The 110,101-nt window shown below is 41.4% G+C and overlaps 1 protein-coding gene across 1 annotated transcript; it reads right to left on the minus strand.

Annotated features, from left to right (window-relative positions):
• Window positions 1-953: 953 nt before the first annotated feature.
• Window positions 954-93,797, minus strand: megf11 (multiple EGF-like-domains 11). The gene is made up of 26 exons (XM_050073151.1): window positions 93,592-93,797; window positions 72,390-72,523; window positions 69,047-69,161; window positions 66,245-66,346; window positions 65,697-65,797; window positions 61,241-61,333; window positions 34,811-35,057; window positions 34,518-34,638; window positions 31,752-31,888; window positions 29,389-29,601; window positions 28,732-28,906; window positions 22,387-22,507; window positions 19,843-20,006; window positions 19,651-19,753; window positions 16,681-16,827; window positions 14,733-14,867; window positions 12,363-12,491; window positions 11,657-11,785; window positions 10,895-11,023; window positions 10,598-10,726; window positions 10,258-10,494; window positions 9,201-9,367; window positions 9,044-9,107; window positions 6,156-6,200; window positions 5,270-5,476; window positions 954-4,355 (listed from the first exon to the last, which is right to left on the minus strand). The coding sequence occupies exons 3-26, from the start codon at window positions 69,151-69,153 to the stop codon at window positions 4,180-4,182; spliced, it is 3,378 nt and encodes a 1,125-aa protein (XP_049929108.1). The 5' UTR covers window positions 69,154-69,161; window positions 72,390-72,523; window positions 93,592-93,797; the 3' UTR covers window positions 954-4,179.
• Between the last annotated feature and the right edge of the window lie 16,304 nt (window positions 93,798-110,101).

Raw genomic sequence — 110,101 nt, forward strand, 5'->3', positions numbered from 1 at the left:
TGTGGGTGCCTAGGCACACTGCTTCGTTGTGCATGAGGCGGTTTGTAATGACGTGCTTTAGCTTAAATGAATGTCTGGGAAGTACGGCTCATATGACTGGATAAATGAGACTTGCATAATACTGTATGGGTTGTGTGAGAGTTTGTAAAACCATGTTTTAATATTGTTTTACTGTTGCTAAACATGGCCCCCATTAATTTCAATTCATAAAGAATGTTCACCTTTTTGTGACTTTCTGTTCACCGTAGAGGCATGCCAGACAAAAACTTAACACGTGGTGAGTAATTGATAAACAAATGATCATTTATGGGTGCAGAATTCCTTTAATACCCCCTAAAAAACCTCCAGTGGTTTAACTTCTCACCTTGCTGTAACAGGTGTATGCCAGGACCCCATGACACACTGTGGGTGTGGTTAAAGGAGCAAAAAAGCACATTTCTGGGCTGTGGTCAAAGGTCAAACGAGCTTAAAACTTTCAACCAGTAAGGATAGCAAAATACTGCCCCTCAGCCTGGTGTTAAGTTACTCTTTGGAGGCAGATGGCTGCCCACCTAGAGCCTGGGTCTTTTTCCTCTCTGCTGTCCCTGAGTGCTTGCCCATGGGGAAATTGTTGGGTCTCAGTAAAAACAAAGGTGTGGTCAATGAAAAGTGTCTTGAGAGAACATTTGTAATGTTTTAGAGCTATATAAAATTCACTTGACACAACTGACTTAAATTATGCAAAAGACAGTAAAGTAAAAACAGCAATACCACAGTGTAGAAATACTGCATCACAAGTAACAACCCTTCAGTCAAAGTAGACATGTATTATCAGCAAAATAAATACTAAAGGTACTCATCATGGAGGATAAATGGTCCCTGATATATTTTTATGTATCATATAATTGCATTGATGGAATAATATTTGAGCAGGTTTTTAATAACTGGTCAAGGTAGAGATTTTAATGACTTTATACACTGTTGGGCAGTTGTATATAAAGCTATACATCATATTTATCATATAATTCATACATAAAAATGTTTAGAGAGAAATAAAATTACATCTTAAAAACATCTTCACAGACCTTTAAAACAATAAAATGCTGTTCAAATCACAAGTCGTACACAACTGTGAAGCCTACCATGTGTAAATCTTGTAGTTGTCACTCCTCTGAAAAGCTTATTTAAAATGAGAGCACTTTGACAAAATGTCCCTATTCATGAATCTGGAACATGTCTAATAAAAATAATGTGTGACCATGATTTTCTTCACTTTATATAGACTCTAGACAACATTCTGGCACCCACTAACACACTTAAATAACATTTCTTATTTGTTAGAGTGGAATCTTTCATTAATCTTGTCAGCATCCACTGTCGTGATGTTTCAGAATTCACAGATATATCCTGTCTAACCCCTGAAATGACAAGTAAATTCCTCGCCTATCTATCCGGGGTATTAACCTGACCCAAACAGGTTTCTGATGGCAGAATAGGCTTTTAATTTGAAACTTAAGTACCAAAACAACAAGCAGCATTGATATGACAGCAACTGGAAAAACCTTCCTCGGAGGAAAAATAGTCACATAAAATATGATCCACTGTCACCACACTGGTCAAAGATGGCATAATGTCCAGCACTAATGAAACGCTGTCTGGGCATCGATTGTCAACATGTTATTGCTTCTACAGAGGGTGAAATGGAATTCACATAGTGAATGAATAAAGTTAAATTAATAAATTAGTTAATTTGCCTGATATAAACATAAAATATTTCAGAAATGGACTTTTTTTTTTTTTTTTTACATACAGTGTGGTTCCGTTTGTAAATACTGCACAGGGTATTTGTGGGTCTTTGTGAGTCATATGAACCCTTATTTTCAATTTACAATCTGACAGAGAGAGAGAGAGAAAGAACATTTTAAGTAACTTCAAAAAACACACACAAAATGACACTGATCATCTCACAAGAAGATAAATTGTGTGTTATCTACATCGGTGGGTATCCATAATCTGATCATGCTCATCTTTTTTTTTTTGTTGTTGTTTAATTCTAGTGTCACATTGATAAAAAGTCACCATCACTAATATAAATTAATAAATAAAGCAATTAGCTTTATAAATACAAAACGGAAAAAGTCAAAGCAATCCCTTCTTAACACCCAATATTTTAAAAATGTAAACTAAGACATTTGCAAGAAAAATGCTCTCACATAGAAAACAACACAATATCTGATCACTTCATCAGTGTGGGGGGAAAAATCTGAACTTGAGACCTACTCTATGTGTTTATCTCTTAATAATGCCTTTAAAGGTCCAGTGTGCAGGATTTAAGGGGATTTTGTGGCATCTAGTGGTGAGGATTACAGATTGCAACCAGCTGAAACTTCTCCCGGTTAAGATTCTTTCATTGTTTATTGTTTATGAGGTTTTTACTGGGAGTTGAATTATCCGCAGAGGTCTCTTCCCCTCCAAGACAAACGGATCTCGTAATTAAAACCATTGCACTAGCGTAGCACCTGCTAATCTGTGCTCACCGTTTTTCTCTGATAACTTAAGATCCAGATCTTTAGGGGGGTTTTATTGGGAGCTGAATGATTCGCAAAGGTCTCTTCCTCTCCAAGACAAATAGACCTGGTGATTAAAACTGGTAAAAACACTGAATAAAGCAGTTTGACTTTACAAATCAGTGTTTCTCCTACACAGTTTGGCACATCGCAGCTGGCCGCTTGCCCAGCACCTGCAAATGCGTGCTCACTTATTTTCTCTGATAACTTAATGTGTGCACAGCTTTTTTGTGATCGAGGCGTTTAGTCCGTTTAGCTCCGATGCTATTTGGCATGTCAGAGACAGGCAGCTAACGAAGCACCTGCTAATCTGTGCTCACGGTTTTTCTCTGATAATATCAGATCCAGATTTTATCAGGGGGAAAATTATTCACAAAGGTCTCCTCCTCTCCAAAACAAGCAGACCTGCTGATTTAAACCAGTACAAACACTGAATAAACCAGTTTCATGTTAAAAAAATTGTGTTTTTCCGATGCGCCCATTGCAAAAGCACGAAAACACCAATGGTCCTATCTAGAGCTGGTGTTTGATTTTTCCATTCTGGGCTACAGTAGAAACCTGGCGGGGCAACATGGCAATCTCTGTAGAAGAGGACCCGCTCCCTATGTAGATATAAACGTCTCATTCTAAGGTAACGAAAATGCAGTGATTCTTGTTTTCAGGTGATTATACACTGAGGAAAACATACTTATTATTTATTTCTGCCAATATATCCCTGTAAGTCCTACACATTGGACCTTTGACGCTTAAACACTGGTGGCCTGATTGTATCTCCAGACAGGCCTCATTAACACTGCAACTTAAAAGAAGCTACTGAGCTACAGACAGTGATCATCTTAGTATTTAGTGTCTGATCATTACTGGATAACAGTGAATAAAGGACCATTACAATAGTTTACTATTTATCCATGCTTCAGCGGACTTGGCTCACTGCTGACCGTGTGTCTGTGTTTAACATTTAGAGCAGAGAATAATCCACTATTTGACTGAACTCTTCTTAACCTCAGAGCAAATGATTGTAATCTCTTCATGTCAGCTGTACTGTGATCTGCAGCTGCTGCACACAGTGACAATTCATAAACTCTGATGTCTGTATGTTATAAATCTTCACCTGCTTTGAAACGGTCAAGGTTGCTATATCTTCCTTCCTGTGGAGAAAATCACTTCTGTTTAGGGGGCATTATAAACACTCGGCTGCCCTTGAATAGTAAACCTATATCATGGGCTAAAAATGAGCGTGAGGATAGCTCTCTCCCTGTAAATAATCTGTCCACTCAATCCACGTATGCTGCCCTTAGCACTGTTTGGAACCATTATGTTCCACTTCAGGAGGTCCATAAAGAGGCCGGGCAGCACCTTGAGTGATCAGTTCTATAAGAAAATAAAATGGGTGAATGGTCGCTGGTGTGTGGGACACTCTTTCCTCCCCTCCCTCCTCCAGGGCCACAGAAAGAGTGTAAGTGAGGGAGCCAAAGAGAGCAGGGTCCAGAGGAGCTGTGGCTGTCCCTCCATCTCAACATCTCAGTATCTAATTGAACACACTCAGAGACAGAGGGAGGGCCGTTGGTTGAAAGTTGGCTGAATGTTGCCTGGATGCCGGCACCCTGTCAGAGCCAGGCGGAGGGTGTGCCCTCTAGAGCAGAGAGCTGGGGCTTTCTGGGGGTGGCGGGGGTGTGTGCGTGGGGCTGTGACGCATGGGCAGTATGTCGTAGTGACTGGGGATGTGGCTGCTGCGGGGGAGGTCATAGGGGCTCTGGGAGAAGCCGGTGGCCATTCCATTGGGTCCCTGCAGGACGCTCACCGTTGGCTCTGTGATAGGTTAGGAAAGGAGGAAGGAAAAAGTAGGAGAGATACATAGGAGAGGAGAGTAGGAAAAACGTAGGAGAGTTATGTAGGAGAGGATAGTAGGAGATAAAAAAGTAGGAGAGGTACATAGGAGAGGAGAGTAGGAGAGAAAAAAGTAGGTGAAGTACACAGGAGAGGAAATTAAGAGAGAAAAGGGTAGGAGGTACATAGGAGAGGAGAGTAGGAGAGGTACATAGGAGAGGAAAGTAGGAGAGAAAAAAGTAGGAGAGGTACATAAGAAAGGAAAGTAGGGAAGTAGGAAAAAAAGTAGGAGAGGTACACAGGAGAGGAGAGTAGGGAAGAAAAAAGTAGAAGTACATAGGAGAGGAGAGTAGGAGAGAAAAAAGTAGGAGAGGTACATAGGAGAGTAGAGTAGGAGAAAAAGAGAGGAAAGGTAGGAGAGGTACATAGGAGACATAGGAGATGAAAGTAGGAGAGAATAAAGTAGGAGAGTTACATAGGAGAGGAGAGTAGGAGAGAAAAAAGTAGGAGAGGTACATAGGAAGGTAGAGTAGGAGAGAAAAAGGTAGGAGGGGTACACAGGAGAGGAGAGTAGGAGATTAAAAGTAAGAAAAGTACATAGGAGAAGAGAGTAAGAGAGAAAAAAGTAGGAGAGGAGAGTAGGAGATTAAAAGTGAGAGACAAAAAAAAGTAGGAGAGATACATGAGAAACGCTGAGGCTAAATAGCGGCAGACACAGGCTGATGAGACAGTGGACAATGAGAAAGGAGAGGTGCATGCAATAGAGAAGCAGCTCACATTTCCTCTTATCAAGGCTCACAGAGTCTGTACAGGCTCACAACAGGGGACACGACCAGAGAGGCTAGAAGCTGCAGGACCCTGCTGAGCTCCACACACCAGAGCAACAACGCACTCACCAACATCATAGACATTCCTGCTCGCACTGCCCAGGAGGGTGGCAGTGCCTCCAAAGGGCACTTCACGGTGGGAGGGGGACTTCATCTCCACATAGCTGCTCTCTGTGTGCTTGCAAGCCAGCCCTGGTGGGTCTCTAATGGTGGCGTATGGATTCTCACTATTCAGGGAGCAGGAGCTGTTGCTGCACATGGAGCCCTTGATGTAATCTGCAGTAGCCGCGAGACAAGGACACATTCAGCATCAACAAAGATGTAGAGATTGTCACTGAGTGGTATTAATGCAAGACTCTGATATTGCCACTAAAATTTAAATAGACATCAGAGTGTGGCCTGGAGAATGGCAATGAAAATCGTTACCATTCTGAAGGAGTTGTACTTCTTTTGTCTCCGACAGGTGACTAATGGTGGTATATAGTAATCAGAGTACAAAGGGGAGAGAGTGGAAGGCTCATCTCATCCATAACAGTCTCATCAGTCTGATAAGAGGCCTCATTAGAGACCGCAGCAAAGCTCCTTCAGACCACTCTCCACACCCCTGGGTCCCTCGCATTCACCACTGACTGCACAGTGTGGGAGACAAAATGACGTATCGGGCACTGAGCCATAGAGAGCAATTACCGTTGGAACAAAACCTCAGCCCACCATGATCTTGTCCAAAGTGCACCGAGTTTTCACATAAATCACGGAGAATATAAGGATATGGGATTTGGGGTCAGATAGTCTCTGAGGGGAATAGAAACCAAATGGGGAAATTGATACATGGGATGTTGAGCGTAAAAGGATTTTGTAATATTGCTGCTGGTGAAGCTGAACAGGATTCCACATGAAATATGTCTGCCCACACACACAGCGCACACACACACTGCTACTACAATTAATGATTTACCTTTTTTGGAGCCTCTCTGCGTCTGCGTCTCCCCTTGTTGAACATCTGCAACAAATGTCAAAACATGAAAGTCAAACATCCCATGAATTCCCCCGATGTGTGAAGGCTGACAGCAAATATCTCATTAAGGTACAATGTAGTATGTCTTTATTTAGAGCGATACGAGGAATGTGAATGTGAGGAGTTTCTGAATGTTTCTCCCGCATGCTATCACATTCCCCTCAAGGCTTCCGAGCTTATATAATCAACTGCGATGGGATATTTGCCATTACAACCAACACCACATCATGAGGAGAGGACAACATGTTTAAGGCTATGTCAGTCTATGACTTGAGTGCAGCAGGATGAGCAGCCAAGACATTGTTTTCTTGAGAGGGACTTGTCATTATGATTGATCTGCTTTGTGCTCTGAAGAAATACATCACCCTTAAAATGACCATTGCTATATCAATCACTCAGCCCGTGTTACCTTGACTCTGTGAAGAAAAATGTGTTTTATTGTGGCATGCCTTAATGGTGAACAAAGACTCCACAAACACCCAACATTCTTGATGAATGGAAGCAAAGGGGACCTTGCTCAACAGCAGCAAAGCTATATCAAAACATCCACTTAGAAACTCTCACACAACTCATGCAGTATAATCCAACTCTCATTCATCCAGTCGTATGCTCAGTACTTCTCAAACACAAGCATTTTACTACCTTACTTTATAAACACTTCAGCATGAAGAGTGTCACACACAGAAGAGTAACGTGCCAGGGCAACTCGGTGGAGTTTAACGCATGCACTTGCCCATGGTGTGTGAGGGTAATTCTCCTCTCTGACAGACTCGGTGTGAGGAATCAAGTCTCTTTAATACATGCTGCATGGAGAGAACACCCAAGTCTTCTCTGCCAACCCTCAGAATGTACAGACTTATATATCATACTGAAGCTCCGATCCCAAATTACACCAGACAGCTGCACTCGTAAAAGAGATTGCCCCCCATAAAACAGATTCACCAAAACAGGAAACCCAATAGGTAGAGGGACATTCCTCCAAGATATTGGAAATTAGCCCAGTGCAGATTCCTGAATAATTCCCACAGGTGTTGAGCATATTGGGAAGTATTTTAAACAGTATGGTTTTAATGAAAATGTTTGGGAAGTACTGAGCATTCGACTGGATAAATGAGAGTTGGATTATACTGCATGGTATGCATGAGAGTTTGTAAATGGATGTTTTGATATAGTTTTGCTGTTGTTAGACACGCCCCCCCTTCACTTCAGTTCATCAAGAAAGTTCACCACTTTTGGATTCTTCGCTCACTGAGAGAAAAGCAGTTTTCTTCACTAATTCAACAGGGGTTAGTAATTGATATACAAATGGTCATTTTGTGGCTAGAGTGTTCCTTCAACACAAAATGAAAATGTGCAGATGATAAAGTCTGACTTGAAAGTCTAGCTTGACTTAGCAGTAATGAGCCTGTAATCAGCACACAGGCATATTTTTCATATCAGCAATACAATATGGTATTATCAGTCTCTGTCAGTGTGCACCACCATAAACCAAAAGAGCTGTGATTTATATATCTAATATATAATCTCAACAACCCTATACTTTACACCCCCTATTTAGCATTTATAAACACTGTATTAACTGTAGCTGTAAGCAGATACGGACATTTTTAAAATTGTAAAAATGCACAGTATGTGTCAACAATTTTAATTTCTCCTTTGAAGATATATTTCTTTTTTTTTTTTTTTTTACTACAACCGTGTTTTACTCAAGCGGCAACCTTCAAGCGGGCTTCATTATTCAGCCCCAAAGGTTGCCACTTGAGTAAAGTATGGAAATGCCAAAAACTTCTAATGGCAACTTGAGGCTGGCTCCGAAAAGCAATCCAATCCACATTGACACCCATGTTAAAATGCGCAATGATACAGCAGAAATAAACATGTTTACAGCCTGGTATTGGTCTCTATAGCTAATTTCCAGGTTCATGACTTCATACTGGGGGTGAATTTTTATATAGCTTACCCGTTTTCATTTTATTAAGGCTTGAAGTTATGCATGATTGAGGGTGTGGCAGCTTTGAGTGACAGACTGACTGTGTGGCGTCGCTACAGTATGAGTCAGATCCACCCCTCGCTCCTTGTCGAAATATGGTCACCTCTGGTTCCAGAAATCCAAGATGGAGATGTTCGAAATGCCAAACTTAAGGCTTCAAAAATCCACCAGTCCACAAACCAGTGGGTGACAACATGGTGGTTGCATCCATTATTTTTATACAGTTAATGGTTTTACGATATTATCATTCATTATCTGTTTATCCACCAGTCCCAACTTACGGATGCCCACAGGATGAGGAGTTTTAGTTGTCAACAAATACATTAATAACCTATATCTGCTCACAACTACACTATAGATGTGGTGTGTTCTAAAGCCTTTAATAAATGTTCATGTACTGTTTATAAAGGCTAAAAGATGAGCATTGGAACCAAAGAGTCAAGCTATTATGAAGCAATTTTGCCGTCGGACTTAATTCCCTATAATTCACAGCCCAGGAGTGCAGTATCTGACCCAGTGTAAGCCATCACAGAGAAATGTGCCACTGGGGGGAGTGAAAGAGGACTAATGAGCTCACAGTGACCCCTATTCACCTCCTCACCACAGCTTTCTCTGTCCCATCCGCATATCTTATCAAAATCAGAGCAAAGGTTATGTCTAACAAGAAACCCCTGGTTCATCTTCATTCACAGCAGGGTAGCTTCGCCCAGGCTGGGGCCTATATGAGGACTGTACTAACGACACATGTGCCTTTGCCCTTGAAGTAACCATTCTATAAAGTACAAAATAATTCAGGCTGCGTGTGGTGTTTCATAGTAAATATGAGAGGTTAACTGACCTATGTCGTTGAGGTTGCAGTAGGCTCTCCATTCTGAGCCATTTCGGCTTTTCAGAGTGCTCGACTGTGAAAGGAAGAGCACGGTTTAGTGTTGCTTTGTAGTATGTTGTTATTGAATGTTAAACTGTATGTGAATATACATGGTGAGTGGCCATACTTTGAGGGTCAGAGTGCCATCCAGGTTGTTGGAGATGGTTGAGACAACATTACACTGGGCCACAGTGTGGTAACTGGGGTTGGAGAAGCATTGGCCACTGCTGCTGCCGCCCTGGCTCTGACTGACCTCAGCAGCGCTGGTCCTCATCGCTACAGTACTGCCACACTCTGAGAGTTCAAACATCAGGTTATGAGTATTTGTTACTATTTTGTATGCCAATATGCAATAAGATTTTAACACATATGCCTGTTTTTGCCCACAATTAATCATATTTAATCAGAATAAGTGTATAATTGATGGATATAACACTGTAATCTGCTGATTAGTTTATTGATTAATCGTTAAGTCTTTAAAATGTTGAAAAATAGTGTAAAAAAGACTCTCATAATCTCCCCAAACCCCAAAGTGATGTCTTCAAAATGCTTGTTTTAACCAAACAACACCCCAAATCCAAAGATGATAACAATATATTCCTCAGGATTGTCCTGAAACAACAAGGTACAAAATCATACAAGAGTAATCCCTCTCAATCATCACTTATGACTGGCTAGAAGTGTGTGGCGGTGTATTTATCTGCAGGGACTCTGCCCTCTGCCTGTATTTTCAGCTTATTTTGCTAAGTTGGGACGTTCCTGGGCACAGAGCACAGGTGAGGTCAGGACTTTAAACAAAGGTAGCGACCAAGTGCCAAACTATAAACAGCACACATCCAAGAGGAAGCAATGAAAATTGTAGACACAGCACCAAAAAAACACAAACACAGCGAGGCGAAACGCCAAGTGGTTGGCTTTTCCTTTCACTTTCACTGGTGATACTGTTAACAAACCGTAGCCGATGATTCCTGCATAGTATACCTTTAAGTTTACGATCAGATAAGACAAAGAAAAGCAGCAAATCCTTTCATTTAAGAAGCAAAAACTAGGAAATGTTTGATAATTCTGCTTGAGAAATGCCTACTTGACTTAATAATTAATCGACTAATCGTTGTAGCTCTACATATGTCCATTGCAGTGTGTTGCACTCGACCATAGTCTGAGTAGTTTGTAAAACAACTTACCAGACAGGGAGTAGTCTGTGTTGGTGATATGCATTGCCTGTGTGTAGGACACACTTGGCTGGATCTCATGGCCTTTATCTCTCTGCCTCTGTCTGTACCACACAAACAGACTGAGCATGGCCATGATGATGAGGAGCAGAAAGATGATGCCCATGACAGCCCCTGCAGACTGGCGCTCCGAGCCTCGCGCTGGGCTAATCTTAGTGTACGGGTTCAGCTCCTCCATCATCAGAGCTGCTACAGAAAAAACACAGGATGTGGGTTGTTTAAACGCTGTGTACACATCTGTGTTTGAGCTGTAATATAGTGGAGTGCGTCGATCCTCCCGATCACCTCTCACCTTGATCACAACGGATGCCTTTATATCCGGGGCTGCAGTAGCACGTTCCAGTCACATAGTCACAGGTAGCGTTGTTCAGGCACTCACACAGCTGCTGGCAGCCATATCCAAATGTACCAGCAGGACACTCTGCATGGGAGAGAGGTGCATTACTACATCCATCAAAATTAAAGCACTTAGAGAGTGGGAGCCAAAGTGTTTATAGAACACACACACACACACACACACACACACACAATCTCACTCATCCACAGGGTAATTTTGCTCAGTGCTAAAATGTTTTGGGGCCTACTCAACTCTGCTCACAGCTCGTCCCGATGAAGCCCGTTCGACAGGCGCACTGGCCAGTGATGTGGTCACAGTCGGCGCCGTTTTGGCAGCGACAGACTTCAGCGCAATCCCTGCCGTAGAACCCTGAAGGACAGCCTGGGACAGAGATGTATAAAATGTTGAGGTGGGAGGGGTGTAGAAAACAAAGAGAGGTAGACAATGTAAAGAGTCAAGGTCATATTGCAGGGGAACACGGAAATCAATACCATTCAATGTCTCTGCAGCATACTCAATAGGGGACAGTGTGAATGAATGGAAATGAAACGTTTCCTGCTTCAGCAGAAAATCTGGTTATGCCGTTATCATGACACAAGGGTGGAAATAAAGAACAAGACAACTGGAAATAGTAAGAATCTATGTGAGGGAAAAAAACAGTTCAAACAAAAGCCATTTCCGTGCAGAAGAGCAGGAGCATGACACCACAAAAAAAGACTGCATAAAACCCTTGGGGTGATAGATAATGGGATTCAAATTAGTGGACTGATGTTGATGATGTGCACTATCGCTGGGTGAATGACTGGAATGTATAATTAGCAAATTAATGAAGTGACCATTAGTGTTATTTTGATGCTACCCCTCCATAAAAAACTGTAAATGAAAAGCTAATATCATCCAGTTGCTCAGTTGTCTCTGAAAAAAAAAAAGTCTCACACTTGTCATCTGCTGCAGTTTTGTGTGACTGCCAGTAGATGACACTGTGTGTCTACTAACTGGATGGGAGAGACTCACGCTGCGTGCAGTAGAGTCCGGTCCAGCCGGGGCTGCACCTGCACTCCCCATCGTAGGCACTGCACTGGGCTCCGTTGTGACAGTTACACGAGTTGAGACAATCAGGGCCCCAGTGCCCAGAGGGACAGGCTGCAGACGCCAGAGACACAGTTAAGCTCATGGTCACACACCCTCCCACACATACTCTGTGTCCTACGCATGCATACATGAAGCACATATGTTTGAGGACATGACTAACTGCTCTCCACAGACAAAAATATTTCAGTATCTCAACACAGATCCTGTCATAACATCCCTCAACAAGCCCATTTGTAATATATGAGCATGTCAGGTTGAATAACCCTAAGTAAAGCACTGGTAATGTAACATCCATCTGATCATAAGTTTTTTTTATTTCAAGTAGTCAATGCAATAAAAAACCACACATCAATTTCCCATGGCATGGCAGCTCAAAGCTCTGCTAATGATCTTTGGCCTACAGTGCTGTAAATCAAAGAGCATAATGTATTACAACAATCATTTAAGCAAGCTATCAGTTTTACATCAGCTGGGGCTGACGGTACTTCTTGGAATGTGTAGGGTCATGAAAATGATTAATGTGTATGGAGGTAAATGTGGGGGAGAAATTAGGAGTGGAGACGGACAATGAGAGGGGAGAATCAAAGAAAATAAGCCAATAAAACAGGATGAAGGAGAGAAGCCATACCCTGAGAGCAATCATCTCCTATCCAACCAGGGAAGCACTGGCAGGAGCCATCGATGGGGTTGCAGGTGCCGTTGTTGGTACAGAGACAGATCTCGGCGCAGGCCCTACCATACCTGCCACTTGGACACACTGCAACACACACAACAAAAAAAACCAACATCACTCTTAAAACAATTATGATCTGCATATTGTCACTTGCGTGCAAAGACTAGTAAAATCCATTAACATTATGACATCAAACTTGGACACATTACTGCAAGCACATTTATGCAAACAAACTAATTCTGTGAAAGGTTGTGTAAACATATTCCTCTAATGGATGATATTGTTCCATTGGAGTGGACATGAAGTGAAGTGATCTGTTTTAACAAAAGGAGGAGTCAATCACTGCCTCCAGTGGCACAACTGCCCCATTTCCACTCACTAGAGTGGAAAGAGTGATGTGCCACAGAATTAAAATAGACCATGTACACAGACCACTGTATACATTTTTTATGAAATTAATATTTCAATGCTCTCCGGCACTCTTCAATAAAAGATCTCATTTCCAATGAAACCTCCATTGTGTTTTCTTGTTGGCCCATGAGACAAATTGAACCAAGGTGTATCTAACCATCAGGATCAGGGAGCTGCAGCGGCAGCAGATACATCAAAGGTCTCATATAAAGAGAATAGCCCAGCGTTAGAAATATCAGATAAGGTGGCTGGCTGTGAAAGAAATGGGTCTGACTCATTTTCATGTGGGGTGATTTTAATGATTACATTTCAACTGGCTTTCCCCTCTTCTTGAGAGCTCTTTCAAGCTCCTTCAAGCAGGTTGTCATTAGGCCATGAGGTTGGCTCCCCCATACTGCTGCTTCTGGGGATTCAAGCCTCAACACACCGGGAGAGCTTCATTAGGCTGGGACTTTGTGTGCTGGACAGAGGACAAGTGAGGACGCCAACGGGGCTCAACAAGAGGAGAATGTGCATGTTGTTGGCCACCTTCGTCCCTCGCGGCCTAACGCCTGCTCACCAGTAATTACAGTCTGGACAAATTAGGGCTCTCATTTTTTTTTTTTTTTCAGTCTCCCTCTTCCTTCAGCTAACCTATTAAACTTTTATTTGTAAGACATTGCTCAAAGCCATGACAGAGAATTCACAAGTTCTCCGTTGCCTTTCTGTGATTTATAAAATAAAAAGGTGAATCATTAGGAGTAAATTCCACAGTACATTTAGTCAGTGAGGAAACACTAATAAGACAAATACCAGTGGTCACATAAACCATCACACATGAGTTAAAATTAGCTCATGAATAGACGGAGAGCGAGGGGACCAAAAAAATACATGATACTCAATGTGTCAACACACATATAGTTGACATTTTACATGCAATCTCTTCATAAGTTTCCTTTTATCTTTTGAGGCTTTAGTATGTCTGGCAAGTCTGCTGGCTACATCACTAAACACGTCTTTTTACAATTAACACATTTGTGATATTGTCAACACATTATATGGTAATTACAAATATTCTAACACTGCATTGCCAACATGTCCTATATTTGAAATGTACATTAGATGTGCTAAAAAAAATGACTCACAAGTTCTACAAGTGCAACATCCTAATCAAACACATGTGAGGATAAAATAAGGAACTGTATGGAAGCCAGGATGTTTTCTGTCAACAAGGCGGCAACACACAGAGAAAAAGTTTGCCTTGTTTGCCTTGAAATTAAATTTAACAAGACGTTCGTTCTGCTCATGTGTTGTTTCTTTGACTCTGTGTGTACGTGTAAAGCAATTTGCATGCAGCTCTCAGTGCAGAATTATGCAGAGGGACAGCAACATTTTCTTGACGTGTTCTTTGTCTAAAAAAAAAAAATGGGTCTCAGCGATATTCAGGATCCTGTTGAAGGTTGTTTTTTTTTCTTTTTGGTCTGGGGTGCACTGATAAAAGCCATTATTCAGAGTTTCAAGGCTAAGATGCCAGTGGGAGAGGCAGCAGGTCATCCGTTTGATCTTATTAGAGCCACTGAGCACAGCAAGGACTGTAGGAAAACGTACAGGTGTCCTCACAAAATGCTGTGGCACAAGGACTTTATCTGACATATAAATGAACCCTGGAATATAAAGGTATTATTAAAGGCATCAGCAGATAATAACTTTCAACACTGTATCATTTCTACTCTGATGTATTATGCATTATTTCTATAATCAATGTTATTTCCAAGCCATTTTGTATTTCCTGTCAAGACTAAATGCCAGGGCATTTTCAGACATAAACTGTACTTACCGTTTTCCAGTAGGGATGACTAAAAACTTTACAGTGAATGAATTCGACAGTAAGTGAAACAGCAGGAAAAGGTCGAAGGGACACAGAGGGCTACTTGCCTTGGTTGCATAGAGAGCCAGAAAAGCCAGACAGGCACTCACAGTGGCCTGTGACATGATGGCACGGCCCGGTGCTGTGCACACACTGCGGACACGACTGGCTGCAGCGATGCCCGTAGAACCCTGGAGAGCAGACTGCAGTCGGCAGAGCGTGGCGGGAGAGGAGAGGGAATCAGTCGACAACATTGGATGGAACAAGGGGTATATAATAATGAAACAGGGCATGACAAGAGTGATCAAGGGAGTACAGAAAAATCAAGGCCGGATGAATTAAAGCAGAGGAGACGAGGAGAGACAGCAGAGGGAGGGAGAAAGCAGAAAAGTCCGTCTTTATTGTAATCACTCCCATTTCATCAGCTGCCAGAGATGGAGCAGTAAAATAGTTAAGAGAATCGTGAAAGTCTCTTTTATGTCAAGTCCTGATGATCTATAAATGTCAGGAAACACACAACTGTGCGTTAATAATGCGGATTTTATTAAGAGAATGTGGACCATTAGGATATATTCAAAAGGCGATACAAAGGTAATTATACTATCATTTTATACAAAGAGCATTAAAAGTGCGACCATGATAAGAGACTGCGATTTATATTAAAATAAATATTTTCTAAGTAGGACAGAATACACACTAGCAGATGTGTATCTCGCAAGCCAAATGGCTTAGTGCTCTTTACTGGAAGAAAACAAATAGATTAAGTATTAAATAATGGATTAACTATTAATTATTGTATTAAAGAAGATAACTTACATTTTGAAAAATAGACAAAATGTGTTTGAGAAAATCTGGAAACCTTTTATTATATTGCTTCAAAGCGAGATGCCCTAACATCGGCCGACAGTTTTGCAGTTTCTTAAAGAATGGCACATAAATATTATAATATAATATTATATTTTTTTCTATATTTATTTTGGTACTGCTGTGTTGTCACTGTTTCTTTATGTCACACATTTGTCTTCTGCTAGTTATATGTAATTGTTACCATAATGTTTTGTTTTTGTGTTAGTAGGAAGGATCATTTGTACTGATGAAGTACAAATAATGATGTTTTTTATGGTTCCAGCTGTACTGAAATGAATATACAGTATACAGTGTGTTATGCTCCTATTTTCCTAACTGGTGATTTGGTTATATTCCTACTCAAATCATCATTGTCAGGAGACAATCATGTATTTCTAAAATAAGAAACCGACTAGGAATAGACAAAAACAGCCTTGGTTGTTATTTGACAACCATGCAATGTTAAATTTACCCCCGTGGGTTTTGATTTCATTTAAAGCAGCAGGTGTGATACACCTTTATAAGCCCCCGGAGAAGCATGTAATCCTCCAATTAAAGTTTCAACAGGAAAAACAGCAAAACTGCAGCTATGAGGGTTTCACCTGATGAGAACATTATCTGTGTAAACATTGAATTTGGAGAAGTAATAACATCCTCCCTCTCGCACACAGTGCTTGTTTAAGTCTCTGTCTTACATTCCACTCAAATTGATGTTTACAGGTTTGTGACTGTGAATTTCGCTCCCAATCAGTGAGCTCATCACTTGAGAGCGGCCCCAGACAGACCCCATTCAGAAACCAGAGCTAGCACTCCCAGCGAGCACGCCCTTTGATGAGCCTTGGGCGAGAACTGTGAGTCTCCCGCTGTGAGTTGGCTGTTGAGGACAGGGCAGGAGGGTGAGGAGTGTGTGTGTGTGTGTGTGTGTGTGTGTGTGTGTGTGTGTGTGTTGCTGTAGGGGTAAAGACACTGTGATTAAGTGATAGCAGTGATGAAGGGTTTACACTCAAGCAGTTATGACGACAACTAAGTGCTTCTCCTCAGCAGGCTCACCCTTCAACAGTTCTGCAAAGATCAAAGCAAGGTCAATACTGTGATGGAGTTTGCTACTGTGGCGCTCTGAGGCACGTGCTGTTATTACTTAAAGGTTTGGATAAAGAGAAGGAGGCTCACTTCTTTTGCAGGATGTCCCTCTGTATCCAGGTGCACACACACATGTACCGTCCTCTGGAGAGCAGGATCCTCCGTTCTGACAGGAACAGCTGACTGAACAGTTGGGTCCCCAGAAGCCTTGTGGGCACACATTATCACAGTGGATTCCTGCAGCAACATACACGAATATTCATCGAATGCACACTAAGAAGGCAAAGACTGGTATGCTGAAATATTCTAAACAGCCTGCCATCTGTAAACACGCATCATCAAAGGACGGCATTCACAATGCCTGATCACAGTAGATCTGCAAAGGGTTATTCACCCAGCATGGATCCTCGATTGATTTCAGTCCTGAATAAAGAAGCTGCCGTTTGGAGTGCGTTTTTATTTTTTAGTTCAGCCCATCCTTTAAGACTCTGTTTCTCCATTCCAAATGTATTTTATTTTTGATCTGACTGGGGCTCCCTGCCAGTGCACTGTGTTGATTAACAGGGTTGGGTCTCCAGAGGGGCCCAGCTTGTCTCCCATTCTCTTTCAGCAGAGCCGGGGTAGTGAACAGCGCCGAAGGGAAGAACTCAGGCTACACGAGCGCAGTCTGGAAGTGTCACTGTGTGTTTGGCGCCGCTCCAGCCGCAAAACGCAAAACACTGCATCTATACAGTTCTTTCACTGTGCACATGAATGCATTAACACATCCGTCCAGCCATACCCATGCCTTCAAAAACACAAAGGGGCAAAATCACATGTACTGTACACACGATGGCTCAAAATAAAATATATCGCTGCAAACACTCGTGCACACTTAGAGTCACATACACACACACCCGCACAAACTCTGCAACCTTTCATGCACCAGCCCTTAGTTCGAAGCCTCATTTGAAATTTTCTTTGAGCGAGAATATCTGAGAATGGTGTGGCCATTAAAGCAGCATTAGTGCAGTACCTTTGAATTAAACCTGGGCTAAACTCTGGGGACTAATGTTATACAGTAACCAGGGCGCCTTAGGGCTGCAATAGAGGAGTAAAGGAGAGGAAATGTTAGTGCTGATGAGGAGGGGGCATGGTAGCAGTGATTTAGTCGGAGGCCCAGCCATGGACATCAAAAGGAGGGCAAGGCTTGTGCAAGTGTGTTTGAGGTTCTGCTAGGCCAGGCAGAATATAAAAAAAAAAAAAAAAGAAAAAAGAAAAAAAACTGTGACTGCCTTTACTGTCAGAAAATGAATGCGGACAGAGCATCACACTTTTCAGTCTAATGGTGACAAACAGAGGGGCTTTGGATGCCTAGTGAGGGAGAAGAAGAAAGAGTGAGAGAAGCCAGAACTGAAGCGTCTTCAAAGGAGGCTTTTCGCTGAGAAGTGCCAGAGGTCCCACTATCCAATTTGTACAGAGTGAGCAGAGAAAAGCAAACCTCTCTCTACCGCTTTAAGTCTCTCTCTCAGTGCATGTAAACACACACTCACATTACCTGCTCTGTGACATGGAATCTCTTCAGAAATAAAAGGTGAAGTCCTATTTAACATGGACCAGCATGGAGCGCCTGCATCAAGTGTCCAGTCACAGCGCTCCCTTTACATCTTTGTAGGCTGATGTCAGGCTTACGACAGTTCAGAAACAACTGTGTGGGTCACAGACGACTTAGCCACTTACACGCACATACTCCTAGAGTCAAGCTTCTTGACAGTTTATGCAAAACCCACAATAAAACAAACAGCAGGCTGACAGCGAAGTAGGGTGCCGTACCAACCTTTGGAGCTAGCAGTGATATGACAGTGTTTGCGAGAAAAAAAATAGCTCCAGTATTTCTGTAAATAGCCATTTTATTTCATCCCTGACTCAGTCCTGTGACGAAGCCCACATATTCCTCTCTCTAGGTGCTCCTTCCTTTAGAGAGCCCATTGTCAAGCCTCCGCGATTCAAGTACGTATGTATGTGTGTTTGTCCGGCCCGATGGGCTGCACGCTGCCCCCAGCCCTGCACCCCGGTGACTCAATTAAGGCTGACAGATGGTCCCGACCTGTGCAGGATTCAGAGCATGAGAGGCCCGTTTTGCCGGCTCCGTTCTTGCAGATAATAAAACCCACATTGTTTCCCAGAATAAATGCCCTAAGCTCAGGAGGCTGAATGGAGTGGGCTGCTGAGAGCTCACAGGCTTGACCTTTCCTGCTAAATCTATTCCCTCCCTGACTGCACCTCTCCACCCGGGCTCAGAGACCAGGTCCTCAGCTAGCCCCCTGTATTTGACATTCAGATGCGATGCTTCATTTTTGAGCATAATGATCCTCACCCTTGCTGTGACATTCACACTCTCCTACCTTCACCTCTTTCCCTGTAAGCAAATGTTTGAAATGACAAGAAACAAAGAGCAGACACATGTTTACATAAACCTAAGAATTTGGGTATAGAGGGGATCGGAGTTCAAACGGATGATGACTGAGAAAGAGCGAATCCCCCAGATGAGAAAAGATGGCATTTGGTTCAGTCAGATTTCACAACAACCTGGAACTTTAAATAATTAACAGAGCCAAAAATAAAAATATCAGAGGCCGTGTTTAAAACTCATGGGAGCATTCTGGGCCAATGATTTGATTCTGTCTCCAAATATTTATCTGGTGAGTCACTTCAGACGTTGTGTATAACCAATAATGGATGCAATATAAGCATGATTGCATACCAGCATCAAGTGTGTTAGCCAAGAGAATTAATTTAGAGCTCAATTCTCAGCATTTCTCATTCACATACCCCGCCGGCTCAGCGGCAAAACAAATTGAACATTTAATTAAGAAAACACTGCTCAGACATTCTGTAAACATACTGTAAAACACAAACCATGAGTGCCCCAGCATATTTTCCTGTTTCGGTAAATAAGTGCGCATGACTAACATCTCATGTCTTTGATCTGATGACGACAAAAAATGAATACAGAGTTTTTTCTGTCCCTGATGTAAGCCAGCTCTGATTATCATTTTTTTTTTAGAAAGCAACACTCACCTGTCCAGCCGGGGTAGCAGCGGCAGTAGCCACTCACTGGATCACAGCCATCAGCATGGCTACAGTCACAGCGCTCACGACACTCCAACCCATAGGTGCCATCCTGACAAGGATAAAAATTCCAGTTATAACTCCACACATGGGCACATTGTGACACTCCAAGTTTGTGCTTCAGTTAAAAGACAGACTTACAGGGCAGGATTCGTCACAGTGCTCTCCCCTCCACCCAGGTGAGCATGTACAGGTGCCATCTATAGGGTCACATGCAGCTCCATTGCCACATAAGCATGTTTGATTACAGCCCAGACCCCATGAACCACTGGAACAGAGGATGGAGCAGTCCACACCCTGCCAGCCTGGGGTTAGAGAGAGCAGAGGAACATTGAACTGGTCACATTTATGTAAACCAAGTATGTGGATACAGCTTGTGTTACAGTTATAATTTTACACAAATCATTGTATAGAACAGAGGCTCCCAACCAGGGCTTTGAACCCTAAAGATAAATCTGAGGGATCGATTTAAAGCTGCAGTCAGCGATTCTAGTCCAATATACTTTTTGTCAAATTCAGCGAATATCTCCTCACGGTGTGAGCCAGCTTTCTGCTCTGTGTGTGTGCTGAAAAAAAAAAAACTGGTGTTCACGCACTGCCCTTGCTCTGTAAATAGGGAACAAACAAAGTGGACTGGACCGAGCCACACAATACTGTTCCAGCCAATCAGCAAAAGGGAGTGTTCATGCTCATCCACAGGACAGGGGAAAGGCCATGGATGTATAAAGCCGAATTCATACTTTCCACGCCTGTGTGCCTGCAAGGGTCTGCGTAACATAAATGTCATCATCTGCCCACGCAGCCCCATACGTGACATAAATGTCATCATCTGCCCACGCAGCCCCATACGTGGGTGTCCATGTGCAACGCAAATTCTGTGACAGTGTGGCATGCTCCAGATCACTGATGCACATCTATACTTCTCATCTCCATCAACAATGGACTGTATTCTGCGTCCCTGGTCCTTTTCTTATTAAATGGTTACACATAATTTTTTTTTTCATTGTTCAGCCACAAAAAACAAACACAGGAGCTGCTCTTGCCGTTGTGAGGTCACCGTTTTCTTGCCTAATGCACATGCTACTCCCTCGTGATTTTCATGGTGTTTGCCAAAGAACGCTCTTATGCATTACTGCCACTAACTGGAAAGTATGAATCGGGAAATATGCATGTGTGGAACACCAGACTGACAGGGACCCTCGAGTATTAATGGAACTGCATGTGTGTGCGCACAGCTGGTACAAGTACGCAGCTGTCCACAGCAAGTATATACGAGTAACAAAAAGGCAGTGGGAGCAAGAGAGAGGGGAGAGGGATGATAAAACAGAGCCTCTGAAGGAGCACTGACGCGAGGGTTATATTTGTTTGGTTGTTCAGTTGAAATATTAACGATCCTTATCCAGAATCGCTGACTCCACCTTTAAGGGATATCATTCAAGGGATATGAAAGAAAAAATTTATTCTGTAGAGCAGAACTGTATTTGTTGCTATGGATGGCTCTAGGGATGGCAATGTCTGTCTCTTGGTCAGTTGGTCAGGAAGTGGTAATGGTATAGCCCCTTTCTAGTCTTCTGACCACTTAAAGCGCTTTTTGCACTACGAGTCACATTCACCCATTCACACACACATTCACACGCTGGTGACCTTGCTACTCAGTTTAACACATTCACACACAGATGGAACAGCCATCATGTGCAATTTAGGGTTCAGTATCTTGCTAAAGGATACTTCGACATGCGGACTGGAGGAACCACTGGTCTTCCAATTAATGGACAACCCGCTCTACCTCCTGAGCCACAGCCACCACAGCCAGAATCAGTCCACCACTTTGGTCAAGACTAAATTATCTCAACAACTACTGTGCCCCCCAGTTTTCCTGTGTAATGACTTAATGTGTCCCAAATGAACTGGCAGCAAATTTCATTCATTCATTTTAGGGCTGCATGATATGAGGAAAACATGCGATATGCAATAATGTTGTTGAATATCGCGACAACTAAAATACTTGCAATAAATAAACAGATATTTAAGTGTAGTCATTTCTTGACCGTGCTTGTGCCACGACATCTTTTCTGTATCCAAAATATTACCAGACAGCTGATGAGTTATTTTTCATTTAGGCAGTTCTTCAAGTTCCTCTCTGGCATTTCATCTGCACTCATTTTATCACACTTTTCTCCTCCAACCATGCAGAGTAGTACAGCAGCACTAGTCGACTAAATCTACAGACTCACGTACAGATTCTGACCAATCAAACAAAGCCTAACTGCATGGGCTCAGTCTGATTGGCCGGAGAGTTAACAGCATGGCACATATCAGCAAAAATAGCACCTACAGACTGAATGTAATTTAGTACATTGTTACTACAATCAATGTGCAATATTAAAAAAGCATATATTGTGCAGCCATAACTCATATCATCATTAAAAACAAAGCTGAACATAGCAAGTGGAGATTAAATTAAAGAAAGGGTTCATCTGGCAGTTGTGTGTAATACAGTGTGCATACAAAACAACCTACTTTATGTTTTAAGTCTTACATTCTTAAGCACATAATGTAAAAGGACTAAGAGCAGAAGTACATTTTGTATGTGTGCAGTATACACTATAGAGTGCAGCCAGCGTACTATATCTCAAAGCTCAGGAGTTGCTCTAAACATTTTACCATGAGTCAATTATACTGTACCTTCCCTGCAGATGCAAGAGCCGTCGACTGGAGAGCAGGAAGCGTGATTATGGCAGGAGCAGGTGGACATGCAGCTTGGTCCATATAGACCAGGAGGACACACTGTAGCACAGTCCTCACCCTGAGGAAGAAGCAATGCAATAAGTCATGAGGCAAAGAATCAGCCTGGCAATAAATGCTGACTCTGGCAGACCAAAAATAGGAATAATATAGTCTGAATAGATGCAGACAGAAAGACAGGGAGGGTTCACTGCACTCTCTTCACAGCTTACTGAACTGTTTATTTAGACCAGTCATACTGTGTCTGTTGTACAGAGTGCGGAGCAAAGCAGCTGTGAAACTGAATGGATTTATGATCTTAACTGAAGTTCAAGAGGAAGGACCCCCCAAAGCTATCCCCTCCTAGCTTCCAATTATGCACTCTATATATTCTGACAGCACCTACTCCCAGCCACGCTTGGCTTTCTGCAGCCACGCTCCACCCCATCTCTCTCTCTCCATCTCTCTCTCTCCCTTTAGGTTGCTCTTATGTGGGGTCTCCACTTTTATCAGTGGAAATATTGGCAGGACTCCAAAGCCAGAGAATCCAAACTCCTCCCATCTTAAACCAAGCTACAACCAAATCTGCCCTCCTGTCCAACTAGCTTTAGTTCATGATAGGCTTGGGCGGAATCTAATTTTTCATACTTTCATACTTTCCTGACATTTCACGGTGTATGATGGTACTTGTGTTAAAAAAATAAAAAACTTGAAAGCTGAGATACTGAAAATAGAAGTCATTGTAGCACGTATGCCATTGTCTAGCCTACAATGCTGTGCTTCTAATATGCAATTAGCCTTCTCAGACAAGTCTTGCTGAGTTTAAATACTAATGGCACATAGAATAAAGAACAGATAGGGAATAAGTGCCTTTCTCGCTGAAGGACCCAAAGGACACTTGTTGCCGCGGCGGACAATCAACACATCAATACATCAGTGGGCTGAATAGATGATGTCTTACATAAAATCATGCAGATAATACCCTGCTTTTGTAGTTGAAGTATTCATCTCAATATGACATTGTATGTGGCAATACTCCTAAATAGGGGCAGAGCCATATTTCTTTTTTTCACTAGGCCTGTAACGTTGTCCCCACCTCTCGCAGTCGCGATCTTTCTAAGCTCAGTTGCCTTTTCCACGAGTAGAGGCTGACCTCTGGTGGCGTGTGCTGTGCATAGCCTCAATACGGCATCTCCATATTAGTTTAAGAGTACAGTCATACATGACCGAATGAAGGCAACCGACCATCACCTGTCGAGGTTATAATGTGGGCAGCGCTGGGTGTGGCGTGAATGGAAAGTTAGCTTTCTAGCTAATGTTAGCTAGCTTGCTAAATACCGCAAAATGATGTAATAGGTGCATTGCCCATTTACTTATTATTTTATGCCGTTCATATTTCCTGTCTCTCACTGCCAGCCAGGCAGCATTACTTATGTGGGACAATTTGTATTTTTTATGGCCAATATCATAGAATATCAGCTGGTTAAACATGGCAGCAATCAGTGTCTCCTTCACACAAACTCCTTTGCTATTGGTTGAGGATGTCTTCGCCAGTCAAGGTTCACCAAAGTTAAACTCCATGTGATGCAAAGATGCAAATTTGATTTGCCACCAGAGGCGAATGATTTATTCACCCCTTTGCTCGTACTGACGGAAGTGAACAAGGGGTGAATATATGTTAATTTCATTCATGTGTGGCCGTATCCTTTTAGAAAAAGGAGCATATGTATTTTTGACGGAACAGAAAATCATACCATCAGGATTTCTAAATTCTCTAGTATACCATAATACCTTGATACCGCCCAAGCCTAGCTTATTTAAACAACCATGTCTGTCCTAAATAAAGTCAAGTTGTGGTTCTTCCTTCATGAAATGCCTGTTGGAAGACATATAGATCTGTGAAACAGTACACTGTGGCAAAAGCCACATTTCCACCAAGCACTTTCGGTATGGTACCTTTGGAACCAAAGGTTACCCTTCAGACATGGTACCTAGGCCCTAGGTCTGCTTAGTGTTTCCACCTTTAGTAACAGTAGTTACTCAAGCCTTGAAACCAGCCACAACTTGGCCTTGAACGAGATTAACCGTCAACTGTTGCCCAATCAACAGATGGCAGTGTTCACCCAACAGAAGGGTGACGTTACGGTACCATCCACAACTTTTCACAGTGGAAATAGAAAAAAAAGCGTACTGAACTGAGCCGTACCGTACCGTACCGCTCAGTGGAAACAAGGCTAAAGATATTGCAGACACAAGTAAATCCAACAATCAAGAGTGATTAAATTCCAGGGTGAAGCGACACAGTGATCACGACCAGGGTTCAAATCTCCATTTTGTCCCTACATCCTGAAGGACACAACAGACAGTGTTTGAGGATTATGGCGTTGTCCCCTAATTAGTGACTTCTACTGGTTTGTTGGAGGCGCCTGCACAAAAGGGGTTAGGATCTGAGGAGAACACTGTAAACCACCCCGTGCCAGAGCAGCTGGTAACACCATGTGTATCTGAGGAAGCACATGGCTGTCTACACCTGCTTCAGGCCAGCAGTGGGAGTTCGCGGTACGAAGAACGACAATATGATGAAACCAAACTGAAAGGAAGCAAAAACCCAACAAATAAGCTCCACGGTGAATTTGGTGGATGGGGGAACGGCAGGATCCCAAAGACTGCAGCCAACTCTCAATCTACTTTTAATAAGCACACCAACGGGAGATCGGCAGCCATGCTGGCACAGCCTTTAAGTCCCTTACCACTGCATTAGAGTGAACTATCTGGTAAAGGACATGCAGTACTCCTTCCCTGTCCTCTGCAGCCCGCTGTCATTAGAATTTCTCTGCTTTGAAGGCCGAGCACAGCCCACCTCCACTAGTCTCGTCCCTCCCTAAGATGGAGATCACAGCCAGTCTATGGATTCCCACACCCTCCTTTGCACACCCTGCCTTGAGTGACAGGTGACACAATGATTTAGAGTTCCAATTAGTGGCCCAGAGGAGTCCTGAGTGGCTCTTGCTTCGCTCACCAGAGCACTGAGGGACTGCTGGCTGCTCACTGCTCTCATTATCATTTTGAACTCAGTTTAAACAGGAGGCAGGAGGAGATGTGCCAGTGGACGCCAGGGGCAGAACACACATCTTAAAACTCTCCTCCCCGTACACCACATAAAAGCGTCTGTCTGTGAATGAAATTTTTATCAATCGGTTGCAATAACCTTTGTTCTGCCGAAAACGACAGCTTCAAGACTGCTAACAATAGCAGTTCGGTTACAGTTGTTAAGTGAGGGGAGAAGTTCGACCAGCCAGTGGGGGCTGGAGGAGTGGGAGGGGTTCAGCCTGTCTTCAGAGCATAGGCAATTTACTGGTGACTGGACTCATGGATAAAACGTCATGCAGCCACAAATGACCACATGGATTTTGCTGCATCCTTGGCTGCGTCGGATTCCACTTGGTTTCACCCACATGGTGCCGAGACCAGTAGTTGGTCTGCTCTCAAGAGGGGAAAGGCAGCTCTCTCATTAGTTGACTGATTCATATTCCTTCTGAGCCGCGAAGGATAGAAGTCTGTATGTGGAGAATCATTATTAATACACGGGCTGTCAGTCCATCGCACGAGAGCAGCAGGACCTTACATAACTACACAGCCAACGGAGGCTGCTGAGAGGCGGCCAGGTCGTCCTTGGCCAAGGCACTAAATTCATACCTATTAGTATCTTAATGTAATTGGAGAGCACTTTTTCCAGAAAGCCTCTCGCTGACACAACATTGATCAGCCTGGTTCCCATTGAGACTAGATGCAAATGGCACCACTAATTACCAATCAGTCTCACTCCTTAACAGTCCATCTAACTACTGGATGAGTGACTGCAGTTTAAAATTCATGCAGCAAGACAGAAAATGAACCTCTGAACCTTTTGATGAGGCTAGAAAGCCCTGAGAGATAGGAAAATGATTTGTTTTCACCACCTACAAAGGCAGACTGGAATCCGTTCCTAATGCATTCATATTTCAGATTCAACCATATCAACAGAATCTGCGCAAACTGTAGTCACACTGGAAGTATTTAAGGAAGAAATGTTACTGTGAATACATGCTGCAGATTGTAAGGGACAATGCCTGAATAGGTAACATGTAATCACTTTGTCCCAGTCAAAAAGAGCATGTCCAATTACTAGAGCTAAATCAAGCGTGCAGGAGCTCAGTCTGCTCCAACACTTTGCTTGGTTTGCCCCCCATTGGGACTCCAGAACAAAGATGCAGCGGGGAGGCTTAGTCCTATCAGCTGTCCCCTGGGGAAGTGACTTCACCAGCAATCACAGCCTCCACGCCGTCATCAATCACATTTTTAAAAAGCCCCACTGCGTGATAATGATCATGTGGCATGCATGTGACAAAAAGTTACACGCTTTACAGGTAAGAGTTGCGATCACAGTTCGAACTTTCTAACAAAACGTCTGTGTTGTTTGCACAGCAGCAGCTTTTTCCTTTTTTTCTGGTCAGAAAACTACCACGTGTACTAACCCTCTCTCCCTCTCCTCCCCCTGAAACACACACACATACACACACACACACAAACACACCAATCCTCCATATGAGGTGTGTCTGTTCCCATCTGACTGCCTCCTTTTCTATCCAGCTCCTGCCCTCTAGGTCTGTTTAATGGATCTGGCAGCCCTTCCCAGCAGCCGCCAAAGAGAACAGGTGGAGCAAATTAAGACACAGTCTGCGGCCCCGCTCGGTAGCTCAATTCACCACAGTGGCCCGCTGTAAGACACAGGCAATTTCCACTGAAATGTAATGTTGGCAGAAATGTACCCTCTCGGTCTCTGTTGCTCTGTAACTTCAGATTGCAGGACAAGAAATACAATGGGAAAACTGATTGAAGTTAGCCAACTAATTTGACAGTTGTAAAAAGGGGACAATATGGCTGCACAAAAACTACTAAAACGGAAACGTATATAGGTCAAAGATTCAGTTTTCTCCCATTTGGTCTCGGTATAGAGATCCAAGGTTGCTGTCTACTTGTCTCTGTGATGCCACAACTTAAAGCGTCTTGACCGTATTTGTAAAATACACACGACTGATTATTAATGTCTGCAAAGAGCTGCACCGGAGAATGAATCATTTAGCAAGGAATTTCTGGTGCTGCAGTAGAGCACATCCATAATAAGGCAATAATAAAATGTCTCACCTTGCTACTGCCTGCCTGTGTACAGAAAGCTTCTAAAGTAACACCGGGACCACTTCCAGAACATTACGACCGCAATGACGCAAAACATTTTACTACGGTCACAAATAACATGAAATATAAATCACGGCAACAACCTTCACAAATAAAGGAGCTATATTAGAGATACAATACGGACACCCTTACACAGACCTCCTTTTATCATTATTATTTAATGAAACTACAGATTTTCACAAGTGTAACAAAAATTACAAGGAGCAAGGTTACAATGACAATTAACCTATGGCAGGTTTATGAAAAATGAATGTAACCAACAACATAATTACAAGTTGTCGCTCCGTAATTACTGCAGTGATTAAATTAAAATAGAGAGCAAAGTGGCAACATGTTAAATGAGTTTAAACACAGTGTCATATTAAAGGGGAACTATTGCTATTTTCAGAATTTATATATGTACTTCCTATAGTCTCAAAGAAGTCCAAAAATGGAAATGAACAAGAACAACTCTCTCAAATCCAAACGCTCAAGTGCTTAACGCAAAGTGTGAAGTCTGGAGCTGCTCCATAGACAATACATTTGGAAAGATGTTACAGATGATGCTGAGAGCACCCAGGGAAATGATCTGAGTATATGGGAACGTTTTCTGTTTCAGAACTGAGAACACAACGAAAGAATGAAGCTCGTGTGGGTATAAAAAAGAAAACAGACATTCTGTGTGTCCACAAAATCAGTCTCCAGACTGTCTATAGAGCAGCTCCAGGCTTTATACCGTATGACATCACAAATTTGACACTTTCTTCTCTGGTTTCTGGCTCAAATATTGATTAACTTCCTGGGCCATGGAAATAATACATTGGAATTTTTTGGGGGGGGTTTAATGTGTCTCCTTTTTTGTTTTTTCCAATTTTCCTTTTCTTCTTCTTTTCCTAACTCCTTCCATCAGTGAATATTGGCTCTTTGTTAGTTTGTGTCCAGATGAGGATTTAGATCTTCCAAGTGAATGTCAATCCAAATAAAATAAATAACAACAAACATACAATATTGAAAATAACACTAAAACATCCCCATGACAGCAGCCACTGACCTAAGTATAAATAAATAGCAGCGAGGGTATGTGATACTCACCATGAACCCAGGGGCACATATACAGGTGCCTGTGACAGGATGGCAGTCGGCTCCGTTGGTGCAGCTACAAGGCAGCATGCATCCCTCTCCGTAGAATCCAGGAGGGCAGGTCTCATTACAGTAAAGCCCTGTCCATCCCGCAGAGCAGGTGCATTCACCAGAAAGCGGGTGGCAGCTACAACATAATGAGAAAGAAAGATGGGACAACAGCAGGAAGAGTGAGGCAAAGTTTCAGCTCGGAGAGCATCAACACTTCATTCGTGAGCAGGGTCAAAGTGTGAAGTCTGCGCCAACAGCAATTCATCCATCCATGTGTCTACGTGCTTGTTTCAGATAGATGAGGTGTCCCTTTTCTCCTTCAGTCTGTAATGACTTCTACGGTCGGTGCCCAACTCCAGCCGGAATCAGAGCATTAACATTGCATTAACTATGAATGCTGCTGAGAAATTATGAATGAAGCAAAGGTCGCGATTAAAAGCTAACTGGATGACATGGCTAAGAGGTGTCCAGACTTCAGAATGAGTGCTGGCTTAGAGCTTAGATGAAGCAAAATTGGAGTTGGAGGAGTCTTAATTCATAAGGAGCTACGAGGGGGCTCCGCTTCAGGGCTCGGTCAAAGTGAAACTGTGTGCGGCCTCGCACTTATGTCTCACTTACCTCACAGTGTTGGTGGTATTACAGGGGCAGTACTTGTCACAGATGAGGCCGTAGAGGCCTGGGGGACAGAATCTCTCTTGGCAATTAGGGCCTTTAAACCCTGTTTCACACAGACAGGCTCCATTGATATGGTGACACTTGGCTCCATTCTGACACTCACACTTCTGGTTACACTGCGGACCAAAAGTGCCCACAGGACAGTCATCCTGACACCTGGAGGAAAATGACACTGTCTTTTAAATTGGGGCAGTAAAAAGTACATAAAAAATTGAGTAAGGAGTGGTTACATGAAGTGCCTTTGTACATGTGATACATTAAAACACCAGAGCTGAAACAACTGTTGCTACAGCTAATTGTGCTAATGATGTAATAGAACATGTGAAGTTTTGCTCATTTCTCTGTTCTATATAATGATAACTTAAATAATTGGGTTTTAAAGTGTTGGTTGGGCAAAACAAACAATTTGTTTCAACAAAAATAACTCCAAGCCACTCTCTTTTTTATCAGACAATTAAAATGCCTTTATTATCATGACATGGTCATGTTAGACTTAAAAAAAACAAACTCAAAAACAAACAAAAAAAATATAGGCATTTAAATTTTTTAAAAATAGAGTGCCTTGGAGTTTTCTTGTGATTTCCATGTCTACTACCTAAACATTTTTTTAAATAATTTGTTTTGTCTGACATCACCTTCAACTCTGTCAAACCATGACAGTGCATTTTTCTTTTTTTCTTTTTTGTAATTTCATACAGTTAATCAATAAAATGATCAGACTAGTCAAGAGTGGCTGTTGACCAATTGTTGGCATAAAAAAGTACACATTTTCTATCATTCATGTACATGAAGAAAGACTGAGGGTGATTATATTTAATTTTATTCATGGCATTATTGCCCCTTTTATTACACCACCACTGCTGTTACTGCTGCACATCTACTACTTACATATTACTACAACTGAAACAATAATTATCCAATTTGGAGCTGAAATTCTTTGTGTTTAAAAAAACTGTTGTTGTTCTAACTTCTATAAAATATGCCTCTCTGAGAGGAGGGAGTAAAGTAATACCTGTAACTTTCATGACAATGATTTTGTACAATGCAATGTCTCTGCAAGTATTTGAAAACAGAGGCTTTTTCATTTTGGAATAAAACTTTTCAGCTGTGATTGTAAAAAAAAAAAAACTTAGATTATTAATAGTCTTTTTATATTTCATAATTAAAATAATGAATATTTAATTCAAAAACATTTTCATAAATCCGAGGCTGGCGCGGACAAATTTAAACGAGTACATGATGGGGAAGCCCTAAAAGCAGCCCCATGCTGTCAGCAGGCAGGACTTCTCCGCGGGAGCTGGACAAGACTTAGTAATCGTCATCAACCACAGAAATAACAACTTCTGAAGAGTTTCTCCTTGTGGAGAACTGAAGTAGATCAGAAAATGGATTTTATCTTCACTTAAACATACTGACTTAACTATAAATCCTGGTGGAGTATCAATCTCAAGAGTCTAACAAAGCTATTACAAATAGCTCAATTACATTACAAAATGGGCGAGTTATGTTTCATGTTTAAATTACCCTGGCTTTAGTTTTATCAGGGGACAATGGTATTATTAAACTAGACAGGAGAGGGTGGGGGCTAACACAATCTCAGATTATTCCTGGCAGGTTAATTCACCTGCCACTGACAAAATGAATGAGGGCAATTTTACAAAATAATAAAGTAAAGGAAAGGTCTTGTCGAGGAAGTGTTTCCATCCAAGAGACAATTGCTTTAGCTGAACTAATAAACCCAGGCTGCTCTGGGCTGCTCTGGCAGGCATGGGGAACTAAAAAGATCTGTGGATTTCAATGAGACCTTAATATAAGCCCATTACTTATAATTAATGAGCAGAATCCAAACAGCATGTAGCCCATGGTGAGATCAATGGGCAGGCTGGGAGTGGAGGAGGATGAAGGCTGAAGACATGAAACCTTGCTGGCCAGCATGAAGTATAAGATTAATTAAACATAAACACCCCTATTAAAAGCTTCCATTCCACCTTCAAATGGACTAATGGGCATTTATAAATGCTTATTTCTCCTGAGCATGAGATTATAGCATTTCCTTTCTCTTTTTAAAGAACAGCCAGGTTTGCACCTCATTTGGACGTCAACAAAGAGAATAGGTCAATGAGTGACTGTTGAATGTTGAACGGCATGAAATCATCCCTTTGCATTAAATACCAATATCAATAAATCATGCCATTGTCTGACCTATTTTCAAAGTAGGAGCACAAAAGTTTGCGCAGAGCACTTCACAAAAGGCTTTTGTGCATAACAATTCGGCCGCCTCTCTGCCAGAGGTGTCATCTGTGTACCTGCGTCCACTGAAGCCAGCTGCGCACTGGCACTGCCCCGTGACATGGTCGCACAGTCCGCCATTACGACAGGAACAGTCCTTGCTGCAGTTGATGCCGTACTTGCCAAGAGGGCACGGCTGGGCGCAAACTGAACCCTTTGAAAAACAGCCAGCAAAGAGCCACATGAGATACATCGCTCACGACCTCGTCAGGACAGAAAAGACCAAACTTTCACACCTCTGTTTTACTGATATTTGGAAATGCTGTTTGTAATTTCCTGTCTGTTTCTGGCATGTGCCTGATATCCTCCTGCTTAAAGCATAAAATACAGTTTTACATTACAGAAATAAGCTCAACAAAACAACTCAGTTCTTCTTTTGACACTGTTTTCATTATCTTCAGACAGCTCACATTAATGCAGAATTATTTTTACATGAGATACCATGGTAACAATAACATGCAAACGAGCCCAAGAATATCTTTATTGAAGTGGTCAATCAATCATCGTTGCTGTGATGGCAAGTAATTGATTTAAAGTAGGGTTGGGCACTATGACGATATAAAGCACGCAACAACAGAAATGTGTTGACCCTCAGAGATTTTATCACACTGTTTATATCACAGTGTCTGTCCTTTTAAAATCACCAATTGCTTTAAGTAATTATGGGCTGTGTTACACGTCAATAAGCAGGAATGCTCGACAGCAAAATTGTATTTATCTACTTTCTTTTAATGAATTTGATGAAGTCCCTCAATTTGTCAGGTATTTAATTCACTAAATTAGCTGAAAACAGGCAGTTGTTACTGGTTCTTTCACAAACAATCAGTTTCTCTGTTGAATTTCCATGACACATAAATACTGCAATATAAAATCATGTACACCTTAAGAGAAGATTTTATCCATATTTTCTACCCCTGATTTAAAGAAATGCCAAAAAGTGGACAGTGCTTTAAAAAGCTTATCTTTTTGTTGGCATAAACGTTTCTGCAAACCACAGATATGTAACTTTTGTACAATATAGTGTAGCGAATATGTTGAAACTTCATGTTTTTTTACGTCACAACAACACTGTGGTTAATGTGTGATTATGTTGAGGCACAAAAACACTTTTATGGTTAGGAAAAGGTCATGTTCTGGCTTAAAATACCAGTTTTTGGTGGTAAAAGCTGCTGTTGTCTCGCTAAAAAATAACATAGTGATGGCATCAGAGTTGGGAAGGTTACTTTTGAGTGTTGAAATGTTACCCTTTTTTAAAAAAAAAATACTTTAGTAAATGAATATAGCTCTCACATTTGATTAGTTTACTAACAAATGTTTTAAACTGGACAATAAAGCTGAAAAATGTCCGAAGATGGGGTGTGCCAAAAGAAGACGTTCCTGCGTGATGAAAATAAGTACAGTCACAAAATGAATGTAATGCTCTACATATAAACTTTTTACTAAAAAAGAACATATTCGGATGTAACCTCTTTGTAATCACCAGCAACTGTAACTGTAATTTAATTACATATTTTTTCTTATATTATACATCCTACTATTAAATGGAGAAACCTCTGTCCCTCCGTCCGTCTGTCATCATCCGTTTTCCTCCTCACTGCTTTGACCTATTTCTCTGAACTTGCACATAGGCTTTCATCTTGGTCATGTGCAGACAGCCACGATGCTGCTTTTGCATTTTTCCCACATTTCTACTGTTTATATCTGCATTTTTGTCCACTACCCATTCATACTGTGAGCACCATTAGCAGCGCGAGCTGCGCATGCGCGGAGACCACTTGGAAAACACCTGCGCTGGGACCACAGTTTGGCTGGGAAGCCTTTATCTCCAACACTTGCGGATCAAAACCACTTGTAAAACACCTGCGCTCGGACCACAGTTTATGGCTGGGACATGCAATTTCAAGCACCAGCACTTGCTGAAGACTAAGGTAATTATTTTACTGAATGAACATGCGTCTGTGTCTGTGTGTGTGCTATGCTCCATGTAGTTTACCATAAAGCATATTTCTAAATACAGTGTGCATTGTTTGTCTTACATTAATATTTATTACAGATGATTTTGCATCTCCTCTAATATACTGTTTTTGATTTCTATGGACTAGTATATTTTAATTATATGTCATTAGTTACTCCCCAACACTCACACATTCACCATCCCCTCCACCTCCCAATGACATAGTCAGGTCATTAACCTGTAATCAGAACTATGACACCTGAAGACACGGATATGATACGTATGAAAAGTCAGATGTAACATATTAGTGGTTTGCAGAAATGTACAATGCCAACATTTTCCTCTGTGAACTGGGCAGGTTTTGTTTTTGCTTTGTTGCCTTTATTTAATAGTTTGACAGTAGAGACAGACATGATGGTAGAGCATATACCAAATGTCTTGCAACAAAGGTCCCCAGCTTGAGTCCAATCAGGGCAGTTGCTTTAAAACTATAGGCAACTGGGACGTCCCTAAACTAACACTTTATACTGTTAACTGCGGGTGGCCATGTTCACTTGACATTACGTTGTGAACTGAGGTTTAAGAAAGCATGCTCAACCTCCCCACCAGGAACTCCAATTCTCTTTTTTCCCTCGCGGGGAGTAGAGAATCCCACGTTCTCATTTATAATTGAACACAGCATATTGATTCTAAGGTCCATGTTCTCAACATGTCAGTCTCTGCTGTAAAGACTTCATTAGAGATATAAACGTTTTTTTTTTCCAGAACACCCAACGATATCTAAGTCTTTTCATCTCTCAGGCCTTACACCTTTACTTGTGTGACCTACCGTCCACCCGGTGGGGCAGGAGCAGTCTCCAGTGATGTGGTGGCACGTCCCTCCGTTCTGACAGGGGCAGCGCTGCTCACACTGAGGCCCGTGACTACCGGAGGGGCAGCGCTCTCCGCAGCTGTCACCACATAAGTCAAGTCAAGAGTCAAACGTCTCAGACACATAACTTATGTTTGCCTGCAGCTCTTTGCATCAACAAAGAACGCTCAGACAAACAACAGTATATCAGTATATTTCCATAGACACCAAAGGAAAAGTTGCAAAGGAATAAATATGTTGCCGGTACTCACAAAGCCCCTGAGTACCCCGGTGCACAGATGCACTCTCCTGTCTCGTGGTTGCAGGTGGCACCATTGAGACACTGGCAGGGTAGTTGGCATGCCTTGCCATAGTAACCGTGCTCACAGAGCTCCTCACATCGCCATCCCTGGTACCCATCAGTGCAGACACAGGCACCTGTGATGGGGTTACACTTAGCCCCATTTTGGCACTGGCATCGATTACTGCAATGAGGTCCCCAGTAGTCACTCTCACAGCCTGCAGGCACAGAGAGAAGTGGCATCAGACAGAGCAGAGTGACAAAACAGAACAGGAATATGCACCAGCATTTATCCTTGAAAACATCTGATATCATATCAAATAAATGCCAGCAACTGATAAAATTGCTCATAAATGGATTCCTTTAATACATATAATGGTTCAAGATGAATAGTGGATGTTTCTGTAAATGACACCACTCAACAGTGCTCCACAAGCTTGATATTCTTCATGTTGATATTCAATTTATACCTATATCATTAATTATTAAGGGTTTAATGTAAATGTGTTTTTTAGCTTAAAGGATAGGTATCTTAGAAATCATTTTACTGTCAACAAATCCCACAAAAAGATGGAAATCCACAATGAATTGATCCTACAAATATTGTCAGTGCAGCCAAAGCCTAATGTAGCTTATTCCTCTGTGCCACAGCGCTCAATTGTCATCAAAAAACTATTAAAAACACATCAATTAACCACATTGTTGCACAGGGTAACATGTCTCTTCATTATCAAGAACATGGGCTCTGTAGCTGATTATGAGTCAGTCTCACAAACACCATCACCAGCTCATACTCACTAGTGGACCCAGCGCTGGACCCAGCACATTCAACACCAAAGCAAGCTTCCCCCGGTGCCATTATTATATCATTATTAGTATTATTATTATTGTGTTAATTACGAACAAGAACAGGAGCTAATGAGAAATCAACACAAGTAAACAACTTGGCTGACACACAATCAGAGAAGAGGGTATTTAATATTCTTGTTTTCGCCTTTTCATTTACTGTCTTCCACACACACTGCACCATTTCTCTTATGTTTATTTTTTTTGAATGTCAATGTCATGGGTGGCTGCCTATGTCACTCTCACTCAGTGGCTGGAAATTCACTTTTTTGAGTATTTGCTAAAAGCTACAGTGTCCAGCTGTTTAAACCACGTAACATTACTTCTAATATGAAAAGAATAAAAGCATATATTCATGACCCTCTGACCCTATCCACATCTGTAGTAAGAATAAATGAGTCTGGGGCTGAGAGCCACAGACAAGGTGCAGAAGTATAAAGTGTCGAGAGTTGGACATGTTGTTATATAATCGTAAAAAAACCCCACACATATATAATACAATAACACCAGCTATATCTTTAAAATTCATTCACTGTCTTCATTCCTGCTCAGGGTCACAGGCTGCAGGAGTCTATCCAAGCACGCCCTGAGCGAAAACCAGATGTTGCTATCCATCACTGAGCCAACATTGTCAGACAATCGATCGCTCACATTCAGAGTAATAGACACACAAACCCAGGAAGAACATGCAACAACTCCGAACAGAAAGGACCCGAGCCAGAAATCAAAACGACACCGTGTGTGTGTGACCCGAGCTTCTGTTTCACACCTACAAACACTCCTCCGGTATATGTGCAAAGCTTCTGCGAGACAAATATAAAGCCCGAGACATGGCAGAACAAAATTCATAACGCCTGTCAATATGAACCTTCCAAAACATTAATCAAACTGTAACCAAACCTGTTGGTACCCCAGAGAAGTGACGAGAGAAAGCTTCTGGCTGAAAAATACACTGTGTAGGACAAACATTACAGCTGCTTCACAGACAGGTCGCTCAATCAAGTTGATCATTTGTCTTTCTTTGAGTCACTAAACATATGTATGAATTGGACATGTGTATATGGGCAATATAAACAGTTATAACAGCAAGGTTAATCACATACTTGTTGATTTTATTTTCTTTCTGACTTATTTGAACTAAATATCATGGTCCTCTATAGGTGTTGTTTATTCCCTGAACAGAAATATCACAGTTATTTAATTACAATACATACATTCCTATATTTACCAGCTAACCTTTAGTCATTAGGTGCTTGGTAATTAGCACATAACTGGTTTAGCTGAGTTTGTTTGCTTTAAGAAGCTGTCTAAAGGTTGATGAGAGCAGGGCTGCGACTATATTTTCATCCTCAGTTAAGCTGCAGATTATTTTCTTGATGGTTTAATCGTTCGTTCCTCGAGACAAAGGTAATGCCTTTAAAGTGCTTGTGCTGTCCTCAATGGTCCAGAACTCCAAAGATATTAGGTTTGAGATTAAATGAGGCTCAGGAACACACACGTTTTAACATCTAAAGGCTGGAAGCAGTGCATTTTGGGCATTTTTCCTTAAACATTGACCTAAACAGTGAAGTAGTTATCAAAATAATCGCTGATTCATTCTCTGTCGATTAATTAATCACTACTCTAGTAATGGAGCTCAGCGTAAGTTTAATCAGGAAGACTATCTTCAAGCTTCATTCATCACAATTCTCTGTCTGTTTCTCACTCCCCTGATTTCTTGCTATCAGTTCATTATGGGCGTTCGCACCTCCAGTTAAACCAATCAAATTTTACCATGATCTCTATCAGCCAATCATGTTGCTGCTGTGTGGCGCATCTAATCTGCACCATTTCGCTACAGTTAAACAGTCCAACAGGTTTTGAGGTACGTTTACTTGGACAATGTAAACTTTTGTTTCCCCTGCCGATAAAGTTCTCTCTCTCTTCTCTCTCCCCCTTGGACTAAATTGAATTCAACCCTGCTGTATCAAAAGGCAGTGAGCCTGCATAACACAACAGGGTGTTCCACGCACCACTGTTTCTGTTTTAGTAAACCTTTTGTTATGTTTTGTCAGGGCTGAACGCAGCACTTTTCTCCCCTCTGCTGCTGTCAGCTGTCATTTTAGGCGGAAACATCGCACCCTCCTTCACCCCATTCACCTCCAGTCACCTAATCCAGTGTCTAGGTGAAGCAAACGCTCCTCAGCACCCTCTTCATCTCATCACCACCACCACCACCACCATTCTCTGGACCCCACAGGTGGGTTTTCTATTCTACTCAGGCAGTGATACTCACCTTACAGACCCTGGGCCAAATCCGGCCTGCGATAGGATTGCTGGGTGGCCTGTCTTATTTACAGTGAAAATAAATTGATCCACACCGGGATCTTTTTGTGCTTTGAATGTAAATAAGATGCCAGAGTGCATTAAAAAGTATCAAAATAGAGCTTGTTTATCGAAAAAAGTGCCAGGGAAGGACATCCTGGCAGAAGTCCTGAATGTCCTCAAATCCTAGAACCACCCCTGCGTGCGCCTGACCAGTGTGGGGCTGCTGCGACTGAATTTGCCTTCAGGCAAAGTTGAGTAAGGACAGCAAATGTTGAAAGGTTGACTAAAGGCAATTCATTAGATATTATTAATGTTTGTTTATTAAGTGCCCCCCCTCTTCTCCTGTCATTTTCCAAAAGTGGCCCCCAACAAAGCGAGTATCCCTGTGCTACGGCTGCACCACCCCCCTTAAAATATATAACATCATGATGGGGTCTGATTGCCAAAGACTTTTCACATTTCACATACTTCTTTGCATGTGTAAATGAATATTCTTTCACTCAGAATGAGTCTCTCCTGATTGAAATCATTTTCATTCAGCCCTGAAGTAAAAGCCCGGCACTACAATATGTAAAAAGAGGCTAAAAATCTTTGTAGTATAGGATGGAGTTTAAGTGATTTCAGCATTATCAGCATTACACATTAAGTCATTAGCTTCAGTGTTAATATCAAAAATATTAAAGCAGGTTTAACTCACATTCCTGGCTCTTCCCCTGTAGTAGGGTGACTTAAACTCTACATTACCAACAAGTAAAATGTTACGTGTGCAAACTACAGGTCTGTCACTCTGAAACTGGTGAAGATGTATACTGAACCAGACTGAGAGAGAATATGTGATGTTGACACACCACAACCAGCACAGAGGAAGGCATGAACAACACCCTGAATTTAATCTGCAAAAAAGGGACGCTAATGTGCAAGCTGTTCACACCTCTAGATGGAAGAGCAAAAGAGGATGCAAAGATTATGAAGAAGAACAAGTGATATTTATATGGAACAGTTTGTTACTTGTGTGTCTTTTAACACCTTTTTTTCCAGGTGCAACTTCAGCAATCAGCTGTCAAAAAGAAAAACTCTTATCAGAGTACTGGAGGCAGTGAAACAAGCTGCTGCAGCTCTGGTGACAAATACTTACTTCTCAAATTTTGCTAAACTTACTTTAAGCTGACTAATTGTATTGAACTTGGAGTAATAGCGCAGAAAGCTTCAATTTGATGGAATAACACCTGGATGAGACAATGTTCATCCTCTGTGACGACTGTGCAAATATGCAGACCCCAGAGGTGTCATCCCTGAGTAACAATGAAGAGCAAAATTAGCTTTCCCAGCCGTATTGTAATATTGGCACTCGAGAAAATTGGTTAAGTTATATAACCTAGCTGCTTTACATGGGTTAATGTAAATAGCTCAGTGACATTATTAAGTGGTACCTAAGGGAATGATGTAAAACAAGCAATTCCCACTTTCCTCGGGGGGATGTCTCTGTTTAGAAAAACTCAATAAGTCCCATAAACTGCGAGCTAATACCTAATCTTCAAGGTTAAATGAACAGCCGTCTTTTATGTGAAGAACAATCGGCGTGGAGCCTGAGTAGTAGGCAGTCTTCCCTCTCACCAGGGTAATTGTTCTTTCGAGGATGTAGTGGTGATTTAAGTGATTGGTATGGCCTTACGTCTCTCCGGCAGCAGCAGCAGCAGCAGCAGCTGTATTGCCTCACATAAAAGCCCAGCTTGAGATCCAGGCCGACACAGCAGCCATGGCAGTGAATATTCCACTATTGATTCTCACATCATCGCAGACTCCGTTGTAAATGTAAAGACACTGCTCCCCCTCCTTGTATGCTCGCTCTGCCAGAGCTGTGATCAGCCAGAGTGGGAGCTTAATGAACCCTGTTTCATGGTCGGCACTGAAGCTTGTTTTTCCAGGTGCACAGCAGGAAGATGATCAGCCCTTCCCTGATACAGACAGGTCTGCCCTGAAGGGGGTCCTGAAACTCTGGGCTAGTGCGGTATTACTTCAGCGGTCGGACAGACTAGAGGCCACATCACAGGGCTCACACTGATTTGATCTAATCTGCTCCTGGCCTCCAGTCTGGCATGAATGAGTTCCCTGAAGGTTGAGCTGCTGCCACGCAAACGACCCTGGCACATTAAATCTGAGGTGTGTGCGGGCGGCCGGGGGTAATGGATGAGCAGTTTAGCTGCAACTTGGTTTAGCACTCTATAAGCACTCATCAGAGCTCCCTCAGCTCAACAGTGCTCCCTCAGCACAGTACAAAAACAGGCAGTGTCTAAATAACTGGAGGCATCATCACCTCTGGTTTCAGCTTCAAACCTTGACCACACTAATAAGGAATGCATTTTAGATTCCTACATGTATAACTCAAAATGTGATGTCAGTAAAAAAAAAATAAAATAAAATACCCGGAGCGGCAGAGAAAAACAGAAATAAACCAAAATCTATCCAGCGCTTAATTTGCAGACTTTTCTGGTGCTTAGGAGCTCAACAAATGTTACCATTTGAAGTTTTAAACCTTCTTTAGCTTGCAGTTAGAGGCCTCAGCACATTGAGAGCAAAGCCCATTATCTCGCTGTCTCTCTCCTACACAGAGGTTCTCAAACTTTACCCAGTAGTCTCTCACTTCCCAGCTCTGACAGCATTTAACTGTGATTAAGGAGTCAGAGTTCATGATGAGCTGTGGGCAAAAAAACAGAGAGAAAAGGCAGAAGAAAGTAGCATGTAGCATGAAGGCTTCAGCTTCTGGAGAGTACAGCTAAATTGTACGAGATGATGAGGACCCCCTGTGGGTTGTAGTGTGTAGGCAGTGAATCCCACTCAAGTCTGAAACTAGAGAGGCTGCAATCCTGCCCATTAACTGGACTGGTCTGGGTCAGTGAGCCTAACCAAAGGACACATACACTAGTCAGCCCGGACTCTCAGAGCTCATAAGGCATAACAGTTGGAATGTGGATAACCTCACACACAGAGAAAGGTCCAATCCCAAGGTGCTGGGTATAATCCCCTTGGCTGGAACAAAACAGATCACGTTGAGGGGTACCGGCAGATAGTAAACTTCTGAAGGTGATGTCCAAAGAATGGGCTGAGAGAGCCATCGTGGTGGTGCTGAGCTTTGAAGTGTGCTCAAGAGTCTGCATGATCAGGGGCTGGCTGCAACAGGATTAAAACCAAACAGCTTTCTGCAAGCGACTTCATTCAGAAGTTCTCCTGAACTTGGCCTCTTCAGCAAAATGTTTGTCACTGTTCTCTATGACAGGGAGTCTGTGCCACAGAAAGCCTCTCAAAGCTAAATTCAAAATGAGGGCCTGAGTCAAGCTCTTTAAAACGCGGGATATATCTCCCCATTCAAATGGCTCCAGAGTTTTAAACTTCATTTATTCAGCTGCTGGACGCAGGGCAACAGCAAACTTCAATTTGAATCACGGCTGGTATGAATGCCGGCTACTCGAGGTGGTGGGTGCAGACAGTGGTTTGCTGCTTTGCCAGCTCTAACTAGGAAAACCACATTACTGCTATTGGAATATCTGGCACTCAGCCTGAGTTCAATCCCCACTGCCTGAGTCACTCACTGTCACATAACTATTATTAACACACACTGTTGACACTCAGGGAATAACTCAACTCATACAAGACATTAGAAGGCAAAATGCTCTGGCTCCTGAGAGCCTTTTACTCCTCGCTTACTCTTTAGCAGAGCTTGTGGCAAAGCAAAGCAGCGTGACTCATTGTCTTGACGAGTCTCCTGCATCGCCTCATGAGAAGAGTGCACCTCTGAGTTTCATATTGTCTCATTCACGCTTTGTACCACTGAGCTTTGTTCTTGTTCTTTTTTTCACTCCTTGACAGATCTGAATTTTCAAATTACACTCCATGACCAGAATTAATACGGGCGAGTCACTGTTTTTCAAAATGGCATGAAGAGACGGGCTTTCTTTACAGATTTTTAAATGTTAAGATGATAATTCTTAAAAGGAACAATGAAACAGCTCTGCCTACAATTTAGCTGACACAAGAACGTGTTATATTCTGTTCTTCAGTCAATATGAGTTATTTGTAAAAGGAGTTATTCAATAAAAGCCCGACTCAACATTCAGCTATTCATCACAGCTCCCCGACTCAATGACGCAGACTAATAGAGTGAAAAGACGACAGGACTGGTACCAGGGTCTTGAGGGAAAGTGATGATTGTTGTGTAAAGTGGTAAATTTGCATTGAGTGATAAATGTCTCTCAGCTTTGTTAGACTTGTGGCTGTAAAGGCTGCCAATACGCTACAAGACAGGCCCCTACTGTCCCCTCCATGTTCTGCTGACACCTATTACACTGTTATTTATTAGTCCTCAAAACCCAGACACGACAAGTAAACAGTTTAGATGCATCCCTGTGAGCTTGACAAATGAATTTCTAAATATACAGAAGAAACTGCCAATAGTCATGGGGGCAGTTCTGCTGAATTGGAATAACAGCGTGCTGCAGCTTCTGCTGTGGGGCGTGTCGTTTGTCCTGCCCTAATTCATCTTACCCGAGCCCTCGTGTGTTCACATTCCCCTGGGGCGAAGAGCAGCACAGGACCAAACCCACAGAACAACACGGAGACTCTCTTAACAGAGTTTGCTGCTCAGACTGTTCACCATAATGCACCACATGCTCCCTCCTGATACCACCTCGCAGCTGGATAAGAAGTAACAAGATCTGACTGTTGCCTACTTGAAACCACAAACTAATGAGTGAATAACTTAATTCTTTAAAGACTATACATTACTGATTAAAAAGTCTGGCTTGGTTGTTTATCCCGAGGAGGATCTGATCATTTGTTCAAGTTCTATTCAGGATGTGAACCCAGATCAATAGGAGCCGCACAGGTGCCAGGCGGTTCCTCTGCAGCGCGGCTCTAACGGGGTTAACGGGGCCAGTGGTTGACCAAGACAGACAAGCCAGGTCATCACATGCTTATTCAAAACAAGCACTTAAGAGTGATGTGACTTTAAGAGCAGCCCCTCTCTTTCTAATAAAACAGGCCGTGTTGAGCGGTAATGCAAGCAGGCTGCGAGAGTTGCTTTTTGCCTCAGTGCAGTAAACCAGTCAGTTGTTCAACAGAACCTGACACGGCTCATGAAAGCTTCTGGATCAGCAAATTGTTACACAGCCCACTGCTCCTTCCAATTAATAATTTACCCTTCACCCTGTCCTGCAGAAAACAAACCCTCTGCTCTCTTGCCACGGGACAACAACAAAAAAGCAATCAGAGCAGAGGTGGACGTTTATCTACAGTACATACCAGCACACACTGACTGGAGTATAAATAAAGCCACGATTGTACCGCATCACAGACATTACACACTACAGTGGCTCAGGCACGGGCAACGCCGCGGCCGCTCAAAAAACAGTGTCAACCCGATAAAACCAACTGTTACCACACTTAATTTGCACACATTGATTTCCTATTTTCAATTATTAATTCTAATTAGGATGAAGTAGAATGTGCCATGGGGCAACAGCAGTCGATGTGATGGGGTGCGGCCACACAGTGGAGACTGATGTACGTTCATATAATGCCAATAGGGGCACCCCCGTCAGCATCATGAGAAAGTCAAAGAATCATCAGGGCAATATTTCATGAATGTTTGCTGTGGCGTTGATACAGCTGTGTGCATGAAGAATTCAGAGTCTCTCTGCACAAGAAATAACTGAGTCCAATACTGTATTGAAATACAAATCTAAGGTACTTGTACTTTAGTATTCCCATTTAATGCAACATTAAACATCTACATTTCAGAGGCAAAAATTGCACTTAGAGTCCATAACATTTATGTCACAGCTATAATTACCTTTTCATCTTTCATCAGTTAAAACAATATGATGCACCATCATAGATAAAACTACCAAACAGCATGTAAAGCAGTTAAAATCTACCCCACCTCAATCCACCACAACAATAAAGTACTACTTACATATTAATGCATCAATTATCATGATCCAAGAATAACTGCATTATGAGTACTTTCAATGTATTTGTTTATTTGCAAATACTTCTGTACTTTTAGTTGAGTAAATCTTTTTAATGCTGGACTTTCACTTGTAATTGAGTTTATTTAAAAGTGTGGTAGTACTACTTTTACTTTAGAAAATTATCTCAATACTCCCTCCACCACTGAAATGTCTCCGATACTGCCTTAAATGCTGGATCAGGTATCGGTGAGTACACAAGTCTATGCACCAATCGGACACCAGGTAATTATTAATAAACTTTAAAGTAGTTTCACATCACAATACAACATCTGTTTCCCTGGAAATGAGTTCTTCTTCACCACTGTAAAACAGTATAGCCTTCACAAAGAGCTGTGCTGTGCAGCCACTGGGAACTACTGTTTTAGAACAGTGAAGAAGAATGGATTTCCAATAAATAGTGTAGCATTAGCCGTTAGCAGTATGTCAGCAATTTATCAATATTTTACACTGTGAAGTCCCATCAGTTTAGGGTTTAACCTGAGCCATGCTGTACAACAATGGCAGCAATCATGTCACATCTATACAGGGTTGGTGGTTTCAAGTTGTTAAATGTTTTTTTAACACAATGGTATTGGATCAGTACCTAGTATCAGTCAATACTTAGGTTTGAGTATCAGAATCGATATTGGGAAGGAAAAAATGGCACTGTAACATCGCTGACTTTAAAGTGCAGTTTTCTACTGTCACTTTCTTTCAGCTAACTAATAAAAATCCATGAGTGCAATATCGCAGCCTTTCGTGGTGTGTTTATCATGCAAGTTGACAATATAATTAAGATTAAAAAAATATATATTGTGCAGTCTTGAGGTAAATGGGAAAACCCTAACCCATTTTTTACCACACCACATTTTGAGAGGGCACAGCCTGTTACCCTGAGAAAGCCACAGTTGATGTATATTTTCATATATACAATAGATACGGTAACAAACAACTAAAAGATGTTCCCTTCACTAACCCTCGCCTTTGAAATGTGAGACGATGAAATAAATTAAATTAGAGATTCCCGAGATTTCCTGATGAAACAGAAAGCGAACTAAAACCTCAAATTGAGATGAGATGAACAAAACTTGGCGCCAACACTTCATTTCACAGCTTTTTGTGGTTTATAGTGATAAAATCACAGTGTGCTCCTTCACCTGCGCTCCTTCATTTGGAGTGCGAGGCTGCAGTGTGAGGGGCTATTGTTGTGCCTCAGGTATTCTAATTAGAGAATTATGACTGACTTGATTTGCATAAGTGGGCTTAATAAATGAGGCATGAACTAGAGAAAGCTGCGGCTGTTAAATTTGTGCACATGCTACTAATTAGTGCACCTCTATGTGCATAGTATGAGTTCCAGAGTTATGCAGAGACACCGAAAATCCAACTCGGCCTATTAACAGTTTTTGTAAATACTACTGTATAAGGAGAGTTTCATGTGACACAAGTCCGTTCCTCTCCGCACAACACACAAAGGAGGCACAGACAGTCACAGGTGAATCTAGGACATGCTATCAGGTGGTGCGAGCTTGAAAGAGATTTTTTAAACCAGTCTGTTTTAACATCAACATGACATCAATTATCTATGTACGTGCCAGGCTGTTCTACTGAAAATAGCAGGTTATAAAAGCAGGTTTTGTTCAGTGCATCACCAAACAAAACCACAAATATTAGCGCCAGTGCAGCTTCTCACACTATACGGACACCTGCAGCCTGCAGCTGTCAAGCCGAGCCCCTCGCTGCACCGTACATTCAACACCACACCACAGAAAAACATTCATCTCCACATGTTTCTGACACAAGGGGCCATTATGCACAAATAACCAACACTAAACAGCCATGAAGTTAAATATAGTTTGTTGTGCAAACACATTTTTTAAACAATAGCATGAAACTCACTGGACAAAATCACCTCTGGCTGCAGTGTTATTTTTGTTAACAAACCCTAAAACAGAAAATGTGATCAGGGAAGCTTCCTAAAACTAAACTACAAGGAAAACAGATTTTGTTGTTGTCTTCTAATATGAGCAGGGCTGCATGACTTTCTTTACCTCCATATTAAATACTTGAAAGTCTTTTCACCACCAAATACTCAAAACCTCTTTAGGCTTCAAACGTGGCATTTTAATCCTTCATAGAGAACAGTGGTCAGCTTCAATCCATGACAGTTACATTGTGCTTTAATGGTGACAAGTTTTCACGGTGGGAAATGTTTCAAAACGTCCACAGGAATTTTTCAAATCACTCCTACAGCATAATTAAATTCACAGATGACTACCAGTACATCTTTTTGCCTCTTTTGGCTTATGTGGTGAGCTGCTTACATTGATTGCTCTAGTTTGCTCTTGTGACTACAAATGCAACTACAAATAGAATCAGTGGATTTAGCTGTATTTTGGTACAAGTCTTTGGAACATACTTAAAATACAGTCAATAGATAAAGTTGTATGTGCTGCAAGAGAGGACTGAGATGAATCCAAACTTAACAGCACAGGTACTTAAAACTTTGCACAGTTACCTCTTGAACTTGAATATATAGGCAACATATAGACTCAGACAGAAGTAATACCTCTTAATTAATGATCTGTGACCAACTCTGTGAATGTTTTTCTGCATTCAGGATATCTAGGGTGTGTACACCCACAGCACTCAGGTGAGGTTGGGACTTTATAAAAAGCCAAAACCACAATCAGCAGGCATCCAAGAGGCACAGTGCCAAAATCAAAGAAAAAAACCCTGAGAATTCAGTGAGGCGAAATGCCAAAGAGAGTAAATCTAGGCTTGGCTTTTACTTAGTTTTTCTCTGCAAGCGTGTGAACAAACAGTAACCAACAATCCTGCCTATTATACCTTTAAAGAGGTTAAAGTTTGGGGAGGACAGTAACTCAACAGGCTTTTAAGTCCATGAAAATTTGGTTTCAAATCTTAAGAATTTCCTATAACATTTAACATTTAATGAGATGTATGAAAGGTGCACCGACACTTTGCTCCAAGGGTTGTAAAGGTTAAAACACGAAAGAAGTCATCCCAGAATTTAACACTGAAGACTTTGTATTATTGCTTGGTTCTTTGCTGCTACTAATCAATAATGTGATCTGGTGGTATACTAACAATCCGTGTAAGAAAAAAAACACTCCTGAATCACTCCTTAGGCAAACAAATACCACTACAAATGAAACCAGTTAATCGCAGAAAATAGAAACTGTGAATTTACATAGAAAACAAACTAAAACTAAACTCAAATCTAACACTAAATTAAAGATATACTGTGCAGGATTTATCTAAAATACAATATATAGACTCATACACTCTCAATCATCACTTAGAACCCACCAGAAGTGTGTGGAGGTGTATTTTTCTCTGCCCTCTGCCTGTATGTTCTTATTTTCTTTGTGCAGGAAGTTTAAAGGTGTGCACCCCCACACTGCTCAGGTGAGGTCAGTGTTTTATGAAAAGGTAGTGACCAGGTGCCAGACTGTAAGCAGCAGGCAACCAAGAGACACAGCGCCAAATATAGCATAGTGAAACACCAAACAAGAATGACTCTGGGGCTTTTACTTTATTTCACTCACAGTAACCAGCAATCCTGCATAGTATAACTTTTAATAAGAATTAAATCATTATCACCTTGGGCAGAGAGGATTGCCCCTCAGGCAAATTTGTGATATTGGGTTATATAAGTAAAGTCAACTTGACAGGTACAACTACTTTTATCACTGCTAGGTTTATATGCCTCCATGTCAGATTTCCAGTCATTAAAAAACAACTATTTGAAGTGTAAGGTTGTAAATAATGTTTCCAATCTGTCGATTTCATTATTTGAATGACCTAAAGCTGTACCTATGCAGTAAGTTATAAAGGAATAAAATTGGAGTCAAAGAGCACTAAAGCCTATCGACCAGCACAGAGAGGTATATGAATGCAAATGTAGTGGAAGGTAGTATATTTTTCTGTTCGTATGCCTTTGACCGTTTCCTTCTGTGGTGGAGTGTGTGCAAACGGTGCTTGTCAGTTGTTTACTCAAAGGAACGATTTCATGTGTCTGACATGTCACAGCAAATGGATCCGTCCCTCACTACGAACACGAACATGATTCAGTTTAAAGAATCAGCGCGCCCATCCACCTACCAAATTAATCCCAACAATACAGAAACACACACAAACACAGGGATAATTGCTTTTTAATGATCTCACATTATGCTAATGATCATCATGGAGCCATAAATCTTTGGAGGAGCTTCTACCTGCCTGACCAACGGTGATGCCAACAGACTGACAGGTTCTGTTGTACGAAGAGAGCTGTAAAGCAAAGACTCTTACCTCTATCTGCTGATCTGTGCAGTCATATACGTTAAAGGTGTACTATGCAACACTGTCAGTTACTGGTTGTAAACATGCTCGCCAGCAGAAGCGAAAGTAAAAGCCAACTTTCTCTTCACTCTCGCTATATTTGCATTTTTTAGCTCTGTCTCTTGGATGCCTGCTGCTTTCGTGCTGGCACCTGGTTGCTGCCTTGTTATAAAGCCCCGACCCTTACCTGAGTGCCGCGAGGGTACACGCCCATAAAGTCCCTAACAAAGACAATAAGAAGAAAATGAAAAATACAGGCAGAGGGCAAAGTCTCTGCAGAAAAATACACTTTCACACACTTCACACTATGAGTCTATATGTTGTTTTTAAGGAGAATCCTGCATATTATATCTTTAATACTGCACACAAAAGGAGGCCAAAAAAAATACCAGATATGTATCACTTTATCTCTGACAAACCTCCTGCTTGATTGATATTTATACAAAAATGGGCGAAATGTGGCATAGCAGTGTGTCTAAAATCCCAATAAATTAGCACTGGATCCTGTGAAATATTCAAATATCTGAAAAATAGAAGTTTGAAAACCACAGCAGTGTGTAACGCTCAATTAGGTATGAAGAGCGGCGGCACTGGATGGATAGATAGCTACTACAATATGAAAGGACAGAAACAGGAAAACATCTCTTGCCTTTGATTAACACAGAAAAACTGTAGATTAAGGGTTTTTTTCCCTTTATACTATCATCTCTCCAGGATAATGCAGACCCTTTGGAGACTTCTCCCAAAAAAAAGAAAAGAAGAAGAAGAAGAAGGAGAAAAAAAGGAAATCTTGGAGTTCATCTCAAACTGAACTGCTGGCTCTGAAAGCAGTGTTGTTCTTTCAGTCTCTGAAACTCACTAGGCCCATGAATTATTCTCCCCGATTCTCAAAGTCAAAGTGAAGTAAAAAGTATACAACAGCAACTTAGGGAGTATTGTGTGTGTGCGCGTGTGTGTGTGTGTGTGAGAGAGAGAGAGAGAGAGAGAGAGAGAGAGAGAGAGAGTGACAAAAAGAGAGAGACAGAGGGAGGTAGAGAGATACTGACATTAAAGAAGCATCTAAGAAATGAATTGAGCCATCTGGGAAGAGCAGGAGGTTCCAGCACGTGTCAGCGTGGGGCATAAATCCTGAATCTCAGCCCACATGATGTTTACTCTGAGTGACAGGACAACGTTTAAAATTTTTAAAAACAAAAGATTCAATCACTGGTCACTTTTGATTACACTGAAGTTGTCTGGGTTGAGGGCAGACGGACGATACAAGAGGAAAAAAATATGTCCATCCAAAACCTTATTTCAGAGTCAAGGCAAGGACTGGTGTTATTGATCCATGGACCTTAACCCTCTTTTTGTTCTGTGGCTGAGGGCGATTTTGTCATTCATACTACAGTATGCCTTCGCCAGGAATGGAAGTGAGTCCCAGAATCATAATACGAGCTAATGTTTAAAGTGTGAGGCTGGGAGAATCACATGGTGTCAAGTTTCTTTGCAAATCTAATTTCTCAGGGGGGAATCATCACTTTGAGGATGCGGGTGCCTGAACCAGTAAGTCAGCATTTTCTGTCTTTTATCCATCTAAATTCAATTGAAGGGTCTTAATGAAGTGCACGCTACAGGAGATGATGAACTCCTATTGGTCTGCTTTTTCTGCTCAGACTTAACATCGTATTGGCTGACGACACGTGCTCGGCTGCTCCGTGACAACTTCAGTGGCATTGACCTTGTTTTTTAGTTATGTTTTTTCTCAGCTTTACAACTTATTTTGAATCACTTTCTGCACAACACAGACTGGATCCCCGTGAATGCATCCTTGTGTCTGGTAATGATTGCATTTCCTCTAAAAATTTCCTTTGATCCTTATCATCCAGATGCCCTTTTGTCGGTGTTTAGATCCCAAGCTACATCTCTTTGTTCCACTTAGTACGCCCTAGCCATGCGATAGAGTCTCTTCGCGTTTTGTCCTTTTCCTTTTTTCCTCTGTGGGAAAGCCACCAATTTAATTGAATTTCTGGGCTTTTAATGTCTGCATTACTCTAATCAGAGAAGAGGAGAGTAGATTTGTTTATCTCGACCTTGGTAGAATTAGCAGAGGGTATTTGTGGAGATGTTAATGCTTCGGAGAAAAAAAAAAACTATTCTGCAAGATCGTAAGCGGGGCTGATATTGATCAACTAGTCAAAGATGCTTATAGACATTCCAGACACTGACGGTCAGGCGTCATGGAGAAAGCATGCTCTGGTGACAAAGTGCTGTAAACTCACACCAAAGACACTCCACTCTGATTTTATTTCGCAGACCAAAGCACAGCCTTTTGTATAAAACAATGCCAGTGTGGGCAAATAAATTTTATATGAGTTGACCTAGCTTCCTTTTTCTGCTTTGTGACTGTATATTAAGATGCTAGCGCTGGATGATTCATCAGTCACAGACAGTGGAAAGATAGGGCTGCCATTAAAGCAAGGTGCGGGCATTCTGCTATCTCACACAAACAACATGCAATATAACCTTCTGAGAGGGTGGCACGGCTGCAGGCGAGGCAGAACACAGTGGAATGCAAAATACAACCCCAAATACCCTAGGGCCCGGAGGCAAATTTGATTAAAAGTTTGTTTTTCTTCACTCTCAACAAACGGAGGAGCTCGTCGATGCGGCACTGACAGTTAATTGGACTTGGCAGGGCCACGAGTTCATTCGTCAGCATTGTGTGGGGCTTGCCTAGGAGGAGCAGGACAATCGATGTCCCTCAGGACGGCCTGTAATCACTGCAACACTCCAATGAAGTCCAGGGTTAAACATCAGGAGATTGCAGGTGCACCAGAGGATCTGAGAAAGACTGCTAATATGCTCCCACTCCCGAAGCAAACCAAGGACACTGCAACACAGCTCCCAAAGGACCGAGATGATACCTAAGAACAGAGCTACACTTCGAGCTATTATTCTGACCAAAATTATCATCAACTAAAGGTTCTGGGAGGTGATACTGGAGTCTATAACAAATATTTGGCAAATATGAGACACAAGCATAAATCAGTGGTTCCCAACTTGGGCATCAGGACTGCTCCACAAGGGGTTGCAAGTTTAATCTGAGGGGTCTCAAAATGATTAACAGGATATCAGAGCTGGAAAAACAAAATACTCTATTCATTTTTTTCTGACTTCTTTCTAATCTTTGCTTTTATCGTATGAATTGTTGTTATTATTATTGTGTCTAGCCTTTTTTAGCAGTTGTCATCACAACTGGTGGAACTACCAGCTATGAGGGGTCACAAGCCAAACAGGTTGTGGTCCACTGGGATACATCAGCAGTTTCCAACCTGGGGGTCGGACTCAACCAAGGAAAGAGAAATCGAAAGGGGCTGTGAGATCATTATTGAGGTAGACTGGAAGAAAGAATACAACTTATCCTACACAGATTCAGACTTCCGTCCAATCTTTCTCTTTTCACTGTAATGGTAAATGGACCTGCATTTGTATAGCGCCTTTCTAGTCATCCGACCACTCAAAGCGCTTTTTATACTGCAAGTCACATTCACCCTTTCACACACACATTCATACAATGGTCGCCAAGGCTACCATACAAGGTGCCACCTGCTACTCAGTTTTAACACACTTACAAACCAATGGAACAGCCATCAAGAACAATTTGTGTGTCAGTGTCTTGCTCAAGAATACTTTGACATGCAGGGAGGAGCTGGGGATCAAACCATCGATCTTTCAATTGGTGGACGACCCGCTCTACCTCTGAGCCACAGCCGCCAATACCTCTAAAACTCCATAAGAAGACACTGTTTACTCCATAGAGTCACAACCTAATGCTGCATTCACATGGAATTTAGGAGAAGGTAGATGTCAAACCAGATATCATTTTATTGGATAGTAAAAATTAGGTGGCACCGGCAGAGAATAACAGTAACAGTACATGGCATGACCATTCAGAGTTAAAATATTTTAACTTTTTGCCAGAATGGAATTTACAACCAATGTACAGTAGCTTCCTAACCCTAGGGGAAAAAACATGGGCAAACTGGACACTGCTAGAAAAAAAATCATAACCTAAAAATAGGAAATAACTGTATTTCATTTTTTTCCATTCTTTGGAAACAATTGGACATCACCATCACAACAGATCATCTTCCGTGTTTTGTTTTCGTGTCCTGCCATTCAGCCAGACTGTTTGTTTTTCCGGTGCCGTCCAGAAGGTGTTGCCCATCTGCCGCTTACTGTCTGCCTGATTCCATGTGAACGCACTGGTACCACTGGTCGAAGCATAAATAAAACAATGATATTGAAGATTTAAAGAGGATTTGACACTGCTAGCGAGACTTTACAAAACAAAATCGACCAGCGTTTTAAAACCATGGCAGTCCAATTCAGATGTGTGGAATTATGCCCACCACACACTGAACTGTAAAAAGGTCATCAAAAGCAACGGTCAATAAAAATCTATCGGATCTTTGGAAACAAACTTCATAAACATGGCAATGGACCACAAAATCAAGTGTGACTTATAGACTGTGAAATGAGCCTAAAACAGCTTTGTTCTGCATTAGTATTCAGGAGATATCTTATCTCTCTAAACTGTTATCATAGCATTTCAGCTATTTTAGACACACTGACCTTCTCTTAAGGACAGGAGATAAGGCTTTTTAATGTCCTTATTAAATCAAGCCATCTATGCAGACTCTCAGAGCCGGGTAGTGTGTTCCAGGAGCTCTTCACAGTCTCTCTCTTACTGACTAATAAGCATCACAGTGATAATGACCAGTGGGACTGGATGCTGTATCTGCTCACTTCAAAATCATCGTATCATCCTAACCATCACCACGATATGCCGTGATATCCACCGGCTTTTTGTGCTCAGGTTATATGCATGAAGACAAAGCACACTCGCATTCACACACACTGACACACACACACACACACACACACACACACACACACACACACATTTTAGGCTTTCTCCCAAAGGTAATGGAGCATTGAGCTCTTGGGGAACAATAAATCCTGCTTAATGGGATGGTACAAAAAATCTTCAGAGCCCGGCAATCTGCATACTGGCCCAATGAGGCTTATATGTACAGAAAATGTTGTAGACATGCGTGTGTGTTCGTCAAACCAGTTGATGCACGATACTAATGCGAAACCTCTTCAAAAGATTGTGGTTGTCGCTTTCAGTGAGAATATTTTAATATTTAACTTGTGATCAACATTTGTGTGTCTTTAGCAGTAAAGAAGGCTGTCAGCTACTGAGCGTGTGCCACAATTCATTCGATGGACTCACCATCAGTCAGCCGAAGCCAAGGCACCGTGATTTACACCACACATAAGTCACATGAGTCACTTAAAGACATGGGAGTAAAGATCTGAGAGGTATGCCGTCCGATCCACATCTTGAAACATCTCTGTCAGAGTCTCAGCAGTGACATCCACACAGTTCAATCTGATGGATTTAACAGCCACCATCAGTGTCAGTTTCTAAACCGCACCAGCTGAAAACCAACATGGTTTGTAGATGAAGCCCTGCCTAGGTTCGACTACTAAAATTGCTGGAGAGCATCTGCAGCACAGTCTAATCAAAAAAGTGGTGTTTACATTCAGTAGCTCACCAAAACACATTTATGTAGCCTATCATTGAAGTCTAAAAAACATAATGAATATATTTATTTTCTCATAAATTTACTGCCTTCTTCACTACCTTTGCTGCTACATTGCAACAATTCTGCTCATCACTGCCACAAACTCTCCATCAGATACCAGCAGCAGGATGTGGTCATACACTTGCCCAGGTCTGGACCTTTGAATCCGCCCACTCCACCCAGTTGACTGATTGGTCTGGCATCGTAAAATGAAAGAGGTTTCTCGGTTGAAATAAAAAATTACCATTGAGTGCCTCAGGGAGACTAACGATCAGCCAATCCGTGCCAGGGGCTGGACTGACGCCGTTATCCAGCTGTTGTCAAGCGATGTGCCAGAACCAATGAGAAGGAATAACAACAACGGTGAACACCGACAAAATCGATGCTGCTATCAAGGTTGTTCTAAATTGATATATCCTCCCAATATCGGCTGACATCGTAGTTGGCTTTAGTTTGCTCCGCTCCACACAAGTATGTTGGCATAATTATGCATCAGGGTGGACCTAAAATGATTTTAGATTCAGGCAGAAATGTTGGACTCTAGTGATGATAACGGAAAATCAAATTCCCTCCCCACCACATATTGGTTAGAGTGGATGCAATGTTAGACTGAAAATGAAAAGAGAATGAGTTGATGATACTCTGATATCAGGCAAATCCCATACATGAACAAACAAAACTGGGAACAGCAAAAAACATCTCCCTAAAGCACCACTGGTGGTCAAATACTCTACAAAGATACCTTGGTCTTGTAATTGTAAATGTCGGTATGACTTTGTCTTATTTATACATGCAAACATGGAGATATATTTACGTTTCAAAGTTAGTAGTATTTAGTTTAGAAAAATTAGTTGGTCATTTAGTCTCTTAGCTTAATGTTTTGTTTTTTTTTGGGGGGGGGGGGGGGTTCGTGAAGATACAATTTAAAGTGTTCCAAGTTTACATCATTATTAAACTGTATTTTAATCAAGTGTCCAGCCAGATGAGTTGATGATATACCATTACCTTAACTATTTATCAGTTGGCATAGTTTGTTATGTTTGTCATTACTGGGTGCAAATATTTAATAGCAACTATTCACAACATAAGAATTTCAATGTGTTGAGCAAACCTCCCAAGGGGTGCCAACTTCAGCAAACAATGGATGGTTCACTTTGTCACATGAATGTCGTATTTCTATTAAACAGATGATAACATTCCACGGTTATAAAATCCTGTCTCAGGGATGAACTCACAAAGCATGGATTGTGGCCACTGATAGCATCGCTTGCAACTGCAATCTGCCCCAAGTCAAGGTCCTTTTCACAAAAGATATTAAGCTAAGTTTTGCAGCTGAGTGCTAATTGCCCTAAGTATAAATGTTGGCTTTGCGTCAACATTACAGCTGGCAGAGCGATGGCAGAACGATGGCAAGACATTGCCTTTGCCAGGCTACAATCACTGCTGCCATGATCACTGCTCTTGGCGTGACACCCCTTAGGAATCCGCTTCAGTTACCATCAGCTCAATTTTGGAACTTATCGGCTATGATCTGGTGACGATAAAGCCTTTGGGGGCTACAGCCAGTATTTTGGGACGTTTAGTGAAGCTAGCAGATATCTGGGCAAAGACTTGCTCTTCCGAGTGCTGATCAATGCTCACAGTTCAATTAGCAACTTGAGACGGGTCCAGACAACATTTCGGCTAATCTCTATAAACAGATATCTGCAGTCACATTCATAGTGAAATACTAATAAAAAGCTTGTTGTCATCAGATGATAGCTGATGGGTTCTGTGATTGCATTTTGGCCGGTGTGTTCTGCTTCTTTTGCTCTCCACATGGACTATGTACCTACAGGCAACCAAAGTCTGCTCAAAGTGACGGTCAATTTACTTGTACTACAAATGTACTACAAATGGACACCAGAATGCTTTCAATACCAAAAATGTGTGTTGCCTACAGATTCCACATACATGTGCAGATATCTGTTAAAGGAGATTAACACAAACTCTCTGAAGATGCTAATAATTTGGGGCGTTGGTAGCGTAGTGGATAGTGCCAGCGCCCCATGTACAGAGGCATCATCTCGCTGCAGCAGCAGTGGGTTCGAATCCAGCTCACAGCCCTTTGCTGCATGTCAGTGCCCACTCTCTCTCTCTGTCTCCCCATATCACTCTCTGTCCTGTCAATAAAGGCAAAAAGTCCATAAAAATAATCTTTAAAAAAAAACGAAGATGCTAATAATTCCTCTGTCACTGTGTAAGGCTGTTAGCACTGATCTTTGTGGATTGGACTGTTTTTAAAATGAGATTCATTTGCATAGAAAGGGGACACTTTTGCACCAAATGTATACACATTACCCGATTTAAATCTGTGCAAATAGCACTGGAGCACAAAGATGTTATTTGGAGGGTGTTTGGAGGTGCTCTGAGAATGACACAATTCCTTTATGTCTTATTTGTGCAGGTTTTGCACACGCAAAAGCAGCACGATCTTTTTGTGAATTAAGTGAGCGCTAAGTTTTGGTGCATGATAAGCCTTTAAAGTGAAGGACTTGTGACATGATTACTCAGACTGGACCTCGTGGATCATATTTAACTGCCCCAACGGTACCTTAAACAACACACCACCACCACCTCTAATGAAGCCCCTATTGTTTTAATACAGGGCTGGTTTTAGTCTGAACGCCAATTTAATATAAACTATTCAACATGTGATAACTAGGTTGATTTAAATTTAAGAAAAACTGCTGAAAATAGCTCCACTTCATCAGAACAATATAGAGTCAGAAAAGAGGTGATATCTCAATGAGAATGAACTCTGTGCTGTGGAGAAATAAATAACACTGTCACACACTTGGCAGTATATAAACTGGCTGCAACACTCCCCGGGAGCCCAGTGTACTACACAAAAACAAAGCTCTGTCAACGCAGGAGGGCTTCATGGATAAACACACACACACACAAACACACACATACAGAGAAGTAACTGTGTTCCACGAGGCACTATAGATCGGTCCGTCTTCTGTCCCCTCGAGAAATACAGTTGCCTGGGCTCTTTGATCTATCAAAATGAATGAGGCAGGCGGCATCGACTGTTACATGCAGCAAGGAACCCCTTTCAGAATGATACAGTTAGAATATTTATAGTTCTCCCAAAATGTCTCTCTTTACATGGTTGTAGGCCTATAATGAGGAATTCAATCGATTTAGACTTCTTTTTTAAAAGTTGGCTTGGAGATCAAATCTCACTTTTCCATTTTTTAGAAACATTTTTTACATGGGGCCATCATCTCAAAGAAAAGTGACTTATATTATAATTGATCTCTCTATCTGTAAGATTAATGATTAGAGAAGTTCTGAGAGAAAAGTACAGAGACGTTTGGAGTGCTGTGTGGAGCCGCAGTCAATCTGTGTGTGCATCTTCTGTCCCATTCAGTGTAATTCACAGGCTCGTGGTCTTTGACAGCGATGCATGTCAATGTCCTGCTGCTGTGGGATTGGAGAGGAACCATCTGGCTCAAATGCACTTCTGAGAATAATGTGTAAATTCTGTCGACGGGTGCCAGAGAGATTCCTCACAAGAGTGTTTTTCAAGTCAAAATGAAGTTTAACTGCACGGTTTTGGTCTGGTTGCTCTTTCATATTGCGTCTGCGTCGGCTGGTGCAATGAGCAATGAAAGGAGCTAATGAAGCTAAAGGAAATGTCTGCCATCGCTGCTTGACCCAGACCAAATTCTCACTTCAACACAATGAGTTCAATATCTAATAAAACCAATCACTGATTTAAAACCTTAATAATGAATAATCTCACTGTTTTAGTTGAGAATTAACATAAAAGAAGTATCATGTAGCCCCCCTGTCTGGTGCAATATCCTATAAACGAGTATTCATAGGCCACATTCATCAATTAACCATGTGTATAGCACCCGCAGCAGTGGCTGCCTTCCCATTTGAATACATTAGGGAGGAATATGTTACCTCATGGACCACGGCTGACCAGCCACATTAGATTTGACTATTAAGTGTGATAGATTTCTTCTCAGAACACAAAGGATGCTCTGTGGTTAACAAAGCTAAACTACTCCTTGGACTTTTCAGATACTTATCTTGGTAGCATTGATTTCTAGATTCTCTGCACAAGTCGGTGAACATTTCCACCACAACAAGGAAAAGCAAACTCCAAGAAGGCAGAGAGAAGAAACACTAAAAGCTCCATATTTCTGCATATTTCTTCCCCCTGAGCGCCGGGAACATATCATTATCCGACCGAAGCACATGAAATCAATGTTGTGCTTCATTGCACCTAATATTTTACAAGTGACGGCAGTCATAGCTAAATATACCTTGTGCATACAACATCTATCTTTATCATTCTCTTTATTTGAAAGCTGTTATTACTGTAGCATATAGTGACCCTGTGTGACCCACTCATCAGGAGGAATTAAATGCGTTGAAAAGTACACAGCGATGAAGACTTGGTCATTTCCTTGCAGCTTTAGAAAGAGAGAGTCCACTTTTAAGAAACTCATAAGATTCTGAAAAAAAACTTTATATAGTTTTCATTCAATAAACTCATAATATTCTACAAAGATTTGATTTCCCATTTCATCCCATATTGTGCCGTTCTTTTTACAGCAACATACTAGATTTGTTGCAAACTACAACCAATAATGTAAGTACTTTGGCAAAACCTCGTACTATACTTCAGAAGACTAAAATGACTAAAGACATACTGTTCAGTCCCATAAGCAGAGCTCCATCTATCTGAATTGCTTTTGCAAAAATGGCTGCTGTCCCTGTTTTATTGAGTCTCGTTTTTTTTTTGTTTTTTTTATTTACATGGTGAAAAATCCTATTGAGAACAATGTTGTTTTTGAAGACAAACCCTACTGACAAAACAAAGTATACACAGTGGCACAGAGAAGACAAACACAGTGCATTTCAATATAAAAAGAGGAGAAGACAAAGAAAACAGAAAACGCAAGCACAACAGAGAAAAACAGACAAAACAAACATTAACAGGTACATGTCACCACGTTCTTTTAATGCCCTGAGCTGTTCAGTGAAACAAGGAGGAAACAAAAATCATCTCATGACATATGATCAGAGAAACATGTTCAAGACCACGTTCCACAAACACAACACACAGGCATTAGAGCAAACACACCAACCAACAACAACAACAATTAATCATTCATCACTCTTTTGGGAAAACACAGCCTCAACTCAGAGTGCTCCAAATCCACACGTGATGGATGTAGAACGAGACAACATTTTCAAACAAAAGTCAGCAGCAAACATCCTGCTTTGCTGTTTTATCAGTGGTCCACATCTACCAGTGTGTCCTTGAGATGAGTCTCAGACACCCCAGGACTCCAGGCAGGTCACAGGGCAGGTCTGGTCTCAGTGGGACTGTTGCCTCAGGCAGGGGAAGAGGATGAAATGCTTTCTGGCTACAGCAGGTGAACACCAGCGGGTGAAAAACAGGTGATATCTTTCTTCAGCCTGCACCACCGCTCCCAACACAACTTACTGAATCTCTCCCACCTTATCGCCTTCTCTTTTTCTGGCCACAAACAGTCCGACTCTTTATTTTCACCACCTGACCCATATACAAAACTGCTTCCTGGTGGGTGCTGCTCCAGAAACGAGGTCCAAGCCTTTGATGCGGCTCCAGATCACTGGCTGAAAGGCTGTCACTTCAGCTTTAGGCCGCTCACCATCCCACGGCAGCTCTTCATCTCCAAGCCTGGGCGACACACTTTTCATCACATTCACACATCCTTCATCATGTGACCAGCTCATTCTGCCCTCTCACCAGCTATCATATCAGGGAATTGGCTTTTATGCAAGCACAAACACCTCAACTCAAACATAATAGCTGTAAAATAAACAGCAAATAAACCATGGCATTGATTGTGTTGGAACTGAATAGATGTTAAATGTGTGCTTTCCAGCCGACGTGAGCCATAATATGATGGCTGCATCCACTTACATGAGAACTACTAAAGCTCACATCACCTACCTGAGCTGGGTGAAAGTAAAATTCACCGTGAAAGACAAAAAAAACATGCTGAACCATTTACACGAAGGAAAAAGAGGGCAGATTTAATTTAAAAATTGGCACGCATTCCTCATTTCTACAGATGAAAGCTCGTAAATGAAAAAGCCTGGAATCATGCCTGGTATGGAAATCTAAAGTTATGAATAATGCCTCTGTCTCAATCATCAAGTCTGTTTTAATAAGGTGGATTAGCCCAGCACCTGCAGGCTGGAAGGCACACACCGCTGCACTCCTAACCAACCAAGAGTGGGACAAGAGTCCCTGGGGGCCCTGAACCTCACATCCTCCCAGTTGGACCCTCACCAGACTGTAGGAGTGAGCAGCGGCAAACAGCTCAGGCTTGTCATTTATGCCCATGAATCCACCTCCAATGGGCCGGCGCCACAGCGAGAGCAGCTGATTTACACACAGTTGCTAATCAGGGAATGGCTCTCTTGCTAATGAAAACTCATAGATCTATACAGTAACAGTACTGATATGATTTTAGCTCCCATTACTCATTCCTAAATATGCAATAGGCAATAACAGTTAACTACTACAGGGAGCAGACAGCTGAAGTTAGGAATTTGGGGTCAGAAATGTTGACTGGGTCACTGCTATCTCTGTACTGACCTGGGAATAACAGCCTCCTGTACGCACATTCACTGTTTCTCTGCAGACATAAATATCACAAAGGAGTAAATAGATTCTTTCCTCCTGTCTGGCCTCAGTGACGCTCCAGCATTTAGCTGATTGCAGGATGGATATGCCTAACTCCACCCTCCCATCCCTCCTGGAGACCAGCTCTGGGAGCTGGGAGGAAACCCCGGTAAACAGAAAGGCCAGCACAATGGTTTGTTCCTGCTAGGCATTGATTCATCATTCCACTGAACAAGTCATAGGCACCGGTCTAATCATGATTAAGACCATAACAGAGAGCTCGGTAGACACAGGGGGGGATGCAACCATCCATCCATCCGCTAGATTCATCAAGCAAATCACTTCCACTTCCAGCAAATGAGAATGAATTCATTGTGACTTACCTGTTCCATTGGCTGTGTTTGCTAAGAAGAGAGGACACAAAGCTGAGCAGCTTTGAGATAGACGTACATTGAGGCAAAACACTTGAAGGATTCACAGTAAATTCTTACGGACTAACAGGCTGTGAAAGCCATTTAGGAATAAATGAGTCTAAGTGACTAATTGTGGGTTTAGGAGTTAAGTGCACTCACCACTGGAGCAGTCCAGTCCGCCCCATCCGGGCTCACACTGGCATGTATCGGGAGACACACAGCGGCCATGGACACACTCCTCTGTGCACAGAGCTGAGACACACAGAGACGTTCCCTCATCAGTATAGTTTATAATTGAGTTAACACACACACATAAGCAGAGTGTAAAACATCATTAAACCACCAATAAACAGCATAATGAAAACCACCAAGATAACAGCTGAAAGAAAATGGCCCATAAAATTGAACACTCAATATCTCCCTAATACCATCAGGGGACTAAATCTCAGCCATGGCACTCATATTCAACATCCATCTCCACCACTTGACACTGGGCTAAATGATTTCTTAGGAGATTGAGTCCTTGGTTAACATCTCTGTTTATCACATAGCTTTACTTCCCACAATGAGCTGTTATCAGGAGGCTGAGCCATGAAGGAACAAGCTGTAAATCCCCTCTAATTTGATCAGCCAGTGCTTTGTCATATAGTGATGCTTTAATGTAGCAGGTCCAGGCACCTCAGTGTTTACTAAGTGTGCAGTTTTCTTGATCATTCATATTGAGCAACACGGCACCCGATTGATTGGGTCGGCATTAGTATTCCTGGGAGCGTGTTCACAGGGTTTGGTTCAGCTGGATAATAAAGTGACCCACATGGAGTTTTTGTTTTTTGCCACAGCGCCAGTTTTTTTGTGTGAAGCCAAGAAGGAAAAGTATCACAAAAATAGGCACTTAGCATGAATAAATGTGTGGCAGCCAAGGTCATCTGACCAGCAGGGTTAAGACAGACAGGCTCTTATCTGAGGAATGAGACAGTCAGGCCAATACGACGAGAGAGAAACCCCGCCTGATGGGAATCAGCAGTCCACTAACACGGCCTGTGGAGGGATGATACACAATCCAAGGGCAGCAGAACAGACAGACCATCGCCTTAACTGATCAGACCTCATCCAACACTTTATCCAAGCTCCTTTTGGTCTCCACTTTTTTGTTTTATGATCAAAATTTGAAAAAGGACAGCAGGAAAGCATCTGTTGGTTTTTTTAAACAACATATGCCCTGGGGCAATTTTGCAGTTCTGTGTGCAACACTATGGCGCTCATCCTGCAGGCAGAGAGGTCAGCAGAGAGCTGGCTGCAGGCCTGAACAGAGCTACTATAGATTATCACTCAATCAGGCTTCGATTAGGATCCACCGCCAGCAGGAGAGATGCAGCGGGAGAGGAGAAAGAGGAGTGAATCCCAAACACCCACGAGCCGGTTCTAATCGCAGAAATGCTCCCAAGGCAAAAATGGTAAACCAGAGATTGAAAGATAATTTAGGGCAGATTTCTGAGCATCAGTAGTCTGGCAGAAAACTGTCTAATTACAGTAAGCCAGCGAGAAGAAAAGGGAGGAAGAGCCTCGAACATTTGTGCTGACGAAGGTGTGAGATCGACTACCTGTAATCAATGAGTCCACAGTGTGCAGAGTATTCAAAGAGAAGAGGAGACGAATTCAATGTCACCATGATGAGTTGATTTCGTTTACTTTCAATCAGCAAATTCTGATCAGCGAGAACAGGGAAATGCAAATGTGTCACATCCTTTATATAAAAAAAAGAAATATGGAAATGAAGTTTTGAATATGGGAGAAAGGATAAAGCACACCCTTCTCCTGAGATCTGAACCGGTGTTCTGAAGGGATGGCATAATAAAGTAGGAGGAGGTAGGTCTTTCATTTTAATTGAAATTCATGAATCACTCTGCTTAACTCATGTCTAAGGAATCTGTTGGAAAATTGAGTCTTTCATCTAGATAAAAGGCTAATCTAACTCATTATGCAGAGGTGTTATCAGAACAGGGAACAATGGCGCTAATTGGTGATTGTCATTCAGTGTTAATAAATTCAATATTCTCGCCCAGTCAAACTACAATCTTTTAAAATGTCTGATAAAATAGATCTTTTTAGTCTCTACTCGAGCTGCCTTATCCGGCCTGTTTTTTGGAGAGGTTTCCTGCAGTCAGAAAAATAAAGACCTACCAATACAATCCTGTGTGTTTATGATTTATGTAGTAGCAGTGTTTTGTCGTACACTGCTAGTGAGAGTGAAGTGGAAAAAAACATGGAACATTATGATGAAGCTGATGGATAAATCAGTCTAAGAGATCTGCCTACAGAACATATCAAACAACTCCCTCCAAAGCTTCTTCCACTTGCCTCTATCTAGCACAGAGATGATTCATTTTAAAACTGTGTCTTTGAAGCATTAAAAAAACGCAACAAAGCCAAAAAATGAAAATGAAATCAAAGGCACAGAATCCCTTTCTGGAGAAAAATCTCATCATCTTCCCGATCATCAAAACCCGAATGTGAAATGTGCTAGCGTATTGCCGCCTGAAACTTTATCAGAACCAGACTCATTCTGCCGCCAGAATCATTTTTTAAGGATTACACTGCATCACTGGACAGGCAAGAGTCATGCAGAAGTCATCTGACCTAAATGCTCTGCAAAAAGAGGGACTCATAACCCCGCAGAGCCTGTCAGCCTCTGAAGATATTACGAGCTGTTGTCATTAGCGAGTTCCCCTCATGCACAACTGTAATAATCATGCTTATTAGGAGGGAAATGAGTTCCTCACATCCTCTACATAGGCTAGTTACAGATTAAGGTAATGACTTACGACAGATCAAAGGTCACAGAATTAATAAAGACCCCTCGTCGGAAACTTCAAGCACTAATTAACCAGAAACAGATCAAAGTTCAACTTATCGGGGAGGGCTTTGAGAAAATTAGACAATTACTTCCAAAAGACAGAGCGAAACAAAAATAACAAACTAAAGAAAAACATCCTTAAAGATAATGTTGCCGATTTAGTGTCAGACTCCTTTTGTGTGCTTGGGTGATAATTTTGGTTCATTTGAGGTTCTAACATCCCCAGATTCATTTAGCTGCCTCTCATTGGAGCTAATGTGAGTGTTGATGTGGTGCCACATGACAAAACAAAAAACACAGACAGGATTAAAAGGCAAACACTCTTGAAGCATTTTGGACTTTTAATGGAATAGACTTTGCAAAGAAAGCTACAGTAACAATACACAAGGGGGAGGGGGTATTTTACATTCAGTGAACAACAAAGTGTCCTGAAATAGACGACTTGAGTTGATTTTGGGTCGATTTACTCTATAATGCCCCCTTTTGTCACTGCATGCAAAACAGCTCTGGGAGTACAAATCTCTTAATCCTGGTAGTGAGAGTGCTAGGATTAAAAGGGGTGGAACAGTTTGCAAAGGCAGCAGAAAGCAAAACTGCCCTCTCGGCCCCTATCAACTACGGCTCCCCACTCCACCTGAACGAGGGTTAAAGGGGAGGGCGGCTGTTTTCACTCTCAGCCTGACATAATATCATAACAAAACCTTTCTTTTTCATACAGCGAAGAGGCCAGATTTAAGAGGTACCTCCACGGTTTGCAGATTCACCTGGTTAACACCCTGAAAAGAGCCTTAATGAACAAATAGCTCCATTGTCAGTCAAATGGTTAATGAATACATTATTGATCAAGCTGCGCTTCCCTCCTTAAGACCCCCAGATAATCACACCGGCTCTTATTCTTCGCTGGCTGGCTTCCCGGTGCTCTGCTGCCCTAAGGCCGGTAAAGCCAAGACAAGGACAAGCTCAGCTGTGGTCAAAGAGCCTACCCACATGGCTGCAGTCACTGTATCAGTCTCTCCCTCATGTTGCAAAAGATCTAGGAAAATATTAAAGCGCAATTCTAATCTTATTTAAAGGGAATAAAACATTAGGTAAGGCGAGAATATCAAAAACGTAACTCTCAGAAGCTATATGTTCTGTCTTTATTTGGCCAGCATGCAAAAATATTCAGTTTGATGTGCGTGAATAAAAATAGAAATCAATGACCATTAATGAAGCTGTAAAAACGACAGGGAAGGATTGTTACCAGCACATTGCTCCAGTCCAATTTTCACGGCTTCTGCTCTTTTTATGTTATTGAATTCCGGTGTGGTTTTATTGCGGGTGCTATACCTACTCAGTCTGTAACCAGGACCCTCTTGGCTCGTTAATTTTTCCTCATTGTTATACAACTTCAATTAAATTACTCTTGCTGGAGGAGTAAAGCAGAGAGCAGTCTACTGTGCCTTCATGTTAAATCATGCTCAATCACCTTAAACTGAGTAAAGTCACATGGACAGAGGCATGCTAACAGAGGAGGTGGTGGTGGCAGTGGCGGTGGCGGTGGCGGTGTGTTACTGGGTGTTCATGATACAGAGGATCAGACTGCCGTGGGGGCGATGGAGGCGGGGGCCGACGGTGGCCTGGCGGGGAATTGTAGCTTTATCTGCAAGCCACCCACAGTCACGATCAATCCTAATATTTACTCCTGTTTTCTAAATGTCTACCTGACATAACCTGAAATGTCATCATCGAGGACAAAGAAAGAAAAAAAAGGATACTCACGAACACACAAGTCTCCGCTCTCAAAGTAACCAGGGCAACACTGTGAGCGGCGCCTATACATGGTCCTCACTCCCCGCCGATAAGCCGTCTTATAGCTGATCCTGGAAAAACAGACACACCGAGATGGCTACGTGATGTACAGAGTGACCCTTATGAAGGGCAGGAAAACATATAGAGGGGAAAAGTAAGTTGCACCACGATTTTCTGTTGTTATTGGCAAGTTTTTAAAGCACAACGAGGAAACAGAATTAACAGTCAGTGGTATTTTGTGTATAACACCTGCTACAGAAAAGCCAGTATTTGGGAGGTGACTCTGTGTACTTATTTAGCTGGATGCCCACTATAAACCTTAATGGAGTAATTAAAACATTTACTGTGAGATGATTACAGTCAGAGGCATCCTGGCTCTGAGCACTTCACTGTCAGCCACATTAACAAGGACATTTACTGTTGCCTTCATTGACTTGGCTCTGATTTTGGGGGACAGTAAAGGGCGAGTTGCTCATGAGACAAATTCAGGGACAAATAAGAGGCTCCTCCGAACTTACCGGTGCCTTGTGCATTTAAACCAGTTGAGGATGTCTGTGCATCTGGTGTAGTAGATCTGGTCAAATGGGTGAGCGTAGGATTCCTGGACAGTCACAGCGTAGCTAAAAGACAGAAATGTAAAGACATCAGTGGAAGAAATAAGTGCCATACTTAGGTACAATTTTGTGATAATTTACTTTTTTTTACTATTTCCATTTAAGGGTATTTTATACCTTAGCTCCACTGCATTTCATAAAAACATACTGTTCTTTTCACTCCATTACATTTATTCATTCATCCCAACTTTTTTGGCTTGTGACTCCTTAGAAAAAAGAATCAGTATTTAGTTGGGGCCCCTTTGTCACATTTCAGAAGTCTATTAGTTGTTAGCAGTTCAACTAAAGAGACTTTCCCCACTAAACGTCTAACATGCTTTCATTTAAATAACAGTTTGAGGGCCAACAATAATAATTCACAAAAAAAGACAAGAGAACATTCCAACAAATTCGCACAAATTTGTGTATCAGAATTTGTTTTTTATTTTTCCCTACCTCGTGAATCATCTCAAGACCTCTCAGATTTATCACATGTCCCTGGGAAGGGGCAAAAAATCACTGGACTAAAGTGGTTAAAACTAGCTCAAACTTGACCAGCTTCAACAGCAAAATTATATTTTCACATTTATACATCAGAATTACCAATCTAATAATATAATAAATGATAACATATCGGTTACAGGTGACATTTTTCTGAGAACAAGGGCTTTTTCCTTGATATGTTAGGTATATTTTAGTGATAATAGGCTACTTGCTGTATTTTTATTTAAAGCTCAGGAACACATTTTAATTTTGGCTTCATTGGGCAAAAACTCCACAATAACCTCTAAGCATATTGTAATTCAAGTGGGCTGAGAGAAAACTAGACTCCTGCACCTCCTCTTGGCTCTGTTTTCAGGCTTTAGAAAATCTAGGCTGTGACGGAAGACTTTGGACAATCACAGGTCATTTCAGAGAGAAGGCATTCCTATTTGCTGTTCTACAAATTACAAATGCCGATGCACATGCAGGTCCCTAAAAGAGAATCCCGCAGAGAAAGTTGCCATTCAAACATTGGTAACAACTGCCCACAGTGCAAAGCAACCAAAAGAAGGAAGACAGACTTCTCAAAAAGAGAGTCTAAAAGAGAGTCTGACAGTGAACGCAATAAAACACATCGGTATTGGCGAAGAAATGGACAGAAAATATTGCTAATAGTTTAGCCTTCTGCTAACCAGAGCTAAAGCCTCCAGCTGTGGCTTCAAATTCATGTTTAAGTAGCTAATGTTAGCGAGAGCCTCAATGACAGTGTGTTCTCCGCCCCACGCCAGGCTGCTACAGACCACCTCACCGGGAGGAGAGTGGGCAGCAGCTCCTGAGACGGACCCCCAATCAGCAGCTGTAGGAGTCTGAATTCAGCCAGCGCAAATCCAGGTTCTGGAGGGCCGGAGAGCCATGACTCCTCACCACATCAGGGAACTTTCTCCTGCCGTTACACAGGTTAGATTTGAAGGGACCATTGGCCACCAGTCTGCTGTGACACCCGGCACTGGGGGGTTTGCGCTGGCCCAATTTGAACCGCTACAGCTGCTGACCAAAGGTCCATCTCCCAAGATGCTGCCCACTGCGGCAGGGAGTGAGGCAGACGAACTATGAGGTGGTTAGCTAGCTAATTGTTGACTCATTTGCAGTCTGATAAACAGAGAAACAGAGAGTGGGGCAAGGAGGGGCTGAGCGAATGAGCTGCATGTAATGAAAACTGCAAATGAAATAGGATTTTATAAATCAATGTATGGGAAACACTGGGTTACTGTATGAAGCGTGTGTATATGCCCTTGGTCGTCTGGTGGGAGGGGCTTAGGAGAGAGAGGGGAAAGCTGTAGGAAAGGGTGTATTTTTTTAAATTCTGCTGGGTTTTTTTTTTTTTCGGCTTTTCCAGATTTCTGCCTTGCCCAGCTTTAATTAACATTTTGAATGCAGGACTTGTAATGGAGTATTTGTACATTTGCACTTTAGTAAAGGATCGGAATACTTCTTCCATCAGTGGAAGACACTGCTGCAATCATGGTAAACGTTCTGGGGAACATAGATTTTCATGCTCCTTGGAGATATCTGGAGAAAAAAAACACAATAACAGCACACAGGTCCTGTCAATGGATACAGTCCCAATGAAAGTAATACAATAACTTTGATATGCAAAGAAAGGACTTGAAAGGAGCTTTTAGGTGATTCATGTTAGTGATATATTCAGCCCGAGGCAGTCTGAGGATATTGGAGGACCTCAAAGCCACGAACACAGCCCACTTAGGGAATTCATTTCGATGCCAACAAGGTGGAACAACGATTCCAGAGTACACTCACCTTGGTCAGGCAATAATCCAGATAATATATCTTCTCAGCTTTCTTTCCTCCCCTTTGCATCGAGGACAGAAATTATTCCTGCTTATTTCTCATAAGTGACACTGCCCAGCACAACTGATAATTATTCAGGCTCTATGGCTGTCGAGATTGATCGGGATGAGAGTACACTGATCAATTTGCCTGCGTATTTCATTTGAAGCTGCAACTCCTCCCATCTCTCAGAGCTTGGCGACATGAGCTGTGTGAGATCGATACTGCTGTATGGACTTTGAGAATAGATCTGGAACTTTACTTAAAAGCACTTGTAGCAGGTACATTGAAAAAGTTCCAAGATCGACGACATCCGTCCTGGCGCTGCTAAATTATCAGATTCTCAAAATCTAAAATTCAATGTATTGTTGTAAACACATGCGGATAATGACTCACCTCTCCCAGTGACTGCAAACATTGGGGTCATCGGGGTTCAGACTCCATACATTAGTGGTTAAGTCCAGAACAAGCAGCAGGGCGGACAGGGCAACAGATGACCCCATTCTTCACTCTGAGGAGGGAGGCAGGAAGAAAGATAGATGGTTGTACTTTAACTGTAACTTGGATCAGCACTTTTATTGGTCTTTCAAATAAGAATCTATTTGTACTTTGAAGTGGTATATCTCCAGTAATCTAATCACCTTGAAGTAGTTTTTGAGATAAGAATATCAAAACTATGCTTGTTTAAAGGAATAGTTTGATATTTTTGGGAGATGCACTAATTCGTTTTTTCTGCCAAGAGCAAGATGAAAAGATACAACTCTTATCAGTGGTTAGTGGAGACTATATGCAGGTATACCCACCTCTTTTTCTGATCGTTTACTGTATACCCACCTGTCAGCCAATAAGCTAATATAAAGGAGAGTTTACCCACTTCCTTCTCGGTAACCTACCCATCTACCTTGTAGTAAACCTAACTTCCACGACACCACTGACTCTTGTGTCTGTACGGTGAACATAAAACTAAAGCCCACAGCCAGTTAGCTTAGCTCAGCATAAAGGCTGGAAACAATTAGAAACAGCTAGCCTGGTTCTGTCCAAAGGTAGCAAAATCCACCTACCACCATAAATTAGCTTGCTGTAGTAAGACTACAGACTTACAGTCTTACTTCCACCAGCCAAATGGCTAATTTTCAGGTTAGGGGTCCAAATTATTTTGTCTTACCGCTTTTCTGGACTTCTGAAATGTTATCAGACTGAATGGATTAAATCCTGATCGTTTTGCAGGGTTTGTGATGCTCAAAAAAATGTATCCATTTATTAACAGATGTCTCTTTCACCTTGCAAGTCTATGGGAAACAGTTTTTTTTTGGGCCACAGGGCATTATGTGATGGACTCTGGGAACTGCAGTATAACAGTTTGGCCACAACAAAAATTAGCTACAGAGCCCGGAGCATCTCCTGAAGACCTGGTGTACATTTCTGGTGTACATCTGTCATTACAGGGGCAAATTTGAAAATTACAGAAATGATGCAGGGCAAAAATTTGCTTTGCTTTCTATGCAAACGCTGTTGGAAGCACTGTCAAATGGAAATTTTTGGGCCCGTCTCTAGACAGACCCAAGGTAGCCGTTTCCTCTCGTTTCCAGCATAGATTTATAAAGATAACTGGATACAGCCATAGAAAAATACAGATGTAGCTGCTGTGACGCCACCCATTGGTTTGTGGACTCCAGTTCTAAAGCCTCAAGTTCAGCATTTCGGCTATCGCAGTATTGTTTTTTGGATCCAGAGGGGCCATATTTCAGCAAGAGGCCTTTGCTGTGGAGGAGTGAGGGGTGGATCTGACTGAGAAGCCAAGGACACTGTCAGTAGATGACCTGTCACTCAAAGCGCCCGCCCTTGATCATGCACAACTTTAAGCCTTCATAAAAAATAAAAAGTTGTGTTATTCACACAAATTCACTCCCTACACAGCTGTCATGACATTTGAAATTAGGTATAGAGACCAAAACTGTTTTTTGTACCAGGCTGTAAACATGTTTATTTCTGCTGTAAAGTTGGGAATGTTAACATGGGGGTCTGTGGGGATTGACTCACTGGTGGAGCCAGCCCCAAGTGGCCATTTAAAGAACTGCAGTTTTGGCACTTCTGTGTTAGCTTCACTTTTCAGCCCTAGAGGTTGCCGCTTGTATACAGTGTTGGAAGCTGGGCCCTGTTGGCTCTTATTAAAGTGGCTCAGATGCACATTGAGTAAAAAAAAAAAAAAAAACTTTGATTTTTAAGGGTATAAAATTACCCAGATCTTCTGCAACATGGGGCCCATAGACCAAGTGCAACAGTTGTGTGATAATACCAAGAAGGTAATGTTCCTTCAGAAAAAAAATTAAAAAAAAAAAATAAATTTATGGAAATCTCTTTCACAATGTACGTCTATAGTGAAAAGTCTTCCTGGGCCACAATGGCATCACGTGACAGACACAGTTGTAATGGCATGGTCTGGCCACTATGTCAGATTCACAGCCCCACTCTGTCCCTGGAGGCTTGATTCCCAGTCCTTATGTTACGCTAAGCTAACTGCCTCCTGACTGTGGCTTGATAATTAGCAAGAACATGGTATCGACTCTCAGAAAACAAGTAAGTGTGCTTTCCAAAATGTCACGTCATTCCTTTTAAGTAGTTTTCATGCTAGTATCCTTAAAATACATCCCTATGCTTGTTTAACATTTGCTCCTGTGCTTTTCTCCTTCAGTAAGACCTTCAAAAAGCACATGTGGTCTGCTCTGTGAGCGGCTGCAGAGATAAAACCTCCCTGTGACAGTGACAGAGATGCTGATTTGTTTAGACCAGCAGTTTATTTCATTAGACCTATAGGCAGAGGAAGAGTGCATATGATCAACGGGAATGACAGTGATGGATTCGCCATACGAGCAGGTCTTACCTTAGCGCATCGCTACCGAAGATAAAGATATATGGATGACACATGTATGACTGACACACAGCATATCTAAAGGTTAATGCCTGGATGCCATTAGTAGTAGTGTGCGGTGTGTCAAGACTCTGAACATTATGTGGCCTCTTGAGAATGGAAAACTCACACGTTGCTGTATCATCAACAATAACACATGAGAATAAATACAGAGGAACTGACTCCTGACTCGTATTTGTATCTTCGTACAGCTCAATGTATAGTGATGCATACGTGATGGTGTGTTTGCATGTATACATTAGGCTGTGTGTGCCCTGCATGTTCTTTGTTGCATTATAGGGGATGGGTTCAATATTTCTGAGTGACTGTATCCAATAACACAGGCATTCACATGTTCAGCTAATCTTCTGCATTGATAGCTGCATGTAGTTCACTCACATGTGAAAGAAAATCAATCAGACCTCCACTTCCTTTAAGTAGCAGTTCATCTGAACAGGCAGAGGTTAAAGTCATGTTCATTTCCTTAACAGGATGATTAATCAAGATGCACACATGTTAAGGGGCTACAACTACTTTCATATTCAGGCCCTTCTCTAAAACAATCCTGTTAAATACTACAGGGACTCTGCTTGATTGACTAGAAAGCTTTTATTGCTCCCGTGATTAGACCACCACCCTCAGTCATTTCTCTGAACGGCTCTGGACAAGTGGAAATACCTCATAACTTGTCATGTCACATTTTGCACACCTCACAAGCTCTCAGTCGCAAGCCTGCGGCTGTGGGCCCAGAGGTGATAAAATTAGGATTATCCTGAATATGTGGCAAGGTAGCCAGGACAAGCAGCCAGAGGCACGTGGCCTTAAGCTCACCTAATCCTGCAGCCTGTGGTCCCTTGGTGTTTTTTGTGGATGCTGAGGGCGCTCTGGAAGCACAAAGTGACAGAACTGCAGCTGTGCCCAGACACACACACACTCACTGGGAGAGGTGATGACAGGTCGCAGATCTGTGGGAGAGAAGAAAAATAATGAGCTTATGATGACACACAGAAGACACATGCTTCATTGCTCGCTCTCACACGCATGCGCGCACACAAACTCATAAATTTCTTATGGGATCAAGAATCTCAACAGGGATGTAGTTCACAAAAGCTGCTCTTGAAAGGCCAATTTACTTTGCGCAGCCTCCACATCCGACCACACAGTTTTCGTTCCATTTTCCAGCGTCCCTCCTACCTGGTATCCACAGACACACTAAGTTACCCACAGGAATAAAAGCCTATATTAACTCAAGAGGGCCAAATACAATGAACCCTGTTCACACTTCAAACACTACAAGTGGCTGGTCCACAATGTGACAAGATGACGTTATGCGTGCTCATTAACCAAGCCTACACAAAGGTTATTGCGATGATAATGCAGGACATGAACAGAACATTGATGTGTTTATCAGCTCTCGCACTACACTGCTCTTAATGATTGCGCCAGAAGGTCAGAGGGGGGGTTTGAGATTCTTCTGCCCTTCATGTGCTGTGAATTCTGAATGAAGATGTAAACATAAGTGCGACAACATAATATGGCTGTTTTTGTTCCTGTCTAAATAAATAATTCAACATTTTTCTTTTGCATGTAAACTGTTGCTAAGGCCCAGCTGGGTGGACACTGAGACAGAAGGCTGAAGAATTATTGCAGGCAGACTCATTAAAGGAGAGATGATTTAGGGATCTCTGATTGGTAATCAGAACTGAATTTAAATTAACCTGTCTAAAGAGGCACCATCATTCAGCTGACCAACAAATGCGCTACACCTTTACAACAACAAGCACAAATAACATTAAGATTTAGATAACCGGGTACAGATTTATCAGATTGTATTTAATTTCTTGTATCCAATTTGACTCAACAGAAACCATGGTAAAAGTTATTTTTTGTATTTTGGTTCTGGTAATATAAGTTCCAAATTTAAAGCCTTATGTGTTGACTTTTTCATTATAAAACACACATCTGTTTTACCAGTTTTCTAATTAACTGACTCGTCTTTGTATCTTCGTACAGCTCAGTGTATAGTGATCATGTGCATACGTGATGGTGTGTTTGCATGTATACATTGGGCTGTGTGTGCCCTGCATGTTCTTTGTTGCATTATAGGGGATGGGTTCAATATTTCTGAGTGACTGTATCCAATAACACAGGCAACAAAATAACCGGATACAGATCTATCAGATTGTATTAAATTTTTTTAATCCAATTTCACTCAATAGAAACCATGGTAAAAGTTATTTTTTGTATTTTGGTTCTGGTAATATAAGTTCCAAATTTAAAGCCTTATGTGTTGACTTTTCATTATACAACACACATTTGATTTACCAGTTTTCTAATTAACTTCTTAACCCCAGGAAGAGTAGTTGCTACCTTGGTAGTGACTTATAGGGATCCAAATAAATAAATGAATGAGAATAAATTCTAAATTGACAGGCGCGTGTCTGCCATCTACAATCAGCATACTGCCACGCACCCATTTCTCTTCATAAGGAATATGTTTGCCCACAGGTGTATCATGGAGAAAGCGCAAAGTTGTTTCTACACACATTAAAACACTGACACACCAGTGTCGGACCGTCGGTGAGTGTCTGTCAATGTTTAGGCAGTTGGAAACAGCTGATAAGCCGTTCATCACTCCCTTCAAACATCTTTAAAGATGTTGGTCTCTGATGCACTCTCTCCTGAGGGCACGGACTACGACATCCTCCAGCAAGGTTAGAAATGCCATCTTAACACCTGCTGAGAGGTGGATCAGAATCTTTCATATACCCTGCTATGCCTATTAATAGGCTACCGGTTAATTAGTGGGCTACAAATTAACATATGCGCAAATTCTATAAGATAAAAACTGAAATACTCCATTTTCAAGGTTGAAGTTTTAATTAATAATTAATGAGGATGATAGGGTGTCAGTGACATAGTTATTAATACATTAATGGTTTCAAATATTGTCTATTAAAGCCTTTTGAATGCATTCATTAAAAGATATGTGTTTATAATCAGAAACAGCCGGGCCTTTATCATTTGTGCGTACCTATGGTAGTGAGGCAGTTCTAAATTTGTTTGCAGAGAAGATTAAGATTTAAGCACAGATTTGTGCGTACACACTGTTTGTCAATGAGGCCCAATGAGTGGTGAGAGAAACCTGTTTTTTTTTCCACAGATTATCTGTCTCATGTGCTTCTGTATGGATGCAGTGAGAGTTTCAGGAAATATGACAAAAGTTATTTGTCTAAAGTTGCCAACTGTATTATGTATGCAACAAAGCACTTAGTGTATTCAGGATTTGCATATTTGTCTATAACACGATGAGTGTTTTGTTTGTAGCCAACAGGAATTATTCTGCATGCTGCATTTACTTCTCAATCCACTGTTACAAACAAAAGGAGACTGCACTAGTTAAATGTGATCGGAAGTCAGATCCTCAGTCCAGGTTGTCACTATTATGCCATGTTATCACACTGGGATTTCATGCCAAAGCTTACTCTGTTAGATCTGGTCACAATGTACCTCCACTAACACATTTGTGTGCAGCACAGTATGTGTGAGCAGAACAGGCTGGTGACTTTAAAACTCTGAATGTCAAGGACGAGAAAGTCCCTGAAGTTTTGTCATACCCGAACAGATCCATGCCACGTCCTTTACCGTGGAATTTAACATTTGAATTTAAAAAAAAAAAAAAAGACAAAATGTAACACACTTTTAATAACGGTACACTGGGTCGAAGTGAACTTGTGTTCATTGTCGATTCTGCATACAGCAAGTGTGAACAAAGAGCACAGCATAAGATGGAGAAGTCTGATCAATATGACGCTCATCACTTGGGGCTCTCCTGTATGCCTCCTCCCTGTATCTGCCGACATCCACGAAAACAGTTCTGTTTTGACTTCAAAAGTCTTCACTTTACACCAAACAAAATGTTCTCCAGAGACCTTATTCCCTCCTAAATGAATTTCTCTCCTGTTCCTTGCCACTTTGATTACCGACACTATGAAACCCTCTCAATCGCCGAGCTGCTGCATCTGATCCCACCGAGAAACTGCTGAAATAGCAACATCTTTTAGGCTATCGACAGAGACACGAGTGCAGAGTACAAGAGGCAGGGTATAGTGTTAAGGTGTAAGTAGGACGCGGTGTATGTGAGGATATGGACTTCTGAATCTTGACACGGACACCCATGGTTAACAACGGACACCTGCCTGCAGAAACATTGACATTGATGAGCCAGAGCCACCTATGTCCCCAGCACTGCCTATCAGCAGAGACATCTGCATGATTAAAGCCATGTGTCTTCGGCGTGTGACTTATTAAAGTGCAATGCAATTAACCAACCCGTCCCCTGGCTGACCAGCACCTGCACTCTTCCATGAATGATGCTCAGCAGGCATGACTGACTGGCACAAGTCAGAAGCTCACCTCCCATCTATAGATCCCAGCTGCTTCTCAGGCTCATCTCAGCGCTCTATGTGCTCATTTATCACAATGCTCAGTTTCGTCTTGCTTGTGTTAATTTACATCTACATAATGGAAACCAGTCAACGGAAACATTGCTTGGTATTGCAATCTTGTCTGGAGCAGCAGAGAGAATGCCTGATCAGTTGTGGGCTTCTGTGTGTAACATGTCTTTGCACGATCAGCCTATTATCTCTCCTCTAGATTCAAGCGGAGGGCTCATATACAATTTTTATGAGAATTCTCCCGGCCACTCAATCTGTTTTGTAATCACTACTGAAGGATTCCCGGAGCAACCTAATTTGGAGTGATCTAAAGGTTACAGGTGTAACCGCGCAGCACAGAGTGCCAATGAGATAAGCCCCACTGCTGGCCATCTCTGTCTGCTGCTGGGGGCTGTGAGTCATTAAGAGTCAGGCCTCATTAGAGAGGCCATGGTGTGGTGCATCATAGACACCGCTTCCCCTGGCTTCAGCCACACACCTGAGTGTCTGATGTGTTAGAGGCCAGGAGGACAATGACATGTCAGGGGACGTGCTGGTTTCTGACAAGTGGAGCTGCAAAACAGCACAAAACTAAATTCTGCTGCTACCTACCGCTAAAACTGTAGTGAAGCTCCGTAGATGTTTCCCTGTGCTGAGTGACGGGAAGTAGTTAAGTACATTTAAGCACTGTACTTAAGTACAAGTTAGAGGTACTGATACTTTACTTGAGTATTTCTTTCTTTCTTTCTTTTTTTTTCAAATTTATATTTACATTTCCTCTGCTACATTTAAAAGGAAAATTACCACGTATTTTCACACCAGTACATTTATCTGATGGTAATAGTTGCTTTGCAGATTAATGCTGCATTCATGTGCTCCTCAGATGTCTCATTTCCCGAGTTGGGAAGTCGTTCTTCCGTCTTTGGTGTGTTCATGAGCTTTGAGTCATGATGTAGAAACAACATGGCTGCCGACTTGTTGACATGTTGATGTCATACTGTTACCCACGGCAACAACAAGCATGGCTGAGAGTGAAAGTATTACCCACTCTGCGGTGGTTCCAAAAAGAGGAGCATCTTCAGTAGTGTGGAATAAACTGTGGCGTCCTGAATGTTTTATGAACAGCCACGGACTTCTCAGACTCTTTTAGTGAGTTACTGCTCAGAGGGAACTCATTCAGCGACTCCTCCGGCAGCAGCACAGCGTCTCTCCCTCTCCTCTCTTGCCATGCACACACAGGAGTCAGTGTTGTCAAGTGATTTTGTCATAAACCTTTGGTAATGTGTGAATGTGCAATAGTTTGGGTATCAAAACAGCCTGTCACAGGTTACAGCTTGATGATGAGAGGAGAAATGGCGGAGCATAAAGGTCCAGGTGGAAAAAACAACTCAGTCATTTAGGATTTTACTAAAAGAGAAGGAACTCGCCTGTTGATTTATATATATATATAGATCCCAGGGGACATTTTTTGTATTTGGGAACTGTTTGAATGTGTATTTTGTGGTAGATTTTATTTTGTTGAACTATTAATATTGTATACAGAATCTGAATCTCACTCTGAGTTACTGTTGTTGTTTACAAACTAAAGAAATGAGAGATCATTTTTGTTTAGTTTTCACTGAATATTTCACAACCAACTGTTAGGTTAGGACATGTAAAACTATATCACTTATTTTGTTGCAATTCTATGTTCTTAAATTAATGATGACATTTTTCCATATCGCCCATGTTTCTGCATATATTATTACCAATATATGTGGACCAAAATTTTCACCAAACTTCACCAAGTTTTTGCTCTGACTGGAGGGGGCATTCATGTGAATTTTCCGGGTCGGGAACTAATTTTTCAGATTATTCCGACACCACATGAATGCAGGGTCAGATTATACATTTATTTATTGTATATTATTGATATAGATTTCACAATTTACTGTTTAATTCTCCACTTCTACAATAATTAAGTATTGTTTCATGTACCATTATTCAACCAACTAATAATCAGAAGATATAATGTGTAATGATGGCCATTCTACATAAGGAGAAGCCTACTTTAATTTTTAATACTTTAATAACATGTTGCTGATGATCTTCTGTACGTTCACTTAAAGACACTTTTCAATGCAGGACTGAAGAAATAAGATCTGAGTACTTCTTTCATCAAAGACAAAATTTTCCGTTGAAAATAAAGTTATTTTATGCTGACCTCTGTGGCACTGAGAAATCTAGTTAGTGGTTTTTCTTATTTTTTCTCAATGTTGTGTTTTATTCCTCCCTATACACACATCACTTTAGAGAGACCAAACACATGCATTGGCATAAAGCGTATTGAAGTCGTAAAGCCCGAGAGGGTGTTTGTCGCTGCATTTATGGGAATTTCAGTAATGCTGACAGCATGAAGTGCAGCCAAGGCAGCAATGTCTTATACCTGATCTCAGTAAAAATGCACTCCTGGGTACTTTACTTTTTATTACACTTGAATGATTAGGACTGCCAGCTTGACATGATCCAGCTAAGGATTAACTTTACAATCTTTCAATCTCAGACTGGACACTGTGTGACTATAATACTACTTAGTTATGGTTATGGACATTAGAAGTCAACTCATTTGTGAGGACAGCACGTGGTGAATTCAATATATCTTATATATTTTTTAAGAGACAGAAAGAAAGTTGCTTTGGGCTTTAGCATATTATTTTCCGAGGAGAGAGTGAAGATGGACAGAAGACAGATGCGTAATATTCATATTATCAGCATGGACAGCATTCATATGTATGCAGGTTTCCGTTTCTCCCAGGAGTACAAACGGACTCTGCCACCATGAAATTCACTATACATTGTGCCTCTGATGATATAAAGAATGGAAAATATACAAAAAAAAAATAGTATCTGAAGACTTGATCTTGAGCATTGCAGGTGTCCACTACAGGTTGTAACTTAGATTGCTTGAACTTTTACACAATCAGTGTGTATTCAAATCAACCTAAATTACATCTTAACAAGAGTCTCGGCTGTCTTTTCCTCACTTTGGATCAATTTATTTATGTTCATAAATCAGCCAGACACACATTAATCACAAAAAGAAACTGTGTGTGTCTTAGAGGTCAATCAGTCGAAGGACAGTTAAAGGAATACTTCACCCACAAAACCATTTGACCATTTGTATATCGATAAGTCATGCGGTGATATCTTGAATTCAGGAAGAGACTTTGTTTTTCTTGCATGCCTCCAAAACAGCAAACATATTGATTTTTTTTTTATGATTGATTAGGGACCAGGTTTAACAACAGCAAAACAATATCAGAACATCCGTTTACCAACTGTCACACAACTCGTGCAGTATAATCCGAGTCTTATGTATCCAGTCGTATGCTCAGGACTTCCCAAACAGATGCAATTTTGCTAAATAAATAAATAAAATCTTTGTATTGGAGTCTGGCTTCAGAGAGTTAAGGTACATATCACCTCCAGCTCAGTTTTCAATGTTTTTTTTTTTTGTGAAAATGCATTTGTTTGGGAGATACTGAGGATAAGACTGCATGAATGAGACTTGGATTATACTGCACGAGTTGTGCAGGCGTTTGTGAACAGACACTTTTGTGTGGATTATTAAACATGGTCCCTGATCAATCAATAAATCAATATGTTCACTGTTTCCATTGAGGCATGCAAGAAAAACAAAGCGTCACAAATTCAAGATAACACCACATAACTAATTGATATATGAACTGTCATTTTGTAGGTGAAGTATTCTTTTAACTGGCATACTTTGATAATTAATTAATTGCCTAAGTCTTTTTTTTTTTTTTTTCTCGCAAAATTGCCAAACATTCAGGTGCCCAGTGGCTCAGTGGTTAGGGTGGGCATCCCATGTACAAAGGCATTGTCTTGCCTGAGGCCATTTGTTGCTGCTCATCTCTCTCCATCCCCCCTTCACGGTTAATCTGTCCCGTTAAATAACAGCAAAAACCAAAAAAAAAATCTTAAAAAAAAAGTCAAACATTCATGGTATTTGCTTCAGACAGAACCGGAAATATATAAAATTGTGATGGCTATTTTTCAATATCTTCAGACATTTAGACCAAATGATTAGTTGATTAATTAAGAAAATAATCAGCAGATTAATCAATAATGGAAATAATCATTAGTTGCAGCCCTAGAGTGTTTTGCAGAGGTGGGACCAAGTCATTTTTTGCAAGTCACAAGTAAGTCTCACGTCTTTGTGTCAACTCTATGTTCTGCTGTTGAAATAAACATTTAAAACGTGAGTTGTCTGACTGCAAAGCTTTTTTAAAATGTATATGTATTAGTTAAAACAAGTGCAACTAAACGTAATCATAACACTATCAACTAATACCACTCATATAGGCTCATATAGCTCGCACATTAGCTCACCACCTATGTCTATGTCAATATTAGCCTCAGCTTCCTCCCCAGTTCTTTGTGCAGCTTCAAATGTCAAATGAAGTTGGAAGTTGCTGCGTCTCCATCTGTAATTTTGCATACTACAGTTCTTTTTTCATTGACCACTGCATAGTTTTTGTATGCAAACAAAATTATCTTTAGTATCACTTTTTCCAACTGGCGCTCAGTAACATATTATTCATGGCTCTCTCATGCAGTTTGATTTAGATGCTGTCACATTGGTTTAAATAAATGGGATCATCTGGGGAATTGCTGGGAATTAATAGCATTAACGTTAGACGATTCAGAAAATAAATTGATTTTCTTGGCACATTTTTTAACCTTTGGGTTTGTGGGGAAGGTATTACGGTAGGTATTTTCAAGTCAAAAGGCTCGAGTCCATGTGAAATCACAAGTCATTGGTGTTAAAGTCCAAATCAGTTGCAAGTCTTTTTTCATTTTGTCAAGACAAATCTAAAGTCATCAAATTTGTGAATCGAGTCTGACTTGAGTCCACACATCGGGTTTTTAATGACACTTTATAAATATCAATATTTGAATTTAACAAGCTATCATGGTACTGAATTAATTATGGGATGGGAATAGATTATTTAGTGGAGGTCTCCTTCAAACCTTCTCCACTTGGCTGCATTGCATTTTCAAGTCACTCCCCAACCATTAATAAAGTCATAACCATCCAACCTTCAGCTGACAGCTTTGGGTACAGTCGTAGGAATTATCAGCGATTAGGTAAATCCTCAGAGATTTAGAGACTGGTAGTTCTTCAGCTGCTGCACCGGGCCATCAACAAGCGGCCTCATGAAACTGCTATAACACAACAGCAACAACAAAACTTTCACTACTGTGATTTCCACTCTGAGGTTGAGGCACCTGGGAAATTGCTGTGCGTCGTTTAACAGGAGCTTAATTCTGGCCACATGGTTTATTCATGTGGCGACCGCTGATATCACGACTCTCATAAATCACGCAGTGCGGCATGCTGGACGTCCACGCGCTCGGGCAGGGCTCACTAATCTCAACACCATCTTTCATCTGAATAACCTTGCCTTACCGCAGGGCAGGCCAACACCAGACACAGCCCATTGGAGGGAGGCTCTCCTCATACTTTTATTTCTTTCACTCTGGGCACAAAGACTTTCTGCAGCCTGTCAGAGCAGACAAACACTGTCCTGTGTGCTCCCAGGCAAGCAGTCTGCCCACTCTCAACCACAGGCAATAATAAGAAATTGCTTCATGGACATCAGAGGAACTAATCTAGTCTAACGTTAGCTTTATGAATGTAGAATCAGGCACACAAGGGAGGAGAGCAGCGGAGCCGGTCGAGCCATCTGTTCAGAAATGGTTCAAAGAAAGAGCAGGAAATTTGAAACTAATGTGAGTAAACATGATCATCAAATATAGATAATAGAATAGAGCATATAGCAACTTTGGCCTCGTTTTTCTTATGTTTTTTCTACTGTCAAACATTGTTACATTTTTTCAGAATTAATTGGATTTGGGTCCTTATCCACATAACAGGCACAGAATCTACGTGTCACCAATTACCAGCTTTAGGCCTACATTTTCCGTAAGAAAACTAATTAGTGAAACAACACCACTTGATGAACTAAAATAACAATGTGCCTGATGTCACATAACTCTGCCTGCTGCTTAGAATAGCCACGGTTTCACCCCATGCTTCTAATAACAAACCCCAGGCATCACAGTGACAGCCAAATGTCTTGCAATGCCCTCTGCACTACGTCTGTCCTCTCTCCGCGGCCTGGCTCTGGCCTCCTGCTGCCACCAGGAGGAAGCACCAGTCAGGCTCGTCCTCGCTCCAGTAGAAGGCTCTCCTTCCCCACACAGACAATTAGCCACCCTGTGACTGACTGCGAATAATGAGAGCTGCTGGAGAACAGTTGGACATCTTAGGACAAATTAATGTGTGAATATTAGCCTGTTGAACCTTCTGCTCTCTCCCACCAGGAGAACAAAACTGAGCTACTCTATTACTTTGAAGCTCTGGTCAAGGAAGCACAACCACACAATCATGCACACTAAGCAGCCGAGACGGTTATTACTGTATTCTATAAAGTCACATCCTCTACAGAGAGGAGGCTGAACTCAGCAGAGGTATGGTGTGGACAGAAAAACAAATGAAAGAAAAAGGTGGAGGGAAGAAGGCACTGAGGAGGCAAGTAGGGACGCTAGCTGAGCAGCTCGCCATGAAATGCTGAAACAACAGCACGGCTGCCAGGGCAATTTTACACCCCAATAGTTTCACACCTCAGCCACCAACCCTTTCCAACTCTGAACCTTGTGTCTTCTTGGTGTCTTCATTTATTTTGTGTCAGTGTCCAAGATGTGAGAAGCCAAGCAGTGAGAAACTCGTCCCAAATGTCGCAGGGTAAGCGGTGTGTGAAGCAGACGGGGGGAGCGAGGAAGAGAAAAGCCACTGCGCCTGGATGCACCTTGCTTTCTGTGCAGACAATCCTCTGAGATCTCACAGGAGGGTTGAGGCACTGCACTTCACATTGGTTTTACACATAGGAAAACAAATGACATGTAATCGTGTGCTGATCACTACATTAACTGCGGAGGTGGAAGAAGCACGCAGAAACATAACACATTTATGTAAAAAGACTCTGCACTTGAGGTATTATGCACTGTGTCTGCAGGAAACAGCCTCTGCACATACATGTCATTTACACTGAGGATGCTGGGAAAATGTCCCCATCACTTTTTAAAAGCATCATTTGTTAAAAAAATTCTGAAAAATCTTGCACCACAACAAGTGAGAACGCTTTGAGAAAGGTTTACTCGCACAATAATTAAACATGCAGTGCGATGTAAATATAGACAAAACAAATGTGTGTTGTCAAAAAAAGTACCGTAAAAAATGCCGACTGATTCTAAAATTACCTAAAAATGTGCATGTGCCAGTCAGTAACTTAAATAAATTGACAGTTTCTTTTTGTCCACGTTTTCCATATTCTCTGTGAACACGACAACACACAAGAGCTATTAAAATCCAGAGCTTATAAATTAATTAAAGTCAACTAAGGTGTCATTGACGTGAAAAGGTGCCCCATGCATATTTAAAAAGGTTACTTCCCCTAAAAAGGAGGACTGAGGAGTAAATCATGCTCACATGTTTGTTGACTCTGTAGCGATAACACTGAATGAGGAAAGTTAATCTACAGGAGAACAAAGATTTGAAAGCTTTGCTGCGTTATGTTGGTGAATTGGTCTCTCTGCCTGATTTTAAAGCTCTCATAAGTACAAGGATGTATGAGTTGGTTGGGTCTTGTCATTGTGTGCAGGTGTTCTAATATTTCTTCATGTTACTGTGAATATTGTGTTTTTTATTGTGTGGTTGTTTGGCTGTAAGTTTTTGTGTGCTGCTGTCTTGGCCAGGTCTCCTTTGTTAAAGAGATTGTTGATCTCAATGGGACTTACCTGGTTAAATATGGTTAAATAAATGAATAATATTCAATTACATTTTTTTAATTTTTTTTTTAATTTTGAATTGCCACCTGCCGCCTGAATTTTGTGTTTTACTCTACTTAAATAAAGACATATCTACCATAAATTGTTGCATTAAAATTTCACTAGAACACAGAAAATGAAGAGTGTGACCCCCTGACCCCTCAATTCATTTGTGTCCCGCCTCTAATGTTGAAACAAAGCTTACGTCTTTAGTAGTGGCCGAGTCTATGCTCTTCTTAAGCACGTTCAGTTGCAAAACAGGAGGACATTTAATATACTGGTGCTTGGGAAACATTCCATACAAATGGGAGGACACTGTAGACTGCCCTTTACCATGGAAACTAGTTTTTGGTTGACTCATTCACAAGGTGCTTTAAATTAAAAATAATCTATAACTTTCTGGCTACTAGAAAAATGCTTAATATATGGGGCTTTTTGTGGTCAACAGTCAATCATTTTCGGTATTGTTATATTGTATCTGCATTTTGGGGAGAGGTTCAAATAATGTGCTTGAAAATGAGTTTACACGTAGAACTGGATCTCTTCTCTGTGACGTTACAGAAACAAAGACTTATACTGTTAATCTAATTACATTATTAGAGAAAAGGTTCATTTATAGGGCAACTGGAGTAGAATCTTTAAACATCTATAGATTTAAGTGCTTCCTTAAACACTAGCTTATTTTGGAAGGTTTTTTTTTTCTTTGTTCAACTTGTACTTGTTGAGCTAGTTTGGAGTATCGTCATGCCAATATGACGTTTCTATTGTATGACTATTTGTCCCTGTGTTGTGTGAGGTTCATTGTTTAGATTTTGTCTGCTGCTCTTTGTTTTGTTTGTTTGTTTCTGTTTTTGTGGTGACGGGGTGATGCTGTTTGTTTGTGTATGGGTTGTGTTGGATGTAATCACCACCTGCATACCCTGAGCCCCACTTCTAAATGCAAATAAGTGGGAAAAAAGAAAATGAGCATTAACAATGAAAAAATAGAAAAGAAAAAACAAGAGGAAAATGTCCCCACTGGGGCGGTGGTGGTTGGGTTAATAAAAAATCTTAAAAAAACAAAAACACCATAATTATCCACATGGACCTCATATTAATCCAGCCATTACACTGCCTAGAATTAGATATGTTGAAGATGGTTTAAAAAAAATAATTTGAGTCCTTATGTCCTCACCATTTATAAACAAAATGACGCCCTCACCTCTGCCACTGATGTGACAGTATTAGACTGTTACTACTGATGCATCAACATGTGAGCAGTACCTTACAGTGGTAGCTGCTTGAGTTGAAGCTGACTTTAGCTACTTTATACACTGTTTGGGAAATACCACTTAACTCCCTAACTTGGAGTCAGTCCCCGTCTAAAGGGTCCCAAGATAATCTGAGGGGTCATGAGATGATTAATGGGAGACACAGGAAGATAAATCTTGATACAAACATCTGTTTTCTTTTCTTTGTCTCTTTTATTTAACTTCTCTGTAATGTTTGATTGTTTGTGATATATTGGACAATTGAAATGAAATGATGTGAGAAGTTTAGAGAGGAACTGTCTCTCATAGGAATCTGAAACATGACAAGAATTCACAACACTGCTTTTTTACAGGGGGTCAACAGATAAAAAGGTTGGAAGCCCCAGTTTAATAGGCCCCAGTAGCTCACCTGGCAGCACAGGCACCCCATGTACAAAGGCTATATCCTTACACAGCGGCCGCAGACTCGATTCCTACTTGTGGCCCTTTGCTGCATGTCATCCCCTCTCTCACACAAAATACAAAAATAAAATAATCTTAAAAAAACTTATAGGGATGGGAATCAAGAAATAATTCCTCATTGTGTGATCCATTGCAAAACCATGCGTCTGAGCTTCTCAATCACTTTTACTGTACCGATGCTGGTGTGTTGCACAGTTGCACATTGCAAAACGATGACGTCAAACTCATACGTCTACACTGCCATTTGCAGCAGCAAGGAGGAGTCATGGCGGGGAGGAAGACACGGTCCAAAGCGTGACTTCATTTCACAAAGAAAGATGACAACAGTGCTGCTTGTAATATCTGTTAGATGATAAATTCCAGTAAGGGTGGCAACACCATCAATATGCTGAAACATCTTTCGATGCAACATGGGCTTAAATTCCAAATGCCATGTATTTGACACTCTACGCACGAGTGCAACTGCTTCCCAACCAGCAGCATGTCCATTTCAGAGGGTAAATATTCTGTATTAATAACATTAGCGCCATGCTGAGTCATATGCATGCCTTTTTCTGTACTCTGTTTATACACAGGCTCAAAAGATGATAAAACAGACGCATTGATGCTGAAAACCTGTGTAGAACCACTCTTTCCACACAGAAAACTGGTCAGGAATAAGTAAGTGTATGAAAAGAATCAAACAGTGAGTCAATAATGGCATTGGTATCAAATAAATCTTATCACTCCCTATCCCAAAACATATCACATAGTTGCTTTATGTTAAATTCTAAATCTGAAAGGTAACTGCAGCTGTCAGAAATACAATATTTCCATCATAGATGTTGTGGAGTTGAAGTATAAAGTAGCAGTTGACTAAAAGTACCTCAAAATTGTACAGTGCGTGTGTTAATGTACTTAATTACTTTCCCCCTGTAGTTTTGGTATTATTACAATCAGTCAAATTCAGACCAAACTCCACCCCTGATTCAGAGAAATTAAAGATGCTGTAGGATTTCTACCGAAAAGAATCTGTGTATATGTAAGTGAAATTTCTTTTTGTAAAAATTACCAATTAGAATAGAATATTAGCTCTTCATATTGGACTAAAAGCTCCCACATCCCTCTCCAGATCAATGGTCTACTCCCTCTGCCAGTGTAGCACATTAACCTTCTGGATCACTAGTCAATGACTGAAAGAGGAATGATTTGCCATCATGATTATTAAATCTGAAAATATGCCTCTGCAGCACGTTAAACCCCGGCCACCGTGCAACCAGGTGATCTCAATTTGGTGAAATGAGAGCTCCATCAACAGGATTTGCATTAAAGATGTATGCCCAATTTTTTGCCATTTTGACCTTTTAAATGTCCTTGAATCCTCTTGGGCAAAACACGCCTACGGTACTTAGATGGGCTGCATTTTAAAAAATGAACAAAAGAGAGGAGCGCTCATGGCTCTGTTCAGCCTACCTGATGAATACACGAGCAAGACGCTTAAATTCATCACTGACATGACAGACTCAGATGAAGCCAAACTGTAAGCGATAGTACAAATACTCATAAATCAAAAGGCATTAGCAATTGCTTGTACAATCATTAGGATACATAATGCGCTGAGGAAACAATGCACTGAAATGTGTTCTATATAAATCATCTGCTTCATTAGCAGCTCACATTGTTAAAATTCTTCCTGTATCTCTGTTTCCCTGAAGTGTAAAATACTAGAATATAATTGTGTCATATATCACGACGGTGTAAATATCACCATGCAAACCAACATCAAAATAGAACAAATTTTATGCACTCTGACGCTCTCAGTGTCTTTGATTGCAGCTTGCTCTGCCATCTCAACCTACACAGCCTTATGCTGTATATAAAAATACCCCAAAAAATCCATACAAACCTAACTAAAATGATCACTGCTGTAAGTTTCTCCTCGACATCCTCACAGCCTCACTTGCTACTTTTCTGCCATTACTCTCTGCACTCCCTCATGGCTGTGGCAGGCAGGACTGCCCGGTGCTGGCGCTCGGGGTGCCAAGTATTTGCGCCCTGACCTTCTGCTCTCTGGACAGGTCTGAGCGTGAAAGCATCGCCTGTGAGGGGCCAAAGGAGATGGGACACTCAGCTGCTTGGTGTATTATTCATGAGTCGCCCCTGTTGAGTGGGCAGTTATTCAGGATCCGAATCCCAGATGTGGTTCAATCTGTGCTCCATTCACTGTCCTGACTGCTGGCCATTGATCACAAGCGAGGTACCCGGGTGCTGAATAAGCGCAGGGGCTTTATGTTATAGGGCTCAAAGCGTCTCACTGATAGCACAAAGATCCATCACTAGACATTGGATATGGGCCAGAGTTTGCTCGCTGGAACAGATCGGACAGGCTGAGTGGAGATGCATCTACAACATTTATTAAACAGGAGTAGCACAGCATGTGGCTGGGATGTGGCAGTAATACGTTATATGTCAGGTATCCGCGCAATGTGGCAATAGAGCTGAGTGTATGCAAGTGAGCATCTCTGTTTTCTGAAACAGATTTCTGTTCCACAGAAGTCAGCTGCACTGTGATTATATTTATTCAGCCAGAAGTACACACTCAGACATGCACACTGAGAAACAGACAGAGAGAAAATACTATGATGAGGTCCCTCTCTGAAAGGTGCCAGAGGCAAGGTATCACACTCTAATAGGCATCACACTATTAATGGACAGTTGAGCACAGTGAATCATTTGTCCACTTTAATCATCAATCAAATATAGGCAGCCAAATGTGGCATGACCACAACTCTTCCCTGTCTGCATTTGTCAGGATGATGATCATCCATCATCGATCATGTTGCAGAATTACTGTATAATATGGAATGTGAATAACAATTACCATGTCAGCTCGCCTGCTCAGGCATACAGGACTCACTGAGGTGCTTATTGGAACTCCTATGGAACAATCTCGTGTCCTCAAGAGTTGCCATTCAGGTCAGCAGTTCATGTAAATGACATATTCTTTGAACATATTTTTCTATTAAACCCATCAGGCTTTTTCATTTTACCTTTTAAACCTCAAGTGCTGGATCTTTCTTTTGCTAACATCTGACATTTCTGATTGTTTGATAAGACAGAAACAACCTGAGAAGTCTCAACACATTTTAGACCCATGTAAAGTTCACACCCACACACAGCTGGGAAATGTTTGAGATTGTCTAACCTCTGTCGAACAGGAATAAGTATTGTTGGGATTTGTTTTATCCATCAAGTATTAAAAACGGCCTCACTCTTTCATCCGAGTTATGAATGCTTCTGCATTTCTTGGGACTTTTATAAAATGAATCAAATCCATTTTAACTGATTTTCTCAACATTTTAAAACACTCTTGGTGCCTCTCAGTACCTTTTAGATGCTGTCAAATTAACATCAAATATTCAATTTCAGCATGTTTCTGAGAAGACCATATTTCAGTTCTTCCACTTGACAACCTCAGTAAAAAATTAACCAAAATTTAAGATGCTCGCTGAATATCATTGGTTTCTCTACGGCATAAATAAGTGATTAAATCCCTTTTTTAAGTAATTAGTAATAAAAGACGGCACAACTCAACTGCAAATGTAAAGCTGTGAGTAAAGTAAGCGTAAAAAGCATATGCCTGAGATGGAGAGGCGGATTTTTGCTGTCTAAGGCATAATGATGAATAATAGCCTTATCAACAAAGCACAATACATCCCAACACGCTGAGATCTTATCACTGCTCATTTCCTCAGCCCATGTATTTCCTGTATCTCCGGTGGAAAATGTGTCGTGTGGTTCCCTGCACTCCCACTGACAACCTAGTCATGTCAAAAGACTCAGGCTTTCTGGTAACGGTCCTTTCACAAGACAAGAAAGAAAAAAGTGGCAGGTGTAAGCAGATGCATCAGCAGTATTTGCAAAAAGTCACCAGATTCCCACAAGGGACATGCTTGTCATTAAAACAAACAAGAAAAGAACTGATGAGTGCATTAATCAGAGCGCGGCCAAGCATCGGTGGTGAGCTGTAGTCCGTGGCGTTCCTCCCCAGGAGCGGCTGCACCTGAGGGAGGGGGGATTAACACAGCTCCACACTGGAGCTCCTGTATCTGAAATCTGCCTGAGCTCATCGTTTCTGCTCCTCGCTAAGAGGCTGTGGCTGGATATCAGGCTCAGGCAATCTATTCCCCTGCAGAGCACCGGCTGACCGACATCAATGCTGTGCATTGTCGAATTATTAATTAAATGCATGCAGGCGTAATCAGATGCAGACATGGTCAGACCTTTGGGACAGCTAACATAGAATTGAAGCTGAATCTAAATTGCAGATTTCTTCTTATTTTTCAATGCCAGCTTGCTATGCGGTTTTAAAAATTTAGCATCACTTTGCACTTATTTAACTTTGTTGTGATGCAAATCATGCACGGCCATGACTTCTCGTTACAGTCAAGACTCACACACACACACACACACACACACACACACACACACAAAGCACTACAAAAAGGGGCTTAAACAGGCCAACGTCTCCTTTTACAGTCAAACAATACAGTAAGGGCTGCAGCATAAATATGTTTACATAGAGGGATAAGAGGTGGGTGTATGCTGTGCTATATCGTTTTTATTCCCCCTCCACAGACGTGCAAAATGTAAATGCCACAGCCTTCAAAAGTAAAGCAAAGTCCAGATCCTGCCTTCATATATTTCATTAACTTTTGTTAATGTAGTTGCTATGGCTCCAGGGTGTTTGCTCAATGCTCAATGCACTTTTGCTGAAATAATAAGATCTATCAGTCAGCGCGAAGCTAAAACAGCTTAATTTGCAGAATAAAGGTCATTGAAGCTGTTACTTTTGAGGGGCTTTGACAGAGAGCAGTGTTCAAAACAACAAACTCTGGAAGAAACTCTGCCTTGAAATATTACAGTACACTGAGGTCGTCACATGTAGTTCTCAAAATCAGTGTCAAGTTTATAACGCTGAGCTGACTATTGTGATTTGCCTTTGTGAACCGGACCCAACCCACTCATTTTCCTACAGGACACAGCATATACAGCATACCTCGATATGCTGCTGGAGACTTTACACACTGCCAACAACAAATGTGGCCTGTGGGGAAAAACGGTTTCGAAGCATATGTGCTGATGAGTGTTTCCGCATCTTTTAATTCACATTTGATTAAGAGATTATTGAGCTTGCATGGGTCCAAACCAGCAGCTGATCAAGTGTTAATTGCATTCATTGAATATTTAAAGAATGAATTGTGTGTCCTCCAAATCTAACAGAGATGTAAACTGTACTTACACACTGGTCCTATGCATTCTTTCATGATTTCTAATCTGAATTATGAATGGCAATTACGCTGTAAAATCAAATTCCTACCATGGAAAGCAATTTCTCTGTTTGCCAATAGAATGTGTCCTTGTGAAGTGAGAAAGCTGTCTGCCTTCAACAGCCACGCTCTTTCATTAATCAGCACTAATTAAACGTATTGATTGAGCCAAACATCAGGATTTCCAGTTGAAAGGGTTTACTAGACTGTAAAGTGCACACACACACACACACATGCGCACACGCACACAAAAAAACTACCAGATGCACGAGCCACTTATGTGCCCTTGAAGGTTCCGTCGCTTTGAAAGAGCTCAGAAAATGAGACAAAGATGTGTCCGCTCACTTCTCATTAAATAACGGCGGAATTCACGGCGTCTCAGAGGCAAATGTCGTCCTTGGCTCGACTGAGAGCTGAAGCCACTGAGGCTGAACTGAGTATCAATTTGTTTTCTGGCAGCATGGCCTCTCATCGCAGGAAAAAGATGTATGAAATCACAGCTTGAACCGACCCTAACCCCACGGAGGACCACCGGATGGTACACAACATCAACCTACAGATCACAAGTTTTGATGAACAGCCACTTTATCAAAGGGGAAAATAACTTTAAAGCTCAGTGAACATGTTACTTCCAAGTGCATGGCATCCCCCAACAGCCTGAAACTACTGTATGTGGGTCCATGCATGTGCATATGCGCTGCACGTACAAATAAATATAAAAATGACATCATATTATCATTGTAAATTAAAAAAAGTTGTGTAAATGTGCATAATATTAAGGTGGATACTCATTGTTCAGATAACGCTGCCCTAACAAAACCATGTATCTCCAAATTTGGTGATTCGTCTTAGGATATTAATAATTTAAAACCCCACTAGCTTAGCTGAAATTTGCATTGTCACAAAGCAGAAAACAAGGCGGTTATTTTTGCTCAGGGGGGAAAGTTGACTATTTGGAGATACACAGTTTTCACAGGACAGCAATAAAATATACAAAAAGAAATACATGGATTTAGTCATTTTGTTTGACAGCCTTAATTACTGCTGCACGTGAAAGTCGTAAATGAAAGAAAATGAAACCTCAGAGATGTTAGTCCACATTTTCTGCTATTCTGAAAATCACAACTGGCTTTTGTTTGTTGCTTTGGTGGTTTTGAAATTGTTTTGACAACAAAATCCGTCATCTCACTCCTTAATACAAAGGCAAACAGTAATTGTAAGTTGAACATGACTTTGCATGATGTGAATTATTTATTTGTGCATGTGGATGTTTGTGTAGTTAAAAGGGGGGGAAGAATGAAGGATGTTAAGATAGGGAGGTGATTAAAGACTGGATGTGTGTGTATCTGAAAACAACAATCTAAATGTTTGACAACATGATCTTTTATATATATATGTTGCATCTGCAAAGTGTCAGTCTAGGGGTCAAAACAAAACCTGCTTTGCTTTAGTGCCAATGTACATTTATGATAAATGACTTTATGACAAATTGCTGTAATGCGGGGAACCCATGCAGAGCGTGGGCTACAATGTATGCATCTCCAACAGGGCAAAACAACAGTGTCTACTCCAGGGCTCCAGTTGCTTCAAATGAGACAGGGTGTGTACGTGTGCATGTGTGTATGTGTGTGTGTACACCTAATGCATCTGCCAGTGATTTTATAAAAATCATTGATTCTACAAAAGCCATCTTGGTCTGTTTATTTATTCCACAAAAGGAAATCAACAGCAGTAATGATTACATTATTAAACCATGGCGCAGATCTGCTCATTGACTAATAGACTAATGCAAGTTTAATCAGCTGCTTTAGCTTGCACTCTGTTGTCATCTAGTGGCCCAACAGTGACATAACATGCCGCATGTGGTCTTTATTCCAGGCTGAATGACAATGTTCATCACAGATAGCTGGATTCACTCCTCATCCTTTACTTTGAAGGACGTGAAATCATCTTAAATCCTTGTGGAGAAATTAATCTTGGACTGAGACAGGCATGGTGACATTGTGGCGCCACTTCAACCAATGTTAATGCCACATATAATAATTTAATGTGAGGCAAGAAATGCATGTTTTTGATCAGCTGCATTCGCCAAACTTATCAGAAACAGAAAAAAACAATCACCATAAATAATCTAAACTTTTTCTGAAGCAGTTCAAACCAGCTGCTTATGCATCCTGTAACACACTTCCACATCATCAGCATTCACTGCATCACAACAACAGGCTTTTAAATCTCTGGGTTTTTCAAAGTTAATAGTTTTCCTGGCAGATCATGCAGGCTGCGAGCCGTGCACAAAAAGACACACACACAATAGGCTACATGTCTGCAGAATTATAAAACTCTCCGGGATGATACAGCCCTTTTCTTTGGCACAGCACGCACATTTCCATGGGATAGACTCGCCAATAGCCTAATTAAATAGAAAGCACAATTTGTCACATCAACCAGCCAACAGCAGCAAATGCCAAAAGACTGCGCCCTAAGTTACTGCGGGCCGCTTTAACACAAACAAAAATACAACAAAAGCTATTCATCTCTGTGAGCAAACATCTGCAAAGCTGTTTATCACCACAGATACTGTCGATGGTGGTGACATGCCTGCTGCAGCATCATTAGCATCCTCTGCCGATTCAATCAAAGCCCTTTTTGTTCGGTTTGCGGGAAAAAATGCATTTGAACTCACCCTTTCTGGAGACTTGAGGTTTTTAAAGTTATCGCCCTCAACAAAACAGAATTCAGCGGGTCCGACACGGTGCAGCACGCTCTTCCATGTTTCATTAGTGGGAAACTCAAAATGCAGGCAGGTTAAAGGAGGTAGTTTGTGGAGTTCACACCGGCATTGTTCAGCGTACGAGCAGACGAGCAGAAGTCAGGTGTTGTTGAGAGGAACCGCCGCTGCTTCCTCCCTCTTCTCTCTCCTCTACTTCACTGGGTGAAGCGCGGCCCACTTTAAACTCTGGTGACGTCATGGGTGCTGATGCTGATGATGCACCCCCCCCCCCCTCCTCCATCACCAAGCCTCACTCCCCTAAACACACACACACACACATCTCTCTTTTTAAAAATAATCCCACAATATTCCTATAACAACTTGTGAACTCTTGCCCATCTTTGAAACTTTAACAGGTAAACAACCTGTAGGGACGCTTTTAAAAATGCAAAGATAATTTTTCTTATGCCATTAAAGATTATCTGTCATCTTGCCACATGGCTGCAACTTTCAAAATTATATGAGGTGAAAGTGGGTAAATTGCGCGGAACATCTTAATGATCATAATTAGATCCTATATTTTTCTGCAAGGGTGAACACTCTCCTCTGAACCAGGAGAAAAAGTTTGACTCAGATCAGGCTAAAAATGAGGTTTGCCTTCAGTGTTTAGATGATTGCTGAAAACCCACATGTACTGATGTATCCTCACCTGCCTCTGACAGGTTTATGCTGCAGCTTAGAGATGAGGGTGACTAATGATTGATCGCAGAAAGTTTTCGCAGTGTTTCAGGAATCACTATATCCTCCTGAGACATGAATTATTTGTTTGGTATGCTTTTTAATTTCTCTTAGCTATTTGGGACCAGTAGGATCCAATAAGTGTAAAAAAGGAAACACTGTCAATGATAATTAAATCCCAATGTCCTCAAACGAGATGATAATAAAGTCCTAATGTCTTCAGATGAGTGCTTTTTAATTAACAGTGTCTTAGCTTCAAACTACGGACATTATTAATCATAAATAATCAAGTTTCAACCATAAAATTTGATCAGGATTTTGACCTTGTCTACTTTTGTGTCGCAATTTGCTGCAGATTGAGTTGGCAAAGATGGCTGCCATCTTGTTTTTACATGGGGTACGTCCCAAGTCCCTTAAAATTAGGCTACTGCTAACCACCTAACCTAGCCACCTTACCTAACTGTTTAGTCCCTCCCACTTAGGAAAACATGCAAGGAGTCAGGAGTCAGGAGTTAGGAGTGAGGAGCGAGGACTGCTGATTAAGAGACATGAGATGGCCTTACTCTGAAGCGTCACGTAAAGCAACTCCCCTTTCTGATGACAGCAACACAGCTGGATCTGCTGCATAAGGGACATGAGCAGCTGCACATTTAACAGCCACACATCACCAACAGTCCGCTGAACAACGCAACGGGTTGTGAATGAAATAAACTTAATTACAACATGACAGTCTTGCACGAAATATCATCAACATTACTCTTTGTAGTCACGTAGGCATGTGAATTACAGCGTTTCATTGCAAAGAATGCATGTCCGCCATCTCGTTCAAATTAGCCAGACGTAGTGGGCGGGTATTTATATGTCAGGGCCTCAAGCTGAAAAAGACTTCCTGTTAGGAACCTCTCGTGTTACCTTACTCATCGCACCTAACAGATCCCTCCTAACTCCTAATGCTAACTCCTTACTGGCAGGAATAAGAGACATGAGACGACCTTAAAGATGGCGGACCTCGAACGACTTCCGGTTCAAGTAAGGAGTTAGGAGTTAGCAGTATAAAATAAGAGACTTGGGACGTACCCATAGATTAGTGTATTGCAGTCTTACTACCACTAGATGGCACACAAAGTGTCCATGAATGAGGACAACAGGCGTAAATAGAGTAGAATAAAGCATCAGGTTATGTAAACCCAAAATGTGATGTCCATATATGAGGACGTAGAGTCTCAGGAGGATATGTTGTCAAGCAACCTCACACCTTGTAATCCTGATGTTTTCCAGAACGGACAGGATCCACCTTTTGATTTTCCACATGGAGGATTTGGAAACTTATCATTTAATCTAGTGTCTCACTGTGACATTTAATAGAGGTAGCTGTGTCTCTTAGAGGGAGGTCAGTGGCTGGTGAGTGTAGACAGATCATATAAAGTAAATGTCCCTTTTTTTCTGCTGCATGATTGTATTACCTGAAAACATTTTTAAAGATAAGTATGGTAATATTCCATATTTTTCTGATCATCAACAAAACCAACCATGAAGTGATCCTACCAACAAGTATTGTCTGTGTTTCCAAAGCCTGATGCAGCTTTAAGCTGGGTTTGGCAGTTTAATGAAGATGCCACTGAGCAAAAATCTCACAATAAACTTTGAGCATATTGTAATTAAAGTAGACTGAGAGAAAAAAAACAGACTTCTGCACCTCCTCATCTGTTTTTAGACTTAAGAAAATCTAGGCCGTGACAGGACAATTTGGCCAATCACAGGTCATTTTGGAGAGAGGGCAGATGTGTGTGTGCGTCCCTTCAGATTTTGAAAACCTGATTCAGTAGTATAGAGTCCTGCAGAAAGTCACTATTCCAACATTGGCAACAACTGGCTAGACTGCAAAGCAACCCAAAAAGGAAGACGGGCAATAAATGAAATAAAACATGTCAACATTGGTGAAGGCGGAGCAAAAATTTCACTAATGAGTAAGCCCTCTGCTAACCCAGGGGTCAACCATTTTTCAGAGATAAGACGCCAGGTCATCAACATAGCTATGACTCACCTTTGGTTCACAGCTGCGGCTTTAAGTTCATATTCATGTATATAACGTTAGATAGAGCTTTAAATCAAAGTGTGTCCTCCACTTCACACCCAGCCCTGACAGACCACCTCACCGGGGGTGAAGTGGACAGTAGCCCTGGGGATGGATCCCCAGTCAATGGCTGCAGCAACCCAAATACAGCCAGCGCAAACCCCACCACTGGGGGACCTGACAGTTCCAACTCCTCACTGGATCAGCAAACTTTCTTTACACAGGTTAGACTCGGTGCTGCTATTGGCCACCAGCCTGCTGTGACACGCAGCGCTGGGGTTGGGAAATAAGATTACATCAATCAATGTATGGAAAACACTGGGTTACTGTATGAAGCACGAGCATAATGCCTGTGGTTGTCTGGTGGGAGGTGCTTAGGACAGAGAGGGAGAGCTTCAGAAGGAGAGTGTGTTTTCAAATTCTGCCGTTTTTCTTCTTGCCTCTCTGTTTTCTGCCAGCTCTGAGTCCTCTGAGCCACTGACCAAAAACTATTAAAAACACATCAGTAAACCATGCTGTTCGACTGTGTGAAATGTTCATAACAATATATTTTTGAGTCAGCCTCTAATACTTCGTCCTGCTGCTGCAAACAGTAGAGCACCAAATGTGTATTAATCTGCAGCTGATAATAATCCCCCCCAAAAAATGCATCTTATCTCATTTGAGTAACATTGGCTGAAAACTGCAGTGTCCACAGGTTTCAAGAAACTACTAAACGAGCCTACAAAAAACAGAATCCAGGAAGTCTTGCTTGATATTAAGTGATACTGACAACCACAAGAAAAAAAAGTACAAGGAACTCTGTCCTCGGGCAAAAACCATTATAAATTTATTCTTCAAGCGTATGGGAAATTGCCAAGACTTCCTGGATTTGGTTTTGTGCACTTTCACCTGCCCAACTAAAGAGCACCTGTGCGATCAGCCATCAGGGCCATGAAGTATTTCTGTCCTTCATTGTAAAGTCGTGGGCCTATTTAATGATTTACGTCTTCAGGAACAAATGTGCTCTGGGTCAAGTGCCACAGACAACAGAGGGAAGTCACAGAGAACTGAAAGATGGACTGAGACATTGCTGGTTCTGGGTTTTCATGAGGCTTGTTGATAACAAGAACATATAGTTTAACATGGTGACATGCCACAGGAGCAGACAAGAAATCTGAGAAGTAAAACGAGACACAACAGGGAGCATAACAAGTGTTCATGGCTTACTTTGTAAATGCTCTGGATCTAAGAACAGCTACACATCTACACCACCAATTAACACCTCAGCAGCCACTCCAATCTTGCTATTGGCCTCAACTAAACTCTGCTGAGCCACTCAGCTGTATCAAAATGTGCTTTTTAAAAATGTTTTCACAACCTATTACTTTCCACGCTACCATTACTTTTTCAGATGTTTCTCAGTGATTATGTTCAATGTCAAACACCCCAAGTCCCTGAAATAACAACAACACCAAAAAAAATATCTTTCACACATTATGCTCTAAGAAAATACAGGCTATTTTCAGAGGGTCAGTGGGGGATTTTACAGTCTCCCTACACATCTACATTTCATCGCAATTAGCACAGCATGTGAACATGACCTGGTACATATAGACAGTGTCAGAGCAGGCACCAATAACACACTCAGTATTTATTCTGCATAAACTGCAATGTGTATTTAGAAAATGCACAAAAGAAAAAGCACTTTTCAAAATGGCCCATGAGAGTCTTATAATTACATAGAGCTCTTAACTAATGACCATTTTAATTATTGACTGTCATGTTGATTATTTTCTCAATGAATTAATTGTTTGGTCTGTAAAATGTCAGGAAATAGTTGGAAACGCCCACCACATTTTCCCAGAGCTCAACATGACATGTTGAAATTGCTTGTCTTTTTCACCCAGTGGTTCAAACTCTCACAGCATTCAGTTAAGACAATGAAAAGCAGCAAATCCTCATATCTGAAATGTGTGACATTTGAAAAATGACTGCGATTAATTTTCTAATCAATTAATTGACTAATTGCTTCAGCTCTAATTCAGCATATTTTAAAAGGTCATCATGTGTTTTGTATGCAAAGTCCTAATTTGTAAAGTAGCTAATTACTATACCTGTGAAATATATACTCTGAAATGTAGTGTCGTAGAAATTAAAGTGGCATGACATGGAGATGCTCAAGTGAAGTTCAAATACAGTTCAAATTTGTACTTAAAGGGACAGTTCACCCTAAAATCAAAAATACATATTTTACTCTTGCCTGTAGTGTTATTTGTCAGTCTAGATTGTTTTGATGTGAGTTGCCGAGCGTTGGGGATATCAACCGTAGAGACGTCTGCCTTCTCTGAAAATAATAGAACTAGATGGCACTCAGCTTGTGGTGCTCAAAGCGCAAGAAGATTCATCTGAGAACTCAACAGCAATGTCTCTTTCCAAAAGTCATGACCATATTACTCATGACAATCCACAGGTCTTGTTATGAGCAGTTTCACGTAAGAACTATTTTCTTTCTACCAAACAACACCTGCCAACCATGTCACCAGGCAGAAGAAAGCATGCATTATTATTCATGGACAAAAGGCTTGTGCTTGTGACATAGTGACATGTAAACATTAATGGTGTCACCCTCAGTTAGAGCAATGGTGAGCAAGCAGTAGATGCACACTTCCCTCTGTGCAGTGATATGGTTGGCAGGTGTAGTTTGGTAGGAAAAAAATAGTTCCTACATGAAAGTGCTCACAACAAGGTCTGTGGATTATCTTCAGTAACTGGGTCATGATTTTTTCAAATGTATTTTTTGGCTCTTTGAGCACCACAAGCCGAGTGCCATCTAGTTCCATTATATTGGAGAGAAGGCAGACATCTCTACGGCCGATATCGCACTCATACACTCATCAGCTCACACCAAGCATTCTTGATTGATAAAGAAGACTGCAGGTAAGAGAAAAAAATATGTGTTTTTGATTTGGGATTGAACTGTCCCTTGAAGTACAATAGCTGACTCTATGTATTTAGTAACTTTACACCATACGAGCAGCTCTCAGGTGAGTGCTGTCTGTTTGCTTTGATCAAGTTGAACATAGTCCATTCCGCTAAATCTAACCTGCACTATTCCCAGCGGCGTACCCCGTGTGTGTGTGTGTGTGTGTGTGTGTGTGTGTGTGTTCATGTCTCAGTCATTTACAAGTACTTATTCTGCCTCAGTACAGCTGAGTGTTGGACTTTTGTTTTTCGTACTTTATCAGAAATGTGTTTGCAGCCACATTCAGCGCATGCAGTCCTCTGTGTGCCGTCTTTGGCGCGGCTCCAGATGAACTACATCTGCCCAAAAGTAAAAGAAGACACAGTTGCCTTTGCTTCTGTATTAGCTTGCTGAGTTATCTTACCCAAACAGAAGGGCGCAGCTCCACCTTCCCATTGCCACTGGCTAAGGGACATTATGCTCTGTATGAAACATGAAAATCCATTACACCACTCAAGGATCTGCAAACAAGTTCTTTTTTGGAAAAATCCTCTCCTGAAGTTATTTGTATTTCCCCCCTCCTTGAATTCTCCTTTGTTTTCTTTTGATCCTTTTCATGCATGATTTTTTTGCTGTTATCTTTTCAGAGATTTGCCTCTATCTATGCAAGCCATTAGTTGAGAAAACACATATTACTCAAAGCACATTTTAAATAGCACAGAATTTTGAGGAGAAATTAATTTAACAAGTCTGCTTTAGTCTGAGTAGACTCCATCTGGACCAAAGGGAGGACACTCAAGGTGAAAGAAACAATGATATGAATTTCATTCTGTAAAAAATGATTAAAATGGGCCAACACTTGAATATGAAGTCTATGTGTTTCACATGATTACCTTGAGTGCGGATCGAGGAAGGAATCTCAAACACTCCAAATGAGATTCAGCCGCTGAATAGAAAGAAATTAGTATTCTTATTAAAACAGTTTTCCCAAGAACTGAAAGCGGAGCACGAGTACCCAGTTGTACAATAACTGTCCCATCCTGTGGCTAAATTTCTGTCTTAGTCATTGCACAGATTTGCATGTTTGGGACCCCAACAGTTGGCCTCTCTTCTCAGCCGGAGCAACTGACTGCTGTTATCGGCTGCTTCAGAAGCTGCCTTTGTGGCCTGCTGTAATCCCTGACCACAAATCCCTGACTCCCCAAACAAAGTAGTGGTGGATGAGGCAACAAATCCGCAGCATCAAACAAGACATAACGTATTCTGCTTTTCCAGCACTGCTGCTTATCCTCCATCAGTGCATCTGAGTTTGTTCCTTTTATGTTTCATCTGCTGTCTCCTCATGGTGCAGCTATGTCTGCTGAGTAAATGGTGTTGGACTGAAACTCTGGAGCTGTAAGTTGGTGGCCTGTGTGAAGTCTGTTCTAATTCTCAGTGGCCATTGTCCCTTATGTGTGTTTGCCCTGCAGCGATCTCTGACTTTTTTGCCTTTTGTCTTCCCTCTTCTGACAGTTAAAGGGTCAGTCCACCCAAATTACAAAAGAAACATTATGTAAAACAAAATGAAAGAAAGAAGTATTCAGAAAATAATCCATTTGATATTCTGCGCAGTAGGAAAAAGTTGAACACATTGCACTCACAAGCATTCAGTTTACAGCTTGTGATGCCCCTCCCACTGTCCTGGAGGATGCTCCGGCCAACCTCTTCAGGCAACCTGGTCTCACTCCAAAGTTGTCAAAATGTGGCGCGTCAGACACTGATGCAAAAAGCCGCCCTTTAATGTTGGCATGATACGTGGCAAGTCACTATTATAGTTTAACAGCGCTCGCACTGTATGTAAATGTTAAATTTCCTGTGGAAACAGAAGTGTATTTTGAAAGAAGGCAATGCATGTAACAGGCATAACTTGACACGGCATCCCAGAACATCTACAACCAACGCACCCAGGGTGTCTTTCACGTCGTATCTGGATGTGGAAAGTCCATGACCAAACGTCGATATGTGACGAGGTGGGAGTGAGAATGTGTTGCATCAGGCAGTGATGCAGTGGACATGGGAGGGTGAGACCTTCCCCCTGCATCATTGCCTTTTAGTTTCATTGCAGCACACTTGACACACACATCCCTGCATGGCTTTCATTACTGACTTTGCTGACCTACACAGTCCATTATTAATTTAAGACAATCTTAGTTCAATAAATTCTGGTTCTTTTAACTAAATCTTTTGTGTGGACTCCCCACATGTCACATTCACTGAGCCAATTTGTGACAAGCTAAGATTGATAAACTAACATGAATATGTGTGATATTCAGCCATGGATTTAGATAGATACGTCCGTCACCAGCCACACACAGTATGGGCTGGAATTTCTCACACAGGTAAGCATAGACTGCTTAAATGACCATGTGAGAGTTACAAGTGTGTGGTGTAAACCATCAGATGCTACAAAACAGAAACCATACTTAAAAAGAGTGATAGAGAGAAAAAGAAAAAAAGAAATTAAAATAACAGAGTGCAAGTTTGTGTGGCATTTGTTTATTTCAAGTTTGACCGCAGCAAAGTGATTGGCTCAAAGAGATTGAGGCAAAATCTGATTGGTGGAAGTTAAAAGTTAGATTGTTTGCCAATTGAGTTGGAAGCAGAGAATAAATAGTTTTTCATTTTATTTTTCAGATATCCGTCCCTCAGCTTTCTGCTGCCACTACATTAAAATGGAGATAAATGTAATTTTATTTGTGGTGTTCACAGCTTTTCACACTGCTGGATAATCTACAGACCTCCCAGTCAGCTGTTTTTATCTTAACTACTTTCTAACCAAGGAATAGTCCTCCCTAAAAATCTGTTGAGGTCTGTGAATTATCCACAGAATCAGGGACACTGACTCTGGAAAGAAATGTTGCTGCTGAATTTTTTAAAGATCCCCTCCAGACATGTTAAGATATAAAGAAAAAGACAAAAAAAAAAAATACTCTGCTTTGAATAATAATTTGAGTCTGATAGGGTTTTTCCACAAAAAAAGATTCAATTACTTTGTTTAAAAAAATCTTAGAATTACATCTGCTCCTTCTTCCTCATTGAAAAATCCAGAATCTCTATTATTCATATAAAAATGTTAACTACTCGACCCAAGATGTCTCCTCCATCACTGAAACATCCTTTCCTAGTATGTGCACTGCAGGTTTCAAGTTTCCACATCACACTTGTGTAAGTTGCATGTTGGACCTGGATTCTTCGTTAAACAATGATGTCACAAAATCATGCTCATATGTACACGTCTTAAATTCAGATTTAAGGATTTATGACTCTAACTTGAACTTAAACATGCCTGAGAGAACGTTATGGCAAGCTGGATCCACTGCAACGAAAAGGATGCTAGCAACAACATGGAAAACTCCACATCTACTTTTGCATTGTGCGGTGCATAGAGATGTATTGATAATAGAGTCAGAGCAAGTCCTACCAATTAAGCCAAGCAGTTCCTGAAAGCTCCCTGGTCTCTGGACTACCCCTAGAAAAGATTAAAAAATTTTGATGAGCACAAGAAAAATAGAAAATAAAAATCATCCTTCTATATCATCCTAAAAGAAAACTGACATTTTGTGCTATTTTTGCCAGCAGATAGTGACAATACAATAATTTCAGAGACAGGCAAAATGGACAGTTTAGGCAGGATAAGTAAGTTAATTACTGTCCCCAACAAAACAAGCACTCCAGGATTCTGTGGAGAAAAATAAATCACATTTTGCAGTTGCTTCAGACATGACACGTTAAACAAAATTAATGATTAAAAGTCAAGAGAAACTGGGATAAGTACCCTCACAGTCTAATTTTCAACAGTTTGCCAGCACTGCAGCCCATGATTTAATACATTACATTGCAACAACTATATGTTACATCCTTACATGCCTACATTCAGTCAGATGGTGACTGGAGAGATGGCAGTTTTCCTCCTGGGCACTGCCGAGGTGCCCTTGAGCAAGGCAACAAACCCCCAACTGCTCTGGGCACCTTTCCAAGGCAGCCCCCTCCCTCTGACGTCTCTCCATTTACTGCATGTGTAGGTCCTGTTTGTGCGTGTGTGTGTGTGTGTGTGTGTGTGTGTGTTTCAGGTCTGTGTGTAGACAGAGTGAAAAAATTAATTTCCCCTCTGGGATTAATAAAGTATATCTTCTCTTCTTCTTCTTCTTTTTTTCCCCTCTATTTAAAAGTTCCGCATAAGAAGTCATAAGGAAAAGCACAAATGTACGTTAAACCCTAGTATATGAAAGGCCACTGTAATAATAATCACTTCAAGAAAAAATACATTTGATTGAAATATGACTAAACTACCTGCCTATAGTTTTCCAAACTAGCTGCTGGTTTTGTTTCCTATTAAAGTGTTAATGTTTTACCTGTTACTATAAATTTCTTGGGTAATTTTAGGTTAACGTTTTATTTCAGCAGTGCTCCCTTTGTTTCTTTCATTACCATACCAGATTTTGCACCATAATATTTGTCACTTTAATGAACAAATGTCCTTCATTATATGGTTGTGTTGTGCATCATATCTTGTGGCCTTGTCATCCTTTCTACATTGAGACATCTTACACATGAAGACAGGTGAGATTCAGCCCTCTCTAATGAAAATATAACACTAAAATATGCATCAAACTTTGAAAAGATCAAGCAAAAGGCCCTGAGTGGGATCATACATGAGGTTATGGCATCAAGACAAATATTGTATTTACTGTGGTTTATTTAAAGAGGATCTATTATTCTCATTATTGGGGTTATATTTGTATTTTTGGGGTCTACCAAAATAGGTTTACATGCTTTCATTATTATTCTCATATAGCCCATTGCTGCAAGACCTCTGTCTGAAACACTGGCCTTTGTGAGCTCATGGCCTGCCTCCCAAAAAGCCCGGCCTGCTCTGATTGGTCAGCTGGCTCACTCTGTTGTGATCGGTCAGTTGCCTAGAGCGTGTGTTGAAAATGTCACGCCCCTTACCTTAACCAGACTTCAGCTCCTGAGGCTACCTGGACAGCTAAAAACACTGCTGTAATCAAGGTAACTATGGTGTCAGTTTTCCCATACCAATTTGAGCATGAGTCAGACCCTGAAAGTGAAGGAACACAAGCCGAACCATCATCGCAACTAAGACTAGAGCAGGACGTTTCACAGTGGTAGGTTGTTATTTTGTAGCTGTCTTATATTCCAGATGTAACATGATAACTCTGTGATTTATCTAATGCTAAATAATGGTAACAACTGTATGTCCATTGTTTTTTCTTTTTTTTTATTTAAGTCTACTACACACAAAATGACAAGGGAAGTTGAAAACGTCTGCTGCAAAGAAGTACAAAAGTTTTCTAACAATATAATCAATGACTACATTATGTAGCTATAACTACCTGGAAACACCAACAGTAGCACTCACACTGAGCATAGTGTTCGCTCAGGCAGGACACGATGTCAAGCTCAGCTCACATCCCAGCCACATCAGCTGATCTCAAACATCCTAATCAACTGCTCTGGCCTGCCTACTGTTCATGCTTCCTCTGCAAGCTGCTTTGCAACTCACCTCCACCCCAGCTCCTCCTTGCCATACTGCTGTGTCTGACTTATCAATGTCATTTCTGTTTGTCATTGATGCTGCTTTGTTCTGCTCCCAGGGTGTCTTTGCTGCTGCTCTCCCTGCCTCAGACTGTCCTTGTTTGCGCATGGAAGGGCAGAGAGGTGTGCTCTCTCCGCCTTAGGCTTTCCACATAGGTGTGTGAAAGGGTAGCAAGGTGTGCTCTCTCAACCATAGGCTGTCAGTGCAGGCTTAGGAAAGGCAGAGAGGCCCCAGAACAGAACAGAGCAATACCACCAAATATAATACTGCAAATGGACAAAAAAAGTTTTCTTTGACTAAAGTGGTCCTGACTGAACTAAGGTTATATGCAATGGTGTAAAGCATAACTCCTTTTTTATCTAAGTATCTGAGATTAGACAAACGTAGACTGTGTTAGGTAATTATACCAAAGTTATCCTGATAATAAGTTTAACTCATAACACATCCCCTGTTATTTCATGAGAAATCAAAGCTTCCTAGTAAAACACATGTTGCTCAGTACTTTTCGGGGGGGAAACAAAATCTTGCATAGGGCCCCCAAAATCTAGGGCCAGCCCTGAATGGAGTTATGTTTGTCCCGAACTTGAGGTGCTAGGAGCCTGAGAGGGATCACCAGCAAAATCTTTACTTCCATAACAACTTTAAAAGTCTGGTGATATGTTGTGTGTGTTAAGATGTGTTAACATTTTGGGGTGGAGGAGGAAATGGAGGTGTACATACTATTGTACAGATTCCAAGCTTTAATGTTGCTTCGTTCCTTTTAGTTTTTATCATTTCATCATTTTTTATGATATTATGATTTTCTTTTTTTTACAACCCAAATACTATGTGCTTCTAAGAACGTGTTGGAAATAAAGTATTTGAAAAAATATAATAACTTCCGTCACATTACTGCAACACCTCCCACTGTGTCTGGAGGGCTCCTTGCATTCCAGATGAAAATATTCTTTTTGAGTGGCTCCCAGTCAGCTTTTGAACCCATAATGCAAAGCAATATCTACAGTACATGCAACTCCTCGATCCCCGGGAAGGAAAACCACTGGTGTAGATGTTTTATGGTCTATGTGGGAGAGCGGGTTTGTAGTCAGGTCTGATATGCTCAAGCGCCCACAACCCAATTTGTCAAAAGCAACTTAGAATTCACACGGTTCCTGTCCATGGGCCTGAGATGGGACACGACCAATCTTTCCTCTCTGTCAGTCTTGGTTTATGGAGAAAAAGATGATTTTGGCGGTAAGATGCTTTTGGTAAACCAGGCACGGCTCAGTGGCCTTGTGTCTGTCAGGACAATGTGTAGAGACTTCAGAGCAGATTGTAAAAATGGCAGCCGGTTTCAAGTTGTGCTTGATGTCTAATCTACATGGTACGGTGAGGCTGACAGCTGACACATCATTCACTGGGGAAGGTGATGGGCTCCTGCCTAACAGGTGAAGCCATTCATTGGTGGTTGTGATTAATTTTTTCCGCAGAGGTCAAACGGTTTGACTCGTACAGTATGTACTCTAAATTAAAGGGAGATCAAAAACTTTTTACATCTTGTGATCTATCTGAGAGAATAGATCAGAAAGTTTAATAAATTAATAAGTGCTTTTCAAATCTTTGTAATGTTCTGAGATTAATCATAAAGGAACAGCTTTATGTGCAAAAGCCATTAGAGATTTGATGTTTTAGCAAGTGTATCAATGGTAAGCAGGGCATTGAAGATAAAGCTCTGGACGGTTGAGCACAAGTCTGAGATCCTGTTAAACGTCAAACCTCTTGTTCAATATAAAAAGAGTCATCAACAGCTTCTTTTAATTCGCTCAACAGCCGTTGCACGAAAAGATACCAAATATATAAAGGGGAGCATTAATATTACTGTCTATTTACACTGTGGTGTTACTACATTTACTGAGGGAAAGATCTGAATCCTGCAGCTGGTCTCATGTCCGACTCTGTCAAGTGTTTTTTGTCTTACACCGCTGACATTTCCCTCCTGTTCTTAGCTTTCTGTTGTTTCCTCTCAGGTCTCTGCAGAGTCTCTTTCTGCCCTCTGACTGAGGTTTCACTTTCCTGGAGACCCAGAGGGGGAAACCACTGCAGTTTAAAACCTTAAATCTGGATGCACCTCACTAAAAAATCCATGAAGAATCATCATCATATTCATCTGTGAACTAAGCACAATACAGTAACAATAGCCTCACTAAACCACAGCTGACTCAAATGAAGATTTGACCTGAAGGCGTCGTGAAAAAAACTAAAAACACAAACTTTAAACATTTGTTTTGTGTCTGGAATTTCGACATGTTTCTTTTCTATTGTCCCATCTTCACTGCTGAGCTCCTAAGTGCCATTGTTTAGCTTATTGTGATATTTAGTGCTGCCAACATTGTTTTCTCACAGAATACATTTCCCTGCTGTTGGTGTAGTTGCTGCAAAAGACTGAGTTTCATTTACAAAATGAGTCACCACATTTGACTCAGAGACAGTCATTCCTTCGCACAGAACAGGTCTGTGTTTAGATATTTGTCAGATTTCACTTTGAGATGTGCAAAATAAACTGATTTATATTCAGCACTTTGAAGTCAAATGCAGAAATTGATGGTGGTTGGTGGATGGATGGATACACAACCAGCAGGTTTTCCAGACCTTATCTTTAACCAGTGGTCATCTGAATACATTTACTATACATTTACATTTAAGTTTGCTTGAGTAGAAGTCTGAGGTATTATATCATACCGGTGATTTTTCATTTCATGGTACTTTATGCATCCATTGCACTACATTCGGAGCAGCTGTGGCTTGGAAGATAGAGCAGGTTGTCCACAAATCGGAAGATCAACAGTTGAATCGCCGGCTCCTCCAGGCTGCATGTCAAAGTGTCCTTAAGGCAAGATACAGAGCCGCAAATGGCTGCTCCATTGGTGCGTGGGTGTGTTAAAAAAAACTGTGTAGCAGGTGACACCTTTTACAGTGGCCTCATCCACCAGTGTGTGAATGTGTGTGTGAATGGGTGAATGTGACTCACAGTATAACAAGCACTTTGAGTGGCCAGAGGAGTAGAAAAGGGCTAAACAAGTGCAGGTCCATTTATCATTTACATTTCAAAGTGAGATTTAGTGCTTTTTTATTCACTCCACTACAGCTTTAGTACTTACTTATGATGCATTGTTTTAGATTAAATAAGCCAACAGCATGCAAAACTATTATAATGACCTTCAACAATCAAATGCTGCTTACCTGTTAATTCATCTGCAATAATAATTCCCTTTTATTTTACATCATGTTGTCATAATCTAAAAAAGTCCGTCCTGCATGATGAGTACTTTTACTTGCAGTGGAGTATTTCTACACTGCAGTACTTTAACTTAAATAAAAGATTTAAATAATTTTGTTAAAAAATGTTGGAGTTTTGAGACAAAAAGCAAAATTAACAGCTGCTTATGTGGTGAAAAAAAAATGCAATCTACATTCACAAAGACCAATGAACCAAAAAAGAATATAATTTAAATATGGCAGCTGCAGGTCGGCTGGTGCTGAAACAGAAGTTCCTGTAGCCACTGATTCTGTTAGCCCATTCACGGTCAGAGTTGTTTTTCAGTGGAGACACAGGTCTGTGTTTTAAAGGACAGCAGCTTTTGCTAAGGATGGGGGGAGCTGCAGGAAGCTACACTCAGTCAGAACACTCAGGAACCAGAAGCAGGGCTTTTCACAACAGAGGAGAACGACTGAACATTGGGTGTCAGCAGAGCAGAAGGACTGCAGCTTCTGTGGCTGCAGACAGAAAACCTGAGGTGTTGGAGGAGTTAAAGGAGGCGACAAACCAATCTAAAGGAGGCTGAGGACACTTAGCTGCAGTGGGCCGTTTTGCCAGAGGATAACTGAGAAAGAAACTGGTGGTGGACACCAGCACTGGAGGAAGGAAGGAGGAATTACCTCCCCCTATTTGGTCCCATTTTTCTGATCGCTCTCCTTCCTCCTTCCTCTCCGTCTAGGGGGTTTAGGTTGCAGCGTTCCTCAGACCCATCCTCCATCTTCTCCATCATCTTTTTTTCCTTCCTCTCTCTTTTCTCTCTTCTGTCTTTGCTTCTCCTCTGCCCTCTTCACCTTCTCTTCTAGTTGCCAGCCCCTCCTTCTGGGGAGCAGCCCAGTTGCACCCCACCTGTACACCTCCCAACAGGAAAGAGTCAACAGACCCCATTTGTATCATTTGTTAGTGTGCTGCGAGTTGTTACAGAGGACATGTTGGCCTGGTGCCACATCACAAAGTGTGATTAATAGGTTAATCACCTATCTTTGAACTTAACTAAGTAGTATCACTTAATTCTTAATGATGATTATTTCGATAGAAGGTATTTATATGCCCACAGAAATAGAAAGTATTCTCACTGATGCCTTCATTAAACTAAAAATGTTCCCACACTGTTGATTAGCTCAGTACACTGAGTAAATGATTCATAAATGGACCCATTTTGAACTCAAACATATTGAAAATTAAAAAACAACAACAACATATATATATTCAAATAAATGGTTGGGCATTTTGGGAAATATGCTTATTTGCTTTCCCTCAAAAAGTTTCATTTTAAGATTGAAGTGCGTGAAGTATGCAGCTGGATTCAGACAGCAATTAGCTTGGCTTGGCATAAGGACTGGAAGCAGCTAACCTGGCTCTCTCCAAAGTTCAAAAACACCAATACCAAATAGCAACACCTCTGAAGTTCACTAATTAACACGTTGAATCTTGTTTGTTTTATTTGTGCAGGAACAGAAATTTAAAAACAATGATTTGTGGTTTCGGGGGGAGTTACTCTTTGTGCTGCTGAATCGCTGTTCGGGTTGAAATCTTACATTATAAAACACTGTCTCTGGAGGGGCCCAGGGGACTATAATACCTAAGTGTATAAAATAGTTAAACCCAGCTACAACAGTGAAATGCTGCTTTACATTGATGCATCCGTATTGATCATATCCTATATTATCATACAATATGTCAGTCATGTAGCTGATGATAATTTTATTTTAGTAGGACTTTAAATGCTGGACTTTGACCTGTAATGGAGTATTTTTACATTGTGGTATTGGTACTTTTACTGGGGTAAAGAATCTGAATGCCTCCACTGATTAAAAGTGAGTGCGTATCTAAATGAGG

Source organism: Epinephelus moara, chromosome 20 (genome assembly GCF_006386435.1).
Source record: "Epinephelus moara isolate mb chromosome 20, YSFRI_EMoa_1.0, whole genome shotgun sequence".
Lineage (NCBI taxonomy): Eukaryota > Metazoa > Chordata > Actinopteri > Perciformes > Serranidae > Epinephelus > Epinephelus moara.

Bases quoted from the DNA above. Each gene is read 5' to 3' on its own strand.
- megf11 (XM_050073151.1), bottom strand. From the start codon at position 69,153: ATGGGGTCATCTGTTGCCCTGTCCGCCCTGCTGCTTGTTCTGGACTTA. The intron at 19,754-19,842 runs GTAAGTCTGTCT...TATCCTTGTCAG, and splicing joins ACTGTGACGAATCCTGCCCT to GATGGCACCTATGGGTTGGA. The intron at 16,828-19,650 runs GTGAGTGTTGCT...ATGTTGCTGCAG, and splicing joins CTGCTACCCCGGCTGGACAG to GAATCCACTGTGATAATGTG.